This window comes from Pinus tabuliformis, chromosome 8 (assembly GCF_031772625.1).
Source record: "Pinus tabuliformis cultivar Carrire ecotype Pingquan chromosome 8, CPIR1, whole genome shotgun sequence".
Lineage (NCBI taxonomy): Eukaryota > Viridiplantae > Streptophyta > Pinopsida > Pinales > Pinaceae > Pinus > Pinus tabuliformis.
Window position 1 is genome coordinate 814553496 of NC_142294.1, and position 144179 is coordinate 814697674.

The following is a 144179-nucleotide window of genomic DNA, read 5'->3' on the forward strand; positions in this document are numbered from 1 at the left end:
ATTAGGTACATTCCATCCATAGGAATGAGTACATTCCTTTATTGATTGATATATCCTCCCTAATTGAGATGGAGAGAGACACATCATTCTGGTCTTCACCTGGTGTGGTGCAGGTAAATTCTTGATGCGGACAAAGACAATTCCTCTAACTCGAGAGAGCAAGTCTAGCCAGAAACAAACCATCTAATGAAAACTTCCTTAAACTAGAATCAAATAAAAGGGCCTACCTCTTAGAACACTATTCCGCTTGGTGATGCTCCTGCTTCCTTATCCCAGCTACATTTCATTTGCTTCCTTCAAATACCTGAAACAAGAAAACAAAAACAACAACAAACGTGATAACATACAAATTGCATTCAGCTACTTAACAGGTCAAGGAACATTAAGCCATCAAATGTAAGATAACACTTTAATGTAGAAATCAATCAATAGTTGTATCATATTAGTTTCAGAAAGAGATTACAACCAATTCCTTGATGTTGTTGGTCTCCTCCGACATATCCAGGTTCCCGCACTTCTACTAGCATCTCATGAATAGCCCCAACAATGAAAGTTTTAAGGCTTCTTCCTTTAGTCTCAAACCAAACCAAACATACTAGTCTCCCTCAAACATAAACTAGAGAGCTTCAAGCTATAGATGTCTTGTTGATTATTCAAGTTCCAAAAATGCCAAGACTGAAACTAAAGAACTAGTGAAGATTGTAAAAGGAGGGGTTTATATAGCTTGGATAGAGGGGAGATGGTTCCCCTTATCATGAGAAGGCTTTATCTCTTGGGTTGGTTCCATCCTAATAGGGGAAAGGAGCCCAAACTGACTTCCTCAGCTCCATCCAACCCAACCATTTACCAAACTTTTGTTACGAAGCTTCTAGACCTAGAAGCTTCGAGTCCATATTTCAAAAACTTGTCAAAAGAGGACTGACGTGACTAAGAAAAGGCTCAGTAGAGCCATACGATGCTAGTCCTAGTTTTAATCTCTGTGAATTAGCGTGTGGAGGAAACTTGTCATTAGCGTGGTCTTGTAAACTAGGGTAAAAGGAATATTCTTGGGAAATGATGCAAAGGGGAATTATTCTGCTCATGAAGAGGGACATACTGGGAGTTTCTTCATGATGGGAAAGCATGTAGGTTTCACCGTAGAGGTCCTCCAAGATCATGGAATGGGAGTACAGGGCAGTGAAAAAAATTTGTGTAACAGATGCCCCCTAAAGTGTGAAATCCGAACTAGAGTGAGGGTGAAATGCTTTACAAGTAGATGCGGGGAACCGGAGTCCATCATTGGAAAACCTAAAAGCAAGCATAGATACATATACATCACTAAAAACTCTGATATTCATGCCTGATAAACATGAGAGGCATATAAAAATAAATGAATCCATGGTATAGGCACAACTATCCATCAAGAAAATGATCATGTACATGGATCCTTAGCATGACGCAACCATCCGACTGGAGGGATCATATGAAATAGATTCACGACATGGGCGCAACCATCTATCTAAAGAATCATGAATAGCTCATTACTCCTCACAACTTGGACTTTTGTAATCTAAGCCCAAGGTCTTGTGCTCCAACACAACCCGATCAAAGTACAAATTCTAACATGTGAATAAATGTGTTGAAGTCGAACATGTTAGAAAATCGCTTGGTTACCGTTCAATGATGTGAATTGTTAACAAGCATGATGGAAACCACCAATAATGAAAATGGATCTCAATGTACCAACAGCACAATTCACGAGGTGTGAATAAGGAACTAAAGTTGAACACCTGTGAAATCATTCAATCGAAGGCCAATGAGGACAACCTGTCATCAAGTGCGAAGAACTTGCCATTGAGGAATGCAAGCTCTAAGGTACTGGAAAGGAATTTCTAGATCAGCTTCCTAGATAATAAGCTGAAGTCAATAGGAAGCCATCTGCCAAAGGAAGGTCATAATGAATCCTTCATCATCAACATGAAACAGGAACACAATGAATGAGAGCAATCCAAGATGATCACACAATGTATCGGTAAGAATACTTCTCTTGAACATATGGATGACATGACTTTGGAGTTTGGAAGCATTTGACATCATAGGATCAAAGGTCATGGTGACGTGGCAGAGATCATATGAGAGGTTTAAAATGGATAACCCAATGTTACAAGTCTATTTGGGCATTGTTAGCACCTAAATCCGCCCTAGGCTGAAGGAAGGAAAAATTCAGGGTAACCACAAACCACGCTCAGTCTGGTAGCTAGCCCTACCAGAACAGGAGAGGGCTCTCTCCGAGTCACGCTCAGTGAATAGATAAGCAAAAAACAGTCTGAGATGACTTACAGTGAAGTATTGATCTTAGGCTAGTAAGGGAATAGGGATACAAGAAACAATTTTTATGAATGACTGAACTTCTGGGATGGTATGGGACCAACGGTCAGTAAAGAACAGAGAATTTAATACAAAGGCATAGATTACTTCGTGAGGCAAGGTAGGCGGAAAGTGTAGCAATTTAGTTTGAAATAATGTGGAATGGAGAGATTATTTAGGAGAGTGAAAAGGGCATAGGAACATCAATCCATTTCAACAGAAGAAGAACACTGAACATGAAATTTTCCCTCAGGCAGAGTAATAAAATTGAATTCTACCTTATCTAACTCAGAAAATTTCACTGGAAATGAACATGAATTAAATTATGAAACATCACGAAATACATATGAAAACATAAGAGACACATTTGCTACACTCACAACCACATGAATCTCATGAAACATAGCTGCTGCCTTTCATTAATTCTCTGTCAAAATATACGGTGAAGAAATAGAGTTTCTTTCCCCACAGTCTCCCAGAAGTTACAAGCCAACCAACCCTTTGCAAATGGTTTGAATACAATATATATAATGTGCCATGAAGAGATAGAACGCCCAAGGGTTGGGGAGTTACTCGAATCATTACAAAATGGAGATGAAGAGCCAACCATCAGCTACAGGTGCAGCGTTAAAAACATGACAAATGGCTTGGGTGACCGTTTGCCTTCCTTCGCCACTTGTATAGACGGAAATATGGAGAGAAAAATACTTTAAATGCTGCCTTAGGTGTCAAAAAACCGAAATGTAGATGAGCGGGCCCACTTGGAAAAGTCGTGAATCAAAATTTCATGAAACAGAAGAAAATTTGGCAATTTTCCCTCTGTGCGCCGCGCCATTTTCTCTGTGTGCTGCACTACTTTGCAGCCTGATTTGAGGCACTTACAGGTGTCCAAAATGTTCCCAGGTGTGCTTGTTGGAAATCCTGTCCTATCTACTTTCTAACCCAATTGAATTTCTGAATTTGGTGCTCATTTTCCCCTCCAAATCTTCATTCTCCCAAGACTGCTTCCTGTGTGTCAAAAAAGGGCAGAGAGGCCATTTTTTGGTTTTTTTTGACCTCCTGGAGACTCAGATCTTGAAAAAATTTCTTTTCCAAGAACCAGTAGTCGTGATTTTCCATGCTAAATCCAAAATGAAAACCATTATTCATTTGGAGCTCCCAATTTTTAGCGTCGCACCACTAGGAGAAAAAACCTGTGTTTTGCCCAAAATTTGTCATGTGACCAAAATTTCCCCAAATTCCTTGAAATTTGGGCTGGAGGTTCTCTATGGGGTGCTATGTTGTGCCAAGAGACCTCAGCCAACATTCAAAGCCGATCTTTCTCTTTTGCCTCTTTTGCCTCTTTTGTTGCTTTGCTCAATTTTGCCTTCAAGCTCCTTATCCGGGCCTTTGCACTCATATTTCGTGTCCTGTAATGATAAGCCATGTGTCTCAGCAAGGAATGCTCCTTGTCATCTTTCTCCAGTAGCATCTCCAAGTGCATGTTAACGCTCTCGAGATGGGCCTCCCAGTCCTCATTGATCTCTTGCTCCAATGATGTGAGCTCAACTCTTCTTCTTTGTGCAGCTTGGCGATGCTCTCGAATGTTTTGTAGCTCCATGATCGTACGTTGATCCTATAGCTATTTGTTTCTCTTCTCCAGGTACTTCATGTTCCACTTAGACCTCTCTAAGTCAAGGGATAAGGCCTCAATCATTGATTGCTGCTCCTGGATGATCTCTCTAAGCTCTGCATTTGTGGGTTCTGTATCTGTCTCATCATCATGAAGGAGAACGAATTTTGTCTCTCGTTCACCTGATGGCTCACGTGAAGGCCCCTCATCATGCATGGGCTCCTTACCTTTGTCTTGTTCCTGTGTCATCGATGTAGGAAGCGAGGCCCCTTCCACCCCGGGTGGAGATAACACTCGCTTTGCCGCTGCAAACAAATGTCTACTGCCTCTCTGATAGGTGATGAATACTGGCATAGTAGCGGTCTCATGGCGCTCATACTGATGAGAAGGACCACCTATCTCATGCTCTGCCTCTGATACTACCTGTGGAGTGTTGAAGAAGTCATGGGAGATGAAGTTCTCCCAAGAAATGCCCTGCAATCCCAACTGATGATCCACCAAAATCCGATAAGAGCAAAGTGATAAACACTGTTGAGCTGCTACTGAGGGGTCTTATGCTGCATGAAATTTTTCATCCTCTCTATGTTCCCGTAAATGAAAAATGGGAGGTTCATCATCCACACCCTGGTAAAGTGCATGAGCAACTTGATGTGATAGGCATATAGGTGAGAAAACCTCCCCTCACAACTGAAGTACTTCATGATCAATTTCATGAGCGGAGCATACTCATCTTTCAAAAATCTGAATGGGAAGACTCTTGTGAGCTGCCTCAAACAACTGGCCTTAATGTAAGGCTCATAATTATGCCTATCCACCTTCTTTTCTTATGCCACTGTTCTCCAACATTTGGTATGCCTGTTGCCACTGAGATAGTTTCAGGTGTCAATGTGAAGGTGACCCCGGCCAAGATAGACTGACCTCCATGTAGGTGAAGCACAAACAGACGGGCCAACTCATGATGAACTCTGACATTTTCCACCCTTTGAAAAAATTCAAAACATGCTAGGTGTTGGAAACATGACATAGCAAGAGGGCATGCCTGCAATTCAGTGAGGGTGTTTGGCTCATCCCTAACATGTTTTCCACTCCTGTGATGTCTCCTGGGGGCCTGTTCTCCTGAAGTTGTATCACTGTGAGTTTCCACCTCATACTTTGATGAACCCTCAGATGCCATGACTGTTGTTTATAAACTGTATTTAGGCTGCCCCTTTGATGATGGTGAAGTTGGGTGTTGTTTGTGATATCTGCCACCAAGGGGAACAATGAAACAAAGGGAGTATTAGGAGGGGAGTAATGTAATGGGAATAGGGGTTATAGGAGAATTTTGTTTAGGGATATGTATGGTTTTTGGGTATTTTGATAGGTTAGGGTTTGGGGTTTTAATTGAGCAATAGGAGGAAGGGAAAGGGAATATGAGTTTGGTAGTGTTAGGGTAGTGATAATAGGAAAAATCACATAGGGGAATAAAGAACAGGGTAAGGTAGGGAAAATAAAGCCTTGGCAGCAACAACACAATGGCACAACCCTAGCAAAATGGTTTTTTGGTGTCTTCTTGTGGTTAACTTTATGAAATTTTTTTTCATTCAATCACAAGCAATAAACCACCATATATTATTAAATTTGATGCACAAGTGAGTTTATGAAGCCTACCTTGCAATTTGTGTGCTTCAAAAAAAAAATTGAGGGAGTTTGTCAAATTTTGGTCGCTTTGTCTCTGTGCGCCGTGCTTTGGGTGTGCAACGCGCTAGTTAAGAATTTTCACTGTGGGTGGGCTCTGTGTGCGACGCGCCCTGTGTGTGTGTCGTGCCCTTGCCTATATGCGTCGTGCGCCTGTAATGGCCTCCAAACTGCTCCAGATTACGTGCTTGCACACCCACGACTCTGCAATGCTTTCCTTCTTCCTTTGATTGCACAATGACTTGGATTTAGGTGGGAGTTTGTATATAAATATTTGGAAGTGATGGCTTACATTTTTGCTTTTTCAAAAAACCCATTTTCTAATGTTTATGTTTTACACTTTTTCACTGACTTTAAAACAACCCTGATTTTCACTTTTCCTCTGAATTTTGGCTCAAGTGATGAAATTTTTTGCACTCTTTGTAGGGATTTCTTGACAGGACATTTGGCCACGGAAACCATGACTGCACTTGAAGAAATCAACTGAAGACCTTTTTGAAAATTTTGTCACCAATAACATTGTTTGACTTTTCTTCAAAACAGAGTTTTGAAGAACAGTCGAAGTTTATCAATATGACGATGAAACTCTGTGAATCATTACTTTGCAAGGGCATCACTCTGGCCTGCATGGCTTTACTGGACATATTTAAAGACCAAATTGATTTAATCCCTAGACCTAATGACCGAAAATGACCTTTGTCCATTAAAGGACCAGACCTTGACTGTCATGGACTTTGGTGATCATTGACAAAAGACCTAAGCCAGCAGGGGCCAGACATGAGGGGAAATGACTAGCATGACCTTCTCCATTAGATCATGGCATGCCCCTAGCAGAATGCAGCTGAGTGAATGGAGCGGGACACCTAAAAATGAAATGCATAAAGAGTTTTGATCTCTGACGGAGGACTGACCAGACCGACTCTAACATTGGCTCCAATGGGGGATGGTAGCTCCTTGGAGGTGCCAAGAATAGCAGATCTCTGGAGGAGCTAGACAGTGCCTTTGTCCATTGGGCTAAGGAGTCATCATTTCGACAACAACACAGGACTCTGACTCATTTATGAAACTAAAATGACCAAAAAATTGACTCAAACTTGACATTGAAATGACTCAAAGACTGACTTGACAGATTGAAACCAAACTGAAATAAAAATGGTATTTACAATGATAGTAGAAGCAGCATTAATAACTCAGCAGTGGTACCGCTTGAGCAACCGACCATTGATCGGCGCTCCTGGACAATCTTCCCCTTTCATTTCCTTCAAAAGAAAGGCATTCTGACCCCTATATGCTGCAATATTGAAAGGACCTTTCCAAATATTCTCGAACTTTCCGTGCTTACCTTTCTCTTCATTCCTTGCATCCCATTTCAACACCACATCATCCAACTAAAATTTGTCTACCTTTGCTTTTCTGTCATAAATTTTCTTTATTTTCTCCTGCAATTTGGATGTGTTCCTGAAAACTTCTTCTCTTGTCTGCTGCAAGTGGATCATTTGATTCAACCTTCTCTGCATGGGATCTTCTTCGCTGTCGGCCTCCTGAATAATTTTGACTACTGGGGCAGCGAGAGAGGTGGGAAATATTGTGTCAACTCCATAAACAAGCTCAAACGGTGACATACCAATGGATTTTTTGTGACTGATCCGATCTGCCCAAAGCGCATGGACCAACCTCTTATTCTAGCTCTTTTTATTTATTTCCAGCAGCTTCTTGATGATGTTGACCAATGATTTATTCGAAGACTCCACCAATCCATTGCCTTGTGGATGATAGGTAGTTGAATGACCCAAAATGATGTGATATTTATGACAAAATTCTACCATCCTTTTTGATTTGAAAGCTGCTGCGTTGTGGGTGATCAACTTATTCGGACAACCAAAGCGAGAGAAGATGTTATTTTCAAGAAATGAAATGATTACCATATCTGTAGCTTGTCTGGTGGGAGTTTCCTCAATCCATTTTGTGAAATAATCTATCGCTGTGAGGATCCATCTATGCTGACCAGAATAAGCGGGATGAATTTCACCAATGAAATCCAACCCCCACTGCTGGAAAGGAGTGCTCACCTCAATAGGCTTAAGTGGAAAAGGTTGTAACTTCTGTTTTCCTTTGAAAATCTGACATTTATGACAGTGCTTGACCATCTTATGTACATCAGCAAATAATGTCGGCCAATAGTACCATGCTCTTAAGATTTTATTTGTTGTTGACTTCCAAAAAAGGTGACCACCACACACTCCCTCCGTGGAAATCCTCCATGACTTTCTTTGCCTCCTCTTCCACCAAACAATTCAACAAAACGCCACCGAGATCTTTCCAATACAGCGTAGAATTTAGAATGCAAAACTTGGCAGCTTTCAACTTGAGTGTTCTCACTTTGTTTCTAGGCATGTCGGGTGGTGGTGACAGATTTTTAAGCACATATATGATAACTGAATACCATGGAGAAAGGTAAACATTCCAGATACCTGAATCGAAGATCCTTCCTCATTCTTCTCGGACATAGAAGCGATCAGATTTATGTCCAAGGCATGCAAGTTTGATTCAGCCATTAACCTCGCCAATCCCTTCATTTAACCTACTTTGTAGGCTTTATTTCCACATCATATTCCAGCCAGGTTGCAATCCATTTGCCTCATCTTCCTTCTGGATCAATCTGCACTAAAGCATCTTTTACAGCAGCATTAGGAACATAGGCCAAAATATGAGAATGTAGAATATATATCCGGAAATCTTTCAATGCCTTCACAAGTGCCAGGGCTTGCTTCTCAATGATGTTGTACTTTAAGACTGCATCTCTTATAGCTCTGTTGAAGAATGAAATGGGTCTTTCATGATCATCTCTTTTTTGCAATAATACTGCTGCCATAGTGTGCTCCAAAGCAAATGAAAACAATATGAAATCCTGAGTGTAGTCCGGGCTGACTAGAACAGGCGCTGAAGAAAGAGCCAATTTGACCAAATTGAAAGATTTTACAGCCTCCTTCATCCATTTCACTTGGTTGTCCTTCTTAAGCATGTTGGTCGTTTCTCTTAGGTGCTCAGCAAGATTAGGTACAAAGCGACGTCGAAAATTCATCTTAGCATTGAACGATTGTATCTCTTTTTTATTCCGGGGTAGATCGATTTGTTGAATTGCTTGCACACATGCTGGGTCAATACGAATGCCATCCTTTGAGATAATATGCTTGAGTAATTTGCCTTCCTCCATGGCAAATAAGCTTTTCTTCGGATTCAGCGATAAGCCATATTTTCTGCACTTTTGAAAGATAATTTTTAGATGATGCATGTGCTCTTCATCAGATTTGGAAAACACCGTCAAATCATCCAGGTACACCACCAAAAATACATCCTTCTCATTCGCAAAAGCCAAGTCCATTGCACACTTAAATGTGGCACCTACATTCTTTAAACCGAAAGGCATTTTGGTGTAATGAAAGGTTCCCCATGGAGTGGTGAATGTTGTTTTGTCCCGGTCATCTTCATGGACAAAAATTTGGTTATATCCAAAATAGCCATCAAGTAGTGACATACGAGATGCCCCCACTACTCGTTGAAGTTTATGGTCCATTTTGGGCAGTGGATAGTTGTCCTTCAATGAAAATTTATTGAGATTTCTGAAATCAATGCATAAGCGGATCTCACCAGTCTTCTTTCATACGGGCACCAAGTTAGATATCCAATCTGAAAATCTGATGGGCACAATGATCCCTGATTTGTACAACCTGTTTACCTCCTTTTTAATAGATGGCAGCAACTTTGGATTTATCCTTCTCAACTTTTGTCTAAATGGTTTTTGATTGGGCTTGATGGGTATCGTGTGCGGAATTATGTTGGTATCATAGGTCTTTAAATCAAAATAGTCCCAAGCAAACACATCTGCAAATGAAGCCAGCAAACTGATGTATTTGTCCTTGATATTTGGCGGCAATGCTTTGGACAATTTTACCAACTTAGGATTGGCAATTGTTCCGATGTTGACCTCTTCTACACCCTTCTCTGTTGGCTGCAATGTTGGCTTGCGGGCTACATCATCTTGATCAAAAATTTCTTCTAAAGGTATCAAGCCTTTAGGAATAACGTTATTCTTCAGCTGTAACATGTCCATTTCATTGATCTACACTTCATCTGTACCATTCCCTTTACCATCGTCATTTTATACATCTATTGAGGTTTCTTTGAACTTGCCTTTGTTTTGTAGAAAATCTTTAATCTCCTCATCATCTTGAAACACTTGCCAATATCTCTGATTGTCTAGAACGGTTGGACGATGCTTGACATGGATTTCGAATTTATTGCTAGAATTCATTGGGATCTTCAAACTACTTGCTGCCTTGGCAAGAGCATCAGCAATACTATTTTGTATACGAGGCACACATGTCAAGGTGTATTCTGAAAATAATTTTAGAATGTCTAGAACTGCATTACAGTAGGCCCACATCCTAGGATGCTTTGCTTGATACTCGCCTCTGACCTGCTTTATTACCAATTCGGAGTCGCCATATACCGAAATCCTCTTAGCATTCAGCTTTCTTAGAATCTTCAGGCCAGCAATCAGAGCTTCATATTCAGCTTCATTGTTTGAACACTCAAAAGCCAACTTGTAAGAGCAAACCCTCACGCTACTAGGCACTTTGTTTGGGGCGGAGAAAGGACTGCGTACCCAAATTCCAATTCCAGCACCATCATTTCCCACTACTCCATCAAAATCCATGGTCCACAAACCTTCTTCCTCCTCTTGTAAGTGCTGGAAATCTGTTTGTTGTGCCTTGTCTGCTTGCTATCCATTACTTTTAGCTGATTGCCCAACATTGTTCTGTTGTTATTGTCCTTCTTTCTTTAAAATTTCTCTGAAATTTTCTGTTATTTCTAGAATATCATCTGCTTCTACTACCTGACTGTCTATATCATTTAAACTATCTGAATACAAAACAAAAGACTCTAAATCTGTATGTACATAGTTCATTGGATGATTTATTGGTTTCTCCTTGCGTTTGATCATATATTTCATTTTTTGTTCCCGATACAATTTCCTCATTTGTCCAAACACCTGAATAGTTGCATAGGACAAATCTAGTTGTAGTGTCCCTTTCAATTTCACTACCCAAGACCTGGAAAGAAGCATGCCAAACCTTGGAGGAATATCTGCTACAACCACATCCAGCAAAACACTTTTCATTGGGAGCTGATCCAAACTCACAACCAAGTCTTTGACGAGTCCTATACATCTCACTCTGCTGGAATCAAATGAATAGAGATCATGGTATTGTCGGGTGATGTCCAGACCAAGTTTATCCATGATAACCTTGGGCATGAGATTGTGAGAGGCTCCGGAAACGAACATGGCATTATGTAACACAAAATCATGCAATATTAAACTGATGTAAAAGGGTGGCACATCACTATCAGGAGACTCACCATTCGATGCTGGCCCAAAAATTATTTCGGGCTGATCGTCTTCAACATTCACCATGTTGGACGTTGGTTCCAAATTCAACATCTTAGATATTTGTCCTCTATAATTGTTGTTCTTCATTATTCCAGTCATGGGGATGGATACTTTTAATTTGGAAATCTCATTCTCTAAATTAAAAGCAGGAATCTTTTCTACCTCTTTGATGATTTCTTTCTTTCCTTTTCCTTTGATGCAACTTGCTAATGTGATTGTTCTGCTGATGTTGATTTGATGCTCTCCGGACCAACCACCTCTTTCCTTTCCTTTGTGAAACTGATGAATCATTCTTTGATGCTTCAACCTCCTTCCTTTTCTGAATGGTTTGGCCAGCACATATCTGTTCCTAAGTGAATATCGTTGTTTTTGTGTGGACAGAGCACTCATATAACCCCTTTGATACTCCTCTGATTCTTCTTGTAAAACAGTGTCACTTGCTAGAATGAAATCTGCATCTTTGTGTGCAGCTGAGCTCACCGCACACTCCTCTTCTTCGGTAATGTAAGTAGGCAGCTCATCTGGAGTAAAGAGGTGGTTTTATTCACCTATTACATTTCCGTCCTCATTTGACTCCGGTCCATGCACAAAATTTTGCTGCAAAGGTGTTTGTACTGGCTGTTGTGCTGTCTGCCCTTGGGTGCGCTGATCTCTTTGTCTTATTCTATATTATGGCTACTGCTACTGGCCAAGGAAGTTAGGATTTCTAACTTGTGGCTCAGGTTTGTCGAGCTTCACCCTTTCAAGCATCTACTCTAACTTTTTGAGTAATTGATCCATTGAAGAAGACTGTTCCTTAACCATGACTTTCTTTTCTGCTTTAGCTCTAGCTCTCTTGGACAGCAGATTTGCTTCAACGCTGACCGCGATTTTCTGCATGTCTTCCATTGTGGCCGGTTCTCTCTCTCTTAATTAGTAGTCCATATCAGCATCAAAACCATCTGGAAATTTCATCATAGCTAATCCCACAGGTGGCTTTAGATGATCATGAATTTCGTTATAAACTGTATTGAATCTAACACAATAATCTTGGACCGAATCACCAGCTTTTCGTTTGATTTGTTCGTATTCAGCCAGAATTTGAAGAGGATTCTTTTTCACTTCCCATCGGTTTAAAATTTGTCTTTGTAGTTCGGCCAAGGTAGCGATACTTACCGCCAGCAAACCTCTGAACCATTTCCTCACATCACCTGCAAATGTCTGTACAAAGAGTCTCATTGACACATTCTCTGCATTGATCTCATGAAGTTCATAGAAGTCTGCCATTTTGTCCACATGTTGCTAGGCAGAAATGTTGTTAGGAAGGCCAGAACAAGGGGTGCAAAACGGGCAGCCATTACTCTCGGTGGATTTGGCCTTGGAGGTGTTGGAGGAGTTTGTACAGTTTGTAAGGGGCTAGCAATTGGAGTTTGAGGCTGTGTCGCAATATAATTATCAATTAACCTATTAGCTCTTTCGGTTTCTAGATCTACAAGAAATTGCAGATTGGGGACAGTATAGTCAACAGCCCTTTCGGATTTAGACTCAAACAATGATATTTCAAACCGCTCGTCAAACTCAAGCTCTTCAAGATACTCAAAAAAGTTAGGACATGAATGGGATTTGAACACAGGAGTTATGGTGCTCTCTTGACGAAGGAGTATCAGAATCAAATTGGGGTTTTCGTAAATATGAGGAGGATCCGGGTCTGGATTGGCTCCGGTATATCGTCTCGCAGCCAGCGTGCTATTGAGAAAAAGCATAGGACACAACCAACTTACTCATCCTATCCAATCCTAAACTTATCATCCGGAAGCTTAGAATTATTAAGAAATAAGGGGATTTGATTTCAATTCCCCAGTGGAGTCGCCACTATGTTAGCACCTAAATCCGCCCTAGGCTAAAGGAAGGAAAAATTCAGGGTAACCACAAACCATGCTCAGTCTTGTAGCTAGCCCTACCAGAACAGGATAGGGCTCTCTCCGAGTCACGCTCAGTGAATAGATAAGCAAAAAAAGGTCTGAGATGACTTACAGTGAAGTATTGATCTTAGGCTAGTACGTGAATAGGGATACAAGAAACAATTTTTATGAATGACTGAGCTTCTGGGATGGTATGGGACCAACGGTCAGTAAAGAACAGAGAATTTAATACAAAGGCACAGATTAATTCGTGAGGCAAGGCAGGCGGAAAGTGTAGCAATTTAGTTTGAAATAATGTGGAATGGAGAGATTGTTTAGGATAGGAAAAGGGCATGGAACATGAATCCTTTTCAACAGAAGAAGAACACTGAACATGAAATTTTCCCTCAAGCAGAGAAATAAAATTGAATTCTACCTTATCTAACTTAGAAAATTTCACTGGAAATGAACATGAATTGAATTATGAAACATAACGAAATACATGTGAAAACATAAGAGACACATTTTCTACACTCACAACCACATGAATCTCATGAAACAGAGTCGTTGCCTTTCATTAATTCTCTGTCAAAATATACAGTGAAGAAACAGAGTTTCTTTCCCATAGTCTCCCAGAAGTTACAAGCCAACCAACCCTTTGCAAATGGTTTGCATATAATATATAGAATGTGCCATGAAGAGATAGAACGCCCAAGGGTTGGGGAGTTACTCGAATCATTACAAAATGGAGATGAACAGCCAACCATCAGCTACAGGTGTAGCGTTAAAAACATGACAAATGGCTTGGGTGACCATTTGCCTTCCTTCGCCACTTGGATAGAAGCCAATCTGGAGAGAAAATACTTTAAATTCCACCTTAGGTGCCAAAAAACTGAAATGTAGATGAGTGGGCCCACTTGGAGAAGTCGCGAATCGAAATTTCATGAAACGGAAGCAAATTTGGCAATTTTCCCACTGTGCGCCACGCCATTTTCTCTGTGCGCCGTGCTACTTTGGAGCCTGATTTGAGGCACTTGCAGGTGTCCAAAATGTGCCCAAGTGTGCTTGTTGGAAAGCCTGTCCTGTCTACTTTCTAACCCAACTAGAATTTTTGAATTTGGTGCTCATTTGCCCCTCCAAATATTCATTCTCCCAATATTGCTTCCTCTGTGTCAAAAAAGGGGCAGAGAGGCCATTTTTTGGGTGTTTTTGACCTCCTGGAGACTCAGATCTTGCCCAAATTTCTTTTCCAAGCACCAGTAGTCGTGATTTTCCATGCTGAATCCAAAAATGCAAACCATTCTTCATTTGGAGCTCCCAATTTTTAGCGTCGCGCCACTAGGAGAACAACCCTGTGTTTTGCCCAAAAATTTTTCATGTGACCAATATTTCCCCAAATTCCTTGAAATTTGGGCTGGAGGTTCTCTATGGGGTGCTATGTTGTGCCAAAGAAGCCTCAGCCAAGATTCGAAGCCAATCTTGCTCTTTTTCCTCTTTTGCCTCTTTTGTTGCTTTGCTCAATTTTGCCTTCAAGCTCCTTATCCGGGCCTTTGCACTCATATTTTGTGTCCTGTAATGATAAGCCATGTGTCTCAGCAAGGCATGGTCCTTGTCAGCTTTGTCCAGCAGCCTCTCCAAGTGCATGTTAATGCTCTCGAGATGGGCCTCCCAGTCCTCATTGATCTCTTGCTCCAATGATGTGAGCTCAACTCTTCTTCTTTGTGCAGCTTGGCGATGCTCTCAAATGTTTTGTAGCTCCATGATCGCCTGATGATCCTCTACCTGTTTGTTTCTCTGCTCTAGGTACTTCATGTTCCACTTAGCCCTCTCTAATTCAATGGATAAGGCCTCAATCACTGATTGCTGCTCCTGGATGATCTCTCTAAGCTCTGCATTTGTAGGTTCTGTATCTGTCTCATCATCATGGAGGAGAACGAATTATGTCTCTTGTTCACCTGATGGCTCACCTGAAGGCCCCTCATCATCCATGGGCTCCTTACCTTTTTCATGTTCCTGTTGTCGATGTAGGAAGCGAGGCCCCTTCCACCCCGGGTGGAGATAACACTCGCTTTTCCGCTGCAAACAAATGTCTACTGTCTCTCTGATAGGTGATGAATACTGGCATAGTAACGGTCTCATGGTGCTCATACTGATGAGAAGGACCACCTATCTCATGCTCTGCCTCTGATACTACCTGTGGAGTGCTGAAGAAGTCATGGGAGATGAAGTTCTCCCAAGAAATGCCATGCAATCCCAACTGATGATCCACCAAAATCCGGATAAGATCAAAGTGATAAACACTGTTGAGCTGCTGTTGAGGGGTCTTATGCTGCATGAAATTTTTCATCCTCTCTATGTTCCTGCAAATGAAAAATGGTAGGTTCATCATCTGCACCCTCGTAAAGTGCATGAGCAACTTGATGTGATAGGCATATAGGAGAAAAAACCTCCCCTCACAACTGAAGTACTTCATGATTAATTTCATGAGCGGAGCATACTCATCTTTCAAAAATCTGAATGGGAAGACTCTTGTGAGATGCCTCAAACAACTGGCCTTAATGTAAGGCCCATAATGATGCCTATCCACCTTCTTTTTCTTATGCCACTATTCTCCAACATTTGGTATGCCTGTTGCCACTGAGATAGTTTCGGGTGTCAATGTGAAGCTGACCCCGGCCAAGATAGACTGACCTCCATGTAGGTGATGCACAAACAGACGGGCCAACTCATGATGAACTCTGACATTTGCCACCCTTTGACAAAATTCAAAACATGCTAGGTGCTGGAAACATGACATAGCAAGAGGGCATGCCTGCAACTTAGTGAGGGTGTTTGGCTCATCCCTAACATGTTTTCCACTCCTGTGATATCTCCTGGGGGTCTGTTCTCCTGAAGCTGTATCACTGTGAATTTCCACCTCATACTCTGATGAACCCTCAGATGCCATTATTGCTGTTTATAAACTGTATTTAGGCTACCCCTTTGATGATGGTGAAGCTGGGTGTTGTTTTGTGATATCTACCACCAAGGGGAACAATGAAACAAAGGGAGCATTAGGAGGGGAGTAATGTAATGGGAATAGGGGTTATAGGGAGAATTTTGTTTAGGGATATGTAGGGGTTTTGGGTATTTTGATAGGTTAGGGTTTGGGGTTTTAATTGAGCAATAGGAGGAAGGGAAAGGGAATATGAGTTTGGTAGTTTAGGGTAGTGATAATAGGAAAAATGGCATCAGGGAATAAGGAACAGGGGTAAGGTAGGGAAAATAAAGCCTTGGCAGCAACAACACAATGGCACAACCCTAGCAAAATGGTTTTTTGGTGTCTTCTTGTGGTTAACTTTATGAAATTTTTTGCATTTAATCACAGGCAATAAACCACCATATATTTATCAAATTTGATGCACAAGTGAGTTTATGGAGCCTACCTTGCAATTTATGTGCTTCACAAAAAAAATTTGAGGGAGTTTGTCAAATTTTGGGCGCTTTGTCCTTGTGCGTCGTGCTCTCGTTGTGTGACGCGCCAATTAAGAATTTGCACTACGGGCGGGCTCTGTGTGCGTTGCGCCCTGTGTGTGCGCCGCGCCCCTGCCTATATGCGTCGCGCGCCTGTAATGGCCTCCAAACTGCTCCAAATTATGCACTTGCACACCCACGACTTTGCAATGCTTTCCTTCTTCCTTTGATTGCACAATGACTTGGATTTAGGTGGGAGTTTGTATATAAATATTTGGAAGTGATGGCTTACATTTTTGCTTTTTCAAAAAACCCATTTTCTAATGTTTATGTTTGACACTTTTTCACTGACTTTAAAACAACCCTGATTTTCACTTTTCCTCTGAATTTTGGCTCAAGTGATGAAATTTTCGGCACTCTTTGCAAAGATTGCTTGATAGGACATTTGGCCACGGAAACCATGACTGCACTTGAAGAAATAAACTGAAGACCTTTTTGAAAGTTTTGTCACCAATAACACTGTTTGACTTTTCTTCAAAACATAGTTTTGAAGAACAGTCGAAGTTTATCAATATGACGATGAAACTCTGTGAATCATTACTTTGCAAGGGCATCACTCTGGCCTGCATGGCTTTACTAGACATATTTAAAGACCAAATTGATTTAATCCCTAGACCTAATGACCAAAAATGAACTTTGTCCATTAAAGGACCAGACCTTGACTGTCATGGACTTTGGTGATGATTGACAAAAGACCTAAGCCAGCAAGGGCCAGACATGAGGGGAAATGACTAGAATGACCTTCTCCATCAGATGATGGCATGCCCCTAGCAAAATGCAGCTGAGTGAATGGAGCGGGACACCTGAAAATGAAATGCATAAAGAGTTTTGATCTCTGACGGAGGACTGAACAGACCGACTCTAACAGGCACATCACTCCTGACGATCAGATCAGTACAAATAGGGCTCATCATACCCTAATTCAGTTGCTACATGCCCTAGACATGTCATCATATTGAATGGTTTCATCCATAAAAGTTTCCTAGTTTGAAACCCTACTGAAATGCCTCCTTGGGACACCAACACACCCTTGGTCAAGGGCAACTGCTCTGCATAGTAGGTAGGCCCATCCATGACTGCGTTTCAAAGCACCTAGGCCCACTTAAGCCTGCGTTGGGTGAGGATGAGTGAATTTGGCATAGGATTTTGGGAATATTCCTTAATTCTATAACATTCTAGAAGGATGCCCAGCTCTTGTCTCATCCTATGAGATCAATTTTGGATAGATTATGGATCATTCAACCCTTTATCCTCTCATACCTTTCTCCATGGAAACTAACTATCCAATTATGGAAACCATTCAATACCCAATTTATGACAAAACCACTTGCATTTCCCTATAAATTGACCACTCATCATAGTGATCAAGGGGCTAGAACTTGGATATTATAGAGAAATATTGTTGGTTTGAGACTTGAAATCATTGTCAAGTAATGTTATGCTACTAGATTGATGTGTTATTGGTGTGATGAGGGTTTGGACTAAGCTGGATGAGTGACACGGGATCAAACCACATTGGGTGTAACTTCTCCTTCTATCAATCAATAAAGTTGTTTGTTCCTTTTCCAATACTTTTGTCTATACCTATGATGAATGTATGTTCAAATGTTGTCGATTCCATTTTTTTACAGTAGATAGATCATATGCTTTGATTGTTGTCGTCTTCTGTTTATGTTGGCAGGTACTAATTGAGCGAATTCAGTTTGAGCGGGAGTGACGGGAGAAATTCAAAGGAGATCAAAGGAAGCGAAGGATCACAAGTAGGTTCCTTTATCTTATCTGTCTATTGTAGGAAAAGGTTAAACATCTTTACTTTTGTTGTTCTAAGTGTAACTACCCACTTAGGGAATATGTACTTATCTGTAGGTATAAATTTCCTATAACACCCAAAACCTAGGGAGGCAAGTGACAGAGTGAGGATGTCCCAAAACCCAACATGAACAGAAGATGAGTGTCAATGTTCAAGAGAAACAGGCTACCTCAAGTGAATAAAAATGATGAAATAATTCCAATTTTCCCTCACCATTTCTGGCGAGTACCCCAACTATTTTTACACAAGCTTGACGGGGATAACATATGCTTGTAATATAAGTCCATCCTTTGGATGAATCCGGCCTAGTAAGATTAATGGGCCCTAGGAAGGAGAAGCTCATGTTCGTCATGGTGAGGAATGTGATGTCATTTAATGTTTTAACGAGTCTCACAAAGGTGTCACTTGACATCTTTTTCATGTTTTAGAGAGTTTGAAAAAGACACAGAAAAGAAAACTCTACATGGCCCCTTTTCATACATTTATGTCTCTCGAGCCTGAAAAGGTAGAAAAAAATACTTGAGAGAACCGCTTGACTATTTTAGTCAAGGAGTACCTTTTTCGTAAATAGTTTATCCTAGCCTGGAAAAGGGGTAAGAGTATATTGGGTAAACGACGTTTCGCAGCCTTTAACGAGTTCAGAAATGACAAGAGCTCGACAATATTTTCTTGTTTTAAGAGTTAGAAAAGAGTTGAAATAAGACGTCCTATTTTTATTTTCTTTTAATGAGTCAAAAAGGGAAAAATACTCGACAATATTTTCATTTTTTACGAGTCATAAAAGAGCTTAAAGGTGACTCATCCTGGAGGAGCGAGTGGTATAAAGGGTAGCAACTGGTTCCGACAATGGTGGAACTTCTCAAAACATGTAATGGTCAAGAGGCTGGCTAATAAAACCACTCATCACTGCGGTCCCTCAGGAAAGGAAAAACAACCAAGTGAAAGCATATGATCGACCAAAGAGATGGTGGCAATGGAAGGAAACAACCAAGGCTCATCTAGCATAAATTAGCTGATAAAAATGGCAATCACAAGATGTAAATTGGGCATGGGTTAATTTTTACACAAGCTTGAACCATGGAGAACTCTTCTTGGATTCATTTCATGTTTACACAAGCTTGAAATGAAAAAATATGCTTCCTATAAGTTTGCATGCCCCCCAGCTTCATTTTAGTCAACTAGGTGGATGGAATGAAGGTTCACTTTTGAGATCTTGGAAAGACTCAACTAGGATTTTACAAGATCTTAATCAAAGACTCAATTTGGAAAAGGGACTTGCTTCATTTTCTAATGAGGTTGACACAGTAAAAGAACTATCCTCAAGACCTTTGTTTCATTTTTTAACGAGGTTGTCACAAGACAAGGAACCATCCTCATGACTCCTTGTTTCATTTTTTAACGAGTTTGACACAAGACCAGGAACTATCCTCATGACTTATGTTCATGACCCATAAGAGAACATGGCTCCCAAGAGGTCTTCACTAGACGGAAGAACCATGCTCTAGGAGGAATACATGTCATTTGGTACCAAAGATAGATTGGGTTCCAATGCCCCCAGTACATAATGTACTATACCATCTGTGTGATCATCAGCAGAAACAGAGACAAAATGGGTAGCCACATAATTGACCTGTGGCGGGGAAGGTAATGCTTGCAAACAAGAGTTGATAGGGGATGATGGTTGCATAAGAGGTGCCTGGTGACCAATGAACGACAGTTAATCAATGGTCACAATTCTCCCTTCATGCAGAAAACAAACCACACGGAAAAGTGAAGAAACAGGAGCTCCCATGACATAAACATATTTGTGTCCAAGGAGAAGATTGAAATATAAGGGACCTTGGACTACCATCATGTCTGTATAGACATCTTTCCTCCCAAAGTAATAGGGAACTTTGGAAGGACCCCCAAGGGTTGACTGGTTCCTCTGTTGAAATCCAACAAATTCTGAGTGACAGTCACAAGCTGTGGGGAGCCCAAAGTTTGCCAAGTAGTAGAAGACATGATGCTAACAGACGAGCCCTCATCTAATATAGTGCCATGTACTACCATATTATAGGCTTGTACTATGATCTAGAAAGGCACATAAGATGGGAGGCGGAAAGCACTCAATTGACTGCAATCAAAAGAAATGACAGAACTACTTGGTGGGGGTATCATATGATTGCCTCCATGCCCCGTAGAAGAAGGAGGACTCTCTTGAACAAGGAGGATGAGAGGGTCACTCTTTGATTCATGGGAATCTGAAGAGATTAGAAGAACATGAGCAGTATGATCACTACTCTCTTTGGGAACAGAGTGAACAACTGAAGGTGGAGCCAAGTCGACACTCTTTTTGACCAGTGGTCAGTCGAGAACAAACACAAGAGAGTCATGCTCAGGAAGAGCAGGAAGAGCAGGATGAGAAAGAGATGAATCCAAGTCAATCTCTTTACGAACTAGGAGAGTGTTGGAAGAAAGCCTCTGATAACCAATAGGAAGTTGGGATTGAGGAGCTGTAAGGTTTTCCAAAATTTGGAAGCTTTATCCATAAGAGGGCAAAGGTGAAGAAGATGCTTCCCTTCACATAACCTACAAGGGAATCTAATCTTTCCCTTCTTCTTACCATCATTAGCTGAAGGTGTAGCACCGACATGATCTCCAGAAGTCAACAAGGATGGTCTATTCAGGTCTTGAGACCATACCTCCAAGACTCTGGGAATTTTAGGACAGTCTCGAAGGAGATGGTCACCCTTACACAGCTTGCAAGGGAATCTGACCTTCCATGGAGGATTGGAAGGTTTGTCTACAAGAGGTGCATTTGGAGTAACAGTCTCACGGTTGGCCTCTCGCTTATCTGATTTCTTCTTCTTTGTCTTCTTCTTCTTCTTCTTAGCCTCCTGGTTACTGGATTTCAAACTTTCACCAAGCGAAGTAGAAGGGGAAGATGAAGAAACATGGGAAGATGGTGAGAGGTCAACCTTAGAACCAACGTGATTTGGTTCAGATGAAGGAGATGACTGGATAGGAGTTGGGACACTCAGGACCACTGAGGTTGAAAATAACCAGATATGTAAACCAATGGTTAACCCAACAAGGAACAACGTTGCCATATAAGGAGCACCAGCATTTCCAAAAGCAGGAAAAGGACCAGGATTCCCATTTGAGGGGAATCCTTGATTGGTAGACTCTGGAAATGTTTCCATTGGAAATGACCCTAAAGAATCACTAAGGAAGATAACTTTAACTAGGAATATTTTGTGGGTATTTGATTTTAAGAAACTGAAACAAAACATTTCCTTTTCATATTTTAAGAATCGAGAAAAGGACGAAAGGTGACTCTAGTCACTTTCAAATTTAAAATGAGCTCGAAAGGACAAGTGCTCGGTGATCTTTTAAATTTAAAGAGTCAAAAAGACCGAAATGACTACTCAGGATAATCTAGGCAAAAGGGATTACCAGGTAATCGTGCAATGCAAAATACCTCCCGGCGAACTGAAAAGTATGAGCAGGCAATCTTCCCGATTGTTGTGTTCGGTGTATCATGTTTACAAGGTGACAGACTCGTCTTCCTACAGATAAAGGATTGCAAACCTATTGGGGTATCCCTTTATATATGTGATGGTACGGGGAGCACAAGTCTATACTAGTATTGTCTAATGCCGAAGCAAACGACAGCTGCTAGGTTTAAAGACGCTGGAATGTGTCTCTAGCCTAAACCTCTAAATATAAGCGTTAATTTTCAATGCTTCCTTAGGTTAATTCAGTAGATTTTAATGGTTGATCTTGAATTAGGTTTCAATTACAAGGCCTTACCGCTGTCGACTGAAAAAACTCCTACATGAAGATATATGAGAAGGGAAATCTTTGTCTTCGATGAAAGTTAACACTAATTGAAAGATAGATAACACACAATCAATGCAACAATCAAAGAATAAAATCTTTCACTAATAAATCTCCAAAATATATTGAATCTTCCTATTGAATGCACTTCAACTAGTCCTTTTAACAGTAGAGAGAATTCATTTCTTTTCGAAAACAAATGATGATGCAACTCTAGTCTTCAATGATGCTAGCTAATGTAACATATTTATTCATCAAACTAGGATTATGTATTTTTCAATGGAATGATAACATGAATCTTTCACAAACACTTCAATGAAAAATTTTCAAAAAAATCAACGTCAATCAAATGGAAAGCACGAAAAGTGAATTCCTTCCAAACTAATGATGCAACAATTCAGTCAAGAACAAGACGATCAATGTAATTTATGCCCAAAAAGAGACGCTAAATCAAGAAAATAACAAACGAAACTTTTCAAACTTGTTTAATTGAAATCAAAGCAACAAAAGGACTAAAAAACGAAACTCAAGGAGCAATTTAACTAACAGCTTGACTTGTTGAGCACACAAACAGTTGAATGGATGTTGAATTAGATGCCCTAAGGTTGCAAACCATCCAAGGAGTCAAGAAACCAAGTGAAGAAAAGGCAAACCAAACAAGCATATAAACCAAGCCAATGAAGCTTTCCAATCAAGGAGAACACAATCAAAACAAGCTAAGAGATAGAAATCAGAAAGGCAAGACACACTGGTTATGATCAAGGGGAAATCCTGATCTTCACCTATAGGAATTGGCACGGCTTCCTAACTAACAACAAGCACCAGAAGGGGGTTGACGTGACTATTTTAGAGAAACTCGCGCTGATCGGTGCAACTGTCAGAAAAATAAATGCACTGACCGAGGATTGAAGGAAAAAAAATAAAAAATTTCAAAGGCTAAAACTAGACTTTCCACTGTAAATTTCAGGCTCAGAGCAATAAACCAGGCAAAGCAGAGAACACTAAAGGGAAATGGTGATACTATAAAAGTTCACACAAAACCATAAAATGACAATCAATCAAACAGAAGGATTGGCTCCCCAGCAGAGTCGCCAATATGTGGTGCAGGTAAATTCTCGATGGGGACAAAGACAATTCCTTTAGCCTGAGAGAGCGAGTCTAGCCACAAACAAACAATCTAATGAAAACTTCCTTAAGCTAGAATCAAGTAAGAGGACCTACCTCTTAGAACACTAGTCCACTTGGTGATGCTCCTACTTCCTTATTCCATCTACCTTTCGTTTGCTTCCTTCGAATACTTGAAACAAGAAAACAATCAACAACAACAAACGTGATAGCATACAAATTACATTCAGCCTACTTAACAAGTAAATGAAAATTAAGCCATCAAATGTAAGATAACACTTTACTGTAGGAAATCAATAAATATTTTCATTCATATTAGTTCAGAAATATAATACAACCAATGCCTTGACGTTGCTGCTCTCCTCTGACGTATCCGAGTTCCCATGCTTTTGCTAGCATCTCATGAATAGCCCCAACAATGAAAGTTTAAAGGCTTCTTCCCTTTAGTCTCAAACCAAACCAAACACACTATTCTCCCTCAAACATAAACTAGAGAGATTCAATATACAGATGTCTTGCTGATTATTCAAGCTCCAAAATTGCCAAGACTGAAACTAAAGAACTAGTGAACTTGTAAAAGGAGGGGTTTATATAGCTTGGATAGAGGGGAGATGGTTCCTCTTATCATGGGAGAAGGCTTTATCTCTTGGGTTAGTTCCATCCTAATAGGGGAAAGGAGCCTAAACTGACTTCCTCAGCTCCATCCATCCCAACCATTTACCAGACTTTCGTTACGAAGCTTCTAGACCTAGAAGCTTCAACTCCATATTTAAAAAACTTGCCAAAAGAGGATCGGCGCGACTGAGAAAAGGCTCAGTAGCATCGTATGGTGCTAGTCGTGGTTTTAATCTCTGCATATCGGTGTGAGGAGGAAACTGGTCATTAGCGTCGGTCTTGTAAACTGGGATGAAAGGAAGATTCTTGGAAAATGATGCAAAGGGGAATTATTCTACTCATGAAGTGGGACATACTGGGAGTTTCTTCATGATGGGAGAGCATGTAGGGTTCACAGTATAGTTCCTCCAAGATCGTGTAACGGGGAGTATAGGGACAGTGACAAAATGTTGTGTAATAGATTCCCCATGTTGTGTAACATCTGGGAAGATAGAATGGAGTATTAGGTAATCATTTGGCATCTGATACTCTTTGAGGATGAGATAGGGCATCCAAGATAAGAGTAGTCATGGAATGATATTCTTTGAGGACTGGTTATCCAAGATAAGAATATTCCAAAGTAGGTCATACTCCGTGAACACTTGGGTGGTGTATGTACCTTGAGAGACAATGATTATGGTGTCTATGAATCATTAGTCTCGCCAGCATTGTGCTCTAATCATGTGGATAGAGTTGTTAGTCAAGGCCTTGTTATATGACAATGTTGATTGATATGCTGCTAGACAGATGGGTTACCAATCTTATTCTTATATTAGAATTCTTTAGATTGAGAATGACCAAGTACCATTATGAATGCCTCCCTAGTTAAGAGGGAGTGTGGAAAAGTGTAACTAGGTTCGGTCTTCATAATAACATGTAATTGTGATTTTTGTAAATGATGAAAAGAATAAAAAAAATTAGTATTCTAATGCTTAATTCATGGGTTTCATGAGAAAGAGATTTTAATTTTACAGAAACTCCCTTTGAGAGCTTTAGGATTTGGCATAAAATTCATATAGATTCAATGTCATGTATGAAGAATGTATATGAGTGGATAAGCTGGTGAAATAGCTCTCCAATGACAAGCACAAGTCCTCCTCTTTTATGTCGGCTTCAAGATGAAGTTACAACACTCACGTCATCTCACCTTTTGAGACACAACCCTTTGATAAAGACAAGTCGGCTTATATTCATGGGAGACCACTATAAATAGGCAACTCGGCCTATTCCTCACATAAAGAAATCCAAACATCCTTCTCTGAGTTTTTCGGATAACTGTGTTGAAAGACAAGTTCGGATTACCTCTGATTCGCATAACCATTTCAGTGAAGGCTACAATTTGATGAAGGCTACAGTTCAGTGAGAGGTAAGCGAACTCATATCCCTTTGAGATTCAGGTCAAAGTGGCAGTGAAAAGTTGATAAGTTCGGATAGAAAAGGGAAGGATAGTGAGGAAGAAATGAAGAGATGGTATGGGTTGATATGAGTCAACAAAAGTTCAGATCCCTTTCTCAGTTTCAAATAGATACATTAAAATGACAAGAAGAGAAGCCAGTTTGAATTACAGTGAAAAGGGCTCCTTACTGTGACAATAAATAAGGTCTCAAGAAGGTGTAGTGACCTTGGTTTAGGATTTGGTGTTACTCTTGAAGAAGAAATTTTGGTTTCCTTAACAAACTCAATGATCACAATTTGGTGTCACCAAATATGGTGCGAAATCTGAAGAAGAAGGAACTGAGAGAAAGTAAATGAGAATATGGAAGAGGACTTGTGTCTTGGTCTTGACGAAGCTAATGGGTCAAGGGACTTGGTCTTGGTATTTATCAATTGAAATCTCTATAAGAAGAATTTGTGAAGATTTTCCTCTCAAAGAGTGATAGGTTTTGGCCTTGGCTCATAGCCTACATTCTGTGTATCTTGTCTATTTATGTTCATGCATTGGTTACTGTTTGATGAAGAACATTAATAATCTAACAAGAATAAGATCCTAATCTAAAGAAGCAAAAAATAGTCACTAATAGAAGAGAAATCACCTAACGCTAATGCCCTAGATTTCTCAACACATTGCTAATAGGATATTCTGGTGTATGCACCATATCTGTAGGATGGTCATACTTTTGGTGCATTCCTAACTTTATGCATAAAACTTTGTTTTTGTGACCTACAGGCATAATCGAACCCATAGTTTTTTTTCTGTGCAGTTGAGAGGTACAACTGCACCCTCAAACCTGCCTCTGTGCAGTTGAGGCTTAGAATAAGGAAAACTCTCTCTTTTTAGACCAGAACTTGTTGTAGACCAACAATATCATATATTTTTCTATTCATGTCCATAAATCATACTTCAATGGTAAAAAATATTATATACATATAATGAAAATGATAATAGGTGTAGGATCTTATGGAGAGTTTCTCCCTCTTAATGAGTATTCTTTTTAGCCATTAGTCATTAACTTGTCTATAATATTATCATGCATTAGCAGAACTGTTAGATCATAAATTCAATCTATATCATGTTATAAAACATGTATCATGGTCATAACATGTTAGCATCAGCTACTTCATCATTTCAACATGACATTAATCTTTCATCAAGGGTTAGTGTCAAATATCTAATACGACTATACTTCAAGAATCATGATCACAACATCACTTCTTTATCACATAACTCAATTCATCAAGTCAGGGAATTCAATTTTATCATATGTTATAATTACTACGCTCATCAAAACTTAACCATGATCAACAAAAGATCTTGAATATCAATACTTATATCATCATGGTTATCATGCTTATCACAAGCATTATCAATAGTGTCATGCTACCATAAATAAGAATCAATGTGTGTTGACCCTCAATTTTGACCCCTTTTTACCATACATATTCCACCTTTTTACCATCCCTCACCACCATATCATGATCATATTTGTCATATTTTTGGCCTCTTTTTTCACATTAAGGTAAAATAATTATGTCTTTTAATTTTTAGAATTTTTGGTAAAAATTGGGTATTAAAATTTTCTTTTGGCATAAATAGAATTTCCCGTAATGGCTCCATTGAAGTCGTATGTGTAGGACACCTAGGCAGAAACTGAAGATAGATTTGAGAAGTAAAGGAGCCAAGGATGAACATACTCCTATTGGCACACTTCAAATGAGTCAGAATATGCCCGGTCAAAGCTGATCAAACTTTACCAGTCACTCAGGAAAATCCCTTGATTTAAGGGCAATTTTGTGATTTTGTGGAAACTTCCCATATTTTGTGCAACAAATAGATGAATTTGACCCTAGTAGGTGTAATAGGACTCTCATTAGTTGTTACAGCCATTATAGTTGATTTAGTTATACTTTTAGCCTATTTAAGTACAACAACTAAACAACTATGGACATATATTATTATGATTATTGTGACTTCTCTATTTCTAAATATAATTTGAAGAACTTGCCTTCTATTTCTTGTTGTGATTACTGTGGGATGTTATTGATGATATATTGTGGCTGATAGTTTTCAATTGTACCAAGAAAAGTTCGAAGGGCCCCCATTCTAAGATAAGTACACTGCATTATAATTGTTGTGCATAATTGTTAATATCTTAGATTTCTGAATATTTCCTTACAATTTCATGTGAATATTTTATGAGTCAATTCATTATATGTCATATCCATTTATATTTTTGAGGTGATTTCCTTTAATTAATTCGTTTAAGTAAGTAAGGACAACCCAGGCATCTAAGTTAGATCCTCTTCCTTGTGAGCTAAGCATTGAATTAGAAATTGTTTTTATGCATTTAATCTTTACTACTTTCTTTATTTTAATTGTGTTATGCTTTATGGTGGAATTGGTTTTTTTGGAATAGGAATGATGAGGAAGGATAACCAGGACCTCTAAGTTAGAGCCTCTTCCTTGTTGGCTATACTCCACATAAAATATTTACACATTTTCTTTTAGATCAAAATTTCAATGCTTTCTTTCACAATCAATAATTTACATTTGTAATATGCATCTCCGTTATTTTCATCTAAACAACTACTTCCTACATTAAGTAAATATAAGTTCCATATACCTTGGTGTGATTATAAGTTTACTAACTCGGATTGATATTAAAACAGATGCTCTAATTAAACTCCATAAATTAGACTAACATTTTTTGGCATCGTTGCCAGGGAAGCACATTTAGATAGAGTTGGTTAGGAAGATTGTTTAGAAAACATATAAAAAAAACAAAAACCAACAAAAGAAATAAAAATAAAAACACTTTTCATTATGGTTATTCATGCTTAGACATAAAAATTAGAAAGGTAGATTCCCAAAACAAAATCCCCAACCACTAAAAAAATCTCATTAACTACAAAATCCATTTGCAAAACAAAGATCTACAAAACATGATGTTAAAAAGGTCATTTATAGAAGGAGGGTATGCCACCACAAGGATATTCTCAAATCCTTGTTTACAATTTAGAATGGTCACTAGGGATGAATCTTCATTTCAAAAGATAAAAGAGGAACAAAGCATCCATGAAGAGAATCCACAAGAAGAGAATCTAGAGGATTCTTATAACTATATTTGTAAGAAGATCAATGCGTTATGGATCACATGCGATGAAGTTAAAACAATAGAGGTAGAAATTGAAGAAAATCTAGAATATGTATCACAATATCCCTTATGCATTCATGATTTTGAACAAGTTCCACAAGAAAAACTTTGTGTTATGACAATTGAGGAGAATCAAAGACTTAAAGATCACACTCAAACTTGGTTTCAATTAGTCATTAGGCCACAACACCACTCCATTTTTCAACATTTTTTAGCATCAAATATTTATGATCAACTAACTTTTCATGTCCAAGTATTCATTAAGGTATATTTTTCAAACTTGGATATGAGTCTACTTATGATCTTGTTATGCAAATGGATGCATTGGAAATTATCTTATACTTAAGAGAATGATTTGTTTTTCTGCAATAGAGTAGATAGAATATAATAAATAATAAATAGGTATAATGAGTTCACGATAAAACTTGCATAATAATTTTGGTTCAAACACTCATGAATAATTCTTCAAATCATTGTTCAATATTCATTTGGGAGGATTTTATGGAAAAATGCAATAAAAAATATTATTTTGGGTAACCACATATGATCATTTTCAAAACATTATTTTAAACAAGTTATCTCTTGAAATCTAGTTTTTAAACCATTTTTAATTTTTCAATTTGGATCACAAATAAAAAAGATATGATCAAAATAAACACTAGATCACGAGATAAATTTTGAGGACAAAGATAGTACAAGCCTTGATTCGAGGGGTCTAATGGAAACATTTTTACACTATATTCATAGGAAATATAGTCCTTGTAATCTAGTTTCCAAATAAATTTTAATTACCTCAATTCTACATCATATGAAAACGTTATGCTCAAAATATTAACTGCTTATCGAAAACTCTGCATGGTGACAATTTTAGGTCGTGACTGTTCATTGGAATATTCCACATTTCAAATCACCTTATTTTCAAAACCTGTTTATAAGAGTGATATATTTTCAATTCTAATTTATGACACAATTTTAATCATCTCATTTGAAGGTCAAGTGAAAAATCTATGCCACATTTAGTGACTGCATGTCTTAAAATCAACATAGTGAAACTCTGCCTCCTAGGTTTGTTCATCAGAAATTTTGTGATATCAAACCTAGGTATTTTAAAAACTTGTTTTTAATAAATATATAAAAATAAATCTATTTTAATCTCCAAGTGTAATCAGATCGAGCAAATATTTAACAAAAATGTTACACTCCAAATAGTGATTGTTGATCTAGTAAAAAATGCACAAGCAACTCTATCAAACATGGTACTCTTCATCATTTTTAGCATATCATTTTAAACAATTTTGAAAACATGTTTATATTGGAATTATTCATATTAATTCACTTTAGCTTGGATTTGGAACCACTCTAATTGGATATAAAACGAATATTTTGTGAACAAAATACCGCTAGGAGGTCTAGGTTGGCCACCATTCTTCAAGGGGTAAACAAATGCATTTTCTTTGTATATCATCTTTGAACCTTTTTTTCAAGAATTGCTTGTAATTATTCTAAATAATTGTTGGAAGAATAGATACTATACACCTCTCTTCCTCCTTCATCTCATATTGTATTTCAGGCAAGTGTTATGTTTTTGTAGGTCCCAAGAAAATTTGAGGGGTCAACTCCATGGATGAAGGATTTTCAAAGTCAATATTTAAAAATTAATATATGAGAATATAAAATTAAAATATTCAAGTCAAAGCAAAGTGGAATTCACCTGATGTTGATTTCATCCAATGAAACTCAAAAATCGTGAAGCTTTCTTTCAGTTGCTGACCAGCAACACCAACAAACCTATAAGATGGATTGAGATCAAGGAAAAATATATAAAGCTATTCATCAGAAGAAGAAGTCAAGTTGTCTACCATGAAAATTCACATCCATTGCCTAAGAATCTTTTCATAAGTCATATTTTTCATAATGCCTTTCATCTACAATATTGTATGCTAAGCTTCACAATAAAAAAATGTTGGAGTCCAAACCTTTTATCTATTTATCCATCTACTACTAGACCTTCATGACTTCAACCTATCTTACTTTCATAATATTTCCATACTTCCCTACTCCATTATACCCCACCTCCATCCAAAAAATAAAAAGAAAACAAAAAAATAATAAATAATAAATAGGTTTGGCTGTGAAAATCCAGATTCCTAACACAGTACAAACCTAAATTCATATTGGAAAACCAAGTATTTGGATAATATGGATTCCAATAAAAAATGGTTCTAGCTCATTTCATTGTTTCGGATAGATTCTCTATTATATTCTGACAATAAACTATTCCTTATGTAGATCATCTTCTGGATTCATCGCATTAGGTTACTTGTTGATCAACAAGTAACCTAATGCGATGAATCTAGAAGATGATCTACACAATTATGAAGATCGCGGAAACCTAAGAGATAAAATAAACTATTCCATTTCATTCTTTGAAAAAAGAATCATCCAGTTCAAATACTTGAGGACATGTCTTGGAATAAGCAAGGGGGAGAGGAAAACAAGAGCATTAGTTTCATTACTAAAATTCCTTGTTATCCTTTTCATCTCAAGCATTGTTATCATTTTCATTTCAAGCATTGTTATCCTTCTTATCTCAACATGAAGACATTCAAGCATGAAGACACTCAATATGGAAGATATTTCAACTTCAACACTCAACTGCAACTTCAACATTCAAAGCTATAAGAGGAGACTTCATGAAAATTCACAAAGGGACCTAAATTTGCAGTATTTATAGAGGGACTTGAACATAACGAAAATTTTACATCACAAAGAGACCTGAACATAAGGAAATTCTACTTCACAAAGCGACCTGAAGCTCAAGTTAAAAACCTGTCAGAAGGGACCTGTATACAAAAGAGCCATTCGAAGATCAGTTCATCTCAAAACAACTAGGGGAGCTATTGGAAAGACACTTCAGTTCAAGCATCAAGGAAAGTAGTGGAAATACTGTCAGTTACAAATTTATTTTTAATGTCTTTTGATTTTGAAAGAAATTCTTGAATTAGGAGACTAATTTAACCTTGGTGCATAAAGAATGTTAACCCTTCATTCCCCACACATACCTAAATATTTCTCTTTCCATAGCACTTTTACCCTACCATCTATTGAAATAAAAAAGAAAGGAGCATATGGAGAATCATTAAGAAATGCATCATGAGAAAGAAGACATTAAAATTTGAAGAACAAGGGGATGAAATATATCATTACAAGAGGGACCTTGAAAAGATCATTGTAATCATAAAGAAAAACAATAGGAATGTAGCCTTGATGATATATTATAAAAGGCTTAATTAATAAATGGTATACAAAATTCATACAATGGAATCAAGTCCTTTATAAATACATATGTATGAAATGGTTAAGTTATGGTGATATAAATCAAAATGCATGCAATTATAATAAGGCACTATGGTACTCATGCACCAAAGAAAATTATAAGAAAAACCGATTTTTGAAAACTGAGTATGATGAAAATCTATTTTGAAAATCAATTAGGATGTAAAGGAATTCATCACAAAACTGAGTAAGATGAGAAAGTGGTCATCAAAATCAACCAAAGGAAATAAGACAAGTGGTAACATTGTCCAGTCAAATAAATTCAAAGTTAGGAAAATTTTAAGGATGGAAAATTTTCTTGAAGTTTAAAAACATTGGCAAATCTCACTAATCCCTAATATGCAAACTATAAAGTGTTTATTGATATATTTGTAAAATTATTCAAATTTATAATGATTTTATATATATTCTCTATATAATGTTGGCGATTTTTAGGGTAAAATAATTTTATATTCTAAAATTTGGGCGAATCGTCTTTTATAAAATTGGAAATTGGCGAATGTATTTTGTGGAAAAATCATGGAAAATTAGCCCACTGAGCGAACATTAGCCCCTAAAATTTTCCATGAATTTCAAATGCTGCACCTATAGCAAACACAACGTAGTCAAACAAAGTTCAAAAAGCTACAAACTTAGTTCAAGAGCACCATTTCACCAACGCATAAGGCTCAGAGATGGAGAAATGAAGCACAACTATGGATGAGAAGTAGAAAGAGAAATGAAGGCTTAGAGATGGAGAAATGAAGCACAGTGTTACGGCTAAATAGATCAGGTAGGAAGTGTAAAACCGAGAATTGAAATCAATTTTATAGCGTAGTCAAGGATGAAATCAATTCAAGAAATCAAGGTGAAATTTTCTAGGGCATGTAGTGTTGAGAAAATCCTGAACATTTCCATGAAAAATGTTGAGTCTCATTAACTAGAACTCCAAGATTGATCTGTGATATACAAATCCGTTGAATCACGTGAAATTCTCAATGTTTGAGTTTGGTTAAGAGTAAATGTCAGTTAAATGTTTTTAAAAAACGATTGTTAGCATAGATATCAAATCCGAGTTTTAAGAGGATCATTAGCAGCCTAAACTCGAGTCCGAGACTCTAAGTTATAGCATTGATAGTGTAAAAGTTGAGCTCTAAAGGTTATGAACAAGGAATGAAACAAAACAAAAATCAAGTTGCATTATTGGTGAGTGAAGTCAGTGTTAAGGTTGTGAGATGTATCAGTGCTTCTAGAAATCAATTTCAGCGCTAGAGTTAAACTGTTGGTGGAAAAAATAAATTTTAATTGATAGAGCAGAAGACTGTAAATATTTTCCAAGAATCAATTTCAAAATACCGAGCCTTATCTTTGTAAGTAAAAAATAGTTACAGAGTTGGTATTTCAACCCTAAAATTTGATACTCCATCTCAGGAGTTTCTCCTCATCTTCGTGGGTATTCAATAGTTAGATATTTCTCCTTGTTCTTGTAAAAAACATTCAGTTCAGAGTCCTAGTAAGTAACACCTATGTTTCATTTAAAAAATAATTGTTATTCTTCGAATACATCTACAAGAAAACATATTTCTTAACACCACGAAAGTAATTTCTCTAAGACTGCAAATGAAATTCTCCTCTTTAGAACAGATTCATTACTTTTTCCATGAGATTATTCATTGTTGAAGGTTATTTAAATTGGGACAGAGACCAAAAGAAGAAAGAACAGAGCCATCCAGACTTTAGTATGGGAAGAAGAATTGATCCCACAGGATTTCAAATCGAAAATTTGAATAAGGAGACTATAGAGAAACTCTATCAAGCAAGCTTACTGGAGTTTCTTAGGAAATTTAGTGGGTATAATAAAAAGTGACAGAGATGTTTGTGTCTAATTATGATAATGAGACGACCATGTTAGGAGCTATTACTATTCCAATCACAACAGAGTACCTTTCTCAAGCCAAAAATCTATCAGTGACAGGGGACAAATAAAAATATGAGAAACAAAAGGTAAAGAGTGCAATCTACAAGGGAAAAGAAAAAGGACAAGAAGGCACTGATATACTTTTGCAAGTAGATCAGATAGAAGCTTCTACATCAAGGGGCAGATCCACAGGCAGAATAGCATGTAGATCATCACGCAGAGGTAGAAGATCCACGAGACAAAGACAAGCATGAAGACATGCTTGTGGATCGGCAAGGGGGAGATGTTGGCCCTCAATTTTGACCTTTTTTTACCATACATATTCCACCTTTTTGCTATCCCTTACCACCATATCATGATCATATTTGTCATATTTTTGGCATCTTTTTGCACATTAAGGTAAAATAATTATGTCTTTTAATTTTCAGTTTTTTTAGTAAAAATTGGGTATTAAAAATTATTTTTGGCAGAAACAGAATTTGTGGTAACGGCTCAATTGAATTTGTATGTGCAAGACACCTAGGAAAAAAATGAAGATAGATTCAAGAAGTACAAGAACCAAATATGAACAAACTCCTATTAACACACTCCAAAGGAGTCAGAACAGACCAGGTCAAACTTGGTCAAACTTGACCAGTCACTCAAGAAATCCCCTTATTTAGTGGCAGTTTTGTGATTTTGTGGAAACTTCCCATATTTTGTGCAACAAATGGATGAATTCAACCCTAGTAGGTGGAATAGGAATCTCATTGGTTTTTACAACTATTATAGCTGATTTAGTTATACTTTTAGTCTATTTAAGCACAACAGTTAAACAACTATGGACATATATTATTATGATCATTGTGACTTCTCTATTTCTGAGTATAATTTGAATAAATTGCCTTCCATTTCTTGTTGTGATTGCTCTGGGATGTGATTACTGATCTACTATAGCCGATAGTCTTCAAGTGTACCAAGCAAAGGTGGAAGGGCCCCCATTTTAGGCTAAGTACATTCCATTGTAATTGTTGTGCATAATTGTTAATACTTTAGATTTTTGAATATTTCCTTTACAATTTCTTGTGAATATTTTTTGAGTCAATTCATTTTAATTCATAGCCACTTATATTTTTGAAGTGATTTCCTTTCAATAATTGGTTTAAGTAAGGAAGGACAACCCAGGCATCTAAGTTAGATCCTCTTCCTTGTGAGCTAAGAATTGAATTGGAAATTGTATTTATGCATTTAATTTTTACTGCTTTCTTAATTTACTTGTGTTATGCTTTATGGTGGCATTTGTTTTGTTGGAATGGGAATGATGAGGAAGGAAAACCAGGAACTCTAAGTTAGATCCTCTTCCTGGTTGGCTATACTCCACATAACATCTTTACACATTTGCTTTTAGATCAAAATTTCAATGTTTTCTTTACAATCAATAATTTACATTTGTAATATGCATTTCCATTATTTTCATCTAAACAACTACTTCCTACATTAGTTAAATATAAGTTCCATATACCTTGGTGTGCTTCTAAGTTTACCAATCTGGATTGATATTAAAATAGATTCTCTAATTCAAATCCATAAATTAGACTGACAATGTGCAAGCCAAAAATAGTAGATGTTAGCAAAACATCAAGTATACCAACGTATCAAAAATCAATATTTTTAATTAGCGACAAAGAATCAAGAAATTCATCATATCTAGGAAGTAAGATACTTTTTCAATACCAAGTGCACCATTTCATCCTAAGTACCATGAATTAAACATTCATATGCATGAGCCATTTGTGAAGGAAACATTATCATCACACCTTAGGGCATACCTTGCCATCCAATATTATAGTTGAAACATAACATTGAAACAATATACCATGCATACCTTGTAGTATTCAAATATTTGTGCACCTTCTTATTTTACATAGGAAGCTATAGCATTTTGTCACATTTTCATTAAGTGTTGCTTTACCTTTTCCAATGCTAGTTCTTCTCTTCTTGCACTAGCCATGATCCTCAAGAAGGATCCACTTATCAAAACTCAGCAGGATGTTAGAAGTATCCAAATACTCAAATATACATGTAGGAATTATAAGTAATAATAAAAACAATAATCAAACCTTAAAAAAAGTAAAGACACAAAGGAGCACCAAAAATAAAAAAATTACATATATTCAATGAGAGATGATCATATCCCTCTAAATCATCCTTCAAGGGTCATGATTGTCCATTGTCCATATAACACTTATTGTCTTCAATATATATTCATCAACTTCATCAATAACCAAGGCCAAATAGAGACTATCCCATCTAGGGCTTCAACAAATATATCACAAGTGCTTGAACATCTTCACATTGATCATGTTAGGGCCTCTATATTATATATCTCAAATATTTTCCATAAACCAAGGTTTCTTCCAAATCCTAACCTCATAGTATCCATCAAACCCTAATAACCAAATTACCAAGGGTTTCTTTCAAACCTTATAATTCTTTTAGATCTCCTCCATCCTCTCTTGCGTCCTTCAAATGTCTCTTCATAGGGGTGATCTTCAATGACTTTTCTTCAACCTAGCTTGAATACCATGTTAATTTTTCTTAGGGCTATATTTTTCTTTCCTTTGATAATTTCATTTCATTATTTTCATATTTAAATTCACCCCATAACATCATAACATTATTCAGATTATTCAGTAGCATATGAAATTATATAGAAAGAACAACATCATCATCAATGCAGTGGAACATATAGGAATAATAGAAGAAATGTATTCACACATAGAGACACTGGGATTGGTCAGATAACGGGGCAAAACCCACTATGGGGAACCCCTTTCAAATTCTTCTTCTTATTAGATTTTCATTGAATGATTCAACAAAAGAGAGTAGAATGATCCATATCTTCAATCATAAACCTATCTAGCAAAATCAGCTAAATAATATCCATGAATTGAACCCAACAATGACCATACTCAAAATCTTGAGTTAGAATCCTATGATGAACTATCATTGTCTATGGTCAACTACCAAATACTACGGTCAATAAGCGAAAACTTTGGCCAATTGAAAAAAATAAATTTTAGGTTCTAGTTCAGGGAGGAAGAGGTGTGCGAGTGACTGAGAGCTTCCCGTCACTCCCTTGAGATGATAAGCTAGTGACTATAGTCAAAATTTTCCTTTGGTAAGACAACGATTGTGACCCAAAATCCTAGAAACATGCACGAGCTTCAGACCCTATAATTTCTCCTTTGTGTGAACCAATTCTCCACGGATGTGCCTAAAACCTATGTGAGCCAAAACCAAGAAATAGAATATAATAATGTCTCATGATGATGTCCAAATTAGGTTGAGATCACTTGTATTTATATCCTTCCAAGGGTTTCCAATTTACGTTAGGATCGACCTAATCAAATATGTGCATGTGGGCTTATAATTCAATAATACACTTTTCCTTGTCCAAATTGAGCACTTCAAGAGTCAAAATTGGTCCTCTCGATAAGAGGAATCTCATCCCATGGTTGGAATCTATTACTGAGCTTCCAAATTAACAAAATATGGATACAATAATCATGGTTTGCTTAAATCTTTTTGTGTGAATGGATCGTATTTTCCATTTAGACGTCATTTCCTTTAAAGATATCAGACCAAAGCAAGAAGAGAGACCAAAAGTTAACCAAGTGTTGATGAATGTCACAAATCCATTTCAATGCTTGTCCAAATTGTTTCTTGAGCCATGAAAGAGAAGTTTCCATGCATGATATTATTAAACAAAATGCGAAAGAAAAGACATGACACAACAATAAGAATAAAAGCAAGAGAATAGAGAAAATGTAAAATTAAGATGAAAGCATAGGAAGTCGGAAAGTGAAAAAAGAAAACAACCGGAAAGACTATATGAGAAGAAAAAAGTAGGGTCAATTTAATTCAAAATAAAAGCTAAATTTCGAATAAACCTACTCCTAACCTAAGTGTGTAGAAGATCAAGGCCAAGTGTAGTGAAATTTCCAATGCAACCATAGAATTTTCTCTCGGCCTGCAAGTAAAAATATGCCAGAAATTAACACTAGTATAATACAATGTGAAAAAATAAAGATATGATTATGAATAACTTGTAAAAGAAATATAAGGTCTTTCCTACTAGCAGAAATATGCACCATAACAACTAACTTTAACCAATCTACAGCCTTACCTTTTAAATTTGAACAACAATCATACAAACCTCGAAAGCTTCTTGTGAATGTACCTTCATCTGTGTTCTCATTCTTCGAAAACACCAAGAAATATAGAAACTTATTATTTACGACAAAGATTTTTAAGTAAGATGTTTCCAACCAATCATAGATTCGACCATGGAATTCAAAACAATCTTTCTAAAAACCCTAAATTTTTCGGAAGAATAAACTTTCAATTAGCGCATTCAATTCATGTGGAGAATATTTTAAATAAAAGAAAACTTGATCTCATGTAGAAACCTTGTCAAGATAGTGATGACTTGACATAACTATCAACAAAGTCTAAAGTGCCTCAACTACTTGACAAGTATCTGAAAAGTGAAATGATAAATCATAAAGATCAATGGGTTCAACAAGATCAATCAATGTAAAATAACTATCATCATATATACTAGTGGGAAATTGATAATTTCAATGGAAATTGTTAGACCCAGTGTTATGATCATATTGGTGGCTTGACATACAAGATTCTTGATTCTCGATTAGTTCCCTTTGTGTCTAATTCCATACCAGACCAGTAATATGAAAGCTTGGGAAATTAAAAACAATTGTTGGCCTTGTGAATCTAGGAAACTAATCAGAATATAATGTTGACAAAAGGCTAGAAGGATATGTCAAATAAAATCTAGTATCCATATTACCATGGGGGTTTTGATCCACTAAATGAAGCAATGAATGGCACAAAAAAGGATTGATTGCGCCTGAAAATTGATTGGCTCCAAAACATAGAAAACAAGGATAAGGAGTTGATTTCTCATGGAAGAATTTGCTAGGAAGAGATATTTCAGGAAATGATAATATTTGTCTCGATAATCATGATGGTATATTTCAAAGCTATGTATATCTATGAAAGGTACGTTCTCCAATCCAAGATTTGATACAAGGGATTTTCATAAAGAAGAATTAGCCAAATAATACTTTTCAGCTCTATCTTGAAGGTTAATAAGATTAACTTGAAAACATTGGAAATCCTTTAGGAGGTTAATAATCACGATGTATATTTCAAAGCTATGTATATCTATGAAAGGTACGTTCTCCAATCCAAGATTTGATACAAGGGATTTTCATAAAGAAGAATTAGCCAAATAATACTTTTCAACTCTATCTTGAAGGTTAATAAGATTAACTTGAAAACACTGGAAATCCTTCAGGAGTGAGCTTATATCTATTGAAACAATGTTGATAAATGAATTATGCAAGAATAATAATCTGGCCTATTTCAGAGATCTCATCAGGATTGTGATATCCTAACATACCCATCAACTAAATTTGAAGTGCCTTAACTTCCTGACAAGTCCCTGAACTTTCAAATGTAAATGATTGAAATTTGAGAGCATGATCAAATCAAGATCTGTGTGAAGACAGTTATCATCAATTGTTTTATCAAGATCATTATTCATTAGATGGTAGCTGCTAGAATCAACAATTTCATCACATGTTTGAACATCACCAAATAGATTACGTGAATTGTTGATAAGTGTTCAATGATTACTGCATCATCTTCTACATCACATGAATCCTTATCACCTTGTGTGGACTTTAGATTTAATTTATTGGAGTGTGAATTAGAAGAACGTGATTTATCAATTGATTCATTGCACATGTTTCGACACAAGGGCTAGTGAGTTCAGGAAGAAATTCCTATGAGAAACTCTTCTATAATCAAATCAAATTACAAATCATGTTGGGTTGTGTTATATTCTTTCCACGTAGTTAATAGGGGGTTTGAAGGGCACCCGTAACCCCACTTTATGGGGTCCAGGGCAGCGCCCCAGAAAATTTTGGTTTTGGACCATATGTTAGGTTGGGCGGACCCACCTATGGTTTTGTGCATGATTTTCGCACATTTTTTTTTAGACGCGATGGTTTTCGGTCCATGGTATTGGATGCTTCGGCATGTATAAATATGTATTGTAACATTGAAAGGAACATAATGAAAAATCAAGTTGGTAGTCCCGGTTTTGGGATCCAGGGAAAAATCTCTGTGCATATGTGTTTTATGGGTTATGCTCTCGCATTGTTTATTTTATTTGTTTAAGAATTCGTATGCAGGTAATTTCTGTACAGGGTTAAAACCTACATTTGGTATCAGAGCAGTTTTGGCTTCAAGGGGACGCCTTTGTTGCTGAGGGGTTTCACTCGGGCCTGTGGTAGACCCTGTTCAGTAGGAGATCTGCGAGATCGATTTTGGTGGTGAAAGAAGATGGTGAGCAGTGGAAAGATAGAGATTGAGAAGTTCAATGGTCAGAATTTTGAGTTGTGGAAACTCAAGATGGAGGATCTGTTGGTGGATAAAGATCAGTGGATCGCGGTAGATCCGGGTACTAAACCATCAGGAGTGACCGATGAAGAATGGAAGAAGTTGGATCGAAAGGCAAAGAGCACAATACGATTGTGTGTCTCGGATTCAGTATTGCTGAATGTATCAGGGGAAGCTATGGCAAAGGCTTTGTGGGTCAAGTTAGGGACTTTGTACCAATCTAAGTCTCTGGTGAATAAACTGTTCCTGCGGAAAAAGTTGTATAAATGAGGATGAAAGATGGAGACTCGGTGACAGAGCATCTGAATGCATTTAATACTGTGGCAAGTCAGTTATTATCTGTTGATATTAAAATTTCAGATGAAGATAAGTGCATCAGTCTGTTGTGTTCTCTACCAGATTCGTGGGATAGTCTGGTTATTGCAATAGGTAGCAATGCAACTGCTTTGCAGTTTGATGAAATAGTCTCAGCCTTGCTGACAGAGGAGATGAGACGGAAAAATATGGACAGCCAGAATGGTGATGCCTTGTCTGTACGAGGACGGTCCCAGAACAGAAACAAAAATAAGTCATCGAGTGGGAGATCTAAATATAGAGGGAGATCTAAATCTCCAGGAAAACCTACAAAGGTGGTGTGTTGGAAATGCGGAAAGGAAGGGTACTTCAGAAGGGATTGTAAATCTAAAGCTCCTGATAAAGGAAAGGTATCTGATGATGCTCCTTCTGCAGAGGCGAAAACCACCTCAGATGAAGGTGGGGATGTGTACTTGGCTTCTTCAAGTACACATGTAGATCATGAGGCATGGTTAATTGACTCAGGTGCATCCTTTCACCTCACTCCCCATAGAAAGTGGTTCTGCGAGTATGAGAAATACGATGGTGGTGATGTCTTCTTAGGAGATGATAGGAAGGCTAGAATCATTGGTCAGAGAAAAGTAAAGTTGAAGTTGCAAGGTGGAAGGGTTAGAACACTTCTAGGTGTTCTACATATTCCTGCATTGGCCAGAAATCTAATTTCTGTAAGCAAGTTGGATGATGCGGGTGTAAAGACGGTGTTCGAGAAAGATACCTGCAAGATGGTTCGAGGAGCACTGATATTAATGCGGGGAGTTCAGATTGGAACTCTATACAAGCTGCAAGGTAGCACTGTTGTTGATGGGTGCAATAGTTCTATGGTTCCTGAAAATGGAGTAGACAATCTAGTGGTCTCTGGAGAGAAGACCATGTTGTGGCATCAAAGGCTTGGACATATTGGAGAGAAGGGCCTTCGAATACTTCATGGTAAAGGTATGGTAGAAGGTATGAATAATAGCTCTCTGGATTTTGATTTCTGTGAAAATTGTGTATATGGGAAGCAGAATCAGGTGAGTTTCCCCTCTGGTGGTAAGAGGACGAAATAGATATTAGAGCTTGTGCACAGTGATGTGTTTGGACCTGTGAAGGTTCCATCACTGGGTAAGTCTATGTACTATGTATCATTCATAGATGACTTCTCAAGGAATACATGGATATATTTTCTTAAGAAGAAATCTGAAGTCTTTGACAGGTTTAAAGAATTTAAGGCTCTGGTGGAAAATCAGACAGAGAAGAAGATAAAGGTGCTGAGGACAGATAATGGTGGAGAATTTTGCAGCAAGGAATTTGAAGAATTTTGTAAGAAGTGTGGTATAGCACGGCAGAAGACTACTCCATATACACCTCAGCAAAATGGAGTCGCAGAAAGAATGAATAAGACGTTGATGGAAAGGGCAAGAAGCATGCTCAGTGGTGTCGGGTTAGGACAGGAATTCTAGGCAGAGGCGGTGGATACTGCATGTTACCTGATCAACAGATCACCTTCATCAGCGTTGGAGGATAAGACTCCACAAGAAGTATGAACTGGTAAGAAACCCTCTCTTTCACATCTAAGGGTATTTGGATGTGATGCATATGTACATGTTCCAAAGGAGAAACGAACCAAGTTGGATAGTAAATCTGAAAAGTGCAACTTTATTGGGTATAAGGATGGTTTAAAGGGTTATAAGCTTTGGAACCCAGTCACACAGAAGGTTGTGTACAGCCGAGATGTGTTGTTCAGAGAGGTAAAATATGTTATTCAACATGAAGTCCAACCAAAGGAACCTGAGAAGATAGAGTTTGAACCAAAGGAGGAAGAATCAGACTCTGCAGTAGAGGAGGAATCAGAAGATGAAGAGCCACAAACTCTGGCTGTGAGAAGATCAGTGCGAGAAAGAAGGCAGCCAGAAAGGTATAGTCCATCTGCTTTCAGTTCAAATTTTGCTTTGTCTGTTACTGATAATGATCCCAGAACTGTGAAGGAAGCAGTGGATTCAGAGGATGGAAAACTCTGGAAAGAGGCCATGGTCGATGAAATGGCATCTTTTCACAAAAATGAGGCTTGGGATCTGGTGGAGTTGCCGGCTGGAAGGAAACCCATTGGCAGCAAATGGGTGTTCAAGAAGAAGACAAATGTGGAAGGAAAGGTGGAGAAATACAAAGCTCGGTTGGTAGCAAAAGGTTATTCCCAGGTGCTGGGAATTGATTTTGGTGATATTTTTTCTCCTGTTGCCAAGGTAACTTCTATTAGATTACTTTTATCTGTTGCTGCTGCTTTTGATTTTGAGGTAGAACATATGGATGTGAAGACAACATTTCTTCACGGGGATTTGGAAGAGGAAATCTACATGAAGCAACCTGAAGGCTTTGCGGTGAAGGGTAAGAAAGAATTGGTATGCAAGTTAAAGAAGTCTCTGTATGGGTTAAAACAGTCACCAAGGATGTGGTATTAGAAATTTGATACATTTATACGGGGACTTGGCTTCACCAGAAGTAAAGCAGATCATTGTGTGTATTTTAAATTAATTGGTGATCGTGTTATTTATCTGGTCTTGTATGTGGATGATATGTTGCTGGTTGGAAATGACAAAGAAATTATCCAGGATTTGAAGACCCAATTGTCCTCCAAATTCGACATGAAAGATCTTGGTGCTGCAAACTATATTTTGGGCATGGAAATTAAAAGAGATCGGTCAAAGAGGAAGCTCTGGTTAAACCAGAGGAAGTATGTCGAGACAATACTGCAGAGGTTTAATATGCAGGATAGTAAACCGGTGAAGGTTCCTATTCCCGTAGGTGTGAGGTTATCTGTTGAACAGTGTCCCAAGACACAAGAAGAAGAAGAGGACATGTCTCGTGTTCCATATGCAAGTGCAGTGGGTAGCCTGATGTATGCAATGGTCTGTACTAGACCAAACATTGCACATGCAGTGGGAGTATTGAGCAGGTTTATGTCAAAACCTGGGAAGGAGCACTGGACAGCAGTGAAGCGGGTTTTTAGGTATTTGCGTGGCACTAGTGATTATGGTTTGTGCTACCAAGGAATACCAAGATTGGACAGAGTGTTGGATATTCATGGCTTTGTTGATGCAGACTGGGCTGGAGATCTGGATGAGAGAAGATCTACAAGTGGGTATGTGTTTGACCTATTTGGAGGTGCAGTCAGTTGGATGAGTAAGAAACAATCTGTAGTGGCACTATCAACTACAGAGGCAGAATACATGGCAGCCACTCATGCAAGCAAGGAAGCAGTTTGGTTGCAGAGATTGTGTTCAAGTATGGGGTTAGTATAGGGAGCTATAAGAATATACTGTGACAGCCAAAGTGCAATTTTCTTGGCAAAGAAACCTGCTTATCATTCAAAGACAAAGCACATTGATGTTCAGTATCATTTTGTGAGGGATATGATAGAAGACAGAAAGGTGTTGCTGGTAAAGGTGGACACTTTGAAGAATACTGCAGATGCATTGACAAAATCTGTGAGCTCTGAGAAGTTCTCTTGGTGTAGTGAAGCAATGGGAATCTCTGTGAGCTCTGAGAAGTTCTCTTGCAAATCCAAGCCTTCTTGAAAAAACAAGAGATCATTCCATGTACTTGGGAACTCATTACCATGTGCATTAGTGGAGTCATTTTTTTCAGGGTGATGATTGTCCAAGTCTCTATCTTGGTTAAGAACTTAAATCCCACTTAACTGATCACTAAGACGCTAAAATTCTTAATTAACAAAGAATACAAAAACATCATATTGTCATAGAGGAATTTGAAAAAGAGAAGTGATATTAAAAGTGTCTTCATCCTTTTTCACCTCTACCTATGAAATGTGACCATCATGTACTTGATTACCATGTGAACAAGCAAATTGAGAATCAAAATTATCTAGAGAAATTAGTGGTGAAGCAGATTGATTAAGTGAATCAAGGTACAAAGGATCATGAGGTGTAAATGATAAAGGATGAAATTTATCCCTCAAAGAAGCAATACTTTTAATTAGATCATATCCTAGATTTGAATTATGGACATCAATGTCATCTAGAGGGATCAAGGGATACATCTTCACCTCAAGCTCCATATAGTTATCACAAAATTCAAATTTCTTCTATATAAGATCTTAATATTTGGACGGATATGAAGGTGGGATGAATGGATCAACAATTATATTTTCATATTTCCCAACTCCAACATCAACATAAGAAACCACTTTATTTGGTAATGAAAATGGAAGAGGAGAAGGAACAAAAGGGAGAGTAGGTTCCTCCTTTGAAATTTTAAGTGTCCCGAGACCGAGATAAGGTGGGAGACTCATAAAATATTCAAATTCAGATGGTTCTAAAGAAATATGAACTAAGTAATGAAAATTTTCATTCATAAAAACCCAATCCACATCTTCCTCATAAAATTCATAACAAAGGTGAAGAAATTGATCCAGAAATCCTCTAATGATTCATTAGATTTCATTCTGTGTTGATTAATCCTCATATACACATTTCAATAATCATACCTATCAAAGTCTTGATGAATATCCTTGAAGAATTGCTCAAATTAATAGATCGAATAAGATGGTAAGGTATGACATTGTAGTTTAACTCAACCTTCAAGTGTGAGGGTGTATAATTTACAAGCATCATCTTCACAATTCACTTTATGAAAATAAAAAAACTTAAGAAACTGAAGTGTATTATTAGCTATAAATGTCTCTCCCTTTCCATTGAACTTCAAATGTGACAAGTCATGAATTAGTTCCACGGGGACGTTAAGGTTTTCTCTATTAGAAAAACATCCTAGGATTATGATTTGGGAATGATCCATTTAGGATAAGAGATTCAAAAGAGACTCAACAAGCTCATCTTGTCATTTGTCCCTTCTTCTAGTTCCAAATGTTGATAGTGATGGATATCTACCAATAAAGGGGGTCTCCCCAGTATGAAATCCCAACCAGACCTCACAACTTTTAGAGTAGGAGCCTCATCTGGATAATAGGCCCAACGACCATTATTCTTAGGGATTTTCCTTCACTCCAATTTTCAACATAAGATATTATGCAAATTATATTTGAAACATGCAAGTAATTTGACACTCTGAGGCATACAATTGCAATGTACATAAGATACTTCCATGGAATGAAAAAGAGCGAGTGGGCCTCTAAAACAAAATTAATAGTACTATCTTAAAATAGACACATAAGACCATGGAAAGAATCGTTGATTAACTTGTAAACTAGCTCACAAGATAACAATGATGATAAAATCAAATAGCAACACACATTTAACAACATGCATACCAAAGTCAATGAAATAGTTCATTTTCATTAGTATGTGTTCACATAAACATACACCACAAATAAGGAAATAATAATCTTACAATCATTCATGACATATGCATGAAAGTGCATCGGCTCTAAGAGCTTCGTGTATTAAGTGAAAGTCCCAATATACATGATTACAATGATGCAGCACTAGCCCCAATAGTGGAACATTAAGTCACCACTTACTCCTCCAAAGAAAGATCTTCTCTCCTCTGCCAAGCTAGAGAAACCAAGGTGAAAAGTCCAAAGTCCTCTTATCTTGAGCTACGAGGGTGTATTTATAACAAATGATGTGACTCTCGACCGCCCATGTGACTCTTGGCCTCCCTCATGACTCTATAGATTCTAATATGACTTTTCAAATTCCTAAATGACCTTTGAGATTCTACATGAATTTAGAACTTTCTAGTGATTTTTCACATTCCATGCAGGACCCTTGGGCTTCCACACATTTACATTTCCTCATTTTTTTAAAATACAATATTACATTTCCACAAATGATGTGGCAAAATACAATGACACATATAATTGTTATGGTGATACTTGGAAAGGACAGGACTTGGTAATGATGACATAGAACTTCATTGTGATGTATCAAGGGAAAGATTTTCTCCTTGATGTTATCTTTCTATCTTCATGGTAGGTCTTGCATGTACTTCATCTTCATCCTCCAAGGGATTGATTGATAGGGAGTCTTCAATGTGACCTTGATCTTCATTATTCTGGTGTAATCTAGTGTCCCTTTGTTTCTTCACTTTATGATCTTTTTTGTTTCATCTCTATAAGTGTCTAGTTGCATGATCTCCTTGGCATCCTCCTTGGATATCATCTTATCAAGTAAAGATTCTAGTACATGCAAATTGGATTCACTCGCGAAAAGATGACATCAGTCCCAAAATATCCTAATCTAACTTGTTATTCATGTAGCATACTGGCTAAGCTGGAGCAATATGACATAGGGTTGAGAAGGAGGCTCAAGGATTGTGTAGTGAGCAAGAACATGAGACAAAGGTGAGGGTCTAAGATCTAGGATTGTGTAGTGTGTACTAAGTTAGGGTTAGGGAGGAAAGATTTCATAGTTGAGGGATTTAGTGATGTTGTGATGCAGGCATTCTCACTATGATTGCACAGTGAGAAATTCTGGAAGGATTGATACAATTGGTCGCACAGTTGAGCAAATCAAGGACTGAGGCAGGGCTTGACTAACAACTACCGAATGCGCAGTGTGCATTAGAGGCTTGACTGGGCAGAAATTTCGCAGTGGGAAAGTGGAAGAGGCAAGGACTAGACACTGGGATTGTGCAATGCACAGTGCTTGGAGGAAGTGACTACGTAGTGCACACTTCCACAAGGTAAGGATGGATGATTTGGGCTTATGACTATGTAGTGCACAATTCAAGAAGGCAAGAGGATGGGTGGTTGGTCATGCAGGTTACAAAGACAAGAACACTTCAAATATTGACTAAGTGTGGGATTAGTAAGACAAAAATCTGAGATTAGTACATGTAACAAGACTTAAACGTGATCACACACTAATAAAATTTCTCTCTTCTTATTCCTAACCTAGTCACATGGTCTAATCAGTGTGCAAGGACATGCACTCGCCACGTTGACATGGGACCCACAATGAGAGTTGAAAGTGTAAGTTATGGTAGTTAGGCGAGGGGAACGGTCTTTGAATGGCTAAGTGAAGTTTTTATACAACAAAAGAAGTGGAACATGGTGGTAATACATGTATAATGAAGTTACTATGGTACTCAAAGTTCCAAGTTCAAAACCCATAACCTTTTATAATCTCAAGGATGGGATTATATAAAGATGTGATGATAATTATTTCCACATTGTGGTCAAGCGAAGATATTTATAAGACTGAGATTATATCATGAATTTAAAATATGAATGTTTATTACCTATAAGTTTTGAGGGCTACCTCAATGAAACATTATGAGGACAAAAATGAATAGACATTATTACAAAGTAATAGATTTTTTTATGCATAAAAAGGAGAAGTGTATTAATGAAGATAAACATTTTGCCTTTCATGTGACGAATTGGCTAAGTAAGAGTACAAAATGGAAAAAATATTTTGTGTATAAATGAGGGGTACATTACATGTGCTGTCAGGGTTATAGGTTACAACACCTAGGCCTATGATCCATATCATAGATAGAGTTTAACAAAGTAAATGGTTGTTTTACATGGTAAGAAGCAAATAAAATAACAAGCATGGCAAAACCATCTACAATACCTCTTGATGGAGAAGAAAAACCATGGGTATAGCTAGGTGGTGAGGCATCATCACATATAGAAAAACTATTAGAAATTGTGAAAATTATGAAACTAGAATTAGCTAGTATTAAAGCACATAATGAATAACTGTTGAAGGCTAGTCATGAACTAGTAAAGACTTATAAAATGTCTAAATGAAATCCAAATATAAGAATAGTAGGACAAACTTTATATGATGAGGGTTGATAGGATTCCTATAAATGGAAAACCCAAGACAACATGGATGAGAGTGAGGATATTAAACCAGAAGATGAAGAGGAAAATAAGCATAATTCAGCCAAAATGCCCCTAATAGTACCTAATAAAGAGAAGAAACAAAAGGTAGAACTGAAGGGAAACTTCAAAAATATTATACCTTTGACATTCAATGGTGAATCAGAGGAGGAAATTGAGGCGTGGCTATTAAATATGAATAAATAGTAGGTGTATGAGTATCCTATGAATATAAAAGTTGCATTCGCCACCTACCAGCTACAAGGAAAAGCATCCCCATGGTGGGAATAGATTAGGATTGTGCATAATATAGAGCATCATGCTGTGAGTTTCAAATATTTTCAAAAATAATTCAAAGAAAAATACCTGACATAAAAGTATGATGATGACAAAGTTAAGGAATTTCATGAGCTAAAGCTTGGTCAGGTGACCATGGATGAATTAGTTACTAAATTCACCCATCTGCTGTGATATGTACCATACATTCCCGAGGAGAAATTTAAATTTTTGTTAGGTCCCTACAGAAAACTAGCATTTTTATTGTTGTTCCCTTACAATATTATTGTTATGTAGGCCCTAACTATATTTTGACCCTTTAGACTCCTAAATATACCAAATAGGTCGTATCATTTCAACCATCCAAGAATTGTTCATTTATGTGATGTAAAAGGAGGTTTCCACCTTGAAGTGGCTTATTTTCAAGTTGTTGATCTATATTTTCTTATGTTTTTGTGTTATTTTAATCTGGATACATAACATTTCGTATCAGAGCTCTTCATCCTATGGTTTTGTTGCTTCAAATGGTTCATCGTGGAATTTTTGCTATAAATTTCTTTTATGAAGCTTCAAACCATGAAATTCCTACCACGTGGAATAAAAATTTGATGAATATTGTGTTAAAATTCCAGACCTTGATTTGCTACATTTTCAAAGATATGTTCCAAGAAAGTTAGGGGTTTTGCATGCTCCTGAATTCGGTCTCAAATAGGTTTCCTAAGGAAAATCATCATAAATTTCCCTTCGAGCATCAGATTTGAATTCTATAAAAAGTGACTGAAATTGCATGAAATTTAGTTTTTTTGGTATGATTTTTAAGTTCGAAGGTTAAAATGATGACACGTGGCATCCCGTACAAGTTTTCTCTATTGAACCAATCCATAATTAGGTCATAGTGGGAGATTTGGTATAACTTTATCTTGAAGAATCCAATCTTGGTATAACTTGTGGAGTTGGAAATAAGACAAATTGGTTGGGTTTTGATCTCAAGACAAAAGTGCTTCCACTCCTAGCCTCCCACAACTTATAAGGATGACACCACAACAACTCAAGGAAAAAATATAAAAAGGGATTTTTTTAATTTTTTATAGAAAATACACTAAAGGTAATAAGTGTGCTAAGAAGAAATTATTTTACATATATTGTGAAGACGAGGATGAAAAGGAAGTGGAAACTTCAAAAGAAAAAGATATACACTAGGAACCAATCCTAGGGGTTGAAAAGAAGAAATAAATCTGAACATATATTGTAATGCATTAGCAGGAATTACCACTACTCTAAATCTCAAGATAGAAGGATGTATCAAGAAGAAAAAGGTAATAGTGTTGATTGATTTGGGTAATACCCATAATTTTATCCATTGTAAGATAGCCAAGGATTTGAATTGCATTCTATATCCAGTTCTAGAGTGTCAAGTGATGGTTGCATATGAAAGAAATATAAATTTCTCATCCAAGTACCATAATATAAATCTAACCATGGGAAAATATGTATTGAATAGTCCAATTATTTCCAATACAATGGGTGTTGTTGATGTTGTATTAGGAGTCCAATGGTTACAATATTTGGGGATGATAGCTTTTAATTTTCAAGAACTTTTCTTCAATTTTTTCTGGGAAGGAAAGCAAATTGAATTAAAGGGTATCGCAGGGAAACATAGGAATATAATCATCTCTAATGGCATGACAAATATTTTCAAGAAGGAACAATGATGATTAATGCACAATTATGCTCACTATATGTTAAAATGTCTAAGTCATCCATTTCTCGAAATCTCCAAAGAGTCCTTGAAAATCATTCCAAGGTATTTGAGACTCCCAAAGGTATCCCACTTGTTCACGATCAAAGTCATGGTATTCACTTGATTCCAGGAAGTGTTCCTCCAAACATCAAACCTTACATATATCCCTATGCCCAGAAGAGTGAAATTGAATGTATGTTTGTTGAAATGCTAAAGGTATAATTCAACATAGCCAAAATTATTTCTCTTCTTCGGTAGTATTGGTGCACGAGAGGGATGGATCATGGTGTATGTTTCTAGATTATAGATAGCTCAACATGTTCACTATTAAAGATAACTTTCCCTTCTTGTGATTGTTGAATTACTAGATGAATTACATCCAACAATTTTATTCAACAAGCTGGATCTTCAATATGGATATCATCAAATTAGATTGAAGACAAAAGACAATTTTAAACAACATTTGGAACTCATGAAGTTCTTATGAATTTTTGGTCATGCCTTTTGGCCTTACTAATGCACCTTCCACATATCAAGGTTTGATGAATTCCACTTTCAAACCCTTCCTTAGAAAATTTTTGTTAGTATTTTTTGATGATATACTAATCTGCAGCAAGTCTAGGAAACATAATGTTTAACATGTTGATAGAGTGCTCAAACTATTGGAGGAGAAACAATTATATGAAAAACCCTCCAAACATTTCTTTGGGGTTCACGAGGTCGAATATTCAGTCATATTATATCTCATGAGGGTGTTAAGATAGACCCTAAAAAAATTAAAACCATTAAGGCATGGAAAATCCCCACAAATTTAAGGAATCTTTGAGGAATTTTCGGGTTGACAGAGTATTATCCCATGTTTGTTAATAATTATGGGAAAATAGTGGTACCTATAACAACCTTACTAAAGAAGGATGCATTTTTCTAGATTCCAGAAGCAACTAAGGCATTTGAACATCTTAAGGAGGCAATGTATCGAGCTCCAATCGTAGCAACACCAAACATCACAAAAACCTTTATTTTGGAATGTGATGCCTCAATAAATGGAATTGGTGTTATTATAATGCAATAATGAATACCCATTTCTTTTAAAAGTCATCCAATCAATGGAAATAACTTACACAAACCTAATTATGAGAAGGAATTGTTGGCAATACTACATGCCTTGAAGCAATGGCACCCTTACCTAATGGGAAGACACTTCAAGGTAAAAATAGATCATGATAGTATTAAATACTGCTTGGAGCAAATATTACCTTAAAAAGAGAAGCAAATGGGTCACAAAGAAATTGAGTTATGAATTTGAAATCATCTACAAAAAAGGGAAGAAAAATTTTGTTGCAGATGCACTCTCGAGAAGGGATGAGGATGTCAAGGCATTTCTCTATGTCATTTATATTATCCAATCTGGCATGATAATTGAAGCAAGGGATGAAAGAAATAATGATGAAGAGGTGTGTACACTCGTTCACATTAGGGGAGTTTTGAGGTTTAAAATGGGCCTCCTAAGGAAATTATAAAGTAATAGTGGAAATAATAAAATAATATTAGATTACATCATCAAATTTTAGAGGGAAAAAAGAAAAAACTATTTTTTCAACTCGTATTTTCAACTTATCTCCCTATGGGTTTACTCAAATTTCGAGCGGAAACACTCGTTGGATGCATATTTTTATTCCTCATCCAAGGAGTATCCATGTTGCATACTTTTGATGGACCCTACTACGTGAAAAATGAGAAATACATGAAAAATGTGATTGCAATAACGTGTTTTCATGTATTTCTCATTTTTCGTGTACCAAGGTCCATTGAAAGTATGCAACATGGGTAATCCTTGGATGAGGAATTAAATTTTTCATCCAATGAGTACTCTCACTCAAAATTTGAGTAAAACCTTAAGGATATAAGTTGAAAATACGAGTTGAAAAAGTAGTTTTATTATTTTTTAATCTTTTAATTTTTTACTCCAAAAATGATGAATCATCCCCCATGGTTGACATCATCATCTTGAATCCTATTGGTTCTTATAAAGTTTATTTTGGTTGTACATTTTTCTTAGGAGGCCCATTTTAGACCTCAAAATTCCCCTAATGAATGTTCCAGTGAGATCCCAATGCATCTGATACATTTATCTGGAAAAATGATTCACTGTGGTTCAAATATTCCTTATATCTATGTAAGGACTCCCAACTCAAAGAAAAAGGTTCTTTTGGAATTGTACACCTCTCCTATAAGAGGGCACTCATGATTTTTAAAAGCATACCATAAGGTCAAGAAGATAATTTTTTAGCATGGTCTTAAATCTAATATTCAAACGTTTGCAGCAGAATGTTTAGTTTTCCAACAAATAAAAGTCAAGACAATTAAGACCCCAGGTCTTTTACAACCATTATCACTTCCAACCCATTGTTGGGAGGAGGTCTCAATGGATTTTATCATAGGCCTACCCAAGTCTGAAGGAAAGAGTGTCATCATGGTGGTAGTTGATAGACTTACCAAGTATGCACACTTTTGTGCACTATCTCATCCTTTCAAAGTTGGTACAGTCATTACTACATTTTTTAAAATAGTTCAAAAGCTACATAGAAACCTAAATATTATTGTAAGTGATAGATATCCTCTTTTCACTGGAAATTTTTTGACAAAATTATTTCTTGTCTTGGTACTCAATTGGCTCATATCTCATATTATCATCCTCTATTTGATGGGAAAAATAATATAGTGAGAAAATGTTTGGAACAATATCTTCATTGCTTTATGTCTGATAAACAAACATAATGGGTCAAGTTGTTATCTCTGGTAGAATGGTGGTATAACACTTCCTTCCATACTGAGAGAAAAAAAATGACCCCATTTATGGTGCTTTATGGCTATCATCTACCATCTATCCATTGTCTCTAAGAGACAATTCTAAGTTCAAGGAGTGGAATATCACATTGAGAATTAACAATAAGTTCTCCAACTCTTAAAGGATAACCTAATTCTGGCACAAAATCGAATGAAACAACAAGCAAATTAACATCGTAGTGAAATAAGTTTTGAAGTGGGTGATTGAGTATTTTAATGGGCACAACCATACAAACAAATGTCCCTCAAGCAAGATAAGAAGGATAATAAGTTATCACCCAAGTACTATGGCCCTTACAAGGTGGTGCAAAAGATTTGTATTGTGGCATACAAATTGGAGCTACATGCATCTTCACAAGTACACCTAGTTTTCCAGGTTTCATGCTTAAAGAAGGTTATAAGTGCAAGCTCCTAGTTCAAATTATATTTCCATAACTTTACGAGGAAGGAAAATTCATATTATATCCTAAAGCAATCACAAAAACAAGAATATGGTATCTATGTAATCAATCAATTTCAGAGAATCTCATTAAGTGGAAGAACTTACCCATTGATGATTCCACATGGGAGGATGAGTATTTTATAATGAAGCATCAAAAATATTCAAGTGTTTAGCACAACACTTTTTTAAAGGAGAGGGGCATGTTAGGTCCCTATATAATCCCACTATCTTTATATTTGTGCCCTTACATTATTATTGTTATGTAAGTCCTAATTATATTTTTACCCTTTAGACTACTATATATACCAAGGAGGTCTCGTCATTTGAAGCATCCAAGGATTTTTCATTTATGTGATGTAAAAGGAGGTTGTCCTCTCGAAGTGGATTATTTTCAAGTCATTGATCTATATTTTCTTACAAATTTTTGTTATTTTGATCTCGATACATAACATATTCAATGATTTATCAGTTGTCTACCTATTTCCTTCAAAGAAAATATTGATTATGACAACCCTCATACCGTGGATGAATTTATTAGAAAGGCCATAATATATTACCAACGATTTAAGCAAGTGAATGATAATTCAAAATTTTGGAAAAATAAGAAAAAAGATAGATTTATGTAAGGAAGGGTCAAAATTTTCCTCCTTTAAGAATTTTGGTAAGAATCACCAAAACAAGAATAATAATAAAAATAATAATCATTAGAAGACTCAATCTCAAACAATATCTAGATCAATTGATTTAAGTGGTAGAAGTGTTAATTAAAAAGATATAGAATAATTGAACTATGAAGGTTGTGCAAAGCCTCATCAACTTCCAAATTTCGCATACAATGTCAAATCAAATCAAGCTTTGCATGACATACAATAAGCCTCCATAATGAATGGTATAGCTATAAATATTCCTAGAATCAATGCATCCTTGGAGGATCGACAAGATGAAAATCAATCTACTATGATTGAAATATAAGGTAATATTTTGAACCAAACTGTGTCAATTTTATTAGATCTAGGAGCCTGTTTAAGCTATGTCAGTCCTAAAATAATGGACAATTGTAACTTGAAGATGGAGAACTAAAAATAATATGTGTTAGTACAATTAGCAACTGGTATAAAAGGGAATATTACCATATTATTTAAGTACTATCCTATTAATTTAAATGGAGTGAAAACATAAATGAACTTGAATGTTCTGCCCCTAGAATCTCACGATATGTTAGTAGGTAGTACTAGTTAGAAAATCATAGATCAATCATTAATAACTAGAAAATGCTATTACTTCTACCACTAGTGAAGGGGAGGTATAGGTTATTAGAGGTATAACCAAACCAATATCAACTAGGAAAATATCATCTTTGCAATTAAAAAGATGTGCAAGAAAGGGTTGTAAATTGTTTGCAGTGAAAGTAGGAGACTTATCACAAAAATTTAAGCAATGACTTTGGATGACTTAGCAGTGGTGTGGGAAGTCAAGGATATTTCTCTCGATGAAATTTCCCCGTTACTGTTATGCTCTTAACCTGCAAAAGATACCCAAATACAAAATATGTGAAGAAAGATACCCAGGACATAGAATAGTGAGAGACAATAGCAAATATTTTATTATTCAGAAAGCAATGTTCACTGGCCTCTTCGAGGGGGCAACCTCCAATAGAGCAGAGCTCGATACAAAAATAAGACACGATGCTCCTCGCAGGGAGTCTCTATCCTTTATATATGACTCATACATGCAATACCAAGGATCAATACCATGGGTTTTATTAATACCATCTATCTAATACTACGACCCATTTGCAACTAACTGTGGTCCCGTCATTAATTGCGGGTTAACCACTTACAATTATTAATATGGGCTTTATTGACTCTTGACTATGACTCGATCCCATTACATAAATAAGGGGGTTAGGGTCGGACCCTAACATGCCCTCCCCCTTAAGACTAGCCTTGTCCTCAAGGTTGAAGCTGCGGAAACTGCTGAAGAATAGTGGCTGGTTCCCAAGTTGCATCTTCCGAAGAGGTGTCTTTCCACTTGACGAGGACTTCCCTAATCATGCGGCCCCACAGGTGCCTGTCTCGTGTGTCTAGGACCTGTTCGGGTTGGAGCCAGATTGACCGTTCTTCGTCCAATTCAGGTAGACTGGTTTGAATTCTGCAATTATTCCCAATCACTTTCTTGAGGCATGAGACATGGAAAACTGGATGGATTTTTGCAGTAGGTGGCAAAGCCAACATGTAAGCCACTTCTACAATGCGTTGAAGTACTTGATATGGTCCGTAGAATTTTGGAGATAGTTTTTGACAACCCTTGTCTTTGAGTGATGTTTGCTTATATGGTTGCAGCCTCAAAAAGACCTGATCGCCTTCTTGAAATTGGAGCTCTGAGCGATGCTGGTCTACCTATTGCTTCATGTGGTTTTGAGCTTGATGAAGATTCTCTCTAAGATGGGTGAGCATGGTTGTGCGGTGTTGTAGGAGTTGATCCACTGCTTGTACCTTTGAGCACCCCTTGATATAAGAAGTAGGGGAAGGAGGGAGTTGACCATATACTGCTTCATAGGGAGTCATTTTTGTGGTGGCATGATAGTTGGTGTTATACCACCATTCAGCCAGAGGTAACCACTGTACCCAAAGATGTCGCTTTTCTGAAGTGAAACACCTAAGGTAGGTTTCCAGACATTTGTTGACAGCTTCAGTTTGACCATCCGTTTGTGGATGATAGGAAGTACTGAGTTTTAGTTGAGTGCCTTGTAGACTTAATTGTTCCTGCCAAAAATTACTGGTGAAGATTGGGTCACGATCGGACACAATAGAAGTGGGCATGCCAATGCAATTTGAAGATCTGATCCATGAAAGGTTGAGCGACCAAAGTCGGTGTAAACGGGTGGGGTAGGGCACAGAAATGAGCATACTTCGAAAGTCTTTCCACCACCACCATGATGACTGACTTGTTTCGTAACTTTGGAAGACCTGTAATGAAATCCATAGAAACCTTCATCCATATTGATGCCGGGATGGGCAATCGTTGTAATTTTCCTGGTGTGTTGACGATCTCCCCTTTGTGGCGTTGAAAAACATCGCATTCTGCTACGAAAGTAAGGATGTCCTTTTTCATGCCTGTCCAAAAAAATGATCTTCTGGTGCGAGCATACGTCTTCTGAAAGCCTGAATGTCCTGCAATGGGGGACGAGTGCAATTCTACCAAAATGCGACTTTTGAGGGTGGATGTTGGTGATATTACGACTCTGTCCCTGTAGCGAAGAATCTCATCCTGCCACGAGTAGCCCTAGGTGGAATTTGGATCCACCTGCAATTGAGAAATGAGTTGGGAGAGCATGGGATGTGAAAACCATTCCCTACGAGCCTCTTCAATCCATTCTGGAATGGGGAGGGAAATTGCTAGCATAGTACTTTCCTCCCCAAATTGGCGAGATAATGCATCTGCTACACTATTTTCTTGCCCTTTCTTGTAAATGATCTCATAATCATATCCCAGCATTTTGGCGAGCCATTTATTTTGTTGTGGGGAGGATAGGTGTTGCTCCAAAAAATATTTAAGATTGTGATGGTCTGTGCAGATTTGGAAACGTCACCCCAATAAGTAAGGTCGCCAGGTATCTAATGCATGTAAGATGGCCATCATTTCCTTCTCGTAGGTAGATTGTCCCAGATTCTTCCCACTTATTTATTGGCTTGTGAAGGCCAAAGGTCGCCCTTCCTGCATTAAGACCACCCCAATACCCATACCCAAAGCATCACATTCAATGAAAAAAGATTTGGTGAAGTCAGGTAGTGCTAAGACTGGAGTGGAACACATGGCATTTTTGAGAGCTGTAAAAGCCTATTGTGCGTCCTCATTCCAAAAGAATGAATTTTTCTTCAGGAGTTGAGTGAGGGGCTTCACTATGCGACCATAATTGCGGACAAATTTACGATAATAGCCTGTGAGACCCAAATATCCTCTCAAGCTCTTCAAGGTCTTAGGTTGAGGCCAATCCTGCATTGCCTGGATCTTTTTGGGGTCCACCTTGACACCTTCACGCCCCACAATGTGGCCCAAATACTCAACTTCTTCCATGCCAAATGAACACTTGGACATCTTGACAAATAATTTATGTTTGCAAAGCAGTTGCAAGAGTAGATCTACATGTTGAAGATGTGTGGCCCAAGTGCAACTATAGATGAGGATGTCATCAAAGAAGACAAGGACAAATTTCCTGAGATATGGTTTGAGAAGGTGGTTCATAAGGCTCTGAAAAGTAGAGGGGTCATTACAAAGACCGAATGGCATGACCAGGAACTCATAATGGCCTTCATGAGTTCTAAAAGCAGTCTTTTGAATGTCAACTTCCTTCATGTGAATTTGGTGGTAGCCCGAGCGAAGATCCAGCTTAGTGAAGAATTGAGCCCCATTAAGTTCATCCAGCAAATCGTCAACCACCAGGATGGGAAATTTATCTTTGACTGTCAACTTATTGAGGGCCCTGAAGTCTGGACACATCCGCCACTCCCCATCTTTCTTGAGCACCATGACCACTGGTGATGAATAAGGACTAATGCTGGGACGAATGACACATGCTTCCAAAAGTTCCTTGATTATTTTTTCTATTTCATTCTTTTGGGTGGATGGATATCTGTATGGGCGCAAATCTTTTTTTTTTCTAAAAACTCCTAACAAGTTTTACTCCTTCCTTATGAATACTGCAGTCGCCAAATCCTAAAAATATCAATGCTGCCAAAAGTCCTGCGAAAATTATACCCCGGTATAGGAACCCCACACAACTACTCAAATCTAGTGGATCTGAGAGATCTGAACGGCAGATCGAATAGCTCTGGGCGGTGGAACAGACTGTTGTTGCGGATCTGATAGATCTAATAGATCGGAATGGCTGGTCTGCTAACTTGGAACTGCAGGACTGATGTCTACTGCTGCTGCACCTCTTTGCGCGTTGATCTGGCAGAGATGATGCGTGATCCCCAGATATAAAAGGGAACTATGGTCTCGAGGAGTGTCAGGTGCTACAGATCTCAATATACATAAGGGTCTGACAGTAGTACTCGGCCCAATGTTTCAGGGCTCTAACTAAGGAGGATCAACTGTACCCTTATCCGTACAACCCGACTACCTTATCGTACGGGCAAGTAATCTCTCCGGGTGTTGTTCTCGGTGTACTGTAGCAGCAAGACAACCGACGGTTTATCTATGGCGAGGTTGCAGAGGAGCTAATGGGCTTCTAATATACCCAGAAGGTACTTGGAAGACAGTCCGTATGCGGTTCTGTCTAATGCGCTACTACTCGAAGGGGTACCCACAGGGGTTACAAGGGAGTCCAACAAGCGTGACCACCTCTTGTATTTCCTGCGTGCATGCCTCCCCAAATCCGCAGGTTTATGCGCTCAACGACAGATCCCGTGGTTTAAAGACGTCGGAACACGTCTCTAGCCAAAAAAAAAAATTGCTAATAAATAGAGATCCCACTGGCCCTGGAAAGTGCTCTGGTACCACTTGTTATGCTCTAAACCTGCAAAAGATACCCAAATACAGAATATCCGAAGAAAGATATCCAAGACATAGAATAGTGAGAGACAACAGCAAATATTTTATTATTCAAAAAGCAACATCCACTGGCCTCTTCGACGGGGCAACCTCCAATAGAGCAGAGCTCGATACAAAAATAAGACACGATGCTCCTCACAGGGAGTCTCTATCCTTTATATATGACTCATACATACAATACCAAGGATCAATACCATGGGTTTTATTAATACCATCTATTTAATATTACGGCCCATTTGCAACTAACTGTGGTCCCGTCATTAATTGCGAGTTAACCACTTACAATTATTAATATGGGCTTTATTGACTCTTGACTATGACTCGATCCCATTACATAAATAAGGGGGTTAGGGTGGGACCCTAACAGTTACCACCCAAAACAAATATTGATTTTACCATTGAACAAGTACCTAGGGAAACACTAGAGTCAAGAGAACCCTATAAGATGAGTGTACCATAGTTGATGGAGCTAAACATTCAACTTTAGGAATTGTTGGATAAGGGATATATTAGATCAAGAATCTCACCTTGGGGAGTATCAGTACTCTTTTTAAGGAAGAAGGATGGTTCCCTGAGAATATGTACTAATTATGGAAAGTTGAATAATCTAACAATCAAAAATAAATAACTATTACCTAGAATTGAAGATCAATTTGACCAAGTAAGGGGAGAAACTTTTTTCCCTAACATAGATTTGAGATTATGTTATCACCAACTACAAATTAAGGAGGAGAATATATATAAAACTACTTTTAGAACTAGATATTTCCATTATGATTTCATTGTGCTTCCTTTTGGACTCACAAATGCTCAACCCACATTCATGTGTCTAATGAACAGTCTTTTCAGGAAATATTTGGACAAATTTGTACTAATTTCATTGATGATATATTGATTTATTCCAAGACACCATAATATCTTTAACAACGCTTAATAATAGTGTTGAAAACACTTAGAGCATTATTTTTACGCTAAATTTAGTAAGTGTGAGTTTTATCAGGATCAGATTCAATATTTGGGATATGTAATTTCCAAAGAAGGAATTGGAATAGACCCTAAAAATTTAAAATCAATACTTAATTGGCCAATCCCTCAAGATGTAATAGACATCAGATTTTTTATGGGGATTACAGGCTATTATCGTAGGTTCATTGAAGGTTTCTCTAAGTTGGCATATCCTATAACATCTTTGTAGAAAAAAAGGAGTTAAATTTCTTTGGACCCAAAACTGTAAAGAAATTTTTGATTGATTGAAATATTTACTAATTGTAGCTCCTATACTTAAGATTGTTGATCCCAATAAAAACTACACAATCTGCACAAATTCTTACCTAGAAGGATTAGGTGGGGTGTAAATTCAAGATAACCATGTTATAGCCTATGAATCTAAAAACTTAAAGGAACATGAAAAGAATTATGTTATGTATCATCTAAAGATAGTTAAAGCACTTCATGCTTTAAAAATGTGGTGTCATTATCTTTTGGGAAAGAACTAGTCACTAATCATATCATCTTCAAATATTTATTTAGTCAACCATATTTAAATGCAAGGCAAGCAAGGTGGATGGTATCCCTAAGTGAGTTTCACTTTGAAATAAAACATATAAAAGGATAAATATCTATATATATTGCAAATGCATTAAGCAGAAGTTTAACTTAGGTTTGAATAATATATGCTAGCAATGCTAAAACTGACTTTAATGAATAGATCAAAACAACATATTTAGAGGATTAAGAATATAGACAAATAGAAGAAAAATTGATGAATGAAACTAACGAAATAGAAATATCAGATTTTACACTGAATAAGGGTGTGTTATTTCTTGGGTGTCTGTTATATTCTTTCCACGACTACCCCATGCACGGGGGGGGTCACAAGGGGGGCGACAACCCTCCCTGTACATTGTGTCGGGTGTAGCAGGGGAGTCATGGGGGGGGGTGACAACCCTCCCTATACGTTACGTTGGGTGCAGCATGGGGGTCACGGGGGGGGCGGTTGTCCCCCCCTGTCGAGGGGTATGCAGGGGGGCGGTAGCACCCCTGCATAGGGTCTGGGACAGAACCCCATGATTTTTTTTTTGGACCCTATATTAGGTGGGGATAACTACCTATGGTTTTGTGCATGGATTTCACACATTGTTTTAGGCATGATGGTTTTCTCTCCATGATATTTTGTAGATATGGTCAAGGGAACTACATTTATGTTCTAATCCATGGTTAATGGATTGGGGTTTATAGATGCTTCGGCATGTATATCTATGTATTGTAACATTGAAAGGAATATAATGAAAAATCAATCTGGTAGTCCCGATTTTGGGATCCAGGGGAAAATCTCTATGTATATCTTTTTTATGTTTTATGCTCTCTCCATTGTTTATATTCTGTGTTTTAGAATTCATATGCAAGTAATTTATATACGAGGTTAAAACCTACATTTGGTATCAGAGTTGGTTCAGCTTAAAGGGGACACCTTTAATGCTAAGGGGTTTTTCTCGAGACTGTGGTAGACCTTGTTCAGTGGGAGATCTATAGGATTGACTCTTGTGGTGAAAGAAGATGGCGAGCAGTGGAAATATAGAGATCGAGAGATTTAATGGTAATAGTTTTGAGTTGTGGAAACTCAATATGGAGGATGTATTGGTGGATAAAGATCAGTGGATCACTGTAGCTCCAGGTATTAAACCAATAACAATGTCAACTGAAGACTGGGAAAAGTTGGATCAGAAGGCAAAGAGCACAATACGATTATGTGTCTCGGATTCATTATTGTTGAATGTATCAAGGGAAGCTTCGATGAAGGCTTTATGGTACAAGTTAGGGACTTTGTACTAATCTAAGTCTCTGGTGAATAAATTGTTCCTACGGAAAAAGTTGTATAACCTAGGGATGAAAGATGGAGACTCGGCGACAGAGCATCTGAACACCTTTAATACTGTGGTAAGCCAGTTATTATCTGTTGATATTAAAATTTTAGAGGAAGATAAGTGCATAAGTTTTTTGTGTTCTCTACTAGATTCGTGGGATAGCCTGGTTTTTGCAATAGGTAGCAATGCAACTTCCTTGTAGTTTGATGAAATAGTCTCATCCTTGCTATCAGAGGAGATGAGACGGAAAAATATGGAGGGATAGAATGGTGATGCCTTGTCAGTACAAGGATGGTTCTAGAACAGAAACAAAAATAAGTCCTCGAGTGGGATATTTAAATCTCTAAGAAAACCTGTAAAGGTGTGCTGGAAATGCGGAAAGGAAGGGCACTTCAAAAGGGACTGTAAATCTAAAGCTCCTGAGAAAGGAAAGCGATTTGATGATGCTCCTTCTGCAGAGGAAAAAACCACCTTAGATGAAGGTGCGGATGTGTACTTGGCTTCTTCTTCAAGTACACATGTAGATCATGAGGCATGGTTGATTGACTCAGGTGCATCCTTTCACTTCACTCCCCATGGAGAGTGGTTCTGCGAGTATGAGAAATATGATGGTGGTGATGTATTCTTAGGGGATGACAGGAAGGCTAGAATAATTGGTCACGGAAAAGTCATGTTGAAGTTCCAAGGTGGAAGGATTAGAACACTTCTGGGTGTTATGCATATTCCTGCATTGGCCAGAATTCTGATTTTTGTAAGCAAGTTGGATGATGCAGGTGTAAAAAAAGTGTTTGAGAAATATACCTGCAAGATGGTTCAGGGAGCATTGGTATTGATGTGGTGAGTTTGGACTGGAACTTTGTACAAGCTACAAGGTAGCACTACTATTGATGCGTGCAACAGTTCTATGGTTCCTAAAAGTGGAGCAGAAAATCTAGTGGTCTCTAGAGAAAAGACCATGGTATGGCATCAAAGGCTTGGACATATTAGAGAGAAGGGTCTTCGAATACTTCATGGTAATGGTATGGTAGAAGGTATGTCTAATTTCTCTCTGGATTTTAATTTCTATGAAAATTGTGTATATGGGAAGAAAAATCGAGTGAGTTTCCCCTCTGGTGCTAAGAGGACAAAACAAATATTAGAGCTTGTGCACAGTGATGTGTTTGGGCATGTGTCAGTTCCACCATTGGGTAAGTCTGTGTAATATGTATCATTTATAGATGAATTATCAAGGAATACTTGGATATATTTCCTCAGGAAGAAATCTGATGTCTTTGACAGGTTTAAAGAATATAAGGCTCTGGTGGAAAAACAGACAGAGAAGAAGATAAAGGTGTTGAGGACAGATAAAGGTGGATATTTTTGCAAGAAGGAATTTGAAGAGTTATGTAAGAAGTGTGGTATAGCATGATACAAGACTACTCCATACACACCTGAGAAAAATTGAGTTGCAGAAAAATGAAGAAGACATTGATGGAAAAGGCAAGAAGCATGCTCAATGGTGTCGGGTTAGGACAGGGATTTTGGGTAGAGGTGGTGAAGACTGCATGTTACCTGGTCAACAGATCATGTTCATAACCATTGGAAGATAAGACTCCATAAGAGGTATGGATTGGTAAGAAATCTTCTCTTTCACATCTGAGGGTATTTGGATGTGATGCATATGTACATGTTCCAAAGGAGAAAATATCAAAGTTGGATAGTAAATCTCAAAGGTGCATATTTATTGGGTATAAGGATGTTTTAAAAGGTTATAAGATTTGGAACCCAGAAACAAGGATGGTTGTGTATATCCGAGATGTGGTGTTTAGAGAGGTGAACGATGTTATTAAACATGAATTCCTACCAAAGAAACCTGAGAAGATAGATTTTGAGTTAAAGGAGGAAGAATCAGACTCCACAGCAGAAGTGGAATTAGAAGATGAAGAGCCACAAACTCCAACTGTGAGAAGATTAGTTCAAGAAAGAAGGTAGCCAAAAAGATATAGTCCATCTTATTTCTATTCAAATTTTCTTTATCTATTACTGATGATGATCCTAGAACTGTGAGGGAAGCAGTTGATTTAAAGGATGGAAAACTCTGGAAAAAGGTCATGGTTGATGAAATGGCATCTTTGCACAAAAATGAGGCTTGGGATCTGGTGGAGTCGCCAGTTGGAATGAAACCCATTGGCAGCAAATGGGTGTTTAAGAAGAAGATAAATGCAGAAGGAAAGGTGGAGAAATACAAAGCTCAGTTGCTAGAAAAAGGTTGTTCCCACGTGCCAGGAATTGATTTTGGTGATATTTTTTCTCTTGTTGCCAAGGTAGCTTCTATTAGATTACTTTTATGTGTTGATACTGCTTTTGTTTTTGAGGTAGAACAAATGGATTTGAAGACAACATTTCTTCACAGGGATCTGGAAGAAGAGATCTACATCAAGCAACCTGAAGGCTTTGCGATGAAGGGTAAGAAAGAACTGGTATGCAAGTTAAAAAAGTCTTTGTATGGGTTTAAACACTCACCAAGGATGTGGTATCAGAAATTGTATACATTTATATGGGGACTTGGCTTCACCATAAGCAAAGAAGATCACTGTGTGTATTTTAAATTAATTGGTGATCATGTTATTTATCTCGTCTTGTATGTGGATGATATGTTGTTGGTTGGAAATGACAAAGAAATTATCCAGGATTTAAAGACCCAATTGTCCTCCAAATTTGAAATGAAATATCTTAGTGCTACAAACTACATTTCGAGTATGGAAATTAAATGAGATCGGGCAAAGAGGAAGCTCTAGTTAAACCAGAGGAAGTATGTTGAGACAATAGTGCAGAGGTTTAATATGCAGGATAGTAAACTGGCGAAGGTTCCTGTTCCTATAGGTGTAAAGTTATCTGCTGAAAAATGTCCCAAAAAACAAGAAGAGGAAGAGTACATATCCCGTGTTACATATGCAAGTTCAATCGGTGGCCTGATGTATGCATTGGTTGGTACTAGACTAGACATTGCACATGCAGTGGGAGTATTGAGCAGGTTTATTTCAAAACAAGGGAAGCAGCATTGGACAGTACTGAAGTGGGTTTTCAAGTATTTGTGTGGCACTAGTGATTATGGTTTGTTCTACCAAGGAAGACCAGGATTGGACAAATTTTTAGACATCCATGGCTTTGTTAATGTAGAATGGGCTGGAGATCTAGATTAGAGAAGATCTACAAGTGGGTATGTGTTTAACCTATTTGGAGGTGCAATCAATTGGATGAGTAAGAGACAATTTGTAGTGGCACTTTCAAGTACAGAGGCAGAATACATGGTAGCATCTCATGCAAGCAAGGAAGCAATTTGGTTGCAGATATTGTGTTCAAGTATGGGGTTAGTACAGCAAGCTATAAGGATAGACTGTGATAGATAAAGTGCAATTTTCTTGGCAAAGAACTTTGCTTATCATTCAAAGACAAAGCACTTGATGTTCAGTATCACTTTTTGAGGGATATGGTTGAGGATAAAAAGGTGTTGCTGGTAAAGGTTAACACTTTGAAGAATATTGTAGATGCATTGACAAAGTTTTGAGAATTGAGAAGTTCTCTTGGGGTAGAGAGATAATGGGTGTTGCAAGGATGGACCAATGACTAAGCTCTCATGTGGAAAGAAAACAAGAAGTGGGAGAATGTTGGGTGTGTGTTATATTCTTTCCATGACTACTCCACACGTGGGGGTGTCACAGGGTGGCGACAAACCTACATTTATGTTGCGTTGGGTGCAGCAAGGGGGTCACAAGGTGGGTGGCTTCCCCACCTATTGGGGGGTATGCAGGGGAGCGGTAGCCCCCTTGTACAAGGTTTGGGGCAATGCCCCAAGAAATTTTTATTTTTTTTGGACCCTATATTAGGTGGGTGGACCTACCTATGGTTTTGTGCATGGATTTCTTACATGGTTTTGGGAATGATGGTTTTTTTTCCATGGTATTTTGTAGATCCGATCAAGGGAACTAAAAGTATGTTCTAATCTAGGGTTAATGTATTGGGGTTTATGGATGCTTTGGCATGTATATATATGTATTTTAACATTAAAAGGAAAATAATGAAAAATGAATCTGGTAGTCTCGGTTTTGGGTTCCAGGGGAAAATCTCTGTGTATATATGTTTTATGTTTTATACTCTCACCATTGTTTATTTTCTATTTTTTAGAATTCGTATGCAGGTAATTGTTATACGGGGTTAAAACCTACATTATTAACTTCTAGAATTAGAATTTGCATTCCTAATGTGCATAAACTCAAGCAATTGATCTATATAAACAACATAAAAAACCTTTTTCAACTCATCCAAACCACCAAAAACTTGTGACAACACTTAGGAAGGAATGTTATCGGCCATGAATGAAAGGAGAGATAGTTGAATATTCATCAAAGTGTCTATAATGTCAAAAAGTTAAGGTGTAACACCAACATCCTGCAGTATTATTGAAACCCTTACCCATTCCTAAATGGAAATAGAAAATTATTTCCTTAGATTTTATTACCAAGTTACCCGAAACTAGAAGACATCATCATTCCATCATGGTTGTAGTTGATAAATTGACAAAAGAAGCCCATTTTATATGAGTTTAACCAACATATATACATGTTCATATAGCTGAAATTTTCGTGAAAGATATCTTTAGACTACATGGGGTACCAAAAACAATCATCTCTAACAAAGATGCAAAATTCACATAAAATTTTTGGAAAGAACTCTTCATAGGATTTAACACACAATTGAATTTCAATACTTATTACCATCCTCAAACAGATGGAAAAACTAAAAAAACCTTCCAGATGCTTGAAGACATGCTTCACATGTATGTAATGGACCAACGCACTAAATGGGAAAACTACTTGCATCTAGTTGAATTTGCATATAATAACAATTATGAAGCATCTCTTAAAATGATTCCCTTTGATGTCCTTTATGGATGAAAATGTTATATTCCATTGAGTTGGAGTCAACCAAAGGAAAATTTCATTTTGGGAGCAGATCCTTTAAAGGATATGGAATAGGTGGTTAGAAAGGTAAGGCACAATGATAGCTCAAGTCAAAAAATAAATTATGTAGACCTAAAAGGATTAAAAAAGAGTATAGCATGGGGGATGTTTTTTATCGAATATATACCAAGGAAGATCACAATGAAATTGGGAACATGTGCTAAATTAGAGCCTAGGTTTTGTGGGCCATTTGAAATACTAGCTTGTAGGACTAGTGGACTAGTATCTAGGATTACCAACCCACTTTAAATAACATAATGTATTCCATGTATCACTGCTAAATAAATGTTTTCATGATCTCACTCATGTTATTGATTGGAATGTAATGTTGCTTGAACTAGAAGACGAGTTCTAGGTCGAACCTTTGCAAATTTTAGATAGCAAAGAAACTTCACTCCAATATTGAGTCATCACGCAAGTTAAATTTCCATGGAATTACTTTAGCCCTGAGGAGGCCACCTGGGAGATGGAAGAGGAGATGCGGGAAGCATTTCCTTCCCTTTTTCAGATGTGATGAAGGTAGAGATGTCAAGGACAATGTTTAATTTAAGGGGATGGAGATGTAATCCCCCTGGTACAAGGATTTTTTTAATATAATTTGTGCTTTGTGTTACTTGTAAATATTGAAGTTGGAGACATTGGTTGTGGGGCAAAGTCTAAATTTGATTAACTTATGTAAATAAATTTTGTAATAATAAAGAAATGTTTTTCTCCATGAAATATTATGGGGAACTATACATGATTATTTTGGGCTTCTTTACTATCTAAAAAATTTGTTAAATTTGTTGAGTCGAAGTGTTGGATAGAAGAGAGGAAATTGACAGTGGTCATAGTTGTAACCTTCGAAAATTATTCCAGATTCTAAGGAGAATAATTGCCACTAAGAGACAACATAATTCGAGAGAGATGTTTCATTGGGTGGAAAGATAAGGATAAGCATAGTTGGAGAGAAATGTATGCTAAGGCAAAAAGAAATATTTTTCCTATTTAAAAAATAATAAAAATAAAAATAAATAAATCTTAGGTAAAGAAAAAGAAGGCAGGCCTTATAAACCAGATGCTATTAAAAATCTATTGGGAAGGAAAGAGATAAATACCACTAATTAAAAAAATTAGGGGGTTTAGAGGATAAAGAAGCCTGGGGCTTCAAATAATTAAATGGTTGTGTTGCTATTATTCAATTTTTGTATGGTTAAGTCTAATTTAAAGATATGTATGATGAATAGAATGTATAAAGGTTAGGAAAAAGAAGCATCTACATACAATATCAGATGTTTAAATCTATTTTGGAATGCATGGATGAACGCATGTATTAAGTAGGGAGTCCTACTATATATAGTGTAATAATTCCATTGTAGTTATTGGTTATTGGAATTTTAGCCATGAACCAGTGTGTATTTAATTTATGAATGCATGAAGTTACTAAAACCAAACTAAGTATGAGTGTTAATGAGTTCTAACATATGTTGCAGCATCAAGAGTATTCAAGAAACATAAAGACATTTAATATAATAAGACAATTAATTAGCTAAGCATGACTAAATGTTTATACATATCTAAAACTTAAGAAAATAATATGTAAGTACTAATAATTATTGCTATTGTTAGGAACTGTGAAATATCTCTATAATGCTATATGATTTCATAAGATAGGAACTTAAGACCGAAACATGTTAATAAAATCTGGATTGGAAAAGTAGAGTATTGTAGATGATATATATATTTTTTATAAACTATATCGATTTTAAAGGTTTGTATGAAGAGCCTTATCACAATACCCAAGTACACGGGATATCCATTGGTTATGAAATGATAGAACTATTTCAGAGTTAAATATGGAAATAAAATACAACTGTAATCACCCTAAGAAATTTCATGGAAAAAGACCTTGAACCATAATTTGATTAGGTGTTGCAGGAGAACTTATGATTACAAAGACAAGGATTCTATGGAAATATGAAGCAATTTATTTTAAAAACCAAGAAATGTGGAATTAAACAAATGAAAGCATACTTCCTAGAAATAGCATATCTATAACCTATACAAAAGGTAACCTATACAAAATAAAATTACAGAATACATATATAGAGAAAAGATCCATAGTATCAATTTTCTTCAAACGATGTAATTAATAGAACTAATGGGTTAGAAACCCTCGGAAAATACAATATGTGTTATGAAACCAGCTCACAAAAAGATAGAAAAGAGAGATCCACGCCTTAGAATTCAGCCTCTTCGAGGGGGCAACCTCCTTTACATTACATAAATGAGCAATTCTTGGATGATTCACAATATAACCCAGCCGACCTAATAATAATAATATAAAGCCACAAAAATAACAATAGAGGGATTCTATGGGGCACAGTAAAAACAATATGGGGATAATAGGGGCACAAAATATTAATAAGGGATGCAACTACAATAGTAATGGGGTAATTACTAGTATTATAGGGACCCAAGATGCCCCTCTCCTTCAAAAAAAGTGTTGTCCTCAACACTTGAGTAGTTCTGGATGCTTCTGCATAAAATTCTCATCCTCCCATGTGGAATATTCAGCGAATAAGTTCTTCCACTTGATAAGATACTCTAAAATTGATCGATTTTGTAGCTGTCGAGTTCTTCTTTCTGTGACTACTTCCGGTTTCATGTTTAAAGAAGGTTATAGGCGACAAGCTCCCAATTCAAACAATATTGCCAGAACTTGATGAGGAAGGAAAAAGGGTGCAATCGAGAAGCTGCAAGAAGCTCCAATTTGTATGCCATAGTACTAATATTTTGAAACACCTTGTATGGACCATAATACTTTGGTGATAATTTATTATCCTTCTTAGCTTGCTTGAGGGACATTTGCTTATATGGTTGTAGCCGTAGGAATACCCAATCACCTACGTCAAAACTTCTTTCGTTGCGATGCTGATCTGCCTGTTTTTTCATTCTATTCTGTGCCAACACGAGGTTATCCTTTAAGAGTTGGAGGACTTGTTGTTGATGTTCGATGTGATGTTCCACTACTTGAACCTTAGAATTTTCTATTAAATATGATGTGATGGATGGTGGCTGATATCCATAAAGTTCCATAAATGGGGTCATTTTTGTTGTTGTATGGAAGGAAGTGTTATACCACCATTCAGCCAGAGGCAACCATTTGACCCATTGTGTCTATTTATCCGATACAAAGCAACGAAGATATCCTTCCAAACATTTGTTTACTATCTCAGTTTGCCCATCAGATTGAGGATGATAAGATGAGCTATGAGCTAACTGAGTACCAAGACAAGAAAATAATTCTATCCAAAAATTTCCAGTGAGAATGGGATCTCTGCCACTTACAATAATCTTTGGGTTTCCATGTAGCTTTTGAATTGTTTCCATAAATGCAGTAGAAACCGTACTGGCTTTAAATGGATGTGATGATGCACAAAAGTGTGCATACTTGGTAAGTCTGTCAACTACCACCATGATGACACTCTTTCCCTCAGACTTGCGTAAACCTGTGATAAAATCCATTGAAACCTCCTCCCAACGTTGGCTTGGAATGGATAAAGGTTGTAATAGACCCGGTGTCTTAATTGTTTCAACATTATTTTGTTGGCAAACCAAACATTCCGCCACAAATTTTTCAATATCCGATTTAAGGCCATCCCAAAAAAATTCCTTCTTAACCCTGTGGTAAGTTTTTAAAAATCCTGAGTGCCCTCCTAAGGGAGAAGTGTGCAATTCCATAAGAATATTTTGTTTTAGTTGGGAATTCTTACAAAGGTATAAGCAATCTTTGTACCATAAAGAATAATTTTGCCAGCTAAATGTATCAGGCATACTGGAATCTTGTTGTAACTTTCGAATAAGTGCACATACTTCTTCGTCATTCTTCCATTCCTCCCTTGCTTCGTTTATCCAATTTGGTTGGATAATAGAAATGGCACACAACAATGCTTCCACATCCTCAACCTTTCTTGAGAGTGCATCTACCACCACATTTTGCTTCCCTTTTTTATAGATGATTTCAAAGTCATAACCCAGCATCTTTGTGACCCACTTTTGTTGCTCTTCAGAGGATAATCTTTGTTCTAAAAAGTATTTAAGGCTATCATGATCTATTTTTACCTTGAAGTGTCTTCCCATTAGGTAGGGTCGCCATTTCTTAAGTGCATGGAGTATTGCCAACATTTCCTTCTCATAAATAGCTTTGTGTAAAAACTTTCCCTTGATTGGACGACTTTCAAAAGCAATGGGTCTTTCATCTTAAATTAGAACAACACCAATTCCATTTCCTGAAGCATCGCATTCCACAATAAAGGTTTTTGTGAAATCCGGTGTAACTAAGATCGGTGCTTGGCACATTGCCTCTTTAAGATGTTCGAAGGCCTTTGTTGCTTCTGGAGTCCATGAAAATGCATCTTTCTTCAATAATGTTGTTAAAGGTGCTGCTATTCTCCCATAATTCTTAACAAACTTGCGATAATACCCTGTCAACCCGAGAAATCCTCACAAACGCTTTATGGATGTGGGGATTTTCCATTCCTTAATGGCTTTAATTTTGCTAGGGTCTACCTTAACTCCTTCATGAGATACAATATGACCCAGATATTCCACCTCTTGTACTCCAAAGAAACATTTGGATCTTTTTGCATATAATTGTTTCTCCTCCAATATTTGTAGCACCCTGTCAACATGTTCAACATGATCCTTCCAAGACTTGCTGTAGATTAGTATATCATCAAAAAATACTAACACAAATTTTCTAAGGAATGGTTTGAAAATTGAATTCATCAAACCTTGAAATGTTGAAGGTGCATTGGTAAGGCCAAAAGGCATGACCAAAAATTCATAATGACCCTCATGAGTTCTAAATGTTGTTTTCGGAATGTCTTCAGTCTTCATTCTGATTTGATGATATCCTGAACGAAGATCCAACTTGGTGAAGTAAATTGATCCATGCAATTCATCCAGTAATTCATCAATGACGGGAATGGGAAACTTATCTTTAATAGTGAGCTTGTTGAGCTCCCTATAATCTGGACACATGCGCCATGATCCATCCTTCTTGTGCACTAATACTACTGGAGTAGAGAAAGAACTTTGACTCAGTTGAATTATACCAGCCTCTAGCATTTCTGCAACCATACGTTCAATTTCACTCTTTTGGGCATAGGGATATCTGTACGGCCTGATGTTTGGAGGAACACTTCCTGGAATCAAATGAATATCATGATCATGATCACGAATAGGTGGGAGACCTTTGGGAGTCTCAAATACTTTGGAATGATTGTCCAAGGCTTTTTGGAGATCTGGAGAAATAGATGATTGCAATGTGGAAACATCTAGCAAACATAATTGTGCAATTACACCCCTTTGTTCCTTTTTTAGAAGCTTTGTCATACCATTAGAGCTAATTATCTTTCCCGGTTTCCCTGCAATACCCCTTAATTCAAATTCCTTTCCTTCCACGGAAAATTTCATGAAAAGTTCTTGAAAATTGAAAGCTATTGTACCCAAGGATTGTAGCCATTGTACTCCAAGTACAACATTAGCACCTCCCATTGGAATGGAAAGAATTGGGCTAGTCAATACATATTCTCCCATCGATAGCTTGATATTCTGGCACTTTCTAGAGAAATTTATTGTTCCTCCATTTGCAACCATCACTTGACACTCTGGTGCTGGGTATAAGAATCAATTCAATTTATTGTTCCTCCTTCTATCTTGATGGTTTGAGGAGTGGTAATTCCCGCCAATGCATTACAAGATATGTTCGGATTCATTTCTTCTTTATCTAGGCTTTTTTATTGGATTATATCCTCTTCTTTTGACCTTTCTTGCTCCTTTTCTTCTTCCTCTTCACAATCTATGTAGAATAATTTCTTCTCAGCACACTTATGACCTTTAGTGTATTTGCTATCACAGCTGTAACAAAGCCCTTTTGCTCTTTTTTCTTCCAATTGTTGTGGTGTCAACCTTATAGGTTGTGGAAGACTAGGAGCAACCACACTTCCATCTTTATAGTTGTGAGTGGTATGCTTCCTGGTTGCCATAATTTTGCTTTCCATTTTTTTTGCTAACCTGAATGCCTTCTCTAATGAATCAGGTTCCTAAAGGCGAACATCATGTTGGATATTATCCTTTAAAGTCCCTATGAACACATCAATCCTATGCTCCTCTGGAATATCTTTTACCCTTATGTTCAATTTTTGGAACTCCTCAATGTGCTCCATTATTGAACCCTTTTGTTTGAGACTTATCAATTGGCTAAAAAAAGTGTTGCTTTTTGTATCCTCATAATGTGCTATCAATTCTTCCGTAAAAATTGCCCAAGTGATAATTTGTTTATGAGATCAAAGCCATTGATACCATACAAACTGATTTGGTTCCAAATATAAAGTTGCAATACGTACCTTTTGTGCGTTTTGCACATTATTGAGATCGAAAAATTACTCCATTTGTAATATCCATGTTGCGGGATCCTTGCCATAAAACTTCCTCATATCGATTTTTGGAATATGGTGGGTTTTCGATCCCACATTAGAGTCTAATAAATCATGATTAACATTTCTTTTGTTCACATCATGAGTTTCCTCTAATACCTTTTCACCATTGGTAAGTATTTCTTGTAGAAAATTTGTCAAATCTGTCTTCAAATCTTCCATGCCTGTCTTCAAATTTGTGTTCAAATCTATCTTCAAGCTGTCCATCTTAGCTTCCATGCCATTCATCTTAGCTTCCACGTCATTTATCTTAGCTTCTGTTAGCTTTTGTGACAGTGACATTTGTTGCACTTGTTCTTGTAATTTTGATATATCATGTAGCATTTCTTCCTCTTCTTCACGAGTCATGCTAGAGCTTTCGGGTTGCAAACAAGGTGTTTTCATTTTCTTTCCTCGGGGCATCAATTACCGATAATAATGCTCTACTATGCCCTTTGAATTCCTTCAAAATAAATTTTCAAACCAAGCTTAAGTAAAAATTTAAGAAAATCTACACACCTTTTTTCACTTTGTAGGAGCTCGATATTGCCTCTGATGTATCTCTGTACTTTTCGATCATCTAGTCCTAAATTTGCGACCTATAGTAGCACTCTGTGTCCTCTTTCTAATGCCACAAGTCTGACCCAAATTGGATTCTCCAAGGAAGAGTTATGTGAAATCTCCCACAGTGACTTGATTATAGACTAATTCAGTAGAGCGAACTTGTACGACGTGCCACAAGTCACTGTTTCAACCTTTGGATGTGAAAAATGCATACAAGAAACTACAGTCTGTCCTATTTATGTACCTTCTTATGAAATTTCAATCTGATCCCCAGAGAGAAAGTTATGACGATTTTCCCCAGGTCACCTGTTTGGAATGTAATTCAGGAGTCTGCAAAAATACCAACTTCCTTAGATCATATCTCCGCAAATATAGCGCGAAAAGCTATGAAATTTGGACCCAAGGTTCAGTGAGATTTCTTCTCAAATGGGTTTTTTTTGCAACTTCTGAAACGTTGCAGAAAAAAAGTTATAGAGAAAATTCCACGATGACCTGTTTGGAGCAGCAAAACCCTAGAATCCAAAGCTCTGATACCAAATGTTATGAAACCAGCTCACAAAAAGATAGAAAAGAGAGATCCACGCCTTAGAATTTAGCCTCTTCGAGGGGGAAACCTCCTTTACATTACATAAATGAGTAATTCTTGGATGATTCAAATGACAAAACCTCCTTTCTATATATAGGAGTCTGAGGAGTCACAATATAACCCAGCTGACCTAACAATAATAATATAAAGCCACAAAAATAACAATATAGGGATTCTATGGGGCATAGTAATAACAATATGGGGATAATAGGGGCACAACAATATTAATAAGGGATGCAACTACAATAGTAATGGGGTAATTACTAGTATTATAGTGACCCAACAATATGTTCTGAATATTCAAATACTTACAATTGAGTAGCTTAAGGCATACTCAGCAATTAAATTGAAGAAACAATTTGAGTCAACCTCAAAAATTATGAATATTTAACTTAATATGCCTCATAATTAGGAATGAGAAATTCTAATATATAACATAAACATACTAAAAAAACTAGGTCTCGTTCAATTTAGCAATGTCCTCCTTAACATATTTCAGCCTGTGCTAGATAACATGACATTAGGGGAAAAATGTTATGACCTGGTGGATGAAATTGTATGTTGTTGAGGATATTCTGAAAGATTGCTTAAAGAGTAAATATATCAAAGAAAAAAATTCTGAAATATTTCATTAGTAATCTCCTTGTGAGAATATAAGGTATAAGAATACAAATTTGAACCGAAAATAAATAAATAAATATATAAATAAAATAAAATAAAAATAAAAATAAATAGATGAATAAATAATTAAAATTGACTAAGGAATTACCTTGAGGTTTTTACTTATTTGCATAGCTTGTTAAAAAGGGGAAAATGCAGAAGCTAGAGAATTAAAGTGAAGAAAGGAATATTGGACATAAATCCTTTCAACTAAGTTAATTATAGAATTATGAAAAGTAAAAAACTCATACTCTAGTGAACATGGTATAGCAATGACTAGCACAATACTTGGGAATAACATCTTCGCCATGGACCAAATCTAAAACAACCAAGAATTTTATCAAAGGGTCACCCTCATCTAAGAGCCTAAAGTTAAATCGAAGAAACTTAAAAGAAAATTTGATGATAACATCTTGAAAGAGAGAACTCAAACTTTCTAGGAAAGAATAAGGGATAAAGTTTAGGGTTATCTGAATGAAACATGAGTCATTCATTATCTCCGTAAAGGCCCTGACCAAAGAGGTCGAACCTGAAAACCTAGTAGGTTAAAAAGGAAATTAAGTATGAAAAAAACCTTGAAAGGCATAGAGCGAAAGGATAAATTAAAAACCTTGAATACTTAAGGGTCAATATGGTTATGAATGATTCCCAACCATATGAAATCCTAAACATAGTGTAATTACCTAAGAAGGTTGTTTGAGTTCACAGTTAGGGTTCCTTCTTAGCGCACGAGGGTTTCATTTTCCATTTGATAAAGGTGTTATAAATTAAATAATAGAGAAATTGAACACAAAAATATTGTGGAAACATAAACATAGAAAATCAAAAAACAAGAGAGACACAGATATATGTGGTTCACCCAATCTGGGCTACGTCCACAAGGAAATAGGTAGTCCTTCTTTTTTTATTATCCAACAAACTCAATGGATACAACCTACAACACATTTGGTATAACTTCCTCTTCACTCTCACACAATCTCCTCTATTTTTCTCTCACAAGAATAATATGCAGTTGCAATACAATTCCCTTATATAGACTGAGGGTTGATTTCTAGGGAAAATAAACTAAATTAACATATCTTATACCATTATATATTCTGCCTAATGAACGGCCCATATTGGCTACAAAACAACAATATTTTGCAAGGCAATTTTTCTCAAAAAAATTCTTTCTGGGTGCTACCCCCGAACCCCCACGAGGGTGGGGGGCATTGGGACAACAACAACAGTGGGGAAGAAATCCCCCTAACACCCTGCCATCATGGAATGTGATCCAAACATGGTTGAAACAACACCGATAAATCAAGAAAATAATCAAGCTCCACACCCAGCATTGATTATAGCACCTCCACTACTACTTCACTTGTTGGACAATGGTTCCACTTGGGCTTGGTGGTTTCTTGTTTTTACCATCATACTTGAATACCAATTGAAACTAAACGGAAACTCAATTTCTCTCTGGTTACAACATTTTTTAACATTTTGAAGGATTCTAGATAGTGTGTGCCTTTTCGAGCTTCAATTGTCCATCATCCAAAATTGGTTGTATGAAATGGTACTTGAGTTGTACATGTTTAATCTTAGAATTAAATGTTGAGTTATTTGCAAGATGAATGACACTTTGGTTGCCACTGTATAATTTTTGAATCTCTTGGTTAATTCCCAATTCATCCATAAACCTTTACAACCAAATCATTTCTTTACTAGCCTCTGTGCCATCAAAATACTTCGCTTTCATTGTTGAAAGTGAAACAATGCTTTGCATTTTAGAAATCCAATTTAATGTTGTTCCACCTATAGTGAACACATACCTTGTGGTGCTCCTCCTATTATCTTTGTCACCTACCATATTTGAATTGACATATCCCTATAGAATAGTGTTTGAACCTCCAAAACATTACGCTTGATTAGTAGATCTCTCAAATACCTGAGGATCCACTTTACTTCCATCCAGTTCTATTTTTCTCGATTCTTCATATACATACTCACAACCCCCATTGCATGTGCAATAGTAGGCCTTGTGCACACCATTGCATACATTAAGCTTCCAACTGTTGATGGAACTTTAGAGATATTTAATCTATCTCTTCCTAATTCATGGGACACATCTCCTTACTTAGTTTAAAATGGCTAGCCAAAGTGTACTAACTGGTTTTTCATTCCACATATTAAATCTTTCCAACACCTTTTCTATGTACTCACCGTGATACAATGTTAATTTTCAATTTTTCCTATCTTTTGTTATTATCATACCAAGGATTTTCTTTGCAACACCCAAATCCTTCATTGCAAATGAATTAGCCAATTTTATTTTGAGCACACTTATTTCCTACATGTTAGGCCCTGCAAAGTATTTCATCTACATACAATAGAAATATAATATAGTTGCCATCATTTTGTTTCTTAATATAAACATAGTGGTTAGAATGACATCTAGTATAACCTTGCTCAGACATAAACCTATCAAATTTTACATACCACTACCTTGGAGTTTGTTTTAAGCCATATAGATTTTTCTTCAACTTGCACACTAATTTCTCCTCCCCTTTGACCTCATACCCTTGTGGTTCTTGCATATAGATCTCTTCCTCCATATCCCCATTGAGAAAGGTTGTCCTTACATCTAACTTTTCAACATGAAAATATTTTGCTACCACTAGACTTAAAATAGTTCTGATTGAAGTCATTTTAACATCAAGAGAATTTTTTTATCAAAGTCAATACCTTTCTTTTATGTAAACACCTTCACAACAATTCTATTTGTATACCTCTTTTCTCCACAATATTCTTCCTTCAACTTGTAAACCCATTTATTTTTCAATGTTGTTTTACTTCCAGGAAACTTGACTAAGCCCTAAGTCTATTTATCTACCAAGGATTCCATCTATTATTTCATGGCTTACTCCCACTTCTTTATGGTTTCTACCTGCATTTCTTCTTCATATCCTTCTGATTCACCAAAATCAGTCAACAATACATAATATAATGAAGGAGAGTATCATTCAAAGGGTCTACTTAACCTCGTAGATCTTCTAAAAACACTTGTTGTAGTTTCATATTTTTGTTGTTGTTACTATTGTTTCTTCCATTGTTGTTATTGTTCTTGTCATTGATCATTATGATTTTCTGGTACCTTTAACTTTTCTTTTCCTGTGATGTCATCAAAAATGCATATTCTATGTTTTCCTTTTCCTTTTTCTTTTCCTGCAACTGATATTTGTATAAGACCATTTCATTGAAAAGGAAAAAGAAACATCAAAAGAAAAAGATATACAATAGGATACAACCCCAGGGGTTGAAAAAAAAGAAATAAATCTGAACATATCTTGTAATGCATTAGCGGGAATTACCATTCCTCAAACTCTTAAGATAGAAGGATATACCAAGAAGAAAAAGGAAATAGTTTTGATTGATTCGGGTAATACCCATAATTTTATTCATTGTAATATAGCCAAGGATTTGAATTGCATTATTGTTAGCAAGAGAAAAATCCTTGAGGTGATGGTTGACAACTTTAACAGAGTGAAAGCAAACTATCAACAAGAAGCAGTCATTGAAGAAAGCATACTATGAAAACTAGTAAACTGGGTTTAGAAGAATACCCGAAGGTCCTACGTCTGATGCAGATCCCGTAGGGTCCAAAACCTATGCTTCCTCTAATACGTTCAGAACTACAGCACAAACTAGAGGAGCATATACATAGAAAATATTTCAAATAATGTGCATATTAGACATGCTAGATCATCAACTATAGATATATAAATCTAATATGTTATATGTGAATTATAGAAACATGAGATCAAAACATTTCAGGAACAAGATAGAGCTTCTTTTATTGACAGAAGCAAATAGGAGTGGAATAATACAACCTAATCCATCCACAGCACCAACGAACCTTTCTACGGATCTATCCAACCCAAACCTCAAAGATCACTTCAATATGTGCAAAAGGATGTCATATAATGGAAGATGAACATATTTGCAAGGAAACAATGGTTTCCTATGATTGAAAGTGTAGGAGGCACCAGGGAAATAAAAATTGATATGGGGAAAAAGGGCTATAATGTCGATATCCTATATCCTTCTATCAATTAGTCCTTCCCATGAGGTGTATAAATACCACCAAAAATCAGTTGATTCAGTTAGACCACGGGCTCATGTAGGTGGGCTTTCAGTGAAACCCATAAACCCCACCCGAGAAATAGGAAAAAAAAAATATTTCATATTTTAAATTATGTACGTGGGTTCATTATTATGGTACCCATGTGTACACGCGATTTTATAAGGGCAGATTCGCGTATGGAATTTAAAAAAAAAAATTGTTTTTTAATATATGATCAAGCCTGAATGGGAAAGGGTTTCCCAAGGCCATATAAAAGCATCATGACTATAGGAGTGTTGAATAATACTTTAACAGATTCCCCCTAATATATGAGGTCAGAAGGGGTACATGATGGCTGAAATGTATTAAGTGCATAGAGAGATCATTTGAGAACCTAAGAGGAGATCACTAGATTTCAGTCAGCTGAATACCTGTGTAAGGAATTAGAAATAAGGATCATGTCTGAGGCGGGTTGTTGGCTTAGTGGGGCCTGACCCAGGTTCGGAAGTGATTTAGCCAAGCAAATCCCAGTACTACTGGCCCTTTCGACAACAATCCGCGGAGCGCGAGCTGAGGTCTCACCCGAAGTAGTATGGGAGGGTGCTAGAACCAGGTTTCTGCACCCTGGGGATGTCTGATATGAAGTGATTGATACGTGGTCCAACATTCGCACTTACTACGCTACACGCACCTGTGGGTACCCCACGCCCTATGATATTTTCTTCTCGCAGTTCTAACCACAGCACGACCCATGTTATTTACCCAAGTCTTCCTTAATTAGTTTCTATTAGCTGATTACTTAGATTAAGTTCACATATAAGCAATCATATGAGTATTCATCTAGAGTGTGCAATAAATAGACAGATTAAAAGCAATGAATAACATCAACATAAAGATTCCAAAACAGATGCACAGAATAAACTTCTCTTTATTATCTTTCAATCCCAAGTACAGACCTGACTCCACCCTGCGCACACAGCTGCAGGGGTCTGCGCACTTAGCTACGAACTCTACTAGGCCTCTACGCACTCAATTGTAGAGCCTCTTCCTACTACTACGACCTAGTACACTTCAGTTTCCACTCTAGGCTCTAACCATGCCTTTGTTATTTTATCTATTCTCTACTAGGCTTCCAACTATCTGTACACTTATAGCCTTGCTATATTTATACAATCCCATGGTCCACGGACCATGGGTAGGCCGACACAACTTTACATTCAATTACAATATTTTAGGGCCGATAGCCCTATGACTCGATTGTACACTTCGCGCTCCGTGCCCGTACTTCACGGAGTTCTACACCACAATTGACCAAAACTTGGGCTTTGAGCCCCAAAATTTGTTGTGGGGGGTCCCATGCCCAATAGGCCCCCAACACAGTCATCATGACTCATCCTAAGTCACTCTACTAGTGTGGTGATCTTGGCACGAAACCCCTCCAACTGTGCCTGTGTTGCGCAACCCTTGTGACATGTCAATCCTGCGCACAACCCCCTTATCGCGCGGCTTCCTCATGAACTCTTTTATAGTCCCCCTCTCTCTTTTAACTACTTAGAGCATTGAGACTATGCTCCCTACGGATAGTCAAGTGGTTGCACCACCTATGCAAGGCTTTAATTCACCTTCCAACCTGGTCCGTGGGCACTCCTCAATTATCCTCCCGACAATCAGTGCCGCACGTTCTTCCTGATGCGGTGCGCTCCACTTGTTACTTTGTCTGGCAAGGTGTGGCCATAGCCATGGTAGCAGAGTCACAAATTCTCAGTGACAATCTTCTGATGCAGTAGTATGGCTTCCCATATCCTATCTTGTCCTCTTTAGTTTATCAACGTGACATTTTTGTGCAAGTTTGTGTTCTAGTATTTTGATCTCCGCAACCATTAGCATGCTTTTCTTCCTTATTCGTACCCGATCCTCTTCAAGTTCGCGAAGCTTAAGGTTCCCTCGCCAAATGGCTTCCTGAATCTGCATATGTTCGCCCTCACGTAGCTGCATAATTCCTTCGTTCTGGTCCTTGTGTACTATCCCAACTGTGGGAGTTATTGCGTGAGGATTCCTTTTCTCCAAAATTATGGTCTTGACCCTGCTCCTCAGCTTCGAAATCATCTCCATGCTCAGGTTTTTGCACATGGCCCTATAGGCCCATTGGACCATTGGTACGCACAAGTCCCAATCAGTTCGTCTCACCTGGTGAACTCTGTTTAGGATTTTGCATACCTTCTTGAATGCTTCTACGTGGAACGTTTGTGGTGCACGTTGCCTCTCCTGCTGTTGTGTCCTGTTCTGATTTTCGATCCTGAATTTGGGGTTTTCTTGTGTGGACTGCATAGCACATGTCTTTACCCATCGGGACAGGTGGGCGCGCAAGTTGCTCCATCCTTGTTGCCCGACTCTTGTTCGAAGCTTGGGGCTCCAAAACCATAGGCGCATCATCCTTCTACATCCACGCCAGTCCTCAAATTTTCCTTGATGTGTACCCCACCATCATGCAGGTGTTGCGCATAGTGCCCATTTCAACGCATCAAACCAATGTTGTTCAGGGACCATGCTTTCAAATTTTCTCAATAATTCGTCCACCGCTGTCAACCCATCATATTTCAGCAGCTCTCTTGCTTCCATTATCACGCAGTGCAATGATCTAACCATCATGTTGCAATTCAATGTTGTCACTTCGTGCAACCGATTCTGCTAGCGCTCTACTTCTTCGTTTGAATCCGAAGTGCAAGAGCTTTCACGCTCCCATGACATCCTCCCATCTGCAGTCGAATTCACCCAATCCTAGTCTCGCGCAGTTATCTTGTAAATACAATCAAGATCATCATTGCTTTCATCATCGTGCACTGGTTTAGTGTAGCACGCTCCTTCAACTAGGTCCAGTGGGACTACTACATGCAGCGACTTTTTCTCGAAGATAATTTTGCACTTCTTCAGATTGATGACTCGGTTCATATCGGTGGCCCAGTCTATCCCTAATAGCGCGGGATAGGGATTGCTATCATTGACAATCTCTATTACCTCAAAATCCCCTTGCGCGCTTGCGCCTTCAATATCAACTGTTACCCCTTGAAACCTCCCCATGGGAAAAATATTATGTTGGTTCACCATTCATAATTGAATAGGAGACCATTGTAACACGGGCCTACCCATGCATTCCCATGTTTTCTTCAGTAATACATTCACGTCCGAACCCAGATCTAGGATTACCTGATCCATTTTATATTCCCCAATTTGTGCAGTCAACCTCATTTCCCTTCCAGTGCGCAATGCATGCTTCCCCAATTTCTGAATGATGCATGGTTCCCCTAACCCCGCGCACCTAGTGATCAGTTCCTGTAGTCCCTTAACCGCCTTGCTTTCGCGCAGCAGTTTCATGCATGTCTCCAAAAAGGTAACGAGCATTGAAGGATCCATTCTTGGCTCTAGTTGATCCTTACTACCTGAAGTGGAGGCCTCCGCGAAGCTCTTCTTAGCTTCCATGAATGTCTCCTTTGCACGTTCTAAGTCAAACTTGGGTTCCTTTGCAAGATCCTTTTGAACCCATGTACTTTCCTCTGGCTGCTTCCTCGTATCTTCTCCCATGGCTGTGTCACTCCTGAGCATCATGTTTACATTTGGGTCATCTTCATGTGGCTCATACCTCATTATTTGTATATTCTGAGTCAAGGGACGCTGGAATACCCCTTTTTCACGCATCTTTGTGATCAACATAGGACATTCTATTGTTTCATGATCAAACTGCGAACAATACGAACAAGATATCCTCGTCAGGTTGGTACAATCATGGGCATAGTGCCCTAGTCCTCCGCAATTGTAACAAATTAACTCTTTGTGACCCCTTCTTGGTCCCATTCCACCTCGTCCCTGACCTTGCCCCTAGAATCTAGTGCGCACCATCCCCGCATCTGGGTCGAGGGCTCGCATTTCGGTCTACATCCTATAGGATGGGGTCTGATCCATCATTAGCTCGTAAATATGGAAAGTGCACTCATCATGTCCTACCGACCTGCAGAAATTACAAAACAATTGCTAGGGTGTCTGTGTATACTTCTGCAGCAAATGAAAATTACCCATCATGTGCTTTCCTCCTATCTAACAAATCGCGCACCATAAAGCGAGTGACACACTCGGCCCTACCTACGCCTCTAGTCTCAGCAGCATTGGCCCTCCCCCTGCGAAGTAGTTCGTGAACATTGGGCAGTGATCCTTATCATGGCCCTAGCCTTTGAATTTTATGCACCATACCTCCTCGTGCACCTCTGGCCGCAGTGCCCTATCTTGCTTCAAGCTTTGCATTTCCAAACACAAATTCTATAGTTGCACGTGGATTTGTTGAACTCCTAACCCAAGGTCCTGTATCAGGGTCTCATGTAATCTCATTGCCGTCTCCAACGCTTCGTCCTGGGTAGAAAGTTTTTGTTGTGACAACGCCATTCTCAAGTGCAGTGTCAAAGATGCTACAAACCATACGCGATGTTGTCCATCTTTCAACGTCATATTGGCTTCGTGGATCATACTTTTCAACCATTGATCCAAATCCCAGGGAGTCTCACCTGCGAGCATCATGATCTATTTAAACTCGATGATATATTTTGCTTCTAACTTTGGTCTGCTAAATTCCCTGTTTAGTGCGTTCTGGATCTCTACTATCCCTGCACTTGGGTGGTCGTTAGAATGCTTGATATACCATGTTAATGCGTGATCTTGCAGCACACTCACCAATGTAGCCTTCTTAATATTGTTGTCTATGACACCTTGTGCTTCCCATACCGCTCTTACCACAAACCAGAATTCGTCCAGATCCTCATTCCTTACTCCTTTGAATACTGGTAGTTTGATCTCACTCGCCATACTGAACTGTGGAGGTGGTGGGGGTGGAGTGGGTGGAGATGGAGGTGAAGGAGGTGAAGTGGGTGGCGGTGTGAGTGGAGGTGGTAACTGCGGAATATGCTGCCTTATCAAACTAACCACGCTTCTCAGAGAAACCTTCGCGAGCTCGTCCTTACTCTCTCGCGAGGGTGAAATTAAGGGACTATTTTCTAATTCTTCGTTACTTCCACTTATGTAGCTCTTTCCACTCTATGTAGTCCCAAACATTAATTTGTTTGCATAAACTGCTTTTCACATAACAGCATCTTAATCCAGGTATTCAAAGATTTAATATACTTACCTCGCAGTCCCTTAAGAAAACATCGCTCTGCCTCACTGTAACTGACAGTCGTGTCCACCGTGAACTCAGTGATAAATCCTCCTATTACCTGGTTGAGCCAATGGTCCATAGCTTGTGCGATATTATCTTATGATGCTTCTAGCTTGTTCACTAATTATGGAGTCCACACTACCAGTTGGTCGAGCCTACACCTTCCCTGGCTATCGGCTAACCTCGCGATACACTCATACAGTTCGAAAGGAAATGATGCAAAAAAAATCTCATGGATTTCCGTATACATGTAGCGATCCAACCATTTTTCCTCAGATACTTGTGGAGTTCTATTTTCCTGTGTCGTGAACTCGTGAATCTTCTTGTCCAACCGCTCTTCAATTTCCTTCTTTGTTGGGTTCCAGTGGCACGACATCAGACATCCCTTATGCAGATCCCGGTCTCGGCAATGGAACCATTTGTTGGCTTAGTGGATCCTGACCCAGGTTCAGAAGTGATTTAGCCAAGCAAATCCCAGTACTACTAGCCCTTTCGGCAATAGTCTGTGGAGCATGGACTAAGGTCTCACCTGAAGTAGTATGGGAGGATGCTAGAATCAGGTTTCTACACCCTGGGGATGTCTGATATGAGGTGATTGATATGCGGTCCAACCTTCACACTTACTATGCTACGCGCACCTATGGGTACCCCGCGCCCTGTGATATTGTCTTCGCACTGTTCTAACCACAGCGCGACTCGTGTTATTTACCCAAGTCTTCATTCATTATTCTTTGTTAGATGATTACTTAGATTAAGTTCACATATAAGCATTAATATGAGTATTCATCAAGAGCGTGCAGTAAATAGACAGAGTAAAAGCAATGAATAACATCAACATAAAGATTCCAAAACTGATGTGCAAAATAAAATTCTCTTTATTATCTTTCAATCCCAAGTACAAACCCAACTTTGCCCTGCGCACTCAGCTGCGGACTCTACTAGGCCTTTGCGCACTCAGCTGCAGAGCCTCTTCCTACTACCACGACCCAGTACACTTGATATTCCACTCTAGGCTCTAACCATGCCTTCGCAATTCTATCTATTCTCTACTAGGCTTCCAACTATCTTTACACTTAGAGCCTTGCTCTATTTATACAATCCCATGGTCCACACACCATGGGTAGGCCAACACAACTTTACATTCAATTACAATATTTTAGGGCAGACAGCCCTATGACTCGATTATACACTTCGCACTACGCGCCTATACTTCACAGAGTTCTACACCACAATTGACCAAAACTTGGGCTTTGAGCCCCAAAACTTGTTGTGGGGGATCCCATGCCCAACATGGGCATACCCATGCTCAGAGACAATCAAGCATGTTAGCTGATCAAGTACAAAGTGGATCCATAAGTGTACAAATAAAATTGAAGAACACATAGTGGATCATCCTATCATAGCCACAAAGGAGAATAGTGGAGCTATGTCTCAATACCACATGTATAAGAACTGATCAATGATGCTTGGAGAATTCATGATCACTTATACTGCATAACTAATCCCCAAAATAGTACCATTTCATATAGGTGGAATAGTGGTACTGCATAAAACTCGGGTGTCAGCATATAGAATGTTGCTGAGATGAAATGAAACATATAAGGGTGTTTGGTTGCACTGATAAAAAATCTGAAAGGACTGACAAGTGAACCAAGATGTTGACACAACCCGAGGCCTTCACCGACCTCAGATGGTACATTTCTACACTATGGGAATAAATAAGTTGAAGTCAACCATGTGAGAAATCGTTTGATTACTGGTCATTGATGTATATCGTTCACAAACTCGAGAAAAATCACTAATAATGATGATGAGAGTCAAGGTGCCCCAGTACAATCTAACAAGTGTGAATAAATATGTTGAAGTCAAACACTTGAGAGAATCTATGAATCAAGATACATTGATGTATTCTCACTGTCGATAGTGAATAATTCTGCCACTAATGATTGCAAACCCTAAGGTACTAGAAAAAGGACTCTATATCTTATTCCCAGAGAAATGAGTTGGAGTCTATAGGAAAGATCTACTGGAAGGAAGAAATTAAGGCATCCCATTTCCATCGAACACAAGATGTGGATGGCGCAAGATAGAAACCCTATGAACCAACCAATAATGAAAGTTGACACGGAGGTGAGGAATCCGCCAATAGGGTCAAATGGAAACGAAGGTATTGTATGAATCCCAATGTCTGATAATGTAAGATGACGTCGAACACAAGGGAAACCACTCACTCAAAGACCTATGATATTGATCGATGATGAGCACAAGGTCACCTATCAATGATGTAAATAGGGCCAAGTTGTGGCTCTAGGCTTAATCTCAGAGAAATTTTTCAGATTCGATAAGAGCACACCCGCCAGCAAGAAGTCAATAGGGACCTTCTTAACTAACACGAGCGAAGGACCAAATAATTAATGTGATACTAAAGATAACTCTAACAGACTGAATATGAATAACTAAAAATGAGTCAAGAGACATTGCATAATGGCCAACACGGGTTGGATTCCCTTGAAAAAAAGTACGACTCATACATGACTATATGGCAGCATAAAATAAATTTGTATAAGTTTGCAATTCAGGAGGCATTAACAAACTCTCCATATGATTGGAAGAGATAACCAACCAGAGCATTGACTCAATAACAAGGTTATGGCTCTCCTAAAGTCAAACTAAGTCCCATCCCCAAATGGTGGAAAGACTTGCTTTGAGTGCTTTGTTCAAGGGCAACATAACTAACTCTTATTGTCATGAAATATGGAATTAAATGTATTGTTCCCACTCTTTTTGGAATATATAATTTTTTTGTCTTTTTCATATTTAAAGCCTGAAAAGGAATAAAATAATTCCTATAGTACAGTGGAAAGAACGAGTGTCTGAACATAGATGCTCTAATTCCTGGGACTGGAACATTCCTATGCTCAATGCAAGGTGATGAAAATGGTCATCAACACTCAAAGGGATGTTCTTTCCATGGGTGTAAGGTGTCAAGTCACAAAGGAAAATGAATGCATGGTTTTGAACTTGCAAAAAAGGTAATGGTCAAAAGTGGCTTATACACGATTCCAAATGAAGTCGGCTTAAGGTAAAAAAGATACAAGTAGTCAATATGCAATACAATGATACAACTTAACACATGGGAGCCTCTAGGGTATAAATCCAGAAAAATAACGAAGAAGAATAAGAATGAGGCTTCGTTGCAAAGTCATGCTGGGATTAAAGAGGTCTCCCAAGCCTAAGCAGTTCTTGTAGTTTGGGAAACATATGCTAGTGAAGATCTAAATAAGAAGCCCCTGTAAGGAATGGCTCTACCATTATGTTATGATTTTTTAAAATGGCGAGTGAAGTCGTTAAAAACAATAACATAATGGGGTCAACCCTATGGAAAAATATCACAGTATGAGGTTAAAGTGGATAATGAAGTGAAAAGAGATATATCCTAACCTATATAACGATACCTGCCACGATAGATATGTGATCGTGGATTCAAAATGTCAAAACAACATCTCAAATTCTTTGTTTATCCTAAAAAACAACCTTCCCCAACATTTCAAGCCAAAAAATTAAAAGTTCATAAAATAATAAAAATTAAAAAATATGAACATTCAAAAAGTGGGTTTTAAAATTTCACTATAAAAAGACATATGTGCTTACCACAACTCTTTTTGACTTGTAAGTGTTGAGATTTTGAGAGCTTGGGAGAGAAATTTGGGCATCCACAATCGATGATTTCCTCAAACCATTTTTCAACCAACAACTTCCAGGTAATTCTAAACACGATTTCTAATCATTTCGTGCAATTTGCGTCAAATCTAATGATTTTTTCACCATAGGATTTTGGATTTAAAAATTTTCTTTTGCGTGTACACGAGTTGGGTTTTTGAAAATCGTGTGTAGAAACACCTACATGCGAGTTTTCAAAAGAGAATTCGCGTGTACACGTGACAGTCTTTCAGAAAAAATGTTTATACGCAAGCAGATTTGAAAAAATAAAAAACTAATGGATGAAAATGTCTCGAATTGTAGGATGTTGATCATTTGGAAGGAAAGAGATCATAGTGAGGTTGATAATGAGGTTTTAGGAGATCAAGGATCATTAGATTCTCTGAGAAATTATGGAATGCTCAAATTCAACATACTATCAATCATGAAAACCCAAACTCAGTTGCTAGAAATGCTTTTCCATTACTGGGACCAAGACCAAGGGGTCTTTATGATAGATCAAATTCCCTTGGAAATAACTGCAAAGGATATTTACTTCATAACAGGGATATCCCAAAAATGGGATGCAGTTGATCTAAAAGAGAGAGCCCGAGGAGGCTTAAATGTCTCCGATTACATAGAGATATATTGCAGAGAAGGAACTGATAAAGCCGGATCTCAAATTCCAATAAAAAATGTTAGTTCCTTGCCAATAAAAATCATTCTCTTCACTATTTTTATAGTGGAAGGTTTGGCAACTCTACACCAGGCATCTCGACTATCCATGTTCTTGGCAATAGAGTGCCTTCGACCCAAAGTATTTGATTGGTGCTCAGGTCTCCTGACTTGCATGAAAAAACAAATGTATTCAAGGAAACGAGGGAAGAAAAATCATTTTGGCTATGGTAGCATACTTTTCTCCTTTTTCTTTAAGAGTTTTTTGGCACTCCGGGCTAGATTATCTACTACCATGAGTAGTCCTAGAGATCCGAGGATGGCCAGATGGTTAGATCTGATCATGCAACTAGGCAAAGACAAGGTTACCTGATCAACATTCGATGATGAGTTCTTCCTATGGTGGGAGGAACAAATCATAGCCGTAGACAATTATCCCTATGTGGGCATCAACTACCAAGAGGACCCAGAGTTTACCCTTCCAGAGGGCGATTCATGGGGCAAGATGGGTAGATTTTTTTAAATTTTTAGGTTATTTGATTTTTTATTATGAATATGATATTTGAGAAGTTGAAAAATCTTTTTCTCTGAAACAAAAATCTTACCAAATTATATGATCATGATGCAGATGTTGGACCAGTGAGACTTGAGGTCAACCTAGACATAGGTGGCATGGAAGAGACATAGAGAGAACCGTAGATAACACTAAGAGGGTCTTACACATAGTGCAGAAGAACTTGAAGGGTCTAACTCACCAGGTTCCAATGACAGCTATAGAGGACCTCCTTGGCGGTCTTCAGAGGCAGGTGGAAGGAGTACCATGAGAGTGGGTGCGGCTCTTCTGATGGGTGGAAAATGTCATCATCCACTTCCATGATGCATATCTAGGGTAGGGCACATAGACTTAGTTTCTAGATCCCTGATCTTTTATGGACATGATCTGGCCTAAGCCATAATTTTGTAGGACATTTGTCCACATTTTGTAATATTATGAACATATAATTCCTATCTATATACAGATAGTTTCTCGATGGTTTGATCATATATACAAATTATTTTATGATATTTTGATTTTAATGTGATGAAATAGTTATAAAATCAACAAATGAATTTTTTGATCGTGGAATATGAATGAAAGTAATACAAGTAAATTATCTTTGCAATAATCTCACTCACAAAAATTGGCGATGTAATAAAGGATCGCTCACACGATATATGTTATTTAATTGATACACCACTAGCTATGAATCCAAATAAACTACTAATGATTCAATACCAAAAGGTATTGCTTCAAATAGTAAATTAATGATAGAACTGTATTCAACCATATTATTGGATGCAAGACTGATACATGTACCTCTTGTGATTAACAACTGATCAGATGGATAGTAAATTACCCAAGACATAGAAGCTAAGTTTTGAGTATGTCTACTAACACCATCACTGAATCCTAGATACACTAGATCACCCATTGACACCTGCCAAGCTTATCAAAATACCACCATTACCACGAGACCCATAGACATAAATAAACATCTATGTACGATATTTATAAAAAAAAAAAAAAAAAATGCTAGGCAATAACCTGGGCATAATACTTCTTAATATAGAGCCCATTTGTGGTCTCCAACAACACATTTCCATCAAAGTCAACCAATTCATAGGAACCTTTTTTCAAGACCTTTTTAATAATGAACAGACTGTACCACATAGGTTTGAAATTGCCTACCCCGAAAGTGTCTTTATCTTGGTTATAGACCAGGACAAGGCCACCTTCAGAGAAAAATATAGGACAACCCGTTTTATCACATTGGGGTTTTACTCTCTTCTTATGAGCCTCATTTATTGTGGTCACAGCTCGCCGCTGCTCATTGACATGTTCCAAATGAGGAAGGCATTCTTCGAGACTAGATGCGTCTAGAAGAAGTTTGACTACTAATTTAAGGGATGGAATCTCACATTCTATAGGGAAGATTGATTCCAAACTGTAAACTAACTGAAAAGGAGTGAAACCCGTGGCTGTCTTGACTGACATGCAGTATGCCCAAAGTGCAAGATATAGAATGATGTGCCAGTTGGATCTAGCTTTATTGACCGTCCTTTTCAGGATGATTTTAAGGGATTTATTCATGGCTTCAATTTTACCATTGGCTTGGGGATAATATGGAGATGAATTGTCCTATCGGAAACCCAACTTTAAAGCCAACTCATCCATCATCTTATTCTGGAAGTGACTTCCATGGTCAGTGACAATCTCCTTTGGAATACTGAAACAGGAAATGACTTGGTTGAACAGAAAAAGGGTTGTTGTCTCATGATCATTAGCATAAGTAGGCATAGCTTTGGCCCACTTTGTAAAGTAGTCCACTGCTACAGTAATATATTTGTGACCTTTTGTCAAAGCCGAGTTACAAGTCATAAAATCAATACCCCACTTTGTGAAAGGACCAAAGGTGATGATGGGGAAAAGTGGAGCTAGATGAGAGCGTATTTTCTGAGTATATATTTGACAAGGATGGCATTTTTTGATCACTTCCATTCAATCTTTAAAAATTGAGGGCCAAAAGTAGCCTACAAGCAAGATTTTTTGGGTTGTAGCAAGCCCAAATGGATGACTTCCACAAGCTCCACTATGAAATTCATTTAAAACAGACTCAACTTCTTCTAAGGTTAAAAAACATTTAAGGATTGAGTCAACCCCACAATGATACAAATTGTCACTGATAATAACATAATTTTTGGCCAGGTGACACAATTTTCTACGTTCATCGTTCGAAAAATCTATAGGAAACTTCAAAGTATGGAGATATACAATGATTTCTCCATACCAATGATCTTGTGTAGAAATGAGGAAGAGATGTTCAATAGCAAATGACTCTTCATAAACAATATCTTGTTCACAAGGCAACTTTGAGATCAATTTTGAGAATACTAAGGATTTTTTAGATTTGGCGGACATGAATTTGAGATCGAATTCATGTAATATTACAATCAATTTGTTATATTTTCCCCCAATCACTCGCCTACTGAGGACAAGCAGAAATTGGTTGACATCACCCAGCACAAAAGTTTTTCTAAGAAGAATATAATGCTGAAGTCGTTGGACAATATGAAATTTCGTTAAAGCTAATTTATCTATATGAGAATATCGAAGTTTAGGACTGACTAAGCCTCAACTCATTTATTAAACCACATTCTATTTAAGAGTATGGTCTTCTTGAACCATAACCATCCCAATGGTTGATTATTTCATAGCGATATGTAAGATGAAATCCCTGCTATAATCGAGTGGTCTCAAAAGAGAAGCAAAGGTCAATGATTTTTTCAAAGCATCAAAAGAGCACTGAGCGAAATCATCCCATACAAATGGAACTCATTTCTTCAACAATATCATAAATCATTTTGTGATCTCTGTGTAATTTACGATAAATCTCCTTAAAAAATTGGCTTTACCTTGGAGATTCTAAAGTTGGCGAATTGTAGATGGGGGAGGCAAATGAAGTATTGCCTCTACCTTAAAGGGATCAACATGAATCCCTTCATTGGATATTATGAACCCCAATAATTGATCAGATGTGAAAATGAAAATGCATATATTAGGATTCAACTAGATTTTATAGTAACGACGTCATTCAAAAACCAACCGAAGTTGATGTGGATGAACAATTCTCTTTTGAGAACGAGCAGATAAGTCATCTAGATATGCTTCTATAATATGCTTGATGTCATGGAAAGCATAAGACATGGCCCACTAAAAATGAGTTCTAGCATTTTGAAGGCCAAAAGGCATCCTTTTGTATGAAAATGTACCCCAAGGAAAAATAATGTTTTCTTTTGTTAATCTTCAAGATGGATAGTTATTTGATTATATCCAGAAAAATAGTCCATGAAGTAAAACACCTCATTTCTAGTGCACTCATCAATGATCTAATTGATAAACAGAGTGGGGAAATTATCTTTAGGAAAATCCTTATTTAAATCTCTAAATTCAATGTATACACGGATCATTCCTTACTTTTTATCAACATGGATTGGGTTTGAGACCCATTCAATTAATAGAAAAGGGTAGATGAAACCTGCCTTTAGCATTTTTCAACCTTGGCTTTAATAGTCGTTTCTTTCCTAGGGTTTACTAGTCGAAGCTTCTGCCTTACAAGCTTAGTGTTTTCGTAAGTCTTGACTCATGAATGAATTATCGATTGATCGATCCCAAGCATGTCCTCATAATACCAAGCAAACACATCTTGAAATTATTTGAAAAGTTTGATATAAATTTTGATCATTTCAGGGTAACATGCAGCTCTGATGAAGACATTTTCGATAATATTCAGGATTCCTGGATTTTTGGGCATATTACCTTTGGAAAAAATATGTGCTGGAGAAAAAGGATTTAAGATTTTGTGAACACTTCCAATTGAAGAAGGATTGGACAAGCTTAACTCAAGTCGATGCAAGTCAAGGGGAAATATGACCGATGATGCAAGTCATCCCATGGTATTTCCACACCAGTCATTGCTTCAAAGATTTCCTCTTCAGATGGTAAGACTATATCAAGGCAGTCCATAGCTGAGGTAGAGTTCAGAGTCCAAACTGGAGCCACATCTCCATCTACATCTTCTGATGACAGAGGAATGGGGTTGGAATTTGGAGAAGAAACTATAGATTGATACTCAATTTCTTCTGCAGATACAAGGTATGCCATTCCACCTACTTTCCCTTCCTCTAATGTGGCAGTAGAGGGGGGTAAGGTCCAAGGATCAGAAAAATAATGGGTTCTAAAAGAACTTCTTTGAGGAATGACCTTGGAAAATGAAATAGCATTAATATGAGCAATAGGAGAAGGAAGATCAAAATTACCCATCAATTAGGAATACATTCGAACTCCCAAATTCTCCATAGGCTACTTTGCATTATTCACCAAGGGAATGGTAGAATCAAAAGATGCATTAGGATCATTAGGAGAATAATCCATTTGATCAATCATAATAATTCTCCCTTCATGGAGGGAGCATAGAATCCAAAAAAATGACGAAAACATAACATCCATTGCATAAACCCAATTTCAATCCAACAATAGATTATAATCCAAATTGGCATCAACTATTTCTACCTCAACATTGACAACCTTTCCCCCAACACAGACATGGAAGGTTGGAAGAATTCCATGAGGCCTATGAGAATGCCCAATGAATGCAATAAGGAAATTATGGGAAGGAACAACTTACAGAGATCCAATAGCCTTCCAACATCACATCGACATGACACATGTGGAAGCCCCTTCATCAACTACAGTTTGAAAGATATTCATTCTCTGAAACGTAAATTTAATCTCGAATTCCATATGATGAGGGAGTATATTCTTATAATTTGACATATCAAATGTTATAACAAGAGAATTTTTTGGATCCACTGCTCCAATCGTAATTACAACGCATTCCTTTGTGCAGGAAATGATTGGAGTACCTCTAACATTGACATTGTGTAAGGTCTTTGAGCTAGATCTTCAACAATAGGGTAGTTTTTGGCAGCCCTAGCATTGGGATTAATAGTCGAACATTTTGTAGAGCCTTTCAGCATCTTAGGTATAGGCTCAACTACGAGGTAGTGGCTCTAGAATATTAGAAGGTTCTGGTTCACCATAAGCATGGGATCTTGTAGCAACATCAACATGGGACCTTACCATATAGACATTCGATGTAGATTCCCTTTCGTGTTTACCTCCTGTGGGGGGTTCCAATACCAACATTAGCACCAAAAAACATTTGTTTCCCTTAGGGAAAATGGTTTGTCAACAAAGCGTGGGAACTCGAAGAGCCCTACCGAGCTAACAGGCGTTGAGCATTTTGAATCTTAGGGCAAAGATGGGTAAGATGATCCCCATTGCATAACTTGCATGGCAAAATCACTTTATTTTTCAAATCCTTCTTGCCCTCTTCAGTATCATTACTAGATCTACTCACATTACCTTTCCCAACCTTATCTTTATTTTTACCACGTCCTTTTTTTCTATCGAATTGTTGTTCTCCTTTGGGGTTCGAAGATTGGATATCATTAACTGCCGAAGGATGCGAAGGCATAGGCACTGACGGTAATGCTTTCACTAGAGAAGCAGATGATAAAGACAATTGTTGCAATTGATTTAGCAGGTTAGTCGTACTGCTATTGATCGATCCTACAATTTCGTCAACATGGGGTCTCGACTTGAGTTTTTCTAAATCGATCTTTGATCGAGGAGCATTAGGAAAAATCCTATAGAGGACTCGAAATTGAGCATAAATAATTTCTAACTGTTGGGCTTTGAAGATGGCTTGTTCTTCAGTGAACACTTCGAAGAGCGACACATCCTTAGAAATTTTTGGTTGTAGAGATTTTAAAAACCATTCGAGAAGGAACTCATTAGCGATATAGGCCTTAATGAGCCTCTTCCTTCTATGGCACTCTTGGATGTGGTCAAAAATGTGAGTTGCTTCGTCTTGTGTGAAACTAGCTAAAAGCTCAGTTCTAGCATCATATCAGATAGGAAACTGAAAATGGTTTAAAACATAGTAGCCAGCTCACCAAACGTATCAAAGGTACCCCCCCTTAACTCAATATACCATTTTAGAGTGTTTCTAGTTAGGGTGCCTTGGAATAATATAAACCTGGTCAAATCATCGACCAAGGAGTTCGATGAACACCATAAGTGGAATGTGGTTATATGGTGAGTCGGATCTTCCACAGACTTCCCTTCAAATTTAGGAATATCAGACTAAAGTTTGGTTAGAACCAGAGGCAAAGCCAGATTGTAACGGATCAGATCATTCATCAACCTTGACAAATCTGCCAAGTTTAAGGTTGCTAGGAATGGTAAGCACGGAGGAGCCGAAGAATTCCACCTACCAAGAGTAGAGTTTCCAATATTTTGAAAAGAGTATCATGGATTTGAAGAGGCACCATGTTGCCATGGATTTCTTGTAGAAGGAGTCTATCCATAAGGACATCCTTTTGGCCCAAAATTATTTGGACTGCATCCACCCCCTACCATAGGGTTACCATACATAGGATAGTTTCCACCTAGCAGGACATTTAAAGAAGGGGTTAACCCCTGATAAGTATTCCATGCACCGACTAACAAAAGAAAGACTTGTGAGGTCTCGGTGGAAGGGAAGGGCATACTCCCCTACTGACCAAATAAATGGGATAAATTCCCAACCCCTAACCCACTAACAGAAAGATTTGGCCATCCTTGAGCTCCTTGGGAAGAATTAACATTTTGAGCCTTCCCTAAGTTCAATGATGGATTGGAAGGAGGTATATGACCACTTTCAAGAGAAAAACCCTGAAGGATATTGAACCACTTAGCATTGAATTCATAGATGTGGAAACAACAGATGGAAAATTTGAGGGAACTGAGGAAATCCCACTATGTGGAATCCCATAAGGATAGGTACCAGTGAAAGAAGCAAAAGGTTGGGTGCCCCCACTCGAAATCCTAATGGAGGTAGAGCCAACAACTATTGTACCAAGTGTAACAATAGAGATATAAATAGTACCCCCTCCTACAACTAAAGGAAGGGTTTGCACACCAGAAGTATTCAGAACCATGTTTACACCACTAACATTGGCCATCTGGAAAAATGAAGGAGAGTGAATAGGGCTTTTCGGCCTATGAGTCGGGGTGCCCATGTGTGATACAACATATGGAAGATGAGAAAGAAGGGGTGTCGAAGGAGTCATGGGGGACTCAGGATCGTCTTCAATATCAATCTTGTCTTCCTATTGGAAGAGCACCCTAGCAAGGACCAGAGCATTTCCGTGAAAATTACAAACTGCACTAGGTTCACCGTGTGAAATAAAAGCCCCTAAATCTAGATTAATCTTCGATGTGTCAATTGCTACTGGTTGAAAATCACCAGCAGAACTACTCATATGCCTTCTAGATGAAGGCTCAGCACTCGCAAGTGGAAGCCCACGAAACCTCAGAGATTGACGAACCTGTCGATCAGCCAATATTAAATATTACGAGAACTTTTACTCCAAAAAATGCAAACATATGGAAATCTAGGAGCAGAGAGAACTCACTAAAACAAATCCCTAAAGATACAACCAAGCAAGTAGCTTCTAGGTATTTCCTCTTCGGGTGATTAGGACCGATCACCAAAATACAATAAAGTGAAGATAAGGACCTTCTGAAGATAGTTTTGGATAATTACAGCCCAACCTTACCAGCAAAGATATCAGAAACAACTACACTGACCTCCAGACAATAACCTTTTCTAGTGCAAGTACCCGAGCTTCACAAAGGCACCCTCCAGAAGTACTATGAAAGTGATACAATGCTTGTCTCAGGTACCATGGGTATTCCCCCCCGCAGTCACATGTGTCTCCCTAGGATATGAAACTAATGTCACTAGTTCATATCGAAAGTCAAGCGGAATATTCATGGGCACAGGATCCAACAAGTAGGAGAGGGGGTATCTCCATTTCCCAATATTCACTTGTCCCCATGCTTAACTCATGTGTTAGAACAGATTTCCCAGGCAACTTAACAAGACTATATTTTTCACTCTTTAATCAACTTCTATGTTTCATTTTAGAGTGGCCTTGGAGACTTAACTTTCCACATACCTATTCCAAGGCCCTAATTTCCTTAGACTAGTTGATGTGTCTATAACAAAAAAAAAATCTAGTTCATTTTAGATTAAGCACTTGATTTTATTGGTTGACACTTAAGTCAAGGGTGGTGAAAGTGAAACTTATGATATTCTGACACAAAAGAAATCAATATAAAACTAGGCTACATTTGATATGCAACTTCTTTTTCTTTGATGAAAAGTGATCTCCACAACGTTCTACGAGAAACTTACGAAAGAAAATACTATTTTTCTCTTTTCAACATGCTCATACATTCATCATCTATCTAAAGAGAATAAAAAGAAATACCTAGAATGCAAAACTACTTAATGTACACTAGAATTCCTAAGTGCAAGATTCTAAGGAATTTTTTTAAAAGCAACATATGTATTATCCTAAATTCAAAATTTTGCCCAAACAAAAGAGAACCAAACATCCAAGAAGAATGACTCTCAAGCATTGAAAATTTCAACTTCAAATCATGATTCAGACACTTGTTGGCAAGCAAAAGACCAAAACAAAGAAAAGTAAGACAAAAACAAATATTTTTTTCTTTTAAAATGATTTTGAATAGAAGATTCAAGAAGAAAAACAACCAATGACTTTAAAATCAAAATCAAATGAAAAGGGCACCAAATCTCATTGGACACAAACAATCATTGAAATGATAAGGCCAACAAAAGGGAAAAAACACTTGAAAGTTCTATTAAAAAAGAAACACAAAATATCTAAGGAAACCCAAAATCTTTTGTTGAACCAAAGTTGCAAATCTTTCTCAAACCAAAAAAAAAGAAGCAAAAAGAGGCAACTTCAAAAACGCAAGTAAAGCAATGAAAATATTGGATCTTAAAGAAAGTTGGAAAACAACTCTCTGTTCTAGATGTATGGAACATTCAGACCCTTTGTCAAAAGGCTTGAAATCCAAACTCAAAAGCACAAAACTTCACCAAATAGCAAACCCTAGGTTGACAAATTTTTTTTGCAAAAAGATACCAAGAAACCGACACCAACAAGAAATTAGATCATTCCAGACGAGAGTCGAAGGAGCTGCAAATGATTTGTTGGAGGAGGAGCTCCGAACCCTATCGATGGCAGAACCCTAGGGTTTCAGACGACAGAACTGCGGCACTGCTTCGGCGCATACACAGTGGACAGGGTAGCACAGTTTCCTTCACAGGTCTGACCACGGTCTGTCTGCATTCATTTCATTTTCTATTAGTTCATGCCCTCTACTGTCAAGCTGGTCGGCAGTTCCTTTGCTTTTTTTCGTGATTGCGCCCGTGGTTTCCGGCCTTCCTCCTTTACCTTGTCTATCGTTCCCGTTCTCCCCTGGCTTCGAGGCGGTTTGGTATTGTAATCGGTGAATATGGTGGAAGAGGACCTCATGGACTACGAGGAGGACCCCATGCCGGGTCAAGAGATCTGGGCGTACTATTCCACATCGGTTGAGGGCCCCAAGCAACATAACCTGGGTCGATCAACAGCTGCTAAACAGACGAAGAGACACTCGCCCATCCCCGGGAAGCGCCAGCACCCTGCGGTTAATGTTGCGGACCTTCCGGGCTTGGAATGTCCCCCCCTCTCCCCTGCCACTCTGAACCTCCTCGGCTCCTCCATCCATGCCTCCCCCACTTTTGACTCCCCCCTACCTCAACTCCCACAGCAACCCCCTCCTCCTCCCCCGCTATCCTCTCTGCCTATGTTCCCTCCTTCCAACTCCATCGCACAGGCAGGTACGTCTAACCCCCCACGACCTGAGCATTCCCTTGCTCACCTGGGCTCTTGCAGCCTCAACCCTCGCTCCCCGATTCACTCAGGTTGCTTCAGCACTCCCATCCCTAACCCTCGACCCTCATTCTCGGTGCAACACAGCTCTTCGGAACCTTGCAGGAGCCTCCTGAAAGAATACCCTACGGGACGGCGCTCAGATAAACTGAAAAAAGGTCGATGCCTCAGAGCAGTGGACTCTGATATCAACCTGACCTTTGGCGAGGACATTCAAATGGCAGATGCAATGGATACCGCAAGGAAAGTTTTGGTTAGCCGTGTTAGAGGTAGAAACTACACGGTGGAGAGATTGCGGCTTTGGACAGTGGAGATATGGGGTTCCTTGCTGAAAGAACTCCCCGTAATTCGGGTGTTGGCCAGAGGATGGTTCGCCCTCCGCTTTCATAGGGAGGAATACACGGATTGGATCTTGTCATGATACTGGCACATAGAGCTCGCTCATGTTCTATTGAAACGATGGGATCCTCTTTTCGACCCTGAACGTGAACATCTCAGTGCTAGACCCATCTGGGTCAGACTACCAGGTCTTCCTATGCAATTTTGGACTCCTCAAGTTTTCAAGCGTATCGGGGATGCCCTAGGGACATACATGGAACATGATAAGTCCTTCGAAAAAACTGGAATCATGACTATGGCAAGGATATTGGTTTATCTTGACACTAGGGCTGGGCTAGAGGAGAAAATTACTCTCCACAGGAGGCATTTCTCTCGCAAACAACTTCTGGAATATGAAGGAGTCCATTTTAGTTGTAGGAGGTGCCACAAGGTGGGTCACCTATACAAGGACTACCCCCTGAACTCATCGGTGACCACTGAAAACTCTAAGGGGACGAAGCTTCAATCCTCTGCAGAACAGAAAATGGGTGAACAGGAACAAGGTGGGGCTCCGGCTGAAGCGGCAGTGGATGCCACAAAGAAAAAAGGGAACCGGCGTAAAGCTCCATCATCTCCCCCCAAGACTCGCTCCAAATCAGCAGCGGCAGCTACTTCTCAACCGGGTAATCTGTCTTTCCCCATTTCTGATGCTCTTTTTTCAGATGTTATGTTAAATGTATTGCATACATCTCTGCTTTCCCCCTCTTCTGCATTTTTCACTATTCCTTCCATCCCCTGCCCTTTATCTGTGCCCCCGCCCAATTTTTCCACCACCCCCACATCTCACAGGGATTTTTCTACCCCCCCTTCTCACTCTTCCTCTCCCCCTGGGCCTGATCCCCATCCCTACAACCTCCGCTCACGATCCCGACCCACCCCCCCGCGTCTCAGTTTGGGACTATCCCCTGGAAGGATCAAACTCCATAAACCTGCCAGAGGGCGCCCTTCAAAGTTAAAATATGCCATTAAGCTAGCAGTGGCGGATGTGGCGAGGGGCCGACAGCATACCATTGAGAGGGCGCTTAGAGCATTGGAGCCTACTACCCATGGTCCCTCATGATTTGTCTCTCCTACAACTGTTGGGGACTATCCACCCCCAAAAAGAAATTGTCTCTTAAACGATTGTTAAAGGATACTTTCTGTGACATGCTCTTCCTACAAGAAACTCTTGGCACTGCTGAAGACACTATCCAATCCCTACACTCTATTCTGTCGGGTTGGATATTTCAGGGTAGGGATGCCTAGGCAGGTCGGGCGGTCTTGTAATAGGCATCAACCCTAGATCAGTTAAGAATATATCCACCTGGGGCAGTATGGGATTCATTGGCATGGACATCTTCGTCGGGGAGTTGGGATTTCAGTTAAAAGTAATTAACATCTATGCACCTAATCAGAATAGATTGGATTTCTAGCACAATCTGCTGGATCATGGTCTTATCATGAATACCACCATCATAGAGGGGGACCTCAACTTTTCCTTGGGTATGGAAGAATCCTGGGAACATCATGCTCAAATTGACCCAATTTCCGATCAGATGAGTACACTACTTGATTCCTGCAATTTAGTAGATGTCCCCATGAATAAGAAGCTACCCACCTGGCACAATAGGAGGTTTGGGGAGGCTACCCTGGGTTGCAGATTGGACCGGTTCATGTTTCATGAAGACCTCATCCGTCATATCCCCCTTTATCTACAATGGGTGGGAACTGGGGGATCCTCTGATCATCTTCCCATTTTTCTACAAGTTACTAGACCATCAAACAAACTGTGCTCCCCCTTCAAATTTTTTGCTGGGCATCTTAATGATCCTGAATACATCAACATGGTGACTGAGTTCTGGATAGCTCAACCCCCCCTAAGGGAGCAGAGGTCGGCTGCGGATTTCGTTTCTCAGCTTAATAAACTCAGGTCAATGACAGAGGAGTGGTCAAAAAGAAAGAAGTTGAGAGATGACCGGCAACTTACTGATAATGAAATACAGATTGCACAAGCAACAGATGAACAGGGGCTAGGTTTCCTCACGGAGGAGACTAAAAAGAATCTAGTCATGCTTGAGAACCAAAAAAACAAGATACTCCTGGAAAAAGAAGAACAATGGAGATTGAAAAGTAGAGCCACCTGGCTCCAAGCGGGGGATGGTAACACCAAATTCTTCCACAACTATGCAAATGGAAGAAAGGCCACTAATACTATTTGGCAGATGTCCTGTGAGACTGAGGGTTGGGCCTCTACTCACCCTTAACTCACCAGATTGGGGATTACACATTTCAAAAGGCAATTCACTGCACCAGCAGCCATCAACCTCCCGAATATCATCAATATAGCTGCCCACTTTCCGAGGTTTGTGGATCTGGAGGAAGCAGAGGACTTAAATCAACCAGTCACTATGGAAGAATTGGAAGGAACTCTCAAGTGGTTCAAGAAAGATAAGAGTCCTGGCCTGGATGGCTGGCCAGTGGAGTTCTATTTGGCTTTTCTGGAGCTTCTGGGAGGGGATCTTCTAGCTGTTATCGAAGAAAGCAGAACTTCGGGACACATCCACCCCCTCATTAACTTCACCTACTTGGCCTTGATTCCTAAGACTGATTCACCATCCACTTATAACGACTTCAGGCCTATATCCCTCTGCAACTGTTTGTACAAAATCATCGTCAATGGCATCAAGCCTATTTTATCCAGTCACATCTCCCAGGAACAATTTGCTTTCCTCCACCATAGACATATTCAGGATGCCATTGGTACAGCCCAGGAAGCTCTACACTCCATCAAACTCAAGAATCTCAAGGGACTCACTCTCAAAATTGATCTGGCAAAGGCTTTTGACAAGGTGAATTGGCTATACATAAAGATGATTATTACTCATTTGGGATTTCCCCTAGCACTCATCAGCTGGATCATGGGATGCATCTCCTCTGTCTCTTTTGCCATCCTCATTAATGGTTCAGCATCGCCCTCCTTCAATATAGATAGAGGGATCAGGCAGGGATGCCCTTTATCACCCCTACTCTTCTTATTAGTCATGGAAGGACTGAGCAGGCACATTGCTACAGAAAAAAGGAGGGGAGGCCTTCAAGGCCTAAAAATCATGGATCATTTCTACCTGACACACCTACTTTTTGTAGATGACATTTTAATCTTCTTGAATGGTAGTGTCCGGGACTCCACCACCTTGAATGAGATACTGAACCTATTCTGTAGAGCCACGGGAATGGAGATCAACAGAGAAAAATCCACCATCTTGCTATCTGAATGCTCCCTGCAGGAATCTCAGTTGGCCACTCAATTTTTTCCCTTTCAAGCTACCTATTTGATGGGGGGATTAAAATATTTGGGCTTCAGATTAAAACCATATGGGTATAAGATCGCAAACTGGACATGGCTCATCACAAAAGTGGAAAAGAAAATTAGTTGTTGGTGTCATAAGCTTTTGTCTAGGGTAGGCAAACTGGTCCTTATCAAAACAGTCCTTGAAGCCACCCCGGTCTACTGGATGTCACTTGCATGGATTCCTAGAGGAATCCTTCACAGAATATAACAAATCTGTTGTAGATTCCTCTGGAATGGAAGTAAGGAGGACAGACCTTTCGCCTGGGTCAAATGGATTAGAATTGCTACTCTGAAGCAGTGGGGAGGTTGGGGACTTAAACTCCTCCCGGATTTTGCTCAAGCCTTGGCTGCCAAACAGAGTTGGCTCCTTCTTAAAAAAATAGCCTATGGGCTCAGGTTATTCTACATAAATACATCTGGTCGTTGACTATCATAGATTGGATCAGAAGCCCATCTTGGCACAGAAAGGGTATTTCGGTGATATGGAGGGCCATCCTGAATTATATCTCTATCATTAAGGAGGGCTTATTATGGAAGATTGACAATGGGGCTTCTGTCCGAATTGGCATTGATCCTTGGATTGGCAATGGAAACTCCCATATACTACTTGATGGACTGATCCAGCACCTAAACAACATAGGAATCAAGTATCTAGGACAGATAGGGGATCAGCAAAATACTACTTTCCATACTCAAGCCTGGTTGACTAATCCGCACTGGCTCATTCCAAATGAGTGGAGTAGAATCTGGAAAAACTACCTAAGGGCTCTTACAGAAACACATGTCAGATTGCAAAATGTTGAAGATGAACTAATCTGGGCTCACTCTAAAACTGGGCAATACACTCATAAACATGGATATAACATCATCATAACTGATAAGAAAACGGAGGATATAAGAAGCTGGTGGCATAATCTATGGAAGCTACAAGCACCTCCACATTCCAGACTGCTGATGTGGAATATCCTGGAAGATAAGATCCCCACGGGCACCTATCTAAAAAGAAGGGCTTTTATGGGGCCGACCCGATGTGTACTCTGCCTCCAGGAAGAAGAATCGACCCAGCATCTTTTCCTCACCTGCCCTACCACCAGGAGCATATGGGCACAAGTACTTCAATCACTTAATATGACTAGAACCTGGCAGGGGGTGGACATTACTTCGGCTTGGGAGTCCTGGTGGTCTACATTAGCCATATCAAAATCAAGAAATCTGCCTCTCCTAGTCTCTTGGAATATTTGGCTCAAAAGAAATAAAATAATTTTTGAGGATTATGTGGTAAACTGGAACCTCCTCCCATTACAGATTTGTGCCGCTTTCGAAGAGCTCCCAAATGAGGACAGTCAAAAGAGACAAAGGACTATACAATAGGAACAGATCAACAAAGACATCCCGTGGGCCTATTATGATGGAGCAGCCCAACTTCATGGCTGTGGGGGTGGCATTTGCCTCTATCTTTCTGACTCACAATTCTACCAGATCTGTTTGGGTCTGGGACCCCGCACCAACAACCATGCTGAATTGATAACTCTCTACCACCTATTATACTTTTCTATCCTGAAACATTGCCGAAGCATACAATTATTTGGAGATTCAAAGATAGTGTCTGATTGGTTTAACAATTCAGTTGTTTGCAATGCATACTCTCTGAGATCTATATTGGAAGAAATTGTTTTTTTCAAAACATTCTTTGATCAGATTTTTGTTTCTCACATCTACAGGGAAAGAAATGAAACTGTTGATAGGCTATCAAAAGAAGCGACGCATCGTCCTCTAGGAGAATGGATGATAACAGAACATACACCAGCAGGGATCTATCATTATTTCCACAGACCATATATGGATGAGGAACCACTGAGGGGAAACAGCCTCTAAAATCTTAGCTTTTTGAATCTGAACTATATGAGTTATTTTCTCTGTACATAATAGAACTGTCTTTTTCAATTTATCTTCCCCTGCGTGGGAAATGCAACAGAACAGTACACCCCCTGGGTCTCCTTGTACTTATTTTTGTTTTTTTTTTTACTGTGGATTTCATTGTCACGTTTACACCATATGCCTTCGAGCATCTACAACATGTAATTTCTATTTTATGAAATTATGAATTATCTTTCTTCAGAAAAAGAAATATCATTCCAAACAGTAAATGATTCTTATAAAGCAGTAAAATTAGGCTACTTCCCAGAACTGGAAGAAAAGATTTGAAAAATCAAAATTTTCCAAATATAAGTGATTATGTATCAGGAAATTTGCATGTATATGTGACTATGACTAAGGAAACACATGTGTATGTGAGTTCTTTTGGAATTAACCGTGTGTACATGACTGTGTACAAAGAAAAATTTGTATAGGTAGAAAAAAACGAAAAATAAAAATACATCCCTGATCTAAAATATCAGACTGACTGCCCAAACTGCAAAAAAATCAATAGGACTGGAAAAATCAAGAAACAAGTCAAAAGAGCCCATATCAATAATAAAACAACCCTTATAGGAAATACAGGATTGTATTCTCGAGTGGAGTCATCAATTCTATTAGTGGGATCAAACTCCCTAAGGTAAGGGTTGACAATCTTAACAGAGTGAAAGCAAACTATTAACAAGAAGCACTCATTCAAGCAAGCATACTACGAAAACTAGTAAAGTGGGTTTAGGAATAATACCTGGAGTTCCTGTGTCTAATGTAGATCCTGTAGGGTCCAAACCCTCTGCTCTCTCTAATACATTCAGACCTGCAATACAAACCATAGGAGCATATACATAGAAAATATTTCAAAGAATGTGCATATTAGACATGTTAGATCATCAAGTGCAGATATATAAATCATAATATATTAGACATGAATTATAGAAACATTAGATCAAAACATTTCAAGAAAAAAACAGAGTTTGTTTTATTGACAGCAACAAATAGGAGTGGAAGAATACAACTTGATCCATCCACGGCACCAACAAACCTTCCTCTGGATCCGTCCATCCCAAGCCTCAAATATCACCTCAATATGTGCAAAAGGATGTCATATAATGGAATATGAATATCTCTGCTAAGGAAACAAGGGTTACCTATCACTAGAAGAGCAGGATTCACAGGGGAAATTAGAATTGATCTAGGGACAAAAGGGCTATAATGTTAATATCCTATATCCTTCTATCAATTAGGCCTTCCCATTAGGTGTATAAATACCATAATAAATCAGTTGATTCAGTTAGGCCATGGGCTCCTATAGGTGGGCTTTCGGTGAAACCCATAAACCACACCCGAGAAATAGGAAATTAATCATTTTTTCATATTTTAAGTTATATACACGGGTTCGGTATTATGGTACCCACATGTACATGCGCTTTTATAAAGGAAGACTCGCGTATGGAATTTAAAAAATTATTTTTTAATATATGATCAAGTTTGAATGGGAAAGGGATTCCCAAGGCCATAAAAAAGCATCATGACTACATGAGTGTTGAATAATGTTATAACAATTATATATCCAGCACCAAAGTGTCAAGTGATGGTTGCAAATGAAAGAACTATAAATTGCTCATCCAAGTGCCATGGTATCAATCTAACCATGGGGGAATATGTATTGAATAGTCCAATGATTTCCATTCCAATTGGTGGTGTTGATGTTGTATTAGGATTCCAATGGTTACAATATTTGGGGACAATAACGTTTAATTTGCAATAACTTTTCTTGAAATTTTTCTGGGAAGGAAAGGAAATTGAATTAAATGGTATCACAAGGAAACCTAGGAATATAATCATCTCTAATGGCATGAAAAATCTTTTGAAGAAGGAACAACGAGGGGTAATTGAACAATTATGCTCACTATATGTTCAAACATCTAAGTCATCCATTTCTCCAAATATCCAAAGATTCCTTGAAACTCATTCCAAGGTATTTGAGACTCCCAAAGGTCTCCCACCTATTCGCGATCATGGTCATGCTATTCACTTGATTCTAGGAAGTGTTCCTCCAAACATCAAATCTTACATATATCCATATGCCCAGAAGAGTGAAATTGAATGTATGGTTGCATAAATTCTAAAGGAATGTATAATTCAACATAGCCAAAGTTATTTCTCTTCTCCAATAGTATTGGTGCACAAGAAGGATGGATCATGGTGTATGTGTCTGGATTATAGAGAGCTCAACATGTTCACTATTAGAGATAAATTTCCCATTCTTGTCATAAATGAATTATTGGATGAATTACGTTGAGCAATTTTATTCACCAAGCTGGATCTTCATTGTGGATATCATCAAATGAGATTGAAGACAAAAGATATTTTGAAACAACATTCAAAACTCATGAAGTTCATTATGAATTTTTGCTCATGCCTTTTGGCCTTACTAATTCACCTTCCACATTTCAAGGTTTGATGAATTCCACTTTCAAACCCACCCTTAGAAAATTTTTGTTATTATTTTTTGATGATATACTAATCTACATCAATTCTTGGAAAGATAATGTTTAACATGTTGACAGTGTGTTCAAACTATTGAAGGAGAAACAACTATATGAAAAACACTCCAAAAGTTTCTTTGGGGTTTAGGAGGTGGAATATTTGGGTCATATTGTGTCTCATGAGGGTGTTAAGGTAGACGCTAAAAAATTAAAACCATCAAGGAATTGAAAATCCCCACAAATTTAATGCATATTTGAGGATTTTTTGGGTTGACAAGGTATTATCCCATGTTTGTTAATAATTATGGGAAAATAGTGGCACCTATAACAACATTTCTGAAGAATGATGCATTTTTTTGGATTCCAAACTAAAAGAAGGTGTTTGAAGATCTTAAAGAGGCAATGTGTCGAGCTCCGGTCTTAGCAACACAAAACTTCACAAAAACCTTTATTTTCGAACGTGATGCCTCAAGAAATGGAATTGGTGATATTCCAGTGCAAGAAGGAAGACTTGTTTCTTTTGAAATTCATCCAATCAATGGAAAGAATTTACGCAAACCTAATTATGAGAAGGAAATATTGGCAATACTACATAACCTGAAGCAATAACACCCTTACCTATCGGGAATACACTTCAAGGTAAAAATGTATCATGATAGTCTTAAACACTTCTTGGAGCAAAGATTATCTTCAAAATAGCAGCAAATGGGTCACAAAGATGTTGGGTTATGACTTTCAAATCATCTACAAAAAAGGGAAGCAAAATGTTGTTGTAGATCAAAATTTTCCTCCTTTAAGAATTCTAGTAAGAAACACCAACACAAGAATTCTAATAATAATAATAATCAGTAGAAGACTCAATCTCAAACAAGATCCAGATCAATTTATTTAAGTGTTAAAAGGGTTAAGGAAAAAGAAAGAAAACAATTAAAGTGTCGAGGTTGTGTAGAACCTCATCAACTTCCAAATTGGTCATACAATGTTAGATCAAATCAAGCATTTCATAACATACAAGAAGCCTCCATAATGAATGGTATGGCTAGAAATATTCCTAAAATCAATGCATCCCCGGACGATCAACAAGATGAACATCAATCTACTATGATTGAAATAGAAGGTAACATTCTGAACCATACTGTGTCAATTTTAATAGATCTAGGAGCAAGTTTACGTTATGTCAGTCCTAAAGTAATGGACAATTGTAAGTTGAAGATGGAAAAGTAAAATAAGTATTGGCTAGTACTTAGAAACTAGTACAAAAAGAAATATTACCATATTGGTTAAGGACTATCTTATTAATTTAAATGGAGTGAAAAATAAATGAACTTGAATGTTCTGCCCTGTGATCTTATGATGTGTTAGTAGCTATGCATTGGTTAGAAAAGCATAGATCAATCATTAATTACCTAGAAAAGACTATTACTTGTACCACTGTTGAAGGGGAGGTAAAAGTTATAAGAGGTATACCCAAACCAATCTAAACTAGGCAAATATCAGCTTTGCAATTAAAAATATGTGCAAGAAATGGTTGTAAATTGTTTGCAGTGCTAGAGGGAGAATTATCACAAAAGACTAAAGAAATTACTTTGGATGACTTAGAAGTGGTGTGGGAATGCAAGGATGTTTCTCCAGATGAAATTCCCAGGTTACCACCCAAAAGAAATATTAATTCTACCATTGAATAGGTACCTAGGTAAACACCAGAGTCAAGGGAACCCTATAAGATGAGTGTACCAGAGTTGATGGAGCTAAAAAATCAACTTTAGGAATTGTTGGATAAGGGATATATTAGACCAAGCATCTCACCTTGGGGAGTATCAGTACTCGTTGTAAGGAAGAAGGATGGAACCTTGAGAATATTGTTGAAATTTGCAACAAGAAATGTTAAAAATAGCATCTGGAAATTCTAATTTAATTTGTCCTTGAATTAAATTGAGAATTAATTGTAATTCTATTCTCATAGTAACTTGTAATAGTTAACGAAGTTGACTTAGTTGGCTAAGTAAATTCGAGTTGGAAGTCTATCAAGAGTCATGTAGAGTGATCCATAAATTTTAGGGGGGGCGGGTTGAGTTATTATTGAGTTGTAATCATTTAATTCAGTTTAACTGAGTTAAATTCAATTAAACTAGTTCTAACTGTTGGAGGAACTAGTGAGTGATCAAGTGAATTAAATTGGATTTAATTCACATGCAGTGGTAAATCAGATAATTAAATATTCACACATAAATAACTCATGCATGTCAGTTCAGAGGAAGACCCAGTTGAGATTAGAGTTTAGGGACATCGTACTATTAGTTGTATAATTTTCCGAGTTGAACAAATGGTGCATGCAATCAGTTGAGGGCCTATGATGGACTGCCCAATTATGGATGAGGAATTTCCCAATAAAATATGGGCTAATTCTCTCAAGAATTGAGCAAGGAAGTAGGGGCTTAGAAGGCTAGGAATTTGGCTAAGTGTTGGCCAAAGGAAGTTAGCCAGGCAGAGGATAGAAAATACTTGTGCAAGTTGAGCTCAAGGTTAGGCAGAGCATATTGTATTCATCCAAGGCTTGCCTAGGCAGTGGAGAGATAGATTGTACTTGTGCAGTAATTGTTCAAGTTGAACAAGCATTGTATTTTCTTCTGAGATATTCTGGTTAATGCAATATAAATAGTCGGGGTTTTGGGCAGTTTCTTTCCCCAGAGAAATTGTTGGCTTGATGGGGCCTGACCTAGGTTTTGAGTTAATTAGCCAAAAAAATCCCTACACTATCGGCCCTTTTGGCATCAGCTCGCGCTGCGCGAACTGAAGTCTCACCTGAAGCAGTATGGGGGGATACTAGAACCAATTTTCTACACGCTGAAGATGTCTGACAGGTCGATTTACTCCAATTGTGCCTACCTTCACGCAAGTCACTTCGCACACTATCCTGACTTGCAAGACCTTCATAATATGTTAGGATCGCCTTTCACGCAGCCCTAACTAGAGGCTGAGATGATATCGCGCTGCTAGGGTAGCGATCTACGTTATTTCCCCAATTTACACCATGTATCATACTTGTCTTCTTACGATTGTTAGTTATCTTCGTGTAAACAGATACCTTATCTCACATTTACTTAATCAACACAATCATATATGTTCGTGCATCATATAAATAGCAGAAACATAATTTATACCTAATACATTCAATGTAGAAAACAGTAAATGAATACACAGGACTGGTATAAAACTTCTCTTTATTAATGCTTCAACAGTTACAGACTCAACTTGCCCTACGCACTCAGCTGCGGACGACTAGGCCTCTACACACTCAACTGCAGAGCCTTCTCCTACTCTACAACCCAAAGACTCAACTCTACACTTAAGATAAGACTCAATTCTCCATCATTCCTTTATTTTTTTCTCTTTTTACAACTTGGAGCCTCACTCTATTTATACAGTCCCATGGTTTGCGGACCATGGGTAGATATCTAAAGCCAACATTACATTACAAAATTGAGGGCGGACAACCCTATGACTCATTTACAACTTTGTGCTCCGTGCCCACAAATTGTGGAGTTTTTACATCGGATTTACAACTTTTAACCAAAAATTGGGCTTTAAGCCCCAAAACTTCCCTTAGGGGATACCGAACCCAACAGGCCCCCAACACAAAAATCGTGACTCACCCTTGAGTCACTCTTTCGATGTAGAGATCTTCATGTGAAGACCACCCAACTCTGCCTAGACTACTGCAAGATCGGTAGCGCACTGAGCAACTGCCTGTTGTACCTCCTAGATGCATTATTCAGAGACTTTTGTAGTTGAAATGTTGCCCTGCAGAAACTTTATAGTCCTGCACCTCCTTTCAGCTACCTGGAGCGCTAAGACTCTACATCGGTCAGCTAGTCAAATAGTCAGGCCACCCATGTATGGCTTCAACTGACTGCCATTCACTTTTCCTAGGAAAGGTTCTCCATTTAACTTTACCAACTGCACCACGCCTCCATCTGTGACCTCCTTAATAACATACGGTCCCAGCCAATGCATTTTGAATTTTCCTGGGAATTTATCAAACTTACTATCATATAGTAACACCAAATCGTTCACCTTGAAGGTGTGCAACTTAATATGTCGATCGTGCCAGGAATTTTCGCGCTGCTTTTGTACCTGTTGGTGAAAGCAAGCCAAAAATCGTTCTTCCTCGAGTTCCTCCAACTGTGCGAGCCTCTCCTCCAGCACTCTGGGGTCTATCATACCTATGAGCACTGCTATGCGTAGACTAGGCACAATGTATTCCATCGACATTACGACTTCCACTCCATATACCAGCCGAAAAGGTGTCTATCCCATCAGTTTCTTGCATGTCGTCCTACAAGCCCATAATATTGTAGGTACACACAGGTCTCAAACACTTCACTGCGCATTGCATACCTTGGTCAGCGCAGTCTCCAGTACTTTGTTAAACACTTCTACTGTCCTGTTAGCTTGTGGGTGATATGGTGTGCTTTTATGATGATACACCTGAAACTCTTTTGTCAGCACATTGATCGTCTCGTTCAGGAAATGTGTACCGCAGTCGCTTATCAATATCTTCAGACATCCAAATTGTGTCAATATGTTTTCAAACAAAAACTTTGCAACCATCGCGGCTATGCAATCTTTTACCTGTTGCGCTTCTGCCCAACGATTCAGGTACTCTATCGCAGTGATAATATATCTCATGCCTGTTTTTCCTTGAGGTTTGATAGGTCCTACGAAGTCAATCGCTCACTTTTTAAAGGGCTACAGCATCATTTGTGGATTCAAAGGCATCTTGTCCCTCCACGATGGTTTACCTGTTCTTTGACATACATCATAGGCCTTGCAATGTGCTTTTGAATCCTAATGAAGGGTCGGCCACCACAACCTTGCTTGGAGAATCTTCTGTGCGGTCCCTCTCCCTGCATAATGTCCTCCCACAGTGCCCCCATGAGTGTCTGCAAGGATATTGCTTCGTTCAATTTAGGTACATATCTTCACAGTATCTCATCATTCCCCATATGATATAGGTTCCCTGCAATGATAGAGAAATATACCGCACACACCACTAGTTCCTTCTTCTATTGGATGGAGTACTCTTTCAACGCAGTTCCAGTCGTGATAAAGTGGATTATATCTTCAAAATGTCCATCTGCTACACACATAGCAAAGAGCTATGCATCAGGTAATCCTTCCCCCAGACTAGTAGGTTCCTTTCCTGTCTCAATGCGCGACAGGTGATCTAGTCCTCTCAGCGCGGAGTTAATGCGCATCCGCGTTCATCTCAGCGCGGAGTTAATGCGCATCCGCATAGGTTGTCTTCCATATGTCGGCATCCACCTAACTAGATGTGCGCATGGATTATCCTGCCCATTGTGTTTATCAGCTAATCGCACTCTAGGCTTCCCAAATTGTGTGCGCATCATTCTCTTGCATTCACGCCAGTCCTCAAAGCTCCCTTTGTGCATACCCCACTACTTCGCGGGTGTAGCGCACAATACCCAATTCAAGGCCTGGAAGCGTTGCTTTTCTGGAACCTCCCTTTCAAATTTGTCTAAGAAGGTTTCTACCTCACTTAACCCATCATAAGTAGGTAGGTCCCTTACTTCTGTCGATACATAGTACAATGACCTTATCATCATATTACAATTCAGTGTAGTCTCCTCATGTAACCGGTTCTACCATCGCTTTGTTTCCTCATTAGAATCCGACGTACAGGAACTTTCTCGCTCCCATGAGATCCGTTCGTCTACGGCGGGATTCACCCAGTCCTGGTTTCGTGTTTTTATCTTATAGATGCAGTCCAAATCATCATTTCTTTCATAATCATGCATCAGCTCTGTATAGTGCGATCCTTCAGCAGGGTCCAAGGAATAACTACGCGTAGTGACTTCTTGTCAAAAATCACCTTGTGCTTCTTCAGATTAATCACCCCGTTCATGTCAGTGGCCCAATCAATTCCTAAGAGCACGAGATAGGGATTTTTATCATCAACAATGTCTATTACTTCAAAGTCTACTAGCGCACTCTCTCCCTCAATATCCATAGTGATTCCCTACAATCGCCCCATGGGTATTATTTTTTGCTAGTTCACCATTCGCAGCTGAATAGGAGACCACTGTAGCGTAGGTCTCCCCATGCACTCCCATGTCTGCTTCAGCAGAAAATTTGCGTCCGATCCTAAATCCAAAATTACTTGGTCCATCTCATATTCTCCAATCTACGCGGTTAACCTCATTTCTCTTCCTGTCCTTGTATTATGCTTTCCAATCTTCTGGACTACACGTGGTTCTCCTGGTGCGGTCCCATCGCATCTATTAATGAGTTCCTGTAATCCTTTTACAGCTTTACTGTCACGTAGTAACTTCATACATGTTTCTAGGAACGTCGTAAGCAAATATGGGTCCATCTCCAACTATGGTCTATCTTTGCTTCCTCAAGTGGAGCCATCAGCGAAGCTCTTCTTAGCTTCCATGAAGGTTTCCTTAGCGTGCTACAAATCAAACTCTACTTATTTTGCTAGAGCTTTTTGAACCCAAGTACTATCTTCAGGATGTTTGCCTTTGTCATCTCCTGTCATAATTCCACTTCAAAGCACAATGTTCACATCTGGATCTTCCTCGCGCAGCTCAAACCTCATCATTTGCAGGTTCTAAGTCGGGGGAGGTGGTAGCGCTCCCTTGTCACATATCCTAGCTATTAGCGTAGGATAATCTTCCGTCTCACGATCAAACAAAGTACATTACAAACATGATGGATGCGTTGGGTTCATACAATTGTGGGCATAATGCCCTGGCCCTCCACAATTGTAGCATATCAGTTGTCTCTGACCTCTTCCATGCCCTCCTCCACCTCCGCCTCATCCGCACCCCTGAAATCCTATTCGCGCCATTCCTGCATTCTGGGCTAGGGACCGCAATTTTTCCTGAACTCTGTAGGTGGGAGTTCTATCCATCATCAACTCATAGCTCCTACAAGTGCGCTAATCATGTCCCACTAACCTACAAAAATTACAAAACAATTGTTGTGAATTCTGCGTGTACTTCAGTAACAAATGGAAATTGTCTCTAGCATGCTTTCCCCCTATTTGACAAATCACGAACCACAAAGTAGGCGCCACACTAGGTCCTGCTTGTGCTTCCGGTCTTAACAACATCGGTCCTCTTCTCGCGAAGTAATTCGCGAACATAGGGCAGTGGTCCTTATCATGACCCTGACCCTTGCATTTTACACACCACACTTCTTTGTGCACTTCTGGTCGAGTTGTCCTTTCTTGTTTCATACTCTGCATCTCAAGGCATAAGTTTTTCAACTGTGCGTGGATCTGTTGAACTCCCAAGTTAGGATCCTACATCAGGGTCTCATGTAGACTCATCGCGATCTCTAAGGCCTCTTCCTGAATCATTAACTTCTGCTGCGATAGCGCGCTCCTTAAATGTGGCATTAGCAATGCTACAAACCAAACACGATTTTGTCCATACATCAAATTCATATTAGCCTTGTGAATCGTACACTTCAACCTTTGATCCAACTCCAAAGGAGTTTCACCTGGTAGCATCGTGATCTCTTTGAACCCAATGATTGACTGTGCTTCAGACTTCGGCCTGCTAAATTCTCTGTTTAGCACTGCTTGGATATCTGTGATTCCTGCATTTGGATTATCATTGGAGTGCTTAATATACCAGGTCAGCGCGTGGTCCTGCAGGGCGCTAACTAGTGTCGCTTTCTTTATATTTTCATCTGTAACTCCCTGCGCTTCCCATACGGCTCTTACCATGAACCAAAATTGGTCTGAATCCTCATTTCCCACTCCCTTGAACATAGGCAACTTTATCGTGCTTGCCATATTGACTCGTGGTGGTGGCGGAGGTGGTATGGGTGAAGATGGAGGTGAAGGCGGTGAAGCTAGTGGCAGTGTGGGTGGGGGTGGTATGTACAGAATCCTTTGCCTTATCAAATGGATCGCACTTCGCGGAGAGACCTTCGCGAGCTCTTCCTCATCCCCTCGTGGAGGTGAAATCAAAGGGCTATTCTCTGGTCCCTTAATTCCTTCGTTTCTATAGGATTTTCCGCTTCGCGTAGCTCCGAACATCAAGGTAATTGCATAACCCTCTTTTCACACAATAGCATTTTAATCCAAGTATTCAGAGACTTTACGCACTTACCTCACAGTCCTTTGAGAAAGCGTCGCTCTGCCTTACTGTAGCTAGCTGAAGTGTCTACCGAGAACTCAGTAATGAATCATCCTATAATTTGATCTAGCCAGTGATCAACAATGTGTGTGATCTGATCCTTCGATGCTTCCAATCTGCACACCAACTCTGGGGTCCACTCGTACAGCTCAGTAGGGAAGGATGCAAAAAGGATCTCATGGATTTCTATGTACAAGTAGCAATCTAACCACTCTTCTTTTGTCAGTCGTGGATTCTTGTTCTCCTACACCGTGAACTCATGAATCCTCCTGTCCAACCAACCTTAAATTTCCTTCTCAGTTGGATTTCAATGATATGACATCAGACATCTCTATGAAAATTCTGGTCCTAACAACGGAACCATTTGTTGGCTTGATGGGGTCTAAACCAGGTACAGAGATAATTAGCCAAACAAATACCTACACTACTGGCCCTTTCAGCATCAGCCCATGGTGTGCAGACTTAAGTCTCACCCAAGGCAATATGGGGGATGCTGGAATCAAGTTTCCGCACCCTTGAGATGTTGGAGGGGTCGATTTAGTCCAACTGTGCCTACCTTCGCATAGGTCACTTCGCGCATTGTCCCAACCTGCGAGACCTTCACAGTTTGTTAGGATCTCCTTTCACGCAGCCCTAACCAAGGGCTGAGATGCTTTTGCGCTGCTAGGGCAATGATCTGCGCTATTTCCCAAATTTACACCGCGTATCTTACTTATCTTCTTACAATTGTTAGTTATCTTCATGTAAATAGATACCTTATCTCACATTTACTTAATCAACGCAATCATATATGTTCGCGCATCATATAAACACCATAAAAATAATTTATATTAAATACATTCAATGCAAAAAGCAGTAAATTAATACATAGGAATGGTATAAAACTTCTCTTCATTAATGATTCAACGGTTACCGACTCAACCTGCCCTACGCACTCAGCTGCAGGGGTCTGCACACTCAGCTGCAAGGGTTCATGCACTTAGCTGCAGACTACTAGGTATCTATGCACTCAGCTGCAGAGCCTTCTCCTACTCTACAACCCAAAGACTCAACTCTACACTTAATATAAGACTCAATTCTCCATCATTCCTCTATTTTTTTTATCTTTTTACAACTTAGAGCCTCTCTCTATTTATACAATCCCATGGTCTGTGGACCATGGGTAGATCTCTAAAGCTGACATTACATTACAAAATTGAGGGCGGACAACCCTATGACTCATTTACAACTTCGCGCTCCGCGCCCACAAATTGCAGAGTCTTTACATTGGATTTACAACTTTTAATCAAAAACTGGGCTTTAAGCCCCAAAACTTCCCTTGGAGGATCCTACGCCCAACAGAAATATTATGTTATGAGTGATTCAAATTCTTCCTTTTCTACTTATTGTTTTCATCGATCAATTTTGGTTTTTGCTGAAGAGTAGAGTAGATTCTTGTCCTGTCTTTTAGCATATCACATAAGTTGTTGAATCTACAGTAAAAATCTACATTGTATCAGAGCAGGAATTTTTTGGGCGACGATTTTGCAGAGAAGATCTGAAATTTTTTGGGAAAAAAATAAAAATAAATAAGAGATTTGTATTCCTTACAAAAAATACCCAAATTCAAAAAACAAATTGTCTAAATCAGAGTTCGGATGAGGGAGATGTCGTAGATTTAAAATTAGATTTTTTTCAAAAAAAATTGTGATTATGGGACAAATGAAACAAATTGGTGTGCGAGTCAAGAAAATGTATGATCTTGAGGTTGAAGATCCATGCAAAGCCTTCAGGAGAAAGGAAAAGGTTAGAGACTTGGTGGTTGAGAGGGAGCATGAATTACCTCTCAACATGCAGCCTCAGAAGCAGTGCCAGAAAGTTGTGGAGTAGCCACAATTAGAGAAGTAGAGAGGAGACCGAGTGGAGATATCCACTCAAGTAGAGAAGATGTAGTCTCAGAAGTAGCCTTAGAAAGTTGTGGAGCAGCAATAATTGGAGAAGCATAAAGGAGACCAAGTGGAGACATCCACTCAAGCAGAGACCTCTAGTAGGGGGAAATTTTGAGCCAGGTGGGCAGAAGGAGAACATGTAGCCATACCTCTAGGTGAGAGGTGGGCCGATGTGAATTATTAGTCCCAAGAGTGAAGAAATTTGGGCAGGGTCCATTGAGACGTTTTGTCTCATGGATCATTACCTTGCTCCGGGAGCCCAGAGTACATAATAACAGGATGGATCAATGGTGGTTGATGCAGTCAAATATTAGAGTGACAGAGGCAGAGGTTAGCAGCAGTTAGACACCAGGGAGCGTAGAGAAGAGTTGATAGCAGTGCAGATGGCATAGAGGCAAATTCAATAGAAGTGAAGAGTTTTCAATCAACAGAGGCAGAGCTAGTAGCAGTCAAAGACACTAGTGACAGATGCATCATACTGATTCAGTTTTGATGCTTTATCAGTTTCAGAAGTTGCAGTAGAAACAACACTAGAGAGAAGTGTTGCATGCAGAACATTCCAAAGGTATTGGATCAAGATAGAGTTGAATTCATCTCTTGTTGAGAGGGAGTGTTGAAATTTACAAGAAATTTTAAAAATAATATCTAGAAATTCTAATTTAATTTGTCCTTGAATTAAATTGTAATTCTATTCTCATAGCAACTTGTAATAGTTAACTAAGTTAAGTTGACTTAGTTGTCTCAGTAAATTCAAGTTAGAAGTCTATCTAGATTCATGTAGAGTGATCCCTAAATTTTAGGGTCCTAGGTTGAGTTATTATTGAGTTGTAATTATTTAATTCAGTTTAACTGAGTTAAATTAAGTTAAACTAGCTATAACTGTTGGAGGAACTAGTGAGTGATCAAGTGAATTAAATTGGATCTAATTCACATGAAGTGATCAATCAGATAACTGAATATTCACTCATAAATTACTCATCCATGTCATTTTAGAGGAAGACCCAGTTGATATTAGAGTTCAAGGACATTGTACTATCAGTTGTATAATTTTCCGAGTTGAACAGATGGTTCATGCAATCTGTTGAGGGCCTATGATGGATTGTGCAGTTATGGATGAGGAATTTCCCAATTAAATATGGGCTAATTCTCTCAAGAATTGCACAAGAAAGTAGGGCCTTGGAAGGCTAGGAATTTGGCTAAGTGTTAGCCAAAGGAAGCCAGTCAGGCATAGGATAGAAAATAGTTGAGAACATATTGTATTCATCCAAGGCTTGCCTAAGAAGCAAAGAGATAGATTGTACTTGTGTAGGAATTGTTCATGTTTAACAAGCATTGTATTTTATTTTTAGATATTCTGGTTAATGCAATATAGATTAACGAGGTTTTGAGCAGTTGCTTTCCCCAGAGAAATATTCTGTTATGTGTGATTGAAATTCTTCCTTTTCTGCTTATTGTTTTCATCGATCAATTTTAGTTTCCGATGAAGAGTAGAGTAGATTGTTGTCTTGTGTTTTAGCATATCACATAAGTTGTTTAATCTATAGTAAAAATCTACAAATATGTACTTATTATAGATAGTTGAAAAAGCTAACAATAAAAAATAAATAACATTTACCTAGAATTGATTATCTATTTGACCAAGTAAGGGGAGAAACTATTTTCTCTAAGATAGATTTAAGATCCAGTTATCACCAACTACGAATTAAAGAGGAGGATATAAATAAAACTTCTTTTAGAACCATATATTTCAATTATGAGTTCATTGTGCTCCCCTTTGGACTCGCAATTGCCAAAACCACATTCATGTGTCTAATGAATATTGTTTTCAGGCAATATTTGGACAAATTTGTACTAATTTCATTAATTATATATTGACTTATTCCAAGACACCAGAATATCTTAAACAACACTTAAGAATAGTGTTGCAAACACCCAGAGCATCATTTTTACACCAATTTTAGTAAGTGTGATTTTATCAGGATTGGATTTAGTATTTGGGACATGTAATTTCCAAAGAACGAATTGCAGTAGACCCTGAAAATTTCAAAGAAATCCTTAATTGGCCAATCCCTAAAGATGTAATAGACATCAGATCTTTTATGTGGATTACAGCTATTATCGTAGGTTCATTGAAGGTTTCTCTAAGTTGGTCTATCCTATAACATCTTTGTAGAAAAAACGAGTTAAATTTCTTTGGATCCAAAAATGTCAAGAAACTTTTGATTGATTGAAAAATTTACTAATTGTAGCTCCTATACTTAAGATTGTTGATCCCAATAAAAACTATACAATATGCACAGATGCTTGACTAGAAGGATTGGGTGGGGTGCTAATGCAAGATAACCATGTTATAGCCTATGAATCTAAGAAGTTAAAGGAACATGAAAAGAATTATGTTGTGTATGATCTAGAGATAGTTGCAGTAATTCATGCTTTAAAAATGTGGTGTCCTTATCTTTTGGGCAAGAACTCGTTACTGATCATATCAACTTGAAATATTTCTTTAATCAACCATATCTAAATAAAATGAAAGCAAGGTGGATGGATTTCCTAAGGGAGTTTCATTTTGAAATAAAACATAACAAAGCGAAAATATCTATATATATGCAGATGCATTAAGCAGAAGTTTAACTCAAGTTTGAATAATATTTATTAGCAATGTCAAAACCAACTTTAATGAATAGATCAAAATTGCAACTTTAGAGGATTAAGAATATGGACAAATACAAGAAAATTTGATCAATGAAACTAACCAAATAGAAAGATCAGATTTTACACTAAATAAGTGTGTGTTGTTCACTTTCATAATTATAATTTGCATTCCTAATGTGCATAAACTCAAGCAATTGATCTAGATAAACAACATAAAAAACATTTTTCAGCTCATCCAAACTAACAAAAAATTGTGACAACACTTCGGAAGGAAGGTTATTTACCATGAATGCAAGGAGATATAGTTGAATATTTATGAAAGTGACTAGAATGTCAAAAAGTTAAGGTGGAACACAAAATGTCCTGCAATATTATTGAACCCCTTACCCATTCTTAAGTGGAAATGGGAAATTATTTCCTTATATTTGATTACCAAGTTACCCAAAACTAGAAGACAACATCATTCCATCATGGTTGTAGTTGATAAAAAGAGAAAAGAAGCCCATTTTATATGATTTTAATCAACATATAAAGATGTTCATATAGCTTACATTTGCATGAAAGGGATCTTTAGACTACATGGGGTACCAAAAACAATCATCTTTGATGAAGATGCAAAATTCAAATAAAATTTTTGGAAAGAAATCTTCATAGGATTGGACACACAATTGAATTTCAATACTTATTACCATCCTCAAATAGATGGAAAAACTAAAAAAACCATCCAAATCCTTGAAGACATGCTTCACATGTATGTAATGGACCAACCCACTAAATGGGAAAACTACTTGCATCTAGTTGAATTTGCATATAATAACAATTATAAAACATCTATTAAAATGAGTCCCTTTGAATTCCTTTATGGATGAAAAAGTCATATTCCATTGAGCTCGAGTCAACCAAAGGAAAATTTGGTTTTGGGACCAGATATTTTAAAGGATATGGAACAAGTGGTTAGAAAGGTAAGGTAGAATTTAAAGATATCTCAAGACAAAAAAAAAATTATGTAGATCAGAAAATGATTAACAAAGAGTATAGTGTGGGGGGGCATCTTTATATCAAATATAGACCAAGGAAGATCACATTGAAATTAGGAACCTATGCTAAATTAGCACCTAGGTTCTGTGGGCCATTTGAAATACTAGCCAGTGTAAGACTAGTGGACTACTAGCGAGGATTACCAGCCCAATTTAAAGCACATAATGTATTCCATGTATCACTACTTAAGAAATGTGTTAATGATACCACTCATGTTATTGACTGGAATGTGGTGCAACTCAAACCAAAATATGAGTTCCAGGTCAAACCTCTACAAAATTTTGATAGGAGGGAAACTTCACTCCAAAATCGAGTCATCCTGCAAGTTAAATTGCAGTGGAAGCACTTTATCCCTTAGGAGGCAACCTAGGATATGGAAGAGGAGATGCGAGAAGCATTTCCTTCACTTTTTCATACGTGATGAAGGTGGAGGAAATGTTGAGGACAATGTGATGAAGGTGGAGGAAATGTTGGAGGAAGGCTAATTTGATTGACTTATGAAATGTAATACATGAAATGATACATGAGTATTTTGGGCTTCTTTACTATCTGGAAAAATTGATAAAGTGGTTGAGTTCAAGTGTTGGATAGAAAAGAGGAAAGTGACAGTGGTCACAGTTGTAACCTTCCAAAATTCTCCCAGATTCTAAGGAGAATAATTTCCACCAAATATAATATAATTGGAGAGATATGTTACCCTGGGTGGAAAGATAAGGATAAGCATAGTTGGAGAGAAATGCATGTTAAGGAAGGGAAAAAAGAAAGATTTTTCCTATTTAGAAAAACAATAAAAATAAAATAAATAAATCCTAGGTAAAGAAAAAGAAGGTACTTCTTGCAAACAAGATGCTACTAAAAATATATTGGGAATGAAATAAATAAATACCACTAAGTAAAAATAGTTAGGGGTATTAGAGGAGAATGAAGGTAGAGGCTTTAAATAAGTAAATGGTTTTGTTGTTATTATTCAATTTTTATATGGTTAGGTCTAATTTTAAAATGTGTATGATGAATAGAATGTATGAAGGTTAGGAAAAGCAAGCATCTACATACAATATTAGATGTTTAAATATATTTTGGAATGCATGCACGAGCGCATGCGTTAAGTAGGCAGTCCTAATATATATTGTGAAAAAGAGTAAATAAATAAGTCCATTGTAGTTATTGATTATTGGAATTGTAGCCATGAACCATTGTGTATTTTATTTATGAATGCATGGAGTTATTAGCAATGGGCTTAGTATGAGTTCTAATGAGTTCTGACATATGTTGTAGCATCAAGGGTATTCAAGTAACATAAATACATTTAATATAATAATATGATTAATTAGCCAAGCATGCTTAAATGTTTATACATAGCTAAAGCTCAAGAAAAAAATATGTAAGTACTCATAAGTATTTATATTGTTAGGAACTATGAATGTGTCTCTATAATGCTATTTTATTTCATAAGATAGGAACTTAAGACCGAAACATGTTAAAAAAATTTGGATTGGAAAAGTAGAAGTATTATAGGTGATCTATTTCTTTTATATACTATAGCCATTTCAAAGGTTTGCATGAAGAGCCTTATCAATACCCAAGTACACAGGATGTCCATTGGTTATGAAATGATAGAACTATTTAGGAGGTAAGTATGGAAAATTATTACAACTGTAATCGCCCAAATTAATTTCATAGAAAAAATATCTTGAACCATAATTTGATTAAGTGTCGCAAGAGAACTTATGATTACAAAGACAACGATTCTAAGGAAATATGAAGCAATTTATTTTAAAACCCAAGAAATTTGGAATTAAACAAGTAAAATCATACTACCTAGAAATAGTATATATGTAACCTATACAGAAGAAAATTATAAAATACATATACAGAGAAAAGATCCATAGTATAAGTTTTCTAAAAACGATGTAATTAGCATAACTAATGAGTTAGAAACCCTCAGAAAATACAATATATTCTGAATATTCAAATACTTATAATTAAGTAGCTTAAGGCATACTCAACAATGAAATTGAAGAAATAGTTTGAGTCAACCTCAAAAAGTTTGGATATTTAACTTAATATGCCTCATAAGTAAGAATGAGAAATTCTAATATATAACAGAAACAGACTAAAACAATTGGTTCTCGTACAATTTTACAATGTCCTCCTTAACATATTTGAACCTATGATAGAGAACATGACATTAGGGGAAAAAAATTATGGCCTGGTGGAACAAGTGTATGTTGTTGAGAAGACTCTGAAAGATTGATTAAAGAGTAAACCTATCAAAGAAAAAAATTCTGAAATATTTCATCAGTGATCTCCTTGTAAGAATATAAGGTATAAGAGTACAAATGTGAATGGGAAATAAAGTTAACTAACAAATTACCTTAAGGTTTTAACTTAGATGCATAACCTATTAAAAAGGGGAAAATGCAGAAGTTAGAGAATGAATGTGAAGAAAGGTTTCCTGGACACAAACCCTTTCAACTATATTAATTATATAATTATGAAAAATAAAAAACTCAGATTCTAGTGAACATGGTATAGCAATGAATAGCACAATACTTGGGGATAGTATATTCACCACATAGTAACTCTTAAACAAAAAGGAATTTTATCAGAGGGTTGCCCTATTCTAAGAACTTGAAGGAAAATTTAAGAAACTTAATAGAAAATTTGATGACAACATCTTGAAATAGAGAACTCAAAATTTCTAGGAAATAATAAGGGAGAACATTTAGGGTTACCTAAATGAAACATGAGCCATCCATTATCTCCATATAGGCCATGACGAAAGACGTCGAACCTGTAAACCTAGTAGGTTAAAAAGGAGAATAAGTATTAAAAAAACCTTTAAATCCATACAATGAAAGGATAAATTAAAAACCTTGAATACATAGGGGTCAATATGGTTATGGATGATTCCCAACCATATGAAGTCCTAAACATAGTGTACTTACCTAAGAAGGTTGTTTGAGTTCATAGTTAGGGTTCCTCATTGGCACACGTGGATTTCATTTTCCATTTGATAAAGGTGTTAGAAATTAAATAATAGAGCAATGGAACACAAAAAATATTGTGGAAACAGAAACACAGAAAATCAAAAAACAAGAGATATGCACATATATGTTGTTCACCCAATCTGGTCTACGTCCAAGGAGAAATATCTAGTCCTTCCCCTTTTTTTATCCAACAAATTGAAGGGATACAACCTACAATGCATTTTTTATAACTTTCTCTTCACACTCACACAATCTCCTCCATTTTTTTCCCTCACTGGAATAATATGCAGCTGCAATACAATTCCCTCGTATAGACCATGGGTTTCTTTCTAGGGAAAAAAAAACCCTAAATTAACATAATGTATACCATTATATCTTCTACCTAATGAATGACCCATATTGACTACAAAATTACAATATTTTACAAAGCCATTTTTCTTAGAAATTTGCTTTCGAGGGCACTCCACCCGAACCCCCACAAGTGGGCGGGGGGCCACTGGGACGACAATAAAATTGGGGGAGAAATCCCCCCAACATCCCTTCATCATGGATTGGGACCCAAAAAAGGCTAAAACAACACATATAAATCAGAAAAATAATCAGGCTCCACACCCAACAATATCCCACTTGGAGACTGATTATAGCAACTCCACCACTACTTCACGTGTTGGACAATGCTTCCTCTTAGACCTGGTTGTTTATCATTTTTACCATCATAACTAAAGACCAATTGAAACTAAATAGAAACTCAATTTCTACCTAGTTACAACCATTGGTAACATATTTGTAGGATTCTAGATAATGTGTATGCTTTCTAGCTTCAATTGTCCATCATCCAAAACTGGTCGTATGAAATTGTATATGTTCAGTCTTAGAATGAAATGTTGACTTCTTTGCAAGATGGATGGCACTCTGGTTGTCATTGTATAATATTTGGATCTCTTGGTTCTTTCCCAATTCATCCATAAACATTTACAACCAAATCATTTCTTTACTAGCCTTTGTAGCATCAACATACTCCGCTTATGTTGTTGAAAGTGAAAAAATGCTTTACATTTTAGAAATCTAGCTTAACGTTTTTCCACCTCTAGTGAACACATACCATGTGGTGCTCCTCCTATTATCTATATCACCTACCATATTAAATTGATATATCCCCGTAGAATAGTGTTTGAACCTCCAAAACATTACGCTTGTTTAGTAGACCTCTTAAATACCTAAGGATCCACTTTATTTCCATCCAATGCTCTTTTTTAGGATTGTTCATATACATAGTCACAACCCCCATTGCATGTGCAATAGCATACCTTTTGCAAACCATTTCATACATTAAGCTTCCAACTATTGATGGAACTTTAAACATATAATCTATATCTTCCAAAGTCCTCAGATACATCTCCTAACTTAGTTTGAAATGGTTGGCCAAAGGTGTACTAACTAGTTTTCATTCTACATATTAAATCTTTCCAAGACCTTTTCTATGTACTCACCCTTATAAAAATTTAATTTGCGAGTTTTCCTGTCTTTAGTTATTATCATACGAAGGATTTGCTTTGCAACACCCACATCCTTCATTGCAAATGAATTGGCCAATTTTATTTTGAACACACTTATTTCATACTTGTTAGGCCCTACAAAGAATTTGATATACATACAATAGAAATATAATATAGTTGTCATCATTTTGTTTCTTAAGATAAATAGAGTGGTTAGAATGACATCTAGTATAACCTTGTTCAGACATAAACATATCAAATTTTAGATACCACTTCCTTGGAGCTTGTTTTAAGCCATATAGATTCTTCTTCAAATTACACAATAATTTTTACTCCCCTTTGACCTCATACCCTTGTTTTGTTGCATATAGATCTCTTCCTCAAAACCCCCATTAAGAAAGGTTATCCTTACATCTAACTATTCAAGATGCAAATCTTCTGCTACCACTAGATTTAAAATAGTTCTGATTGAAGTCATTTTAACATCACGAGAAAAAAATCCGTCAAAATTTATACCTTTATTTTATTCAAACCCCTTCACAAAAAGTATAGCCTTATACCCCTTTTTTCCTCCATCTTCTTCCTTGAACCTGTAAACCCATTAATTCTACAATGTTTTTTTACCTGCAGAAAACTTGACTAAGCCCTAAGTCTAGTTATCTACTAATGAGTCCATCTCTTCTTTCATGGCTTACTCCCACTTTTTTCTAGTTTCTACCTGTATTTCTTCTTCATATCCTTCTGGTTCACAAAAATCAGTCAACAATACATAATATCATGAAGGAGAGTATCATTCAAAGGGCCTACTTAACCTCATAGATATTCTAACAACACTTGCATGAGTTTGAGATGGTTGTTGTTGTCGTTACTATTATTCTTTCCATTATTATTTTTGTTCTTATCGTTGATCATTATGATTTTTTGGAACCTTTAACTTTTGTTTTCCTTTGATGTCATCAAGAAATTCATATTATATGTTTTCCTTTTCCTTTTTCTTTCCTTGTAACTGATCTTTGTATAAGACCCTTTCATTGAAAGGGAACAAGAAACATCAAAAGAAAAAGATGTAAATTGGGAACTGTTATCACTCTAGGAAACTCTCCTAGGTTGTAGATCAGAGATGCCTGGTAACATATAATCTTCAATATTGTTCTCTGAACTATTGGAATAAATGATGGTTTGGATCAAGTTAGATAACCATTTCAGCTCTGTTTTCACTCAAGGAATACATGAACGCTCTCACCAATACAAGGCTTTGGACCACTAATTCTCAATAATTTATAAATTCAATGGATAGATGGAGAATATTGACTATACCAGCAGATTACATGCATAAACATAAATGAATGGCTAGCTACAAGCAGCGAAAGGCAATACTGACTGTACTGGCAGATGCATATATGAACAAATATGGATGGCTAGCTACAGGCAGCAAAGAAGCTTGAAAATCTAATTTATCAAAGTAGAGATAAGATGCCAGTTATTTGGCCTTAAACACAAAGAAAACATGAACAAATTGTTCAAGTGCAAGCGTAGAACAGCAAAGAGAATGGACATTGAACATATAATGCAAAAAGAAGCTTATATTGCTAGAATGAAGATGAGAAGCTTGAAGGAATAGAGGAGGAATAATCTCCAGAATTTGAACCTCTATTACATCTTACTCTCAGCTATTTATAGCCTGTTTACAATGCTCCTGATCTCTAAGAGGCTCGGAGTCTTAATCTGTCTGATCTGCATTGTTAACTCATTTGATGCCCTCTACGAAAGCATGGGATTGGAGTTTTCTGCTTCTGAGAGCAGAGTAACCACTTTTAGATATTTTTGGTAGCTTGTTACGCTGTCTAGGAGTTCTCTTATACCAGAGATGCTCCATGATGTTTGTTGGTGTGGCTGTTGCGCTGTGTGTGCTCCCTAATCTTTCTATTTCGGGCTGCATCGTGTTGTGGCCCTTCTCTTTCCCTTTCTGGGCTCTGTTTCCTGGAAAACTGTCTCCTGGGCTCTATTATATGGTGGAATGGGTCTTCGAGCCTTTGTTTTTCCCTTTAAACTGCAAACAGTGACTGTTTCTATTATAAACAGTGAAAATGTTGCAACACTGATAAATCTCGCCCATCACTGTTCATTTCAGACTTCAAAAGTCCTAAAATATGGTTTAATTGTCTATTGGGTCTCGCCTTGTCGCCATCGCAAGTCGTAAAAGGCCTACTCCTGTGTATTTCCCTTATATTATGAAATATGCGAAAACATAGAAAAATGCATGAAAATGGGTTTGGCAGACTTTAGATATTATCTATTTCACTTCGCGGAACCCATCAGGTCCGGGATCCATCGCTATCACACTGCCCCTGTTTCCCTTTGTATTTCGTTATATAGCGAAATACACCGAAAATAAATTAAAAATTGCTTGGGCATGGACTTCAAAATTTATGAATTCCCAACTATAATGTCATCGGGTTTGGCTCATCGGGTTGCCCATATGTATGTGCATAGGCCTCGCCCGTGGTATATTGCCGATGTGATAAATCACAATCGCGTGTCGCTCACTCCCCAGGTCCTTTATAAAACATAGCATATGCTCCCCGCCGATGCGACTCGCCAATCCGATCATCAGTGATCACTGATCAGTGGTGTCATGCACCCAACTTTAAACGGTCCCTTCTGCTCGGTCGATTGCAATTAATCAGTTAGATTTGGGTTGTTGATCGGCCAGATCTAATGGCTATTGTTCACTCCTCTGTTTAAGCCTATGATTGTGGGTTTTTTCATGGTTTTCAAGCGTTTTTGCCTCCCGATAGTGTATTTTCACCCTTCCAAGGGCTCTCCTCTTGTGCTGGTTTTGATCATTGGATGATCTTTGAGCAAAAATTGAAGATTTCAAGAGCATTAATCGATCCATTGGCATGATTTTAGCATTAATCGATCCATTGGCATGATTTTAAGTAACTTTGGAGGCTCTAAGAGCCTATATGGATAAAGTTTTGGGCCTTTTTCCAACAAGGCTAACACTGGCTCCTTCTGGGGATTAAATCCTCCCTGTGAGGTTTCAAGGATCACAGATCAATGGCTTTCTTGAAAAAACAAAGTCAAGTCTTCCTTTTAGTGTTCCATTGGGCATGGAGTCTATTTTGTAATGAAATAAAAACTGGAAAAACATATTTACAATGACAAGGCTTTAAAGCCTTAAACGAAATAAAGTTTCAAGAACCACCCATTTATTGGGCTACCAAAAGTATCTCCTCCTTCCAGACTGTGCAGAATGAATGTATTGTTCTACTGAATTTGATCGATGGCAAATGGACCTGTCCATAAGGAGTCAAACTTGCCATGATTACCTTTCTTTTCCTTAAATGCATCCTATTTAAGCACCCAATCACCAACTCGGAAATTGTCCACTTTTCCCTTCCTGTCAAAGGTTTCCTTGATTTTCTTTTGATGAGCTTTTGACTTCTCAACCAGCTGCTCTCTGATCTATTGTAGTTCAACCAGGTTATTCATTCTTCTTACCATATCATTCTCTTCATCTTGTTCTTCTTACAAGAATTTAGCCACAGGGAGAATCAGTTGGATGAGGAAAACAACATCAGTGCCATAAACCAGTTTGAATGGAGAATTCCCTATGGAATTTTTTATGGTAACTCTGTCAGGCCATAGTGCAAACTTCAACTTAGAATCCCAGCTCTTTTTGTTGTCCTCTAACAATTTTCTGATTACCTTTACCAGACTCTTGTTAGATGATTCTGCCAGGCCATTGCCTTGAGGATAATATGAGGTAGAATGCACCACTTGAATTCCCATGGATTCAGTCATGTCCACCAATTTTTTTGTCTTGAAAGCTGCCGCATTATTAGTGACTAGTTTGGTTGGGCAACCAAATCTAGTGAAAATATTTTCATTCAAGAACTTTATGACAACTTGATGACAGGCATTCTTAGTGGGTATAGCCTCAATCCACTTGGTGAAATAATCAGTGGCTACTAAGATCCATTTATGTTGGCCACTGGAATGTGGATTGATCTCACCTATAAAGTCCAAGCCCCACTGCTGGAAGGGACCATTGACATGTATTGGCTTCAAGGGCAGAGATTTTAGCTGTTGTCTTCCTGCAAACCTTTGACACTTGTCACAAGCTTTTACAAAAGAAAACACATCAGAAAATAGAGTAGGCCAATAATATCCAGCCCTCAAGATTTTGTGAGTTGTGGTTTTCCAATAATGATGCCCTCCACAGATGCTAGAATGGAACTGGTGTATGACTTCCACAGATTGTTCTTTATCTAGACACCTCAAGAGGATTCCTGATGGGTCTTTCCAATAAAGCAGATTTTTATTAATGTAGAATTTGGTTGATCTGAGTTTAATGGCATGAGCTTGACTTGAGCTAAGCCCTGGAGGGACTTCTAGCTTTTGCAAAAAATGAACTATGCTATAATACCATTCACATGTGGCTAGATTTTCAGCCAAAGACTGATTTTGCTTTTGCTCTTCTACTGCACCCTCTATTTTCTCATCATCTGAATTTAAACCCATGGAATTTATGTCTAACAAGCTGCAATTTTCTTCAGCCATAAGTTTAGCCAAGACCTAGCCTTTGACAAGCTTAGTGGGCTTCACCTCTATATTAAACTCTATGAATTTTGTGATCCATTTAGCTCTCTTTCCATCAATATATGGCTGAGTTAAGACATCTTTACTGAGGCTGAAGGTACATATGCGACTACTTTGGAGTGCAAAATGTAAATTCTGAATGCCTTTAAAGATTTTATGAGAGCATAAGCTTGTTTTTCAATAAGGTCATACCTTAGTTCAACATCCTTTAAATTTTTGCTGAAAAAGGCCACAGGGTGCTCTATTCCTTCATCATTTTTCCACAATAGAACTGTTGCAAGTGTATCATAAGAGGCAAAAGAGAAGATACAAAACTCCTTAGTGTAATCTGGGTTGATTAAAGTGGGAGATTCCATGATAGCTTTCTTGACAGCTTCAAAAGAGCTTCTTGAAGCATCTGTCCATTTTATTTCTGATCCTTTCTTCAGCATGGAAGTGATGTGCTTTACAAGCTCTACAAAGTTTGGAATGAACCCCATTACAAATTTAATCTTACCTAGGAAGGATTGAATGTCCCTTTTTGACCTTGGGATGGACAATGTCTAAATGGCTTGAACCCTTGCTAGATCAATCTTCACACCTTCAGCAGAAATAATATGTCCCAGAAGTTTGCCTTCTTCTAGAGCAAACTATGACTTCTTTAGGTTCACTGAAATTCCAAACTGTCTGCACTTTGGGAAGACTTCTTCAAATGTTTTAAATGGTCTTTGTGGCTGCTAGAGAAGACTGTTATGTCATCAAGATAAATAAGGACAAACTTGTTCTTCTCTCCCACAAAGGCTATGTCCATGGCCCTCTGAAAAGTAGCCCCAACATTCATCAGTCCAAAAGGCATCTTGGAGTCCATGAAAGTGCGCCAAGGAGTAGTGAAGGCGGTCTTTTCCTAATCTTCTGGATGAACAGCAACCTGATTGTAACCTAGAAATCCATCTAAGAAAGACATGACTCTGGCCCCTGAAACTCTTTGCAGCAAGTGTTCCATCTTAGGCAGGGGGTAGTTATGTTTTTTAGAGCACTTGTTCAGATTTTTGAAGTCCACACAAAGCTTAATTTCTCTATTTTTCTTTCTCACTACCACAAGGTTAGCTATCCATTTTGAATACCTTAGGGGAACTATAATTTTGGCATCCAACAGCTTTTTGATCTCTTTCTCAATCAAAGGCAATAAGAGAGGGCTGATAGGTCTTAATTTCTGCTTAAAAGGGGTAGTGTTCTTTTCCAGTGGGATCTTTTGTTGAATGATGTTTTTATCATAGCTTTTAAGATCATTGTATTCCCAGGCAAAAATATCAGCGAATTGCTTCATGAGGGTGCAATACTTGGAATTCTGGGTAGAAGACAAATGAGTGGACAGATTGATGAATTTCGGATGGGCTGGGCTCCCTATATTATGTTTACAGACAGCAGACTCATTCTCTGTTTTGGCCGGCTTATAGGGCATGTCGTTATGATTGAAAATCTTCTCTAGAGGCACCAATCCTTTTGGTATGTGATTACTAGGCAGCTGGACGATGCTTCCTTGACCGATCTTTGTTTTTAACTTGGGCTGGCTGCATTCTCCCATGGCTTCATTTTCCTGATCGATGTGTGTTTCAGAAAATTCCTCAATGACTTGCAAAAACCTATTAATTTCCTCATCATATTTGAAAACTCTCCAATATTAGACATTGTCAAACAGAGACGGTCTATATTTTACCTGAAGTTCATATGTCAATTTAGGAGGCAAGGGAGGAATAAACGTGCTAGCAGACACAACAAGGGAGTCGGAAAGCTGGTTCTTCATTCTTGGAATATAAGAAATGTTGAAATCATTAAAAGAATCCTTGAGCCTCCATACCTCATCTCTGTATGCTTTCAACCTTGGATGCTTTCCTTGGAATGCTTTATTTACCTGCTAAATTATGAGGTCTGCATCTCCAAACACTTTCATGCCTTTGATACCCATTTCTTTAGCAGTGCTTAAGTCCAGAATCAAAGCTTTGTACTATGCTATGTTGTTTGTGACCTGAAAGGTTAATTTGAAATATAAATGAATTTATTCCTATGTTGGGGACACAAGGACTACACCTACTCCTGCAGCTTCTTTAGAACAAGCCCCATCAAAGAACATATCCCAAATCTATGGGTTTTCTTCCTCTACGATCTGGCAAATTGATTTCTTGAGCTGCGTGGAGGCCAACTAGGATTCTTCAATACAAAGAATACATGCTCCAAAATCAGTGTCAACAGCATAGATGGGATGATTAGTAGGGTTCTTCTCATTGTTGATGATATAAGCCAACTGCGCCTCTCTGTATAATCTCTTGCTCTCACCTCCAAAAACTGGGACAGTATCATAGGACAAATCATTTTGTAATGATCCACCTAATCTCTTGATCCAACTTCTAGAAAGTAACATGCCAAACTTGGGGGGTACATCTGCTACCACAATATCCATCATCATGCTTTTCATAGGTAGCTGAGTCAAAGTGATGGTTAGGTCCTTGATCAATCCTAGACATTTCACTTTTCTAGAGTCAAAAGAAAACAGGTCATGATAAGGCTTAGTGATGTCAAGACCCAACTCATCCATGACAGCCTTGGGCATTAGATTATGGCTGACTCTAGTGTCCAAAAGGTAGTTGTGAAGGATTTTTTCATGAATAGTCAGAGAGACATAGAATGATGGGGAGTTGTCTTCACAATTTTCAATCATCGAGCTAAGAATAACAGCTGGCTTTTCATCTTGTAGATTTACGTGGTCAGTGGAGGCTTGGATGGCTTTAGGCTCAAGGGCCTTGAGGATGGATCTTTTGAAGGACTCATTCTTCACTAGTTCAATCAGAGGCATAGGTATTCTTAGCTTCTGAATTTCTGATTGAAAACTGAAAGGAGAAGGAGACTTGTCAAGGTCTCTTACCTCATGAGCTGGAGCTTTGAGGACGATGGGATCAACTGCCGGTTGTTTCTTCTTATTAGCTTGTTGTACTGCAGGGACAGAAGCTCTTTGAACAGGGGTTTCCTTGGCATTATTTATCTTTGACCTCAAATTATATCTTTGTTGATCTACAGTTTGTCTAATAGCTTTACCATCCAATTCTTGGCTAATATGGTCATTACATAATGACTTTTCATAGGCAGTTGAGGTCAAAAAGGAAGCATTGCCTTTGTCTTCCATACAATGAATCTCATCATCTTCTTCAAACTGCTCTTCTTCCATGACTGCATTTTGAAAAGGAGCCTTCACCCTTTGGTCTTCATAAGCATCTTTGTTTCTTTGCAAAATCTGCAACTGCTCATTTGTTCTTCTATATGGATTTGGATTTGGATTTCTTGGAGCAAAGGTATTAGGCAATCTTCCTTTCCCCGGGTGTTGCTCAACCTTCAATTTGGAGATTTCAGAGGCTAATGACTCGATCATTTTGGTCATTTTATCTATATTAGGATTAGAGGATCATGAAGATTCGCCCCTCTGTCTTCTTCTATCAACATTTCCCTTAAGCTTCTCTACAACCATGATGTTTGATTCCAATTCCAAGCTTGCATCCTGCATGTCAGCCAAAGTAGCACATCGCCTCTCTCTCAACAGTAGGTAGAAGTTAGAATCAAAAGCACTGGCATAGGTGAGTTTAGCAGAGGTAGTAGTGGGTTTTACTTCAGCTGGTATCTTGTTGTACATACAGTTAAACCTCTTATTAAAATCGGACAACAGCTCACCATTTTCCCTCTTTAAGTTCCCAAACCCAGTGTGGTAGTAAAGGAGATCCTTCTTATCCCCCCAATGCTTTAGGAATGCATCATCTAAAGCTTCAATATCTGCTATAGATCTTGGGGTTAGTTCTCTGAACCATTTTTTAGCCTCTCCATCTAGGCTTTGGACAAAGACTCTCGTCCACACATCATCTTCACTAATGTCAAGATTATCAGCATAGCTATAGAATGACTCAAGATATTCTTCAGCAATAACACCTTCAGTCCCAGTGAACTTATGCCTATATTTATGATATTCTCCAGTAGGCATGGCATTCATAGGAGTGGGGAGTATTAGAGGTCCATACCTAGCAGCTATGATTCTTTCCATTTTGGTAGGTGCTTGTGGACCTGCCATAGTTGTGCTGGCTAAAAGACTACTGGCAGTCTGAATGATAGAGGGTTGAGGAGTGACTAACAGGACTAAAGGAGTATGATGGATAGGAGGTGAGGTTTCCTTTGGGCTTAAAACAAAAGGAGAACCTAAAGAATAAAGAGCTTTATGAATCTCCGAGAGTTTTTCTTCACTGCTAGTATTAGATGCTATACTCTCAACATGTATTTGTTCTATCACAAGCCTTTTTTGAAGATATATAGAAGATTGTTTAGGTTTACCTGAACCTGATGCTCCTTTCTGCAATACCTTTCTCTCTTTGATGATTTTTTTAGGGTCAGGTACTGGGTCATCTTGTAGATTCTAAGGATTTATCCGAGTATGTCTCACAAACTAAGTGGAGTCGCCAAGAGGTTCGGCCTCCAGTATAGTCGCCAAATAGATGATTACAACCAAAAAAGTGCCGAGACTTTGTCTATCATCAAAGTTGGATCTATGTCATTTCCCAAGGAAGCCGAGCTTTAGTTTCCTTTCCCTGGCAGCGGCGCCAATTATGTTATCACTCCAGGAAACTCTCCTAGGTTGTAGATCAGAGATGCCTGGTAACATATAATCTTCAATATTGTTCTCTAAACTATTGGAATAAATGATGGTTTGGATCAAGTTAGGTAACCACTTCAGCTCTGTTTTCACTCAAGGCATGCATGAACGCTCTCACCAATACAAGGCTTTGGGCCACTAATGCTCAATAAATTATAAATTCAATGGATATATGGAGAATACTGACAATTCCAGCAGATTGCATACATAAACATAAATGAATGGCTAGCTACAGGCAGCAAAAGGGAATACCGAATGTACTGGCAGATGCATATATGAACAAATATTGATGGCTAGCTATAGGCAGCAAAGAAGCTTGCAAATCTAATTTATCAAAGCAAATATAAGATGACACTTACCTGGCCTTAGAAACAAAGAAAACATGAAACAATTGTTCAAGTGTAAGCATAGAACAGCAAAGAGAATGGACATTGAACATATAATGGAAAAAGAAGCTTGTATTTCTAGAATGAAGATGAGAAGCTTGAAGGAACAGAGGAGTAATAATCTCCAAAAGTTGAACCTCTATTACATCTTACTCTCAACTATTTATAGCCTGTTTACAATGCTCCTGAGCTTTAAGAGGCTCGGAGTCTTAATCTAGCTGATATGCATTGTTAAATGATTTGATTCCCTCTAGGCAAGCATGGGATCAGAGTTTTCTTCTTCTGACAGTAGAGTAACTGCTTTCAGATATTTTTGGTATCTTGTTACGCTGTCTGGGAGTCCTCTTGTGCCAGAGATGCTCCATGATGTTTGTTGGTGTAGCTGTTGTGTTGTTTGTGCTCCCTGATCTTTCTGTTTCGGGCTGTAGCGTGCTGTGGCCCTTCTCTTTCCCTTTCCAGGCTCTGTTTCCCAACAAACTGTCTCCTGGGCTCTGTTATATTGTGGAATGGGTCTTCGAGCCTTTTTTTCCCTTTAAACTGCAAACAGTGACTGTTTATGTTATAAACAGTGAAAACATTGCAACACTGATAAATCCCACCCATCACTGTTCATTTCAGACTTCAAAAGTCCTAAAATATGGTTTAATTATCTGTTGGGTCTGGCTTTGTCGCCATCGCAAGTCGCAAAAGTCCTACTCCTGTGTGTTTCCCTTGTATTATGAAATATGCGAAAATAGTGAAAAATGCATGAAAATGTGTTTGGCAGACTTCAGATATTATCTATTTCACTTCTCGGAACCCATTGGATCTAGGTTCCATAATTATCACACTACCCCTGTTTCCCTTTGTATTTCATTATATAACGAAATACACCAAAAATACATTAAAAATTGCTTGGGCACAAACTTCAAAATTTATGAATTCCCAACTATAATGTCATTGGGTCCAGCTCATCGGGTCACCCATATGTATGTGCATAGGCCCCACCCGTGGTATATTGCCAATGTGATACCAGCGATGCAATAAATCGCAATCGCGCGTCGCTCACTCCCTGGGTCCTTTATAAAACATAGCATATGCTCCCCACCGATCCGATCATCGACGATCGTTGATCGACGGTGTCATGAGCCCGAATTTAAACTGTCCCTTCTGCTTGGCCGATTTTGATTAGCCGGTTACATCTGGGCCATTGATCAGCTAAATGTAACGGTTGTTTTTCACTCCTCTGTTTAAGCCTGCGATTGTGTGGTTTTTCATGGTTTTCAAGTGTTTTTGCCTCTTGATAGTGTATTTTCACCCTTGCAAGGGCTCTCCTCTTGCGCTAGTTTTAATCATTGGATGATCTTTGAGTAAAAATTGAAGATTTCAAGAGCATTAATGGATCCGTTGGCATGATTTTAAGCAACTTTGGAGACTCTAAGAGCCTATATGGATCCATTTTTGGGCCTTTTGCCAGCAAGGCTAACAGGAACCAACCAAAGGGGTTGAAAAAGAAGAAATAAATATGAACAAATCTTGTATTGCATTAGAGGTAATTACCACTTCATTGTAAGATAGCCAAGGATTTGAATTGCATTATATATCCAACACCAGAGTGTCAAGTGATGGTTGCAAATGAAAGAACTATAAATTGCTCAGCCAAGTGCCATAATATCAATTTAACAATGGGGGAATATGTATTGAATAGTCTAATTCTTTCCATTCCAATGGGTGGTGTTGATGTTGTATTAGGAGTCTAATGGTTACAATATTTGGGGACAATAGCTTTTAATTTCAAGAACTTTTCTTGAAATTTTCTCGAAAGGAAAGGAAATTGAATTAAATGGTATTGCAGGGAAACCTAGGAAGATAGTTATCTCTAATGGCATGAAAAATATTTTGAAGAAGGAATAATGAGGGGTAATTTCACAATTATGCTCACTATATGTTCAAACATCTAATTCATCCATTTCTCTGAATCTCCAAAGAGTCCTTGAAAATTATATCAAGGTATTTGAGACTCCCAAAAGTCTCCCACCTATTCACAATCATGATCATGCTATTCACTTGATTCCAGGAAGTGCTTCTCCAAACATCATACCTTACATATATCGTTATGCCCAAAAGAGTGAAATTGAATGTATGGTTGTGTAAATGCTAGAGGAAGGTATAATTCAACATAGCCAAAGTTATTTATCTTCTCCACTAGTATTGGTGCACAAGAAGGATGGATCATGGCGTATGTGTCTAGTTTATAGAGATCTCAACATGTTCACTATTAAAGATAAATTTCCCATTCTTTTCAATGATGAATTATTGGATCAATTACATCAAGCAATTTTATTCACGAAGATGGATCTTCATTATGGATATCATCAAATTAGATTGAAGGCAAAAGACATTTTGAAACAACATTCGGAACTCATGAAGTTCATTATGAATTTTTGGTCATGCCTTTTGGCCTTACTAATGCACCTTCCACATTTCAAAGTTTGATGAATTCCACTTTCAAACCCTTAGAAAAATGTATATAGTATTTTTTGATGATATACTAATCTACAACAAGTCTTGGAAAGATCATGCTTAACATGCTGATAGGTGTTGTGGGGAAAAATGCCTATGCAGGACGATCCTATCCACCTAAGGTGTGACAGTGCCTTAGCAACAAACAGAGACAGCTATTCTAGTATTCTTCCTTTATGAATTAAGAATGAAGAGAGATGGATGGACTAACCGGTGTCTTCCGTTTGTCCCTCGATCCGGTTTCTCTTCTCTTGGAGAGTTCCCAGCTACTTGCCTTCTCGCTCGCCCAGCTTCAAGAGGTTTCTGCAAGATCACAAGAAGAGAACACTACACAAGACATGGATTCATATTCATAACTAGTTCAGGATTAGAAATAAACTAAACATACTAATGCAATCATACATCAAAAATACATCAGTATATAGGAGAAACCAAGATAGCTTTATTGATGAATAACAAGGTTCAGGAAGAGATACAACCCAGAGGGCTCCAATCCAGCATCTCCTTCCCAGCAAATGGAATTCCTATCTTCACCCCCTTCAAAGCATTAAGCACTCAATGATTCCAATCTCAAACCAACAGCAATTCTTTGCAATCACAAAATTCCAACCTCTAGATCTCATGGAGGAGAGATCCATATATAGATGTTTGGAGAGAGGATGAGTCAACTTGAGATCTGACTAGTGTCCTCTCCCTCTGTCAGTTCTTGATTCCACTTGGAGGTTCTTGCTTCCACTTGGAGATTTGGAACCTCTTACTCATCACTAGTCGAATTCCTTGAGGCAAGTGTCATTGAGGAAGATTTTGGAAGCTTCCTGGGTTCTGACACCTTGTGGAATGAACTTGCCACATGTCAACTCTCGCTCAGCGCAGGTAGCTAGTGTTGCCTTTGACATTCAGCGTAGGTAGCCAGTGTTGGCTTTGACATTCAGCGCAAACAGCTAGTGGAGCCACTGAATTGATCCTGAATTGACTTGTTTTTGAGCAGTTTCTGGTGGAGAACTTCTGTGAATTGCTATGGTTTGTTAGCCTTGTTCCTCTAGGGGTAGGAACAACATGTTTAGGGACTTTGGATCCCTTAGATTATGGACATTTCATGCTCAATGCGGTAAGGCACAAAAATGTCTATAACAGCTGCCCCCTAAAGTATGAGGCCGTTTATCGGGTGAAATGCTTTATCAGGGGGATCCGAAGTTCATCCAATGCTGGGAGGAGACCTGTAATAAGATACAATACAATACATTATTTTTCATACTGCTTTCATGATCTAGCTGAGGCGGGCATTCCCATGCTCAGCTTTATAAATTCATTTTTCTGTACATAGAACAGACAATCGTCTGATGGTAGACTGATAATTTTGATGAAATTATCATCCTTTGAGTAGGATGATTATCTGCTGCAATGATGTACATGTCAATGTCTTTATCTTTCCTGAATATATATCGCAGCCCGGATGGATGAAACTAGATCCGGGGTCTTCAAACTCGTTCGATCTTCACTCTAAGTACAAGTCGATCCATGTGAGAAATGTTCTGAAGTCGAACATGGAAAGACATCGCTTGATTACCGGTCAATGATGTAAACCGTTAACAAGCGCGAGAGGAATCACCGATAATGATAATGACCCTCAAGGTACTGCAGTACAATTCACGTGGCGTGAATAAAGGACTTGGCGTCGAACACCACGCAAAATCTTTCGGTCGAAGGTCATTGATGTATACCTGTCGCCGGAAGTGAGAAACTTGCCATTGAGGCATGCAAGCTTCAAAGTACTGAAGGGGTTGTTCCTAGATCAACTTCTTGGATAATGAGCTGATGTCGACAAGAAGCGATCCGTCAAAGGAGGGCCTTAATGAATCCCACATCAATGACATGGAACGGAGCTAATGATTTTGATGGAGGTGAAAACGATCTGTGACATATGATTCAGGGTGGCGGTCATGAAAGGATGAAGGATAATGTATGGCAGTGGATGGGACACGGTTGACTTTTCTGAACGACTTCTCTTGAACATATGGCGACACTGATGTGATGGATTGGTAGCATTACCCCAAATATGAATGGTATGGCGAGACCATGGATGTGACCGGTGAATGAAACAACCCAACCCGATTGTGGTACGGAGGAAAATTGTCATGTTCAAGAGCGACTTGCTACCATCAAAGTTTTCTTGAGTTTCTCCCAATTTTTCCCCAGTCATTGCTGACCAGTACCTCTTTATTTTTGTCAAGCTTGAGGAGGATAACATATGCTTGTTCTATAACCTGCCCTTCGGGCAAGCCCATCGCTATGTTTTAACGAGCCTAGCGATAGTGAAACTCGTTCTCGTCTAAAGACAAGTTTGTCGCTATTTAATGATTTTAACGAGTCTAACGACAAGGATAACTCGGTCCTTTTCATTTTTAGAGAGTCTGAAAAGGTACATAAAGTTAACTCCAAAAGTCCTTTTTCGTCATCTAATCCCTTAGGTCCGAAAAAGTATAAAACAATACAGAAGGGATGAGTTTTCGATAGTTTTAACGAGCCGAATAAAACAAGCGCTCGATCTTTTTGTGCAATAATCCTTCAGGTCCAAAAAGATTAAAATCTAGAGGAGGGATAGGACTTCCTGTCCCTTTAACGAGCTGGAAGGCCAAGGACTCGGCAATCTTTTCATATTTTACGAGTCAGATGAAAAGAGCTTAAAGAAGACTTGTCTTTTGAGGAACGAGTGATAAACAGGGTTAGCAGCTGATTCCAGGTACAGGTTGGAATTTTCCAATCACGGCAGTGTCACAAGGATGGCTAGGTGAAATCACTCTTTGCAGCTGTTCCTCAAAATGGGTAAACAATCATATGGAGGTGAACGATCGGCCAAATGAAAAGTGGAGGTGACGGTGCAAACACGACCAAGGCTTTAATGGCTGATGATATTACATTCACAGTGGTTATTTACCGGGAATTTGGTTCATTTTTTATTTTAAAATGAGCTTAAACGCTGGTGGAAACACTTGCTCATTGCTTATGTTTATTTTTTAACGAGCATGAAGTCCGCGTTAAAACTGCTCGGATATTGCGTTTATTTTTTAACGAGCATGAACTGTGTGCTAAAACTGCTCGATGATAAGTTTGCATGCCCCCAGCATAACAACGCAAATCGAGGTGCATGCCCCCCAAGCTTCATTGCATTCAACTTGGTGGTTGGAATGAAGGTTTACCTTTAAGATTTGGAAAGGAGATTGTTTCATTTTTTAATGAGGTTGACACAGTAAAAGAACTATCCTCATGACTCCTTGTTTCATTTTTTAACGAGGTTGACACGAGATTAGAACCGTCCTCGGAGCCCACTGTATTTACAGTATTTCTATTAGGGCAATGATCCACGCTGACAAAATGTTTAGGAATCTTCCGAATCCATTAGATATAGAATATTTCATATTGTAGGTTTCCACTGTGGCCACTTCCGCCAGATTACTTGCAGGCGATAGGGAAAAAGTACCCATTAAGGCAGGGTCTTTTAGGAGACCTACTCCAATAATTTGAAGCGAATGATTGCTTCCATGGATCATTGGAATGCTTCCCGTAACTTGTGAACTGTCGGGGAGGAAAGTTTGTTGGTCGACGACTATAATTCCTCCTTGAAAGGGAAATGCAATCTTCCTGAAGTAGGTCGACACAACTGCATCCATGGCATATATCCAGGGCCTTCCCAGTAGGATGTTGTAATCGAGGTTTCCATCAATTACTTCAACATCAATTCCTACTGTTTTGCCCCCTAGTTCAACTTGCAAGTTACTTAAAATCCCGTATGGAGTGTATGATCGTCCATCAAATGCTTTTAACGTCGTTGACGATCTCGACAAGGGTGGTGAGCCTAAATTCTTCCAGCAACTCATCGACATAATACACATAGATGCCCCCTCATCAACAATTGTTCGATGAACAGTTTTGTTGAGGGCTTTCACTTGAATAAGGAAAGCTAGTTGAGCTGGTAACTGAGGGTCATATCCTTTATGATCAAAGGCCACAAGATTGGAATCCCTTGGGCCAATCCCACCTATTGCTGATAATAAAGCTTGCTCTTGGGAGAGGCAATTTTTCGGTACCTCAAGTGTCGACATAGCGGATGGCGATTGGGCCAGGTCCTCTATTATATTATAATTTTGTGCTATTTTGGCACGAGGATTAAATGTCGATTTGTGTACTCCTCCCTTTGGCGACTTTATCATTGGTTCAGGAATGATGGGTGGCACAACTTCGGTCAAAGTTGTCGTCGAACTACTAGGTTATTCATTAGCCTTGTTATTCGACAGCTGTGGATTCCCGTAATCTTTATTCCTTGTCAAAGCATCATTTTGCTGCTTTGAGACAGACAACATAAGAACTTGGGATCGGGAAGTATTTTGATTAGCAACCAGCTTGGTTCCCGGGTTTGGAAACGGATCAGTCAATACTGCTGAGGGTTTTGAACTCTTAGAGAGTTTCTTAACTTCAGCTATATGTGGACAATCTCTCGTCCAATGATCCTCATCGCATATATGACACCCCGCAGGGGGTTTCCTTTTTCTCCCTTTCTTTTTCTTCTTTCCCCCTGGTTTCTTCAGTTGTTTGCCCTTGTCGGTCGACGCGGCATTTACTTCCGAGGCAAGAAGTTCCTCATTTGCATTTTGACTGGAAATCTTACGGGCCCTTGTAGATGTAGCCTTTGTCGATTTCGTGTCTGTCGTGCCAATCATGCCATCGATGGCATGAGAGTCATTGTTTGATTTAGGAGGAGGAGGAATTGAGAATTCTGGTCTAGGGGCGTCAGGTATTTTGTCGTAGAGCGTGCCAGACTGAGTATAGACCAAGTCCAGATATTGCGCATGAGCGATGACTTGCTCTTCCGTTACGACTCCCCCCTTTGCCATATCTTCCATGATTGTAGGAAGTAAGGATTTGATAAACCATTCAGCTAATAGCTGATCGGGAACGTACGTTTTTACCATCCTACGACGACATCGCCACTCATGTATATGATCAGATATGTGAGTGGCCGTTGTCTGTTTGAAGTTGGTTAGGAGTTCCGTTCCCGTTTCATACCTTATCGGTAATTGAAAATGGGTTAAGAAAGTCGTGGCTAAGGTACTGAAGTTGTTGAACGAAGCTCTAGGCAATTCAATATACCATTTTGCCGCTGGACCAGTTAACATCCTCTGAAAAAGGCGAAGCCTAATCGAATCATCGTTTAGGGTGTTTGATGAACACCACAGATGAAATGTCATCACATGATTCGACGGATCTTCACCTGGATTTCCATTAAATTTAGGAATATCTGACAGAAGTTTATGCGAAATTGCTGGCCACCAAGGGGCATAAGCAATTGGATCATTCGTCAGCCGGTTTAGATCTGGTAATTCTAGAGTTGCTATGAAGGGCAACTGTTGATTCAGGTTAGGCGAAGCATACCCAGGATAAGATGGAATCGCCTGAGCAGTGGGTCTTTGCATACCAGCATAATGTATTTGATGCTGGAAACTTTGACAAGGTTGATGGGCATAACCATTATCATATGGTTGTTGATTACCGCTTTGGAAATGCGATTGCCCATTACTTACAAAGACTTGTTGCTCAGGTCCTTGATATGATTGCTGGAATGGGGGTTGTTGAGTTTGAACCAGCTCTGGTTGTTGAACCATTTGTTGTTGACCAATACTGGATGATTGACCAAGATGAGGAGTCACAATACTTGTTTGATCCTGAGTCGCTCCAGATAAGGAGGCACTAACCTGAGGTTGTGATTGAGTCGTTGAGACAAGAGGTTGTTGTATTGCAACCTGAGGCTGTTGGGGTTGACATACAACAGGTAGCGCTTGTACTTGCGACGCAGTAACCATAGCAGGTATAGTGGGAATATTCGACACAGGGTGGACTGGTTGCATTGAATATACAACCCTTGGTTGTTGAGGCAGTATTGGTACCCAACCGCTGGATGTAATTCCAGTTTGACCTGAACTTTGTTGTAAACTCCCATATTGTTGTTCTCCGGGAGGGAACAATGAAAAGGCATACTGCCCTCCATATGGTGGCAATCTAGTACTTAAAGGGCAGATTAGCCTTTGAAGACACATTGGATCAATTTGTTGAGTTTCAACATAAGAAATACCAGATGATAATCCGGATGAAGAAATAGGAACTAACCATGTCGTCGAAGCAGTCCCTGATGGGACTCCGGCTTGTTGTTGATAACTTGCCGGGACAGATGGTATACCATCGA